Source organism: Conger conger, chromosome 15 (genome assembly GCF_963514075.1).
Source record: "Conger conger chromosome 15, fConCon1.1, whole genome shotgun sequence".
NCBI lineage: Eukaryota > Metazoa > Chordata > Actinopteri > Anguilliformes > Congridae > Conger > Conger conger.
The window spans coordinates 13,881,327-14,003,222 of NC_083774.1; the positions used below are offsets into that span (position 1 = coordinate 13,881,327).

General features: G+C 42.1%; 2 protein-coding genes across 4 annotated transcripts; one reads left to right on the plus strand and one right to left on the minus strand.

Annotated features, from left to right (window-relative positions):
• Window positions 1–50,256: 50,256 nt before the first annotated feature.
• On the minus strand, window positions 50,257–109,843 carry cd276 (CD276 molecule). The gene is made up of 8 exons (XM_061222190.1): window positions 109,475–109,843; window positions 102,744–102,821; window positions 94,354–94,704; window positions 92,005–92,304; window positions 72,721–72,852; window positions 67,309–67,347; window positions 60,210–60,243; window positions 50,257–51,111 (listed from the first exon to the last, which is right to left on the minus strand). The coding sequence occupies exons 2-7, from the start codon at window positions 102,793–102,795 to the stop codon at window positions 60,221–60,223; spliced, it is 897 nt and encodes a 298-aa protein (XP_061078174.1). The 5' UTR covers window positions 102,796–102,821; window positions 109,475–109,843; the 3' UTR covers window positions 50,257–51,111; window positions 60,210–60,220.
• A 2,329-nt stretch (window positions 109,844–112,172) lies between these two features.
• LOC133112119 (ubiquitin-like protein 7) lies at window positions 112,173–117,920 on the plus strand. Of its 3 annotated transcripts, none has more exons than XR_009705039.1 (11): window positions 112,173–112,313; window positions 113,460–113,647; window positions 113,836–113,955; window positions 114,134–114,216; window positions 114,609–114,693; window positions 115,552–115,609; window positions 115,751–115,884; window positions 116,280–116,329; window positions 116,503–116,679; window positions 117,110–117,296; window positions 117,328–117,618. XR_009705039.1 is itself a non-coding variant. In XM_061222823.1 (11 exons), exons 1-11 carry the CDS (start codon window positions 112,276–112,278, stop codon window positions 117,784–117,786), a joined length of 1,182 nt encoding a protein of 393 aa, XP_061078807.1. In that variant the 5' UTR covers window positions 112,173–112,275; the 3' UTR covers window positions 117,787–117,920. The 3 variants fall into 3 exon arrangements, 2 of the variants coding, with proteins under 2 accessions (XP_061078807.1, XP_061078808.1); XM_061222823.1 differs by lacking the exon at window positions 117,328–117,618 and adding an exon at window positions 117,649–117,920 and having other exon boundaries at window positions 117,110–117,220; XM_061222824.1 differs by lacking the exons at window positions 112,173–112,313; window positions 117,328–117,618 and adding exons at window positions 113,013–113,155; window positions 117,649–117,920 and having other exon boundaries at window positions 117,110–117,220.
• The last annotated feature ends 3,976 nt before the right edge of the window (window positions 117,921–121,896 follow it).

Here is a 121,896-nt window from a genome sequence, read left to right on the forward strand (position 1 = left end):
AAATCTCTTTAGCAGTTGAGAAGCGTGTAAAATTTGGTCTTGGATTCTCAATTGCATTTTGCCATTACTTTTCTCCAGCTATATCTAAGTAACTGAATAAATGCAATTTAATACAGGAAGTAAATAAATAAATTTAAAGTGTGTTATGATTCTCTCACTTCTGCACGAGGATCTGGACAAAAAAAGATTCAGCTTTCCAAAATAATAGCCGTATAATAATCACAACTTATTAAAATAAATATTATCAGTTTAATGGAATCGAGATAAATGTATACAGCATGTGATTGGGTCATATTTAAAATAAAAAAATTAAACTGGCTGCTTAGTTTTAATGAGTAGTTCCATGCTTGTCATGGAAATAAGCTATATTACTTTCTTTGAGTTGTAATAATCCAAAAGGATTAGATGTCAAAATGTGCCAGATGCTTGCAAGCTAAGATATTTACTGAGGCAAAACCCCTCAGAGCTGGACAAAAAAACAGACCCAAGATCTGTGTTTGGTTTCACAATTCTAGTTAATGAGGAGGATTGCCTGCAGCCAGTGAATGTCCTGAGAACGAGAGTATCTGTGAAAGCTGTGAAGGAGGAGGCATGATGGTGGAAATGCACAGTGGTCTGAAGTGGGAGGTGAGGAGGTGCTTGAGCAACACTAAGACTATCGCTGTTTGTTTGGTCCATCTGCAGAAAGCTGCCACCATACACGACGTAAACACCATAAGCAGAAAAAAACTGTAGGTGACTTGATGTCCCAGGAAAATGCTGTGCACTTAAAAATGACAAGCTTGGCAGCACTCGTAAAAAAGAGAGAGATAGAGATGGGTAAATAGAGAGAGAGAAAGGGAGAGAAATGGTACCTGTAATGGTTGTCTAAAAACACTATTTTCAAAATCAAAATGTTTGTATGAAAACAAAAGCTATAGCTGCCCATATACATTCGGAGGACAATAAAATATTCAGTAAATGCAAGCATGCATTACTATTGGAATAATGCATCAACAGATAGAAGTGTTTGCTTATATTTACTTGAAATTAATTTTTCACATGCATGTTGTTTGTGTACATTATTATTGACATTTGGCAGACGCTCTTATCCAGAGCGACGTACAGTTGATTAGACTAAGCAGGACACAGTCCTCCCCTGGAGCAATGCACGGTTAGGGGCCTTGCTCAAGGGCCCAACAGCTGTGCGGATCTTATTGTGGCTACACCGGGATTAGAACCACTGACCTTGCGTGTCCCAGTCATTTACCTTAACCACTACGGTACAGGCCCCCCCATTTCTCTGTTCATTTGAAAGTTTGAGAGATCAAATCTGGGTATATGTAGTTTAGTGTTTACTTTGAGGAGTGTTTTTTATATTGTATTATAGTATACTGTCAGCTATAAACTGTTGATTGGATGTTGTGAACTGGCTGTTTTGTGGCTATTCATTAAGTTTAATAATACCATTGAATCATTATCTCTGTTTACTTCTTACTAAAATAAGATAAAAGTGAAAGCTGTTATGTCTCTCAGTTTGTGTCAGTATTTTGCCATCTGTGCTAAGCCCCAACACAGCAGCAGAAGTGAAATATGATTTTACATGTCCACAGACGTGCGCGTATTGTACACGCGTACATACGCCCGACATCAGCGCTTCCCTTTGTAAGTGTAAACTGAGTCCATTCATCAGACGCTCCGATGCGTAATGCACGGGCATCTGTACGGTGGTGTGCCGAGCAGTAAATCAGTTTTCCTTATGTGCGACGCGTTCCCAAACGCAGTCGGCTCGGAGCTTTGGCTGACGTTAAAGCGAAGGCAGCGGAGCATTCATAATTGATTAAACGCTGCCTCGCTGTTTTCTTCTTTTAGCGCATACCGATGGAATTCATTTACAAAGGAGGCGCCGCACAATAGAGTCACAAGGTGCTAAATCTGTCCTTGAAACAAAGAAACCAATTACTGATGAGGATGGGGTGGCAGGGTGGCTAATTCACTGGATTCCATCCAGCAGGACACATAAAAGGCATAAATAGTTTTTGAAAAACTTGTGAGGTCCTATTGCTTATTCCTCCCTCCTTGGTAAATATTATTAAGTGCTCTGACCACCCCAACACACACACACACACACACACACACACACACACATATGCCTGTCTTCTTCAAGGGTAATGTTGGATATCCCAAAATATTTCTGCCCATAAATAAGTGTAAAAGACCATGTCACAGTAAGTGCTGTAAATCTTTTTGTCCGATTTTCAAAAAAGCTTTAAAAAATATACATATTTCGGCTGCCAGATGAAATCCCACCCACTTCCGGGTTAAGTCGGATGTTAGCAGAAACCTCATGAAAATAGTTGCAGGTAACATGCAAGCTACTTCACAACAAACCTAAAGGGGTACATAAGTGTTACTTCTTCCTACTCCTTTTCGCACAGGACAATAGGTTTAAGTTTAAGTGCTGGTGGAGGGAATTTATGATGTCATGTCATGTATTTTGTCATTCATTTGTTTTTAACTACTGTTTCTGTTTTGTTACTATTTTACATGTTCGAAATAAAGATATCAAATCAAAATCAACCTTGCAAACTCCAACTGACTCATGTAACTCCGAGTGTTTCACTGCTGTGGGATTACAATGCAATTACAATTACATTATGATTACAATTACACATGCTGTTTTGGTCATTTCTTAGCTCTCTGGTGTATGGGTTATAGCATTACTCAGTCAGAACAGTGTAAGAACAAAGTAACAAAGTTAATGTTACAGTGATAACTAAATAGCTTGTAATCTTTCCTGCTTTTGGTAATCTGTGGTAACATGACACTTGTGAAACTTTGTAGCAATATGTGGGGATACCAGCAACGCGTGTATACCAGTAAAAATTGCAAGTGAAGTAGGCTCCGAGGAGATTAAGATTGTATTGATATATTGATATTAATCAAAGCATCTGTCTCAATACAATAGTTAATCTGCCAATAGCATAATGGTGATATTCTGGGCACACTATACCATGTATAGGGTGGCCAGATGTCCAGATTTGGGCTGGACAGTCCAGCTCTGAACTCAATTGTTCTCCATCCAACCGGACCCCTTGCTGGACATGTTTTTGTCCGGTTTTAAAGCAATTGGCTCAGAACTACATCAAATATAATTGCATCTCACTGGAATAAAAAATGCAATCTTTGCAACAAGCATAGAAAGATAGAATCACAATGGGTTTTTTTATTATTTATTTATTTTTTTAAGTTTTTTTCCAGGACTTGAAAAAGTCCTCGAGTTTTCCAATTACCAGGCCTACGCAAGTGTGGCTGCACCTGGAGGGCAGCCAATAACCAAGACCAATATAGGCAAAATTATTACCAATTTACTTTGATAGCATTATTGCTATTTGCTTCATAATAATGTGTAGTGTTTTCCTGTAAGCCTACCACATTTGTGATGATATGTGAATATGTAATGAAGATTATACAGCTTAAATGTTTATGAAACAGCAGATTTGCATAGATTTCAACCCTGGTTCGATACGCGTCGGCTAAACCTTCTAATGTTTACTTTCTAACTGTATTACTTAAAATCATATTCATAGTGAGAATGCTTCAATGCGAGTTGTCTGCAATTCCAAACAAATGCTTTTTTTGGTTATTTTTTGTGTATTAAAATTATTGCTGTTATCATCATCCTTGTTATTGGTGTCCTCCTTTCCTAGGTCATGCTGGAGGTCACCCTAGATGTGTATGGATTGACTATTGTGCGTTAGCTGGGTTTGCTAGAGATTGCCTTGGTGGTTAAGCGTTAAGTAAGTGTCTGGCCAGCGTTCCGTAACATGAGGTATCTGCTGTTATTAGCAAACTAAATTCAGTTTTGTACATCACCTGGCTGGCCATGATAGCTGGGTCCCCCTGCACAGTGCTACTGCTTATTTTTGGGAGATTACCAGAATATTTCCTCACCTGGGCAGAAAGCGCATGACGAAATCCATAAGATGTTCCGGAAGTCTTGATATGTCCGATTAAGTGACAAAAAGTGACAATGAATGGAGGTGTTTCAGTATGCATGCTTAGGTTACAGGATTGTGAATAGCTTCCTTCCAGGCAGGCTAAAGTAGAATGAAATCCACTTGTTCTGTGCTAGCAGCGGTTAGTGTAGATTCATTCCATCACCACTAACGTTTAGCTAAGGTTACCTACCCTCTAACTTTGCTGCATATTGTTTTGCTATCGGATCATGTATGTCAGTCGAGCATTTTGGCATACTTTTGACCGCCTTACTGGTATGAATGCAGATATTACTGCATTTTTGAAAGAGACATGATTCCAGCAGTCTGCAATACGATGTTATGTACAAACCTGTCCGACAAAGCAGCCAAAGCAAAAAAATATATCTTCTCCACTAAGCTAAAGCTGGCTACCCCGTAATGTTGCTGCATATGACAGTGAAGTGGAGCATTATATGGTATACTTGCGAGTGACTGCTTTAAATGAATACAAATATTTTACACGTTCCTTAGAATGTCACGCCTCCTTTGACTTTCCCAGAAGGGAATGGATTGCCTACGCACCATGGCAGAGCCTGGCCCATGATTCGGTGGGGCCCCAAAATAATACATAAAAATGATAAATAAATGAGAAGCACCACACCAGGGCCCTATAAGCCTAATGGACGGGACAGTCCTTTAATATTAGTTTGTTGAAACACTGCTTTTCAATATTTCAGTTGTGAAAGCTTTTTAACATTGAATAACGTTTACATCTTACATTTGTGCTGCTGTTGAAATTGAATTGGCAGGTGGGGCAGTGCTGAACATTACATTACATTATTGGCATTTGGCAGATGCTCTTATCCAGAGCGACCTACAGTTGATTAGACTAAGCAGGAGACAATCGTCCCCTGGAGCAATGCAGGGTTAAAGGCCTTGCTCAAGGGCCCAGCGGCTGTGCGGATCTTAATTGTGGCTACACCCGGATTAGAACCACCGACCTTGCGTATCCCAGTCATTTACCTTAACCACTACACTACAGGCCTTCTCTCCTCTGAACAGCGAGGAGAGCGCCTCTTGGAAGAATTTGAAAAGGGCCCTTGTGGACCACACAACGTCTGTGGTGCTGGGCATGATGAAGATTGTAATAGGCAACAAATGAACAGAAAGGAACTAACAAACGATAGCTATACTGTTACCACTTTGTTTTTATTTTATTTATTTATTTATTTGGCACACCGTTTCAGCAGTTTTGGTTGAGGCTTGCCTGTGCTTTTATTGAGGCTCTTTATGCATTTGAAAACAGAAATGGCAGAGAAAGGGCAGACCATTATTTTTCCTTTGATAAATGTAATATAATGGAAAAACCGTATCCTATGCAAAAGGCTCTATAATATATTGGACTTCTTATAATGTGTATTGTATATTACCAAGCACTCCTTATTAATAGCCTGTCCAGTTTTAGGGCTGCATATTCCAATTAACCATTTGGAGAGTATATAGCCTACATTTATGAAGCAATACACACAACTAAAAACAGAAAGGGGTATTTTAAATTTTCATAAAAAAAGAATGTAATTATTTTTTACTTTTATTCTAACCATTGTTCAGTTTTACAGCATCTTATATTCTTAGCATTCCTCGAGGGCCCAATTTCATTTCATGTCATTCAATTCCAGTGTCATTTCATTGAATACCCTGATAAAGCTGGTGCTTAATTGATTCCTTAAATTGTTAATTGACCCTGCAGCCACAGATCAGCAGCCAGTCAAGCACGCCCCTCACTCTGGAAATGAAGTGTAAAAAAGTAGGTTTTTATTAAAAGCGGAGATGGTAAATTATATAAGCAATGTCAAGCAAACGTGCATTAGTCTCCTGTTGCACAATGCTAATTAGAACAAGTGCAAAGCGCACACTGCATCTGGAAGTGCATTTTCTTCACTTGACATGTTCTCATGTTGAAAAGGCACAACACTGTCATGATACCAAACGCATGAATTCTTATTATTACATGTGATGAATATTGAAAAAAAAATAAAATGAGATGAATACAGCGTGAAGCTGTAATTAAATTACCAGAGATGTGTCTATTTTTGGCTTGGCTCCAATAGCAACAGATGAGCAGTGAGAGCTCTGGATCCTGGCCTTGTGCTCCACCACACAGACCACCTACAGCCTTAGACTGGAGGGGAAGTGCTGCTGGCACTTCAGCTGGTTAGCAAGAGTTTAATTTAGACCTTCAGACAGTCACATCAGGTTCCTTCCCACACACTGGTCGTCTGGAAAACACACACGAATGTGCGCGCTCACACACACACACAAACACATGTTTTATGTACAGTATGTACTGTATATATGGATTCATAAGTCTTGGTCCTAAATAATCCTTCTGTGTGTAAGTAAGTAAGGACATTTTATTTATATTTATATGTGTGAAGCTGGTGCGGCACATGACAAAGGATCATCCCTTATGGAACAAAAATGCATACGCATATATTGGAACATTATCTATAATACATTGCATGATACACTCACTGAGCACTTTATTATTTTTATTAACTTATTCATGCAATTATCTAATCAGCCAATCATGTGACAGCAGTGTAATGCATAAAATCATGCAGATACAGGTCAGGAGCTTGAGTTAATGTTCACATCAACAATCAGAGTGTTGGGAAAAAATGTGATCTCACAGAAACTGAAACACGTTGGTCATGAGAGAGGTCAGAGGAGGAGGGCCAGACTGGTCGAAGCTGACAGGAAGGTGACAATTACGCAAATAATTACGCATTACAACAGTGGTATGCAGAAGAGCATCTCTGAACACACAACGCGTCATAACTCATAATATGTCTAATAAATACCCAATAAAGTGCTCACTGAGACCTTCAGACAGTCACATCAGGTTCCTTCCCACACACTGGTCGTCTGGAAAACACACACGAATGTGCGCGCTCACACACACACACAAACACATGTTTTATGTACAGTATGTACTGTATATATGGATTCATAAGTCTTGGTCCTAAATAATCCTTCTGTGTGTAAGTAAGTAAGGACATTTTATTTATATTTATATGTGTGAAGCTGGTGCGGCACATGACAAAGGATCATCCCTTATGGAACAAAAATGCATACGCATATATTGGAACATTATCTATAATACATTGCATGATACACTCACTGAGCACTTTATTATTTTTATTAACTTATTCATGCAATTATCTAATCAGCCAATCATGTGACAGCAGTGTAATGCATAAAATCATGCAGATACAGGTCAGGAGCTTGAGTTAATGTTCACATCAACAATCAGAGTGTTGGGAAAAAATGTGATCTCACAGAAACTGAAACACGTTGGTCATGAGAGAGGTCAGAGGAGGAGGGCCAGACTGGTCGAAGCTGACAGGAAGGTGACAATTACGCAAATAATTACGCATTACAACAGTGGTATGCAGAAGAGCATCTCTGAACACACAACGCGTCATAACTCATAATATGTCTAATAAATACCCAATAAAGTGCTCACTGAGTATATATTTGAATATGTGACGGCACTGCAAATATACAGCATTTCCAATAAATGCCAGTGCATCATCTTTACCATCCAACAAAGCATATAGCCAACCTACAGTAGCATCCTCCCATTCATATCTACTATAATCACTGTATCACTTTCTACAGGGTGCTAAAGAAACTGACCCTTTTGCTGTCCAAAATAATTCTCCAGTCCTTCTGCTCCCTTCTCTCTCCAAAACCCTGCTCTAAACGTGCTCTAAGTAACCACCTCTCATATTTTGTCTCACACAGTAACCTTCCTTACGTCATAATGCCGATGACTGGCCTCTGTTGGCTGGAGAATCTTCCCGCACCTCAATCCTCAATCCTCAATCTTGATGCAGTGTTTGACATGACTGCCCATGCACCCTGACCACATTGAGGGGGATATCAGGCTCAGCCCTTAAAGGGCTTTAAGCCTATATCTCTGGACACTACTTTAATTCCAAGGATAGCACTTTATCTCGAGCACAAAGCCTTCTTACGCACTTCCCCCCCAAGGCTCGGCACTCGACTTGTAGGGTCTGTTTTCATGACCTCCCGTTCTCTCTCACACCACTTATGTGCTAATGGTACCTTGCTTTTTCTCCGACATTATTCCGTCTAACACTCAAGTCTCAGCTTGCCCGTCCTCACCACCTCCTCTACACAGCTTTGAGAGAGCGGAGACAACCACTTACCCACACCCGCCCTTCAAAAAACCAATAAATAAATACATAAATAAATAAAGAATAGCGTCATTTGCCACCACCTTTGTTTCCTCTTAACTTTCGACCATCAGCCACTGCATCATAGTACCGTACACCTCATGCCTTGCCAGATAGACACCCTACAAATCAGAGGAGTTGACACTAGGAATGGGACACTTGTAGCCCATTTCCTGGACACATCTGTGCGTGGTGGCTCTTGATGCACTGGCTCCAGCCTCAGTCCACTCCTTGTGAAGCTCCCCCAAGTTCACTTTTCAGAAGGTCGACATTTCTGTATTATGAATCCTTTTCCACAATATTCACATTTTTTGAGATGCACCTGTATGGTCGGCATTTTCAATCTGTCCATTTTATGCCAATGCTTCAGTACCTCACTACATGGTTTTATCAGAATAATCCATTTATAATAGCAGGCACCTGGTCGTCCCATGTTTGATGCTGATGTCTTGTTTCTTTATTGAAGCGTCATGGCGAGAGAATGGGATGTTTTTATTATTATTAGTATTATTTATTCTGTCTACCTCACTCCCGCTTTGCGTCTGTTTGGGTTTAAAAACATTCAGGTTAATAAAGCTCCTGTGACCGGAATAGGGCCCTCACCAACATCACATGATTCCTATACTGTAGATAAAAATACCTGAGGGGGAATCTTTTCATAAGAATTACTCACAAAAATAATGATAATAAATTATTTATTTGCCATTCAATGACCTGGTTGTCCCTATGCTCACCATTGCATTAAGTTGTAGCGACACAGTTTCTGAAGATCATTCCAGATGCGTCACAAAATGAATTACTGCAAACTCAGAGATTTTCCTTCATCTTTAATGAGTCCGGTGCTTTCATGCTTTCATCTCCATCTATCCTCCTTGTTATTTCCCTTTTCCTACACTTATGCATTTCTAATGCCTGTAAACATGTTTTCACTGCCGGAAGAGCCGAGATATTGAACAGAATATGCAGCCAGGCACTAAATGTAACAAGGATTACATTTTCCGGTTCATTGAAGAAGCATGCATAAAAATGCCACATTTTTATTCTATTTTTCCCCTACTCAACGATGGTTTTACAATTTAATTAACGTTTGAGTCCTTTGTCAAATGCATCTTAACAAATATATACTGTATACATGTCGGAATACCATTTTGTTATGCACATAATCTAGAAAGGCAGGATTGTTGTTTCTTTTTACATTCATTCATTCATTATCCTAATCCGCTCATCCTGAACAGGGTCGCAGGGGGGCTGGAGCCTATCCCAGCATACATTGGGCGGAAGGCAGGAATACCCTCTGGACAGGTCGCCAGTCCATCGCAGGGCACACACACCATTCACTCACACACTCATACCTACGGGCAATTTAGACTCTCCAATCAGCCTAATCTGCATGTCTTTGGACTGTGGGAGGAAACCGGAGTAACCGGAGGAAACCCACGCAGACACGGGGAGAACATGCAAACTCTGCACAGAGAGGCCCCGGCCGACGGGGATTCGAACCCAGGACCTCCTTGCTGTGAGGCATTCTTTTTACATGTATATGTAAAATAAAAATGGAAAAACTTGCCAAAAACTTAATCTTGGGATGAATATCATTCATTTTATGTCTTGCTAATTTACTAGGCACAGAAGCTTTTTGATGCCATCGTAATTTTGCTTCCATAATCACAGTGAACGTTTCCTTTGGCTGGCAAGAAACTGAGTGAGCTAGTAAACAGCTGAAGAATTATAATCATGGTTTCAATCAATTTCAAACAGGATAGCGTTTTTGTTTAAATGAAGCTTAAAAATTGGTATAGCTCGTTCTTAAATCACTTAATAATTTGCCCTGGTATATCACCATCCGATAGATTCAGATGAAGTAAAAATATTACTGTCTTGGCAACACATCTTTATTCTAACACACCCAGGCCCCATCATGTACTGTAGTTTCCATGATCGACACAGTATAATATACATACATGCAATATACATACATACTCTAAAGCAGGGCTGCCAAATTTCATTTCTGTAGGGCCGATGTGCATGAAAGTTTTTCATGTCACCAATTTACACCATAAACCAAATTAGCTGTAGTAATTAGTTCAACAGATTTACTGTATGCTGATTTGTTTGTTGTTGTCTTCTGCATCTGTAAACTTACCAAGAAATGTTGGTAAAATATGCTAAATAATTGGGCTGATTAAATAATGAAAAAGAGAAGCTGGAAACCGATTTGGCCAGCTTTGCCCTGCTTTGCCCACCGCCGCACTAAAGAGTATATTTAGTGATATTGGGTTGCTCTCTTTTTCAGCAGTTGAAGAAGCTGAGTATCTCAGCAGATTCAATTACTATTGGCAAAATGCTTTTTCCACTTATAAAAAAAATCTGGCAATCAATTAAACGAGTTTAAATTGGGCCAACATTTTTATGCAAATACACTCATAAGATTTCAAATGAAATTGGTTGTGTACCCCCCATGCTAGGCCTACGCATTGGGCGAGATTGGTTCTTATGTATTCTGGGGATGTCAGATAATTACCTCGTTTTGGTGCAGTGTGGGTACAACATTAAGTAAAATGTTTGAAACAGATCTTCCGCTGTCTCCTGAGGTACTTCTCAGTGGAGGAATCTGAACTGAGTTTACCCTCAGAATTCAGGAAAATGTCGCTCGAGAGATTAACTACTGCAAAGAGAATGGATGGGGCCTCTGAAGTTTTACAATGCAGTACAGCTCGCCTTTTTTATTATTCTCCTTGAGATAACCACAGCATGACTTCATCATTCTTCCCGTAACACGATCACAGCATAGCATCGGTGATGTAGCTTATTTGCAAGCACGGGAGTGTCGAATCGCGTGTAATATCTGCTTTCTCCTCCTGGTCGAAGGAAGGAGCTTAACAGAAAATAACAAAAAATGATTATCACAAAAATGATAATACTGTCCCACAACTTCAAGAGTAATAACATTACTGTCGCACACTAAGACTATTTTGCAGAGGGAATCAATTATAAATAATCAGTGTTCCTTGGGCATTTTTACTAGACAGTATAGTTGAATACCTGTAGTACAGACAATGGTACATTAGAGCATAGAAAATAAAGAAAGATCTGAAGCACAAAAATGTATCTATTCTTCTGCCAATCTCATAATGTGATTGACTGTCTGAAGCCATTATTGGTGTAGAAGGCTTGACTCTTGTACAGTAAATCATCTTTTAATGTGCAAATGACTATAAAACCTCAGTCTTAGAGAGTTCTCGGACTGAAGCCACCCACTCTCACTGTAACTCCTATTGGACAGAACAATGCGCTAACTGAAATAATTAAGAACTGACAGCCTTTTATAATTAGAAAAATTACCTGGATAGAAAATGAATTGAATTAATGCTAAGCAGCTATGGAATCGGCTCTCTACTTTTCTCTCTGAAACAAACCAGCCCACATCAGGTAGAGTACAGTGATTATTTCATCAACATATCCATGCACACTTCACCATTAACCCCGGTGTTCACTTAAGCATGAGGCAAATAATCTTCCTTGCATTCACAGATTGCCCACTATCGGCGATTCACACAGAGGCTGATTGCATTAGAGCATGGATTATTAACGCCTTCATCCAAAATGACCCTTCACTGAATATTGATAGCAATGGAACCCATTATATGGAATATAAAATGGTTATTTTCAATCAATTTGAATTCTATCGGTTGAACTGCATGCCGCTGATAAGTCAGGGCACCATTAGGGTAAAATAAAACCTTATTCTAGCTTCGTTGCTCAATTATTTTTATGCCATGTTCATTTCCTGAGGATTTGTCCAATGTCATGGGTGCCATTTAGATTTCATGACTGTAGTTTACATGAGCTGGTTAAGCCTGGTACCATATAAAAATTTCTGCTTTTTTTTCCCAGCAGAACTATATATAATATAATATGTATGGCATGTCTTTGAGAAATTAACATAAATAATTAACATGCAATATGTAGCGTGTAGCATATTTGCATATCCAACTTGGCTCAGTTAACTCTGGAATCAGGCTGGTAGGTAGAAAAATAATCAAACAATTGGAAAAATGACACTGGTTGCACTGCTGAGCAGATAAGGTAACATTCAGCATTTATTTGTTCTCGCTAACAGCATATCTGCTCCATTCAAGGTGGCTATTGTGAAAACTGCGTGGGGTGCCCTCTGAGTAATCCTGAAATGTGTTGCTAAACGGGTGAAACAAATCATTCAGCATCTACATCTTTGATGGAGGCAGGTTTTTCAGTAATTGGAAAAAGAAAATAGTTGCGTACATTCCCTGTGTTCTGTTTCAGTACTTATGGCATTTCAACGCTTTAGGGAGAGATTCTGATGACCGTGATATCTCTCTCTCTTTCTCTCTCTCTCTCTTTCTCTCTCTCTCTCTCTCTCTTTCTCTCTCTCTCTCTCTCTCTCTCTCTCTCTCTGCTTCCTCTTGCAGAAACAGGGTTGAGATTTCAGAAATTTCTCCTGCTTTCTGAGTCAGAACCTTCAGCAGCTGTTGTCATGGAAATGCTTCTACCAAGCATGACCTATACTAAACAACTGTGTCCCTCACAATTGCCATAACAACCACTTCAAAGAAAGCGAGAAGGACAAAGAAAGCACAGAAGATTGGTTATTCTAGCGCACGCATAGAAAACACTGAATTGAGCAACCTCCCACATATGGCCAAAAGTCACCTTCACCTGCAAAGGGTCGCACAGTAAGGCCCCACAGTTGTAAAGCCCTCTCCTCCATGATAGATTTATGGCACATTTTCAGAAAAAGACAGGCAACACTAATGCCTAATGTTACACAATCAAAAGCAACTGCTCCGACTGCCTGAAGGGACCTTTATATTAGCAGCCCGAAAGATTTATAAGACACTTTACAATCCAGTTTTATTGCTTTCTTATTAGAAGAGAACAGGTGGAACCATTATGCCGGTGCAGTGTTTTATGTGAATGGTGGATGGAGAGGTGAATGGAGAAACCGAGGAGAAGGTAGATATAAAAAGAAGAACGGAATTTGTCTGAAGCAGGGGAGTGCTACTTTTCCGCAGCCGTACAAACACAATTATCGAAGCAACAACAGAGGATACGGTCCTGCTCTAGCGTACAAGGGCATACACATACTGATCAACAACACAACTACGATAATATCTTCAGTGCCTTTTTATGCCTTTACATGTTCAGACGATGCGACCATCAGATTTCTTTCTTTATTCCATCTGAACTATCATTCAAATACATCAGTGCTGTGACAGACAGTGGACAGAGCAGAATCTCTGCCGCAGATCTCTGAACAATGAAAAAAATCGATATCGACATGATTCGTAAGAGCTGCAGTTAACCTCGTCTTTGCACTCTATTCTGGCTCAAGGAACTGGAACTTTATCTGTGTGAAAACTGGTCTGAAAGTGGCCCTACTTCACACAAGGGCAGTCCTTAATACCCCCATCAAATTCTGACATCAGTCTTGCACCAGACAGGACGACACATTTGATGGGATAGGTTAGTTGCATGTGGAACAATTAAACACAGCTTTACCAAACGGCAAAACCTCAGAAATCCAAAATGCCACTGTAAAGCCTGATTTCTACTTTTGCGTAGAATTTAAGCGGAGTCTACGGCATTGCCTACACGTAGCCACATTCCCTGCGGCGTAGCCTGACGCGTACCTCCCCAGAAATTTTACGACGCGTTGTAGCCTCTGCGTATCCTACGGCGTAGGGAACGTGGCTAGATTCAGAGCAGAAGTATAAATCAGGCTTAAATCAGGCTAGCTACAACATGAGACTATTTTGTCTATGTCTCCAGCTAGCAGATACAATAGAAACTGGCACTGAGCACAATGTTAAATATACCTCAGTTGGGATTTTTGCGTGGAATAAAATGCAGGATGATAATGAACCCATTGATGACTTCTCTAGAGACAATTCAGGTTTATTTACAATGTGCAAGAGAGAGGGACAAACTTGGAACACTCCGGCTGTCTGCACAGAGTATACCTCTGAAGACTTGAATGTGTGGTGTGTGGTGTGTTTAATTCAGTCCATGGTCACCGTTGAGATGTGACCAGCCAGAGACAAATGGCTTTCCCCCCTGAGGGCCCTGGTCGAACCTCTTAGCAAGAGCATGCGACATCCCTGTTAGACACTATAGAGGAGTACACTCTACTGATAAAACTGGGAACCCATCATTAGGAAAACAATGCTCACTTTGCAGAAGGACAGGCTTGAGAATTAGTTTCAGCACGGACAGCAGAGACACGGCGACAGTATCAGACATCAGACTCAACCCTCCAATCCGCACGTACCTCCTCAGCTCCCAGCTCCTGTAATATCAGTGTGCAGCCACCTCTTAATCAGGAGATAATTAACACAAATGGGCTTAGAGACACGCGGCTCGACTCTACTCCCTGTGCTCTGGAAAGCAGTGAGAAAAGTGCAAGCTGCCAGTGAAAATGAATCTCATCCAGAGAACTGTTAATGAAGCGAGTTATTTAATACACATATTTAATATACATTACGTTTAAAATGAAACAAGAAGCACAATTAGGCACAAACCTAATTTACACATTGTAAACGTGACATAGAAATACGTATTTCAGTTCACTGACTCCAGCAACACACCGCACACTGTAGGGTTTGGATACAGCAATTTATTTCGATAAATGTATTGAGGTTAAATGCCAAACAAAGAGAACAAGAAAAGATAAGTTGGTGGAAATCTGTCCGGGGAGCCAATTCCAATAATATAGACTGGCTCACCAAAGAAAGTCAGCAAGCGGACACAAAAGCAAGTTCAAAATGGCACATTGGAGATATACAATAACCATCTGAAAATAGTCCATCCATTATCTTAACCTGCTTATCCTGAACAGGGTCGCGGGTGCTGGAGCCTATCCCAGCATACATTGGGCGAAAGGCAGGAATACACCCTGGACAGGTCGCCAGTCTATCGCAGGGCACACACACCATTCACTCACACACTCATACCCACGGGCAATTTAGACTCCCCAATCAGCCTAACCTGCATGTCTTTGGACTGTGGGAAGAAACCGGAGTACCCGGAGGAAACCCACGCGAACACGGGGAGAACACGCAAACTCCACACAGAGAGGCCCCGGCCGACCTCCTTGCTGTGAGGCAGCAGTGGTTTTTAAACATATATTTGTTAGAAAGCACTGTTATAACACCTGTCATCTGAAGGAGGCATAAGCACATTCAGCCAGTGTAAACTCTTATGGTCACTGTCTTCGATACTGGCAACCTGCAGGACAGAATGGAGAATTAGACCATTAAATCCAATCGCCAAATCTGGCCACAAAGAAGACTGCGGTGGATTGAATTTCCACTGGCTTGGAACAGGATCAATTTAAAGTATCTTTGCTCTGAGTGGACTCAATGTGCTGTGGAAATATAAACATGTAATTACTGTCAACCTATATGATTAGCAATGAGCCATGTCCTATTCCTAGGAATGATAACTGAAGATTTCATGAATAAATCTTGCAGTCAGATCGATTCCGGGTGCCATTGTTTTGAGGCTGCGCTGTTGATATTGAGCTTTCCACATTTGGAAACAACCATTTAAGCTGTCACACTGTGTCAACAAGTTGCTCTTATTCTCATTAAAATGGAATTGGCTGGTAGAAAATGGTTGCTTCTTTGCTCAAGTAAGATTGACATGAGTGTTTACACTCCGAAAAAGTAAATTAATTTCACAGAGAAATTCTTCACGGCTCTTGACAAACAAGCCAGTACTGCTGCAGACTTTTTAAGCCATATTCTATAGTTTTGTATGTTCGTTGTCACTTTAAATATTATTGTCTTTCGGTATAAGACTTTACTGGTGGAGGTGAAGGGTGAGGTATTTACAGGTAGCTTTAGAAAATGGTCTTCGCTGTCATCCTTCACTGGAAGCATGACATCAGCAGCTGGTAGACATTGTATAGGCAAGATTGAGATTCTTTTGGACACTTTTGGTAAGAATTCACCAAAGCTTAATTCAATCTGTTTGTCCTGACAGCAGTTGAAATGTGGCTAATGTGTTTTTTTTTCTTTTTAATATTTATATATATGTAAGCCTTGTAGGGCTTGTATAAGCAAGTAAAACATTTTTTTTTAAAAACTAGTTTTCAAAGTTGTTATATATTAGTTTCCTTTTCATATTTCTGAAATATCAAATAGAATTTCAGCTTATTTTACATTTAGCCATGTCTATTTTTCATTATAAGTTTGAAGTCATAACTCAGATTCAGACTCCAGCAGCTACTCATCTTGATTTCAGAAAATTATAAAAGTAAAAGTGTGGTTTTGTGGACTGGTAAAGGCAGTTGAATGCCATTTAAATTGAACTTGCTGATCCCAGTTGCTGATTACCTAGCATGCTATAATAGTTTTTCTTGGTATTTTCTTTAGAATTTTGCATTAGTGCTCTTTACCAGATACAATATTATGCTTCAGCAAGGAATAATTGATTTACTATATAATGTGATGGAATTAAGTTTCAATATATAAACCTTCTTTTTTTCACAAAATTGCATGCTGGGGGACATGCAAATGTAAACATGGCTCATTGAGCACTTTGAATAATCATCAGTCTTAAACGTATGCTCTACTGTTTATACTTTTCATATATGGGTGTCATAGGGGTTTTCCGCCTTTAAATTGCTATTCCGGTCCCGTTGCTTTCATAAGCAGCTTAGTTGACTACTTCAGGGCTTCAAAACATTTTCTTTCAACAGTCATTAAATTAATTCTCAGAAGTATTTTATTTCTGAGCATTCTTAAAGGTTTAGAGAGTTTGAGCTCTGTAAAGAATAAATAAATGTAAATATACTAAAATATCACTGGGTGCTGTTGAAATGCTCTTAAAACTACTTGATGCATTGATGTGTAATTTTTTTCTTCTTGCAGTTTACCTGTGTTTTAAAGTGGATTACACCGTAGTCTGGTAAATCGTATGAATGTTCCATTTCTCTGCTTTTTTTTCCTCATGAATAATTGAGCAATACATTGCATTGATATGGTCAATTGAAAGTTTATTATCTTTTGAAGAGATCTAGCCTATTCAAATTTGAGGGGAGGGGGATTCTACCTGTGAACACAGGTGTACTGTCTGTAAAAAAATGTAATAATAACTGGTCTGGTCTGTGCACTTGTTCCAAGTCCAATAGACTAGCCATTGCTCAAGCTCAAGCTCTATGGGTGTCTGTCCACCATTTCAGGATAAAGTGAAGTGCCAAATGAAGTAACTGAAGCACAGCTCTATCTATTCAGGTATGCTAAATAACATTTATTACTATTAGTAATTTTTATTATTATTATTATTATTACTAGGGATGACATTGGCTCAGGTGGTAAGAGCAGTTGTCTGGCAGTCTGAGGGTTGCTGGTTAGATCCCTCTCTGGGTGTGTTGAAGTGTCCCTGAGCAAGACATCCCCAAATGCTCCTGACAAGCTGGTTGGTGCCTTGCATGGCAGCCAATCGCTGTTGGTGTGTGAGTGTGTTTGAATGGGCGAATGAGAAGCATCAATTGTATAGTGCATAAAGGCAATGAGTGACAACCATTTATTATTATTATTATTATTATTATTATTGCTTTTTTCCAATTCCCTGGTCCAGATTCATTCATTAATATTTGCTTCACACTAACTCTGTCTCCTCTGACCTTTGCCTATACTGCTAGAAACAGATTGCATGACTTGTTGTGCAGACCAGCTTAATTCTCAATCAGGCCACAGAGAAAGAAGAGATAAACGGGCCAAGTGGAGAAAAAAAAAATAGTATAGGTCTATTAAATATGATTTCAGTATACAAAAATGCTTGAACTTTAGCTTACTAAAAATAAGTGCACTAAATTGCATATACTTCTGGTATTTTAGCGGACTTATAAGAAGAGTATACTTTCTTTTCAGCCCTGGAGAACATTTTTGAAAATCCTTTATTTATCCGGGGGGGGGGGGGGTCCATTGAGAACATGTTGCTTTTTCAAGAGTGCCCTGTTTTTCCCCCCAAAGTCAGCATCCCTCTGTGCCCAGTGGAGGCTCGAACTGGAGCCAAAGCCAGCATGCACTGGTCCAGAGGCAGGAATACTGACACTGCAGGGATACACACTGCACTGGCTGCCAATCAATCACATTACATGGCATAAAGCACACCTGATGCAGCCCCTACACAATACTAGAAAGATATATTTTTTAGTTGGTATACCGAGGGCTATATCCTGTTTGCCATTGCAGCAGTAGCTGTGGTCTCAGTTCTTTAGCACTGGAAATGCAGTCGGTAAGTTGAGAAGAAAAATAATTGGGAAGCTGCAGTATACCTAATGTTACTGATAATGTTCGTCAGCTACTTTAATTTCTTGATTGATAATCAAGTCAAGTAAATTGAGGCAGCTTGAGTGTAGTCATTGGTGTAAAGAATGGGGTTTTAATGTCCTGTTACAGTATATCAAACTGACAAATCGCTACTCAGTGAGACGTACATGTTTTTGCAGACACACGCACTCACACAGGCATGCCCTTATGTGCACGCACACACACACTCACACACACACACTCACACACTCACACACACACAGACACACACACACACACACACACAATAAACTATCCTCACTTGCTGACTTGTCATGAGTCTTCATTTGACTGTGTTGCCTCAAATCCCCTACAGAGCTCCAGTCCCTTTTCCTCTCTTAATTTCCTTCAAAACATCACAAATGGGGTCCTGAGCCCAATTAATCACATTAAAACCCACCACACAGCCCCGCCATTAATCATGTGGACCGCCACGCTCTGCAAATCACACCTTCTCCACTCAACTACACTCCCTCACACGTACGCTACAAAACTACAAAAACAGCAACCAGGCATACGCAATACTTAGCAGGCTTGTGTGCTTCAAGTTGAGTTAGTCTGTGTCTGTCATTTTCAGAAGATACAAGGAAAGTACATCATGGGAGGCTGACATAATTTCAACAGAATTCTCACTGTGAAATGTTGGTCACAAACTGCATTGATTATGGGCCGAGAAATATATGATCAAATGTATGCAGTGTGGGTGACCAGGGAACAACCAAGCAAATATTTTTCACCCAGAAAGATTTTTTTGATATGACTGTGGAACATCGGTACAGTTCTAGAACATTTATGCTGATTACAGTTCAGTCGAAAGTAACGTGAGTGAAACTGTTCCATCATGCCCCGACTATGGGGCAAGTTTAAACAGCTCTGGGGCAAGTGAAAACAGTGTCCAAAATGTCAGAAAAAGGACTGGAAAAATGCTTTGTCTTAATAAGGTTGGTGAATCCAGCATTTCTTACCATTCTTCACCTGATAATTTCCTGTTGAAATTGTCTATAGGTTGTTTATACTAACTGCATATGGCAACATTAATATGTAATGAATGCCTTGGAAGAATTGGATATGAGTAAGTACTAAACAGGACTGAATAAGTGCAAGGTACACATGGAATATGCAATGTTACATTAAAGGTTATTGTGGCTGATGCATTTATAATAGGCGGGGGCATGTTGGAACACAGTGTTCCAACATGCCTCGACTGTGCTATAACCCACATGGTTCACACCAGCTTGCTAGTGAAATGTGCCAAAACTATACTGCTTCATAACCCACAAGATGTTATATTTCAATTATGTATATTTGCAGTCTGTGGCGTTCACACATTATCAGTTAATCAAAAAACACTTTGGTGAAAAAACATTACTTTCAGGGTGCAAGATTTGTTTAAGTCTTGATGAAGTTTTCAAATCACCCTGCCATGCACACACAAGAAGCAGGTTGCTATAATACATCAGTGAAAATTATTGAAAACAAAAACCTATCATTCCTCCACTGCAACTGCAACTATGCGAAATCTCCATGTTTCAACAAGCCCCTTGTTCAGTTGTGCCCCAATCTCCCCTACAACGTGGCCTGATGGTTGAACTACTCTGTTATTAGTTACCAGAAGGTGGCAAGGTCAAATTCAAATAATATAACCTTAAGAAACTCTGAATGTTATACTAAATGTCCAGCAACAGAAATGAATAGTGCAAGTTACTTAAGCTCAATTGCATTCATGCCCTTTCCCGCACCTAAAGTATCAGATACTTTAAATAAATGAAATATGTACTCTCCGACAGAAATAATTGCATGTGATCACTATTCTAATACTAAAATTAGAATGCATCTGAGATCAACATTCACATACAAGTAACACATGCGGAAATGATTCAAATGATCAATACATTGCATTATTTTCCATAATTACATTATGTAAAATGACATTATTTTATATATTCCTTCAACTTTCACAAATTCATTTTCAATTATCAGAATTATTTATTAAACCCTATCAAACCATAATGGATTGAAATCATGAATCACAAATTTAAAAAATACAAAAATGAAAGGGTCTTGACGCATCTGCTGTGAACCATCCGCAAAAGCTTTTCTTTGCCAGAAGAATCAAAGCAGAGAGTTTGTGTATCTGGAGCCATGAGTCTTGGTTAACAGTGAACAGAGGCACTGCAGGAAATGCGTAGCAGCTGTCTGTCACTCAGATCCAACTCTGCTGAAGGCAAAAGCAGAAAGAAATCAATCCAGGGTTGTGCGCAGTGGTGATGACAGAGGCTTGTGTCTTACCCCAAAAGAGCAGAGATTCAAAGAATCACCAGCCGGGGCATTTTGCTTGAACGCTGCAAACAACTGAGATTTCATTTGTCTCACTTGTCCCCTCAAGACATTCTCTTGGTCAGATGAGACATGAAATCAGTCCGTTACAGTTTGAAATTCTGCCTCATCCTCACCCAAGGCTTGTAAGGCTCATGCTTTCTGTTCTATGCGTTTTCATTTACATCTTTGCATAAGTAGGTACTGCACATAGCTATAGATAAAAGCTTGTTCTGGTGCATATAAGCATTTCCCGTTTATTCATATTAAGATGTACAATGTTGTATACTGTAGAGAGCTTAAAATAGTTGGTTTCGAGATTGAAAGCATCATTCTTGCAAACACAAATAAAACATGAATCTGAGTGCATGCATGGCAGATGTTTTAAATGTCAGTATTCAGTGCCAATAATTTCAATAGGGAAGCCATAAAGAAGAAAAGATTCTTGAGAAAAAGGGATAGCCTTTTTTGGCAGTTCAACCTTCTGCACTTACGAGGTAAAAAAAATAAATTTAAAAATGAGTGACTGGTAATGTAAGTGTTCTCGTATTCAAGCATGACTCACTGGATCTAATCTCATCAGATTTTTGTGAGATGAAGCAGCCTGACCCCAATAAAGCATTCATTTTTCAAAGAATTGTACAACAGCTTTTCCTTATCAAGGGTGTCCAAACCAATCTACCACTACTATTGTACAATAAAAACTCAACACATCTTCACACTTTTCAATGTACTTTGCTTGTTAGGTGGCGGAAGGACTCTCCAAATATTTTTACATGAGTTTGCTTTGTAACTCTCAAGTGTTTTTTTGTTTTTGTTTTTTTAAGTGAGTTGAACTTTTCTACCAAATCCAAAGACCAATATTCACAGTAAGTTTGAACCTTCCACCTATCCATGATCTGTGAATTGGTCATACCAAAGAGGATAAAACATGAATTATTTTATTTTTCATTAATCAATGTGCCCTATTAGTCAAAGTAGGAGGCACATTATTTATTTGTTTGTTTTCATGTTTGTTTTTTGTTTACTTCAGCTGCGATGGGTAATATTGCAGTATTAGAAGTATGCCTGTGAATTCATCCATGCTAATATAACATTCCAGATGTCTGAATCACTTTGTGTGTCCTTCATAAAGTACTGTGTACCTGAAATGTGTTTTCTACCTATTTGCATTTCTTGTTGTCTTAATAACCTTGCCTCCATAGGGAAGGTAATTAATAGCAAAAAGCAGGGTACACTCCCAATAACTTTAAAACCACCATTTGCACATCAAACACCTCCTTTTATTCATCCGTGCCAATTAGCATATTACATGGAAAAGGTGCATCAGTGTCAAGAAGTTTCATGTTCACGCTGGAGGTTTTTAGTATGTGGTTTTTATGTATGCAAGTGATAGACACCTTAAGTGAATAGGAGAGGAACTATAAGGCAGTATATAAAGGTTTTGAAGTCGAATACAGCCCCCAGTGTTTAAAAAAAAAAGTTGATGGAAAAAAATAGTTTCTATATACCAACAATACTCTTGCTCTGGCACCAGGAAGTGACATGAGTCCAGACATAGACAAGAGTCCAGACATGAGTCCAGACATAGACATGAGTCCAGACATAGACATGAGTCCAGACATGGACATGAGTCCAGACATAGACATGAGTCCAGACATGGACATGAGTCCAGACATGAGTCCAGACATGGACATGAGTCCAGACATAGACATGAGTCCAGACATGGACATGAGTCCAGACATGAGTCCAGACATAGACATGAGTCCAGACATAGACATGAGTCCAGACATGGACATGAGTCCAGACATAGACATGAGTCCAGACATGGACATGAGTCCAGACATGAGTCCAGACATGGACATGAGTCCAGACATAGACATGAGTCCAGACATGGACATGAGTCCAGACATGAGTCCAGACATGGACATGAGTCCAGACATGAGTCCAGACATGGACATGAGTCCAGACATAGACATGAGTCCAGACATGCACATGAGTCCAGACATGGACATGAGTCCAGACATGAGTCAGATGTTCATTTCTCAAAAAGTGCCTGTTGACATGCTGCCATTTTGGATAATGATGAGGGAACACAACACAGTGAGCAGTAATTAATATTGTGTGGCATCATTATTGACAAACATAGTTTAATTAAATATTGACCTTCATAATCATGGATGGACAAATAATTGTTTTAATCTGTCCCCTCAAATGAATTTGAATATGAATATTACATGGCAAAATGTTCATTTATTTTAATGTACAAATATAGTGCATATTTTAAGAAAAACGGCTGGCTTTTTAATCAGAACTGTGCATTAGAGGTGAAACACTTAAAAAAGGTAGCTACAATGAATAATGTAAGCAATCATTTTTAATTACTCAGTGCCCAGATGAAAATATCTTGTATCACTTGATTTCAACTTCTGTGGTCATCTAATGGAACTGATTAACGTTTTTGCTTGATTGATGAGATTCAATTAAACCAATACACAAAAACTCTAAAGACCTTGCCGAAACCAGGTTAATGTTCCAGCCTACATAAAAATTGGAGCCAAACGTTCAAGTTGGAATAAAGTCAAGAATATCTTTTTGGGAAATAATGACTCTTTTAGGACTGGGTAGACCCATTGTAAACACAACCTGGCTAAAATGTATTAAATGTATAAAGCGTCATTTTCTAAAAGTAGATAAATTCTGACCATACATTCAAACATTCAATTATGGCATGGGCCTGACTATCTGGACTGTAAAACTAAATTGACGTGGCTATTCTCCAGGTGTCTCCACTCATTTAGTAATAAGCATAGCCATGCCCAGTTAGACAATTACAGGTGTTTGTTGGTGGAAAAAATGTTTTTTTATTTATTATGTTACAGGTAAAATGAAGTGACACCAAACAAAAGCAATATCAAGATGCATTTCCATCACTGACAGGATAAAACAATATCCTGGTGGTACACTACATACCAACAGTTTGATTTTGCACATTTTACCATGTGACAAAGATCATAACAAACAGACCATTAGACACAAGAAATATACCACCTGAGATGGATACGTATGTGGGTGAAAAGCTGTCAAAAAGTGTGCAAAAAATATTTGACAGACATATTTTTAATTCTTTATTTGTTTGAATATTTAGGTTTTACAGAGTGTTTGCAGAGTGTTTCTCTATCACCAAGGGCTACATTAGAATAGATGCAAAATCCGAGATTTTCTCTGGGCCCTAACCTTTATTATTATGTTTATGAAGTATACAGGTTATACAATATAGTCTGTATTCAGAGTCTATTTTGTGAAATATTGACATGTATGCTGCATAATCCCATTAATTACAGCATTGTTAAGTATAATTTCATACAGTCAATTTCAGTATGTCTTTTTGGTAAAAAACCAGGACCAAGGAAAGCTTTGCAGCTTGGCAACCATGTTGAGAGGCATAGGAGTATTTTACTTTGCACATGGTTTGGTCTGCTGCAAGGCTTCTCTCATATAAACTGGACAGTTTGTTGGTTCTTTAACAGCATACAAAGTGACCTTCAGGCCCTCTTCATCATAAGCAGAGTTTATATGATTACTTACTGGGCACAGATGGGGCTTCGGGAAGCCCACAGATGGGCTCCAGCGTGGCTGCAGTGCCACACCACCCACTCTGGCGGGGATAGTGACAGAGCATCACCTGGCTCGATGAAACAGCTGCACTATCGAGCAAACCTGGGGCTGGAAGTCTATAATATTGAACTGACTACTGAATACTGACAGATGCGCTGACTGTAAGGTCAGTTGTGAAATAGTCCCAGTATTTCTAGATCTTATGTACTCTTCATTAGGAAATTACTGATATAGCAATAGGTACTGTATAATATGTGTATGTATTAAGTAGTACAAAGAAACACTTCATCTTCATTTTATTTATTTTGTTTGTTTATCCATCCATGCATACATTATCTAACCCGCGTATGCCTGGTCATGGGTGTTGGAGCCTATCCCAGCATGCATTAGGCAGGACCAGTTCACTCACATACTCATACCAATCAGCTCTAACCTGCATGTCTTTGGACTGTGGGAGGAAACCAGAGTACCTGGAGGAACCCAAGTGGACACAGGGAGAATATGCAAACTCCACTCAGAAAGGCCTCAGCCCAAAACCTTCTTGCTATGAGGCAACAGTGCTACCCACTGCACTGTGTTTATTTAGTTATTTATTGTACATTCTCTGTACAGCCTACATGTGTGTAACATACTAGCCTGCAAGCACACAGTTTTGGCTCTTCTGAGTCTTATTGTGAGTTCAAGAAAACTTGTGATTCTTGTGATTCAATTTTACTGTCAGACTGCGATGATTCTTTGCGTATTGTTGAACAGACGCCCACATGTGTGCATTTACATTAACGACACATCCATATTTCTTGCAATGAATCAAACGATCTTTATTGTATTTGATTGTACAGCTTTTAGCTTTCTCTCAAGTTAGATGACATTTAAAAGCCATGTTTTTACTTAGTGGTTGTATGATTGGCAGTTAATTCCAGCTACTGATTCATCTAAGGGGATATTATCATGCTGGATTTCCATAAATGTACGAGCATAGCATTATAATGAAATGCACACATCTCCAGTACAACCTTGGGGTCTACAGAACTGTTCTGCTTAATTAGACCAGCACATTGTCCAACCAATTTTACACTCAATCGCTTTCTCTCTGCTCAATTTTTTATAATTATTAATCCTTCAATTAAGAAAGCTGGATAATGTCATTAATATCAATCAAATTTACACTTGGAAAATAATTGACCTCAAAATTTATTGATTTTGATGGGACATCAATTTGAACATTTCTGCTAATTAAACATAAGTTATGGGGGAATTGCAATCAATAGTAAATTACACAACTGTGTTTTTCATATGTAGTAGTCCATGTATTAGTAGAAGTGCTTGCTTTCAATAAGATATAGAAATATAATGATGAAACTCATTACAAGTAATTATTTTGCATTTTGCTTGGAAAATGGGTGAGAACTTTGAATATTTTATCAGTATATATCTGAGAATCGGTAACCACAATGGTAATGTTATTGAACTCACGTGATGTTATTTTCTCCTCTGCGTGGCCTATCAGGAGAGGTCTAATCTCCTTGTAGTGTACATCAGAGGACGTGTTGAAGAGTTGTTTTTCCCCCTTAAGAAGACAGCAGTGGGACATACTACATACTATAATTTGAAAAAACCACCAAAGGATATTGAGCATATATATAGAGCATAAAAAACAGCAGAAAATGTTGGGGAAGAGAGCCTCCAATGAAGCCCGGCGGATGACACGTGCAGTCTCAACGTCACAGGGGGGCCTTTCTTCTCCAGACTAATCCGACTGTCTGAGAGCAGAACATGCTCACTCCTGACAGAATATTTAATTAGGCCATATGAATATTTCATTGGGTACACAGTTCTCCAGTGCTCCCTCTCCCTTTCCCTTCACACATTATGAATCCCAGCCGATTCTCTGGATCCTCAGGGGCACAGCCCGGCCCATTGTTCGACAGAGATCCTCCGTCCCGTTTCTCAATTTGTGGCTGCTGGGGGCTCTCGTGTCTTTAAATCCCAGGGCAAACACCCAGGCTCCTTCCCACTGTATGGAATGCGAGGTTTATTTCATTGCTATTTTACATACCTTATTCTGTATTTTGCAACAACCTTTCTTCAAACAGCTGGACATCTTGGCTGCACTGAAACCAAGTTGAGGTTTTGACTTTGGTTTTGAAATGGTCTATTCTAAGTTATCATAGCAACTTGCTTTTCCACAGATCCTCACTCTTGCTCAAGGTTCTCTAAAGAGCTCCTAGTCTGTTTTCAAGGATGACAGCCTACTGTACCTTCACTGGGAAATGGTATCAACACATTTCTCTGTTCAGCATTTACAGGATACCTTTCCTCCAATGTCGTTGAAATTGATTTTGTGTTTGAATTACCATGATGCATGTTTATTTTGTCTCCAAGAGAAAAGTCACAATACTATTACTAGTAATAAAAACTAGTCTAAGTTCACTTCTGCAGTAAATATACACCCAGCCTTACACAAAGCAAGAACAAATTGCAAATCAACATGCTGTAAACTAGACTGATGAGACCCTACTGTAATCTGAAAAAAAAAATGTTCAGCCACTGTAATCAAGGTAAGCACGTTTCCTAATTTATATTTACAAAATGAATGCTTTCTGATTGCACACCACTCAGCATCAAACATACAAAGTGAAAACAAGGCCCCAGGATTAAAATGCTAAAGTGTTCTTACCATTTAACTGGGCCTTGAAAATCTGCTTGAAATTCTGATTGATATTGTACCTTTTGTAATACAGTCCGTATCACAGACTGGAATTTTCTACTCAGGAAAATTCTATTTGTTAACTCTGTCCCCTGCAGCACACGTCAGTGATGTCACTGTAATTTCTGAACAGAAATATATATATTTTTGATATCACAATGTTTCTCGTCAGTGGTGTGAATTCATTTTTTCTGCATGCTAACTTGCATCGTCCAGCAAGTACGTAGGATGCAATTAATGAAACAGAACATGCATGGAATAAATAATGCAATGATTGAACAGGATTAAGAACAGAACCATTTGGGAATGGTGTTATTTTCATGGTTATAAAAATCTATAAGGACCGCTAACACAACACAAACACAAGGTTCATGGAAGTCCTCAAACACTTGATAAGTCTGCATTGATGATAGAAAATGTTTTCTGCATGTTATACAGGTGTTCAGACTGATAACACAGCATTAGATATACACTTTCTGCAGCTAGAAACAGTGTCTGTTTCACGTTGTATTCCATATACATACATGCGAGAGGAATAATCTGCTGATTTTTTACCCAATTCAGCTTCATAATGTAAAGTTGTAGGTATATAAAGATAGCAAAATGCAGTAAATGGTAACAACCTCATAGACAGTGTCAAAATATTAACAAAAAAAACAGTTCAAGTGACTCTCACATGCCAGAAAAGCATTATAATTAAGGCTTTAAAAATGAGATTGCACAATTATATTAGCTTAGATGAAGTACAATGAACCAAAGACATCAGAGATATAGTCAAAAGGTCTAAAATTTGTTTTGACTTGCATAGCATCTTGTAATTCTTGAATTGAAAGCGCAAAATGTACACAGTATGGATGAATGAGTTACAATATCATCTGGATGTACAAGTGTAAGAATACTGAAAAAAATGTAATGCCTGTTTCTGTTTGCTTGGAGTATTAAAATGAGACAAACACTATGCTTATGTAACTGCATAATATCCTTGTGTTTTCTCTAGCATAGCTTTAATTAATTAATTCTATGTAATGAATACAAAACTCATGAACTCACAATGATGTTCTTTATTCAGCCAGGACTTTGAAGTAATAATCTTCTTGTTAATCTCCCTGTTTCACTGTAATTGTTTTTTTCTTTTTTTTCTTACCTTGACAATGTGTACACCACTGGTCCAAAAGCTTCACTCTGGTGAATCCAATTTAAACCTTTAAAAATAGATTCCTCGTGTCCAGCCGTCTGTATACCTGTAATTATGTCTGCATATGTGTGTGAACATGGAGCTACTGCAACTATCTATTATACATTTAATTATTATTATTATTATTATTATTATTATTATTATTATTATTATTATGTAACAATCCAGAATGAAAGGAATTCATGTTGAATGTATTAGTATTAGTATTAAAGTATTAACTCTTGCAGCTTTTATACATAAAAGACGAGGATGTTATGCTTCTGAGTCTGTCTGTTAGTTTATTATTGTTATTCTTGTAATTTATTATTTTTCATTATCATATCTGGTTTTCTGTTTACCATCCATTACTGTTTATTACATTTCGTCATCCCCTGTTATGTCTGTATCAAGATGTTTTTGAGCCATAGTCACTCCCCTGTCTGCGTGCTGGTTTCGGTAGTTTCCGGATTTCCAATATTTCTTCTAGCCTTGCATTCCTTACTTCCGGCTTCTTTCGCTAGTTAATGTTGTAAAGTACTAATCTTACTAACAACTACTAATTTAGATATTGTACAGTACTAATCATATTAATACACTTACCGTCTGTCTAACTAATGAACTAACAGTTACTTAATTTGGGTAGTTTAGATTTAATCATGTAACTAACTCACTACTATTATCTCCTATTCGCCACGCTGTTCTATAGCTCTGTCTTCCTATGCTATCCCTGATTACTTGTTGAGTTTCAGCGAAGTGTTTGCATCTGTTTCTTTCTATCACTACATCTCTAACTCTACACAAATGTCCACTCCCTAATCTATGTCCATCCAGTCCGCGTTTTCGTTTCCCCCTTGTTATTGTTTCATTAGCCTATTATGTTCTTCACCTGTTCTTTATTTGTTCAGGCCTCCTCACGCCCATGCCCTGCCTAGTATGTCACTTCCCCTCATGTATTTAAACCCCAGTCTCTGCTTGACCAATCAATACTTCTTACAAAGTATCAATACTTTGTCAGAACGTTGATCAATACTCAGTCGCTGATTATTCGTAGGCCTGTTTATTTGAGATTCTGTAACGACACCTTTCTGCCTTGATTTCGAGTTTGCCTTATCCTTTCTGTTTTGTCTGCACATCTGATTATTTGATTTTCTGCTTCTATCGACTTTGATTTTGCCTAGCCCTCTTGTACCTCTGCCTGTTGACTTTGACCCCTGCCTTGTTTTTTTGGTTATTCTTCCATTCCATTCATTATCCTAATCCGCTCATCCTGAACAGGGTCGCAGGGGGGCTGGAGCCCCCATACATTGGGCGAAAGGCAGGAATACACCCTGGACAGGTCGCCAGTCCATCGCAGGGCATACACACCATTCACTCACACACTCATACCTATGGGCAATTTAGACTCTCCAATCAGCCTAACCTGCTTGTGGACTGTGGGAGGAAACCGGAGTACCCGGAGGAACTTCCAAAGTCGCTTAGATCTTTTCATCTTGATCCAAAATGGAGGTGAACATTTGTATACATTATGTCATAGAGCATGATAGGATGATCATTGTGTCGTGCTGTACTCCTGTATGGAAGCATCTGCACTCCTTCTGTTTCTTCTGTTTATTCAGGTTTCTCCTTTAATCTGTCACCCGTCTGTAGCTTGTTCAGATTCTATGATTATATAGATTCCTTTCGCACTGGAAAATTTGAGCCGAGCCGTATTTCACCTGAGTTGATTCGAGCTGACGTCCACAGCTCAAATTGCTTTTGCATTATAATACATTGCCATCTAGCACCCCTGGGCATACCATTATGGGTACCACAATTTTATTTTTTTATGTTGATCTAAACATGATGGACTGCAAGGGGGTGATTTTATTTCTGCTGTCACCATTTGGGTTTTCCATATCAAAATTATATACGTTGATGGTTTTGAAGACACAGGCTTGCATCATTGATGGTTGTAACCCAGGCTATGTAGGGAGAAGCAATAAAAAGATAAGCATCTGGGTATGTTGTACCATGCTCAAATTATGCTTTACTTTGTTTATTAACAATTCATATTGTTTTCATATATATATATTAATTTCAGGCTAATTTGAAAAAAACTATAAATTAAATATTTTTTTCTTGCATGAAAGCTTCTTTCTTGTATCAAGAGAAAAAACATTCATTAGCAGTTCACTCACACAACAGAAACATAGCTCATTGCAAATGCAAACCCTTTGAAATCTGATTAATCTTTCTTAGCACACGCAAAAAGTGCATCTCCCCAACCCCCACATTTTCTCTAAGATATGTACTTGTTATAACTGAATGCGTTTGAATATAATAAAATAAAATAAACATCACCCTTATTCTAACATGTATCTGATTTAATTTGTTTATTATGTTATATTTATTCATTTAAGTTCCACAAGTGAGCACAGAGAGAAATTTGGAACTTCAAACCAAATCCTCATCTCATGGATAACACTGTAGCATTAGAATAGCAGGAAAAGCCTTCATCTGTACACTCAGGTAGAATGATTACTTATTTTACCAACCCCTGGTCTCCTTTAACCTACTGAAGCGCAGGATTTTTTATTTTTTTTACATTTTCAGTCCGTGTTCTAGAATTACAATTGTGTAATAGCAAAAAATTACAATTGTGTAATTCTTAAAAAAAAAAAAATTACCAATTGTAATTGTTACATCAACCTTTTACTGCAATGTTCAGTTAAGAACATTTTAAAGGTAGCATTGTGGTGGTAAATATGAGTGAAGATAATGTGGACAGACTGCAGGGATGATAATTTTAAAAGATCTGAATTCCTATCCTACATTCTCCATCTTCATAAGAGCAAAATAAAGTATCCCTTGGTACAGGGAAACTGAAAGAGAGAAATTGATCTGAAGGCTCATCTGCATATCTGTGGCTGAATTTTGAAGAGGGGGAAAAATTGAAGTTGTGAAGTGATACCAGTGCTTTAATGAATCTTTCTAGAAATCATTTTAAACCCTATCTTATCAAACCTAAGATATTATTCCATGTTTTATACTCTTGTCTCAAAATGAATTATTGTTGTCTCTTGGTCATTTAACAGTAGTCAAATATATTTCTGTCCTACTCTATTTAAACTCCACTAAACAACTACTACTTGCCACATCTGACCTTGCATTTGTACATATGGCACGATTTACCGATTTCAACCATCAAGAAGCAGATGCGTGTCTCTCACTTGCTCATATAGGGCCTCATATCCTAACTTGAGAAACTTTACTTAAGTCACTTTTTTCTACTACACAAGACTTCTGCCATGCATGTATCATGACTTGAGATAAACAATCACTTAACTTCAGATATGCTTTCTCTAGTCCACTCAAACCCCGCCCCAATCGTGATATCAGAGTACCCTTTTCATATGGATGTCAATCAAGATTTTTGATGCCCACAAATTGGTCAGTTTATTTTTAACTTCTCAAGTACCTCAAATACCTACTCTACCCACCCCAGAATGCAATTTCTTAAAAATTTGTAAAAGGCAGAGCCAGGCTGAAACCATGAGTGCAATTACTCTAAGCATGTGCATTTCAAGCCAGGATGAGGCCCATACGGATTCAAGCAGACGGACTAACAGACTGAACGACTGTGAACAGCTGCTGCTAAACATACATTAAACGCTAGAATAACTGGCGGATGAAAATGCTACAGGATTAGATTATTACGCATCATTCAAACGTTTTGTCATTACACTGTATGCCTTCTTGCATGTGCACCAGCAATCACTTCTTGACATGTAACAAGAAACAGCTCGCATCCACCATCTCGCCTTCACAAGTCTATCATGTTTCAATCGCCATCGAACAGAACAATCAACCCATAAAAGATTAAATGCCCCATTCACATTCCTTACTTATGTAATGAATAGTATACTTGCAACAGAAAAACAGACTTGAATGCAAATATAGCTGGCATATGGGTCTAAATCTCTTGCAGAAAGCTCTTGCATAAGAAAGCAGTCTTTTCTACGTTGCATTTGTTTAGCCTAAACTATTTAGCAGAAGAGCAATGTTATCCTTCATATATGCGGATATCTAGTGGTTACATTACATCATTTTGCTAACTCTTTTATCCAAAGCGACTTACAGTTGATTAGATTAAGCAGGAGACAATCCTCCCCTGGAGCAATGCAAGGTTGTGCAGATCTTATAGTGGCTACACCGGGGATCGAACCACCGACCTTGCTTGTCCTAGTCATGTACCTTAACTGCTACACTACAGGCTGCTCCTGGTTAAGTGGAGCTTTCTGGATTTCTAAAGCCTGTGAGAGAGTGCTGCTGACACCTGTGAAGGATGCGGTAAACCCTATGGACTCCACACTTGGAGAGGAGTAGCATCCAACAAGAACAGTGCTTGTCAAGATTCTTTTACCATACGTTACATTTTTTGAGTGATGCTTCTAGCTGAATTGAGATGAGGGTTCACTCAGTGGTAGCTAGTCATGCCTCTTGAAATTAGACTCTGGAGTTTGCAGGCTGCCAATGACATCCATGCAGGCCAAGACCTTCATCCTTCATTTTTGCAGAATATTTGTTGTGCTGAACTCACATGCCAACTCCTGCAGTAATGGTATGTCAACTTGATAGTATGGGGAAGGGGTATAGCACAGATTCTGAGTGGACGGCTTTGGTGAGACCATCGAGTGTTTGAATGAACTTGAACTCATGAAAAATGGGATGCAGGGGCCAGACATTTAAAGCACGCCTTTACCTTTAAATATTTACCCTCCTTAAAGCAAACATTTTGTCTGTGCCCAATGATATGAGACTGAGCAGTGGTGCAGGCTTAAGTCTGTCACGCATGTGTGGGGACAATAGCAAACAAATGGCTAGTCTGGCCTCTCCGGGGAATTGCTCTTTCTCAAGCAGCGATTACAGCGATGCATCCGATGAGATGGGCCTGTCTCCTGGTGAGGAAACATCTGCTGCTGCCCAGTCCTGGACTCATTCCAGAAACAAACCGCTCCAACAAGTCTGCTACAGTCTATGTCAACAGCAGACCTTCGTCTGAGGTTTTATTTAAAGGAATACAAGGCTTTTTGGAGCTCTTATATGACACACATAAGGAATGAACTGAAGCAGCTTTGATTGCATATGCTTGAGCTACATTTTACTGAAATTACGATTGAGAATAGTCGAGTTGTACTCGTCTTTAACAATGGACAGCCAGACTGATTTTTTTCCCTGAGGTCTCGGATACCATTATGTGCTCAAAGCTCCCGCCAGCTGTTTTGAAAATTAGTAGGATAAATAAACAATGAATCCATCTTTCATTATCCATTGGCAACAAAGGAGTTTTATTTATTTCGCTACAGTAAGCAAAGCCAGTCATGCGCAAGAAAAAAAAAAAAAAAAGAAAGAAAAAAAAAACAGTATGAGCATGGTTTTTCAAACAAACATGGTGAATTTAAATACCATAACAATTCTTCGCAGTTTTATTACCTCCTCTGAATATACCCTTGGCATGATGAATCCCTTGATTATTCCTTCCCCAGAGGAGAAACATTCCTCATATTCTATGTTCCTTGTCACTCATTACTATTCCATAATAGTGCAGCTATCCTTGTTCTCTCTCCCTGTTCAGAGCAGCTATCAATCCAGAAATGTATCGCATTAAACAATCGCAAATGCAAATAAACATATTTGAAGAACCCAAAGGGGTTCTTTAATTTTAAAAAGGCTTTAAAATGCTTCCTAATCACAGCTTTTTAAAATTTACTTTTCACAAACACACAGAAGAGTGAAGATCATTCTAGGATTAGATTTGGAACTTCCAAACTGCAAGGGACTCATTTATAGTATCACTGGAGACATTAGTTGGAACAATATTGTTTATTTAGAAACTGTAAATCAGTAATCTACTGCTTAATTAATATGTACTTTTAATCCAAATGAAAACATGACGGAAGATATTTATTTAGATTTATTTATTCCTTGTGGAGGTCTTGCTTGTGACTGCCCCCAATTTTGCCGTGACACATAATGTCGCAGTAGCCTTTGATGTAATTATGTCCCTGGAGTTGCCCCCAGCCAACTCCTTATTCCGTATTCATGAACTGCTTCGAGTCCTGCTTGTTTGCATCATTATTCAAATCCAGTCATTCCTGAAAATATCTCCTGTTGACAGTCTTTGGCCTTTAAGGCAAGTGAGATTGCGATTAGCTCTGCGTATAGGCCACTACTACCAGATCACATGAATGTAGTTCTCATTGTGTTCTATTGTTTCATGGCTCAGATAGCTAGCATCACATCTGTAGCAATTATGAATTTTCTCCGATTTATTTTATTTCAGACTTTTATGGCCTGGTAAATTAACTTAAATAGCAATAATTCTTTAAACAAGTTTTAGGGAAGCCACCAGAACCTTGGACAGCAGAAGCTTCACATCCGGAATCAGTTTTCAGCAGTAAAATTGCAAGTTACAGTGTACAGTCCACCCTGTAACTAGTTAGTTTAAAACGAAGGTTGTGTCTTTGTAAGTGTGTCATATGCCACATCTTAGCTAAGTCGACCATAAGCCAAAACATTGTCGCATACAGCGAGAATGCACTGCTAGCTTATACCGCACTGAATTTCTCCTCCAACAAGTTTCCCAATCTTTCAAATCGATGTACTTGGATGTCTTAGGAATGACTGCACAACTAGTCGGGAGTAGGTGCTCATGTTAAGTTGACTTATTTTAAATCTGTCGGAACTAAATCAGTCGGTGCAACTGGTTTAAGTTAAGTTATGGCAAATTTATGTTCAAACTAGCCTACGTTTGAATGTTATACTGCAGGTGTTCCCCATTCCCTTTGTAAAGACTTACTTTCCTGTCCTGAAACAGTAGACTCTGTGGAATATGGTAACTGTGCAGGCTGTAGGTCCCACTAGACCAGGGATCGGCAACCCAGGTCCTGGGAAACCCGCAGGTTGTGCTGGCTTTCGTTCTTACTCTGTGCCCAAATATGTTTCTGTTATAGTTTCCTTTTCCTTTTCTATTTTTTTCTGTTTAATCTATATTTTGTTGATTTGGCAAAAGGAACATCCCCAGGCCATTCATTCATGGTTTTTCACATGCTCTTGCTTGCGATCACTGCCTGGCACAGTGACACCACACAATACCCCCATGTCTTTCCCTTCCAGTCCAGCAGCTGTCCTGATAACATAATGTGCTGGAAGCCTATTTGAGATGCCATAAATGGGCATCTCCTGGACAAGTTTTAGTCCTGAAGAAATTTCCATTTGCTGAAGTGTTAATGCACTGTTATGAAAGGGAGAGGAAACTGAGGCCCCTTGTGCCCCATTAAAACAGCTGTGCAGATAGCCAGCTAGCCACTGGTGGTTCACTAAAGTGTAGCTAACTCGCCCAGGGGTGGACGTTTCCTTTCCTGGAGTGTATACAGGTTTCATTTCCACCAATTACTGCTTCTCCCTGGCCAAAAAGGTTAGTTACCAACATGCACTGCTACATTTAGTTAACTTAGGAAGGATAACTTTCTATTAGGCAAGTATTATGCAGTGGTGGAAAATCCAGGTTTTGAAAGTAAATGTCTTCCGCAATCCTTTTTTCCCCGCCAATCAGCTAGATTAGCTAATTAGCACAATTCTTCAGCCAGGGGGTACAACTAATTGTGAAATCATCTTGCAGAGTTGATGGGTGGAAGAAACATGTGGCAGGTCTATCTGAGCCCTGGACTTACCTGATCGAATACAGTTAAAAAGAACAGCTCAATTCAAATGTCCCTGCTTATTTCAATTCATGTTAAAAATGAGTTTGACTTTGTGCTGAAACTAGCAAAGCCCACACATATTGATTACATCCAGAAATATCTCATTCTTTTAAAAAGGGGGGATGAAGATAGAGGGCCAAGTTTCTGTAGGAAAACATTCATTATTTCAGAATAGGGTTTGCTTAGGATTTACACCAATTTTATTGTAATTTCACATTCATGACATGCATTTATTTTATGACTTTTACAGCTTCATAAAGTGTATGTCTTCATGTGAGTAATTTCAGCTTTTACATTGAAACTGTTGATATACTGTACAGTAAACGTTGTTGAGATTCACTTATACTTGACCCATATTAGATTAGAGCAGCACAAATATTTTCCCCACCAATATTGCCGAGCCTAGATCTTATTCTGGAAATGTGATGTCGTACAGTGCCTCATGACAGGTGTTAATTGTGTGAGAAATAAATGTTAGTGCAAATGAAAAATGAGTGTTATTTATAGTTGTTTTTTCCCCCTGCAGAAGCTTGCTTGAAACTTCTACAAAAGGGGACAAAATGATTACACCACTGCTTGTTTATGCAATTTTGCATGCACTGTCTGATAGGTGTTGTAATTGGGAATCTTGATTTGAAAATCTGGGTCTGCAAGTATTGCCTACAAGCATTCCCTGAAGGTATTGCTTGTAAATGCATTCAAATACAGTCACATTTCCAATGTATTTAATGTAAATATATTACATACCTTGTATAGGTTTTACATAATGTGCAGTATGTGTTCACATACAGTAGATTACTATATTATAATTTACAATACAAATTGTGAATGGGGTAAATGAAATGTCAAGGGTGCTTGGCTTATTTTTCTTAAAATATCTTAAGAACAAGATAAATCCAGCGCCATGGTCTCTATTAATATCATAGTAATTTCCGAGGGAGCCAAGAATCTTTCCAATTCCCCTGCCTGTTGCTAAGGGCTTAGTGTGACATATTGCTAATCTGGTGTATTGCAATACATTAAGAGTTTCACTTTAGCTCGCTATGCAATGATGTTATTCAGGTTTCGCATGTACTGGAAGAACTCTGCAAGGAGATAATGAGCCGCTCCAGTGTAATATGTCTCAAGTCAATTCAGGGCACCTTTGTTGCGACAACTTGTTAGCCAATATCTTTCCATTAAACTGAATTGTATTTTCTCATCATAGAAATTGTACTCGTACTCTGGGTAATCTTGGTGCAATCTCAGAATAATGGACAATAAAAAAACGTCATCTTACTTTTGGAAGAGTGCGCAGAGGATAACTGTCTTTAATTTGAAAGTATCCTCCAGGAGGCTATATAATCTCCATCACCAGGTTCACATTTCACCTAATAACAGATGCCCTTTGCGTCAACATGTGATCTACTGCTATTGTATGGAACTTGATACTTTGTAAATTGAATGTGACAGGGAGGATTTAATGGGGGAAAAAGCCAACATTCAGCACTGACATGGGCACCCGCTACGTTGAGATAAAATGCCCTGGCAACCACCAGTAATTAGGGCGGGTGATGACATTAAATGATACTTAATCAGGCCTAAATAATTTTGACTCTGTCTCTTGAAATATAGGGCAGAGGGAACTGAGCTTTGATTTAACGGCCACCGAAGCGAGAGTGTATTTGTCTTGATAATGACATTGGAATGTGTCTATTGATCAGCGGCCCTCTGGTGTCCGCGTGGGTTCAGGGGGCGAGGATGGAAATTGAACTGGGACTTCCAACAGTGGGTAGGGAGAGGACACAGCCACCTGACAAATGTGTATACATAACGGCGCACATCTCTTCTTTGTCATTTCTGTAACCCTGTCAACTTGAGTGTGAGAGGTTTCCACAATGGGTATGTCAAAAGTGCTTCAGAGAAATATACACTTACCCGCCTCTATTTTTACTAGAGAACCAGTGCCCTACAGCTTGAGGTTTTTCTGTTGCTCTCATTCTGATGTGATGCACGATGGGGATTGGAATGCAGAAAATGGAATATGTAAGATTAATCTCTGCTCTGAGGATGTCAATTGAAATAATAAAAAAGCAGGACACATACAAGCACTGATTAATGTAACAAATTCATTGAAACACACATGCACAGAGAGAGTGCAAAGAAGATCTCCATCCCACACATCCTGGCACCTATATGTTCTAGCGTAGATGATGTATGCGTTTTCCCATAGAGCTGAATTTGGCTTGTTGTTTTACTATTGTTATAGTGAGGAATGATTAAATATTTATCCATCATGAGTCAGCAGGGAGCCATTTCTGCCTGTGTAATAAAGATTCCTGTTAATTAACATAACCTATTTGGCCTAATGTTTTTCTGCCATTTTCCGGAACACTCCGTCATCGGGAATGCAATTAAAGACAACCTTATCTGTTCAGCATTACCAGGTTCTAAAAAAATGCACTCTTAATTAGCACCTATAACCTGGCCTGATGGCAAAACAGGGCATTGTCTTCTTATCTTCCATTGTTTCCTGCATTTTGAGAATACTGAAAGCGTTCATTTAGAGTATGTACTTTAAAAACGTCTGTTTAAAAACTACAGGACACTGTGATTATTCTGCAGGATGCCTATCTGGCTCCATAAAGTGTACACCAGGTGTACTTGGTTTGCATTCAGTGCTGCTTCACTGAGCAACATTTTAATCCACAGTTATAGCCAGCATAGCTGTTCATTAAAACCATATCCAATGTTCTGACCTTGAATCAGACATATCTGTACTCGTTGCACACCACTGAATGTGTTTTTTCCTGCATGCCATATAAATTCTACAGCATGTTTTCCCTTTGCCTGAAATGTTGCTGTCAGTATAACGCAAACCATAAATGCACTGTACTTTTAGGTTCTTTTCAAGGCAACATTGGCAGACAATTTAGTTTAGGTGTTTAGTTCCAAGTGAAATAGATTATATGTAAACCACGCACCAGAAGACATATCCTCAAAAAAAATTGAATTCATGAAAATACCAAAAAAAATAATAATAATTGCTTCAGCCACATAATTATTTCCAGGTCCCAGTCACTCCAAATATATCTCTGAGCTTTTCAGACTGCAAACTATACATAGGGTTATTATTTTTGGGTTACAGTCTTTGTCCAGTAACATTAAACATTAAACATCATGTCCCTTGAGTGGGAATCCATTATATCTTTCTGCATGTAAAAGGTACGTTACCTGTGCATGAAACATGGATACATCCCACGCCATGTTTATTAAGATGTCTGGCACACATTCCTGCTTCCTCTCTCACCATGGTTCCCGTGACAAATTTTCTCATCAGAAATCTCCCCTCTTCCCCAACCCCTTTGACCTCGGCCCCTCACTAACGGTCGTTAATTACACAGGGTGGTTGGGTGTCACATGACCTCCGGCCCTCACTAACGGCCGTCATCATTGGACAGCGGGGCGCTGAGGGCGGGCTGTGACGTCACAGTGGATGGCTGGCAGGGATCATATCGAGTAAGAGGGGTTCACTGGGCTTGCCTCCTGACCTGGGATTACACGCTGCAGCACGGAGGGAAATTGCACTCAGATTCAAACATTCCCAAGGCGTTCAGCAGACCTCATACTGCAGGTACTGTGCCAGAAGCCAAAGCAGCTAATGCAGGTGAGCGCCCGCACACTTGTTAGACGAGCTAGTGAGGTCACCTCGCTGACCGATACCCTACCTCCCTGGTTGACTCGGTAATTATTATGTGGCTGTTGAGTCATCCCAGTCTCACTGCCTGTGGCTGGTACAAAATGTTCTGACTGCAGCGTATCGATTTCCCTGAGGCATTCAGTTTATCTTAAGGGACAGAGAAGATCCTTTGATATTGTAACAGCATATTGGCTATGGGGGTCAGAAATGTGCGTCAGCATATTGGCTATGGGGGTCAGAAATGTGCAATTTCTACCAAGAAAGCTCCCAAGACCCCAACAGAGTAATCAGACATCAAGAGCTGACTGAAAAGCTTTTTTAGTTGTATACTCTCTGCCTTATATTCTTTCTGTGCAGCATTTTTCAATGGTGGCTGGTGATATGGGAGTCGGGCGGGTCGCTTCTGCATTCCCCACAGCGCCGGCGTCTGAGAGACCGTCAGAGCCAGGGACGGTCGGATTGCAGGCGTGCACAGTTAGGGTTGATTAGTAATCCGCCCAGGTTTTGCTCTTTTCCTTCAGCAGGGCCTTTTATAAAGGCCAGCTTTCAATTTGACTGAGCAAAATAAATGTAATGTCTTGGCACAAATTCATGATTACCAAAAACACAGGGGGGAGGTCACAGGTCTCATGAGAGGAATGGCGAAGTTATTTAAGTATCCAGCACAGCCGTCAATGGGAAGACAATAGAATGATAACTGATTCATATGCATTTTACAACTTGATCCATCTCTTTTTGATTCATTTCCGCAGAATATTTGATTTGATTCCAAGGTGGTTCAGTTCCTTTTAGGCAAGCTACTTAACCCAAATTGCCTCAGCAACCATTTAGCGGTTTGTACTGTATGAAATATAAGTTGGACTCTATTGCGGCATCTCTTAAGAAAAGTAAAAGCTTTTGTTGTTATGTGTTATGATGTGTACAATAGACCTTCCTGCAGCATGCAGGTTTTTTAAAAATATGATTATTATTATTTTACACAAACTGGGCAGACAGACCCACAAAGGGACCAATTATGATCCTGTAATTAGCATTACCTGATATTGGGGGTGCAGTTCCAAGAGGGAGTGTGTGGGGCACTGCACAAACAGCAAGTTAAATGGCATCTCTTTTCAAGTGACATTAAAAGCAAATAAAGCACAGAATAATGAGCTGATTGATTTGGCATCACTCATAATAAAGGCACAGCAGTAGGTAATTAAGTAACTAGATGATAGACTTGTTCATTATGTGCAAGCCAGTCATTGCGCATGATTATGAAACAGGGTTATTCCTGCATTTAAATCTTTTAGGCCGGCTGCTAAGTGTTTTGTTTTTTTTCATGCCGTAAAACAATTAGAAATGGCCTATGTCTTTATTGGTACAATTTGGTCATGAATGATACAGCTATGTATTTATTAGACATATGTTTAGACTTATTAAGTCTTCTGCTGCTGTAGCCCATCCACTTCATGTCCACCACTACTCACATAGCACTGTTGTATTGTGTGGTTATTTGCCTTACTGTCACCTTCCTGTCAACTTTGAGTAGTCTGGCCCTTCTCCACTGACCTCTCTGCTGCTGCTTACTGGATGTTTTTTTGTTTTTCGCACCATTCTTTGGAAAGTCTAGAGACTGCTTTACGTGAAAATCCCAGGAGATCGGTAGTTCCTGAGATACTCAGGAGGTAAGAGCAGCCGTCTGGCAGTCGGAGGGTTGCCGATTCGATCCCACCCTGGGTGTGTCGAAGTGTCCTTGAGCAAGATACCTAACCCCCAAATGCTCCTGACAAGCTGGTTGCTGCCTCGCATGGCAGCCAGTCGCCGTTGGTGTGTGAGTGAGTGTGAACAGGTGAACGAGAAGCATCAATTGAACAGCGCTTTGTATAAAGGCGCTATATTAATGCAGACATTTACCATTTATATGCAAAATGCATACTGCTTAAAGATTTTATTAATAAGCTTTATTCCCGTATATACTGAAATTAGTCCTCAAAAACTGGACTGAATTTAGATTGAATTTATGTATAAACTGTATTCTTCCTTTCTCCCTTTGCAAAATGATACAGCTAAAAAAAAAAGTATACAGAGAAGCCTGGCAAAATAAGGGAAATGCTTATCAAATATTTAAAGACCACAGTATGAGCCCAAAATTAATCTAAATGCAAAATAAAAAAAAAATGAAATGGATGGCGCGGAGAGGGAAGAATGAGATCGTGTTGAGCTTTTCAGCAAAAAGCCAGGTCTCATTTATCCAGTTTTCTTAATGCATTAGAACTCATGATCCATAGCAGCGGCCATCTAGGGAAGAAATAGTGTTCTGCGCGCATTGCTGCAGTTTGCTGCCACTTAAAAACTTTAACATTTCCACTGGGTTTCGCAGCTCAGTCTTAAGTGGAGTTATGGGAGGAGAGTTTGATTGTATAATGCATCCAGTTAAATGCGCTGCACTTGCAATGTCCAGTGACTGATTGTATTTCAAGGAGATGTTTTCGAGTGTCCACAGAATCAAATGGTAATTGCTAAATCTTTTGCGATAAATATTTGTTCTTGGGCATGTGTGTGAGTGTGTGGGGGGAGCGGGGATATGACGGAGACAGTGACAGTGTTTGTTTAGAGTCATAGGCGTCAGGGTGTTCTTTATACTGTATGGTGGAATGTTTTATCGTCGACAGTCATATAGCTACTGCTGGGATTGGTAACATATTTTGTCACTGAGCCAAATGAAAAAATATTGTTATGGAATAAAGCATCAATGTGTAACATGGTGGAAACGGGCACATATCTACTGTCCACAGCAAAGAAGTAAAATACAAGCCCATTTGCCAGGTTAAGACCACATGGAACCTTCTAGAAGGAGCGGAAGGGACATAGTGGGAAGTGTGTTTAGGCTTTTGTCTTAACGGGCCACTGCAGCAGCGTGGTGGAGCAGCTTGGGAATGACAAGGCCCCTGGTGAAACCCCCTGGTGGGACACAGCTGTTGTACCCTTGAGAAATGGCTCTTAGCAAAAACTGCTTTGGTAAAATATTGAGTAGTTAAAATGGGTTGAATGTCATATGCAAGACATGCACTGGAAACATGCCTCCACAGCATGAAAATGACACAGCTATGTGGTTACTTAGACATCCCATTACGCATTGTCTAATGTCAACATTTCACCCATTCCAGGATAGTCAACAAAAAGGACATTCAATCTTTTGGCAACATGAGCACGTGTTGCTATCTGTTACACACTGATGCTTTATTCCATAACAAACCAGTGTCTCATTTGGCTCAGTGAGAAAATATGTTACTAATTGTCCCAGCAGTAGCTGTATGACTGTTGACGATAAAAAATACTTCATCTTTGACCCATAACCGCCTCACCCATCAGGTAAGTGTGGGCTATGCTTGTGCTATCCTCCATGACCTCTGGCCGCAGTTAGTGCCTGTCACATCTCCTGTTTCTGCCTCATAGTTTGTTTCTGTGTATTCACTCCATTTATATGTATTCTGTCAATGCTTTGTTTTGTGTTTTCCCTTTCTCCCAATTACTTGTCCACGCCCCCCGCACCTGATATGCGTTTCCTCTGTTGTAATCACCTCACCTGTTTCTCGTTGTCTCATCATTGGTGTTGCATTTAAGCCTACCTATTTCTCTGTTCTGTGCCAGATTGTCTAGTGCCCTGCATTCGTGCTTGTGTCCATTAATTTCCAGCGTTATTCCTGCCTGCTCCTTACCCGTTTTCCAAGTTACTGTTTCCGGGTCCTGTGTTCGTCCAGTTCTCCTGTCTGCCTTACCTGTTGTTGTCCAAGCCCTGCTCCAGCCCTCCTGCTTCCTTTGCCAGTCTCCTGCCCTTCAGTCGTCCTGTTCTCCACCTCTGCATGTTTTTGGACTTCGCCCTGCCTTCTCCTGCCTTCTCCTCTTGCTCTGGTTGCTTTGACTCTGACCATTTGCCTGCACAAACTGCCTTGCCTGTATTGCCCTGATTGGCCTGCATTGACCTGTTTCTGTGGAACTCTGATTAAAGCCTGTTATTTATTGGTGTCTGCGAGTATTCCTGACCGGTTCTCTAACAGCTACCACTTTCTGTGACAATGCTTGTTTAGTTTTGTTGAAGAAAATGATTAAACGATGAAACAGTGTGAACACCAAAACAGAATTTCATTTGATTAAATAACCAGAGCATTTTTGGACCTTTGAATAATTGTATCCCCTTCATTGTTGTATGTGCCATTGCTTCAGTGGATTCCAATACTATTGGCAATAATAGGGAATTTTAATGAAAAAGCAATATATATGAGTGCAGTGCTCTGGATATTAAATTATGATTCTGTCCACAGAGTGGTTCCTACTGATACATCACGACACCAATCATATTATGGGCTGTAAATATGATGATATCACAAGAAAAGAAACATGGATGCAATCTCTTTAATAAAAGGCTGAAATGACAAATAACCATCAGAATGCAATAATCTGATTCAGAGCGATACGAATGTAGGTAGATGTATTCAGGGAAGCCATTTCTTTTTTCTCTCCTCTGTGCAAAACAGGAAAGGGCTCCTTTGCATATGGGCATTCATGCTGAACATGAATTTTGCCTTTGTTTGCTGGTTATTTCCAGTGCACTTAATAGAAGTAAGAAGCACTGACACAGCGAAAAATATATAACGTAATAAAATTCTGCACTTTAGCCTTTTAGTCTCGCACAAAATAATCCAGCTAAATACTTAACTACAGGCTCCAGTGATGCATCATAATATGAATATGAATGGCCTGGTATATTAAAATAAACTCAACAAATACTATACTCCATCCCTGCAGGACTGTAATTCATTCACATATGAAACCAACCCTCATATCAGGTGTAACTACTGAGGGAGAGAGAACTGTGATCATTCCGGCGATATAAATTAGCATAGTTCTCCATTTGTCAGTTCATTCGGTCACTTATGCTATAGAAATACACAGGCTTTCATCTATCTCTGAATGAACATGCCGTTTTCCTATGAAATTGCCCATTCAACTCGAGTCGGGAAAGATTATATTGAAAGAAATAAGAAGAAAATGAGAACAAAAGCTTGAGTGTGGGATGGCGCTTAACGCGGCTCTGAGGTTTGACAGCTCTGTGGTAATTTCTGTGAACTTTGACCCTCCCCTCCACTGCTTTTGACATTTGACAAATAATTAATCTGCATTTAGGACGGAGGACAATGAACTTTAAATTACACGAGTTATGACTTCAATAAGTCTGAATAAGACTGGACTGCACTGTAAACAGTAGTAATTGCACAGAATGTGCTAGAGATGGTAGAACTTTTCAGCTTTCTTTGGACCAGTCTGTGGTACGACGGAGCGGAACACTTTAATTAGGCAAGGCTATGGTGAACCATTGAAGGAGAGGGGAAACAAAAGCAATAAAATGAACCCTATGATTTTCTCATATCTGATATTATTACCAATCGGCTTTATTCTGCATTCTCTCTGATATTCATATCAACCCTTTTATGACCTTTCTCAGAGCAAGTAGGGTACCAGTTGTATGCTCTGCTTTACATGCGTATAAGCGTATTGCACTGCACACCAGTTTGTTAGTATGAGCTTGGCTTCAGCCAACAATAGAGCCGTGACCAACTTGCTGGCCCAGCCTTCTTCGTGACCTTATGCATTCTCTTTCTTCACAAAACATTAAACTGCTTTGAAATTGGATTCTTATCTCCACACTTATTTCTCATTTTGTGAAATATGTGAGGTGTACTCCAGGCCAAAAGCTCATTCCCTGAAATACTACAAAGGGAGTCGATGGTAATAAAAGCTCACTGTTTTCCTGGACACCGAGCACATTGTATTACACTGTCATGTCTCTCTTAACAAGCATACAGTTACCTCCGATTTTACAAAGGAAAAGGGACTTGCGGCATTTCTGGGGGAAAGAAAAAAGACATTTAAACATCTTCCTGGTGGCATAAACGCATGTACTGTAGGACTCAGCTAAATTGGTGCATAAAATTAAACGATGACATTACATCTTAGCAACAACAGCACAGCATGAATGGCCAAGCAAAGGCTTCCCTCTGTGCTTTCGATCTTGACATTTGTTCAGAGAGAACAGTCCAGTGCAGAGTGCGGCGGGAAGTCATTCTGGGGTTTTAAATGCACTGCACCCCAGTGTGCCAAGTGCTCACCCTTAATTCCGGAGTGCAATTGATCCAGAGTTCTTAAGATGGTCATTCGAAAACCCATTTGCTCAGTTTAAAAACTTTCTTATTTTCCTTCTCCTTTGTAGGTAGGCAGCAACAAAGAGAACACAAGCCATCAAAGAGAAAACTGGCCTCATAGCCCAAATCCATCATAGTTGATTTTATGGCATTTTTCCCACACGTGTGTAAATGTATACACTCAGTGTGCAATTTCTTAGGTAGACCTATGCACCATCTTGTTAATGCAAATAGTTCATCAGCCAATCATGTGGCAGCAACTAAATGCATAAAAGCACGCCGATGTGGTCAAGAGGTTCAGCTGTTATTCAGACTAAATGTCAGAATGGGGAAGAAATGTGACTTTGACTGTGGAATGATTGTTGGTCGTTGGTGCCGGACAGGGTGATTTGAGTATCTCAGAAACTGCTGAGCTCCTGGAATTTTCACGCACAACAGTAGTTCTACAGGCAAAAGCCAGTTGTTACCATAGTCCAGACAGGTCAAATCTGACAGTAACACAAATAACCACACATTACAACAGTGGTATGCAGAAGAGCATCTCTGAACACACAACACGTTTAAGTGGATAGGCTACAGCAGCAGAAGTAAAAAAAAATAAGAAATACCTAATAAAGTGCACACTGAGTGTATGCTCGCACACATTTCACTGTGATTAGGACACTGAGTCCTGCAAATAGACGTAATGTTACATGGCCATCAGCAGTACTGGATAATTTATGCTGATATAGAGAAGCTCCTACATTGTAAGACATGAGATGCACGTAATTCCTCTGTGCAACCGATGGCTATTAAACAAACAAGAGGGGGTAACAGATGAAGCGGAGAATAGAATGAGTGATGATAGTCGCATAAGAGGAAAACATTCATGTGGTGGGAAGACGCAGGGCACGTGCGCATGCAAGATGCACAGTTTAAGTTGCTCAGAGGCGCAGAGAACAAGAAACATTATTATCGCAATGAGCTTTGCCTGCAGACCTTGGAACATGACTGACATTTTAAATCAGTTCAAGGGAATTCCCCAGGAGAGCTCCTCACAATGCGGTTACATCAAACCATAAATGCATTCACAAAGCAGAGACAAAGACCAAGAGGAAAAGATGTGTTCTTGTATAGCTGCATATCTGAGAAAGGTCACTGTATGGCTGCTTCTACATTTGTCTCTGTAGAGTCTTGAAAAGGTATAGACTTTTCTGCATTATTTAAAAAAAAGGGTGTGCAGTTGGGAGCAATGCACTTTGAGAGCTGATTGAGATGAAAATGGAGTTGAATATAAAAATGTATATGCCTTGGAAGAGAGGGTAAACGGCAAATTTGCTCCATGCAGTTTGAAAGGCATAGCAGGTATTCATTCCCTGGTGAAGATGGAGTAAATCCATCTTTTGTTAAGTATAATATCACCTACGAAATCGAGTCATATGGTGGAAGAATAATTCCAGACAATAATTCTTCCTCTAGGACAGAGGTGGGCAATGTGGGCCGTATCTGTTTCTGGTTTTCATGCCAACTGTTGGTCTTAATTACTTAATTGGCTCGAACATGCCATCTGACATTTTAGCTACATTTCTTGATGAATGCATGAATGCCAGTCAAAGACTGTTCTTGTGTCCCTGTATGATATGGTTTGACTGCCATATAATCTCAGTGAACTGGTATTGGTATATATGGCCAATTAGCTCATTTGGCCAGAGTAATTGGTGGAAACAAAAACCTGGCCCTCCAGGACTGGAATTGCCCACCCGTGCTCTGCGAGAAAGTCAAGCAAACTTGCCTTAAATGTTCTTTACTCTCAGATGCAAAAACAGAAAAATCCATTCCATGTCAATTGATAGTGATAACATTCTTTACATTGTGTAACCATTCATCTAGCACAGGAAAGACCAACCCTGATCTCAGAGAACCATTATTACTCAGCTGTTAAACTAAAGCTGACAGATGATTTCACTGTTAATGCACCTCACCTGCTATCTCCAGACTAAAATGGTTGCCGAATATAAGTTGGAAAGAAACCGTAGACACTGTGGCCTGTCATGATCACTGAGCCAGTCTCAGATAAAGCAGGATTTTGTATTTGTTTACATGGTGACTAAGGAAAATCATGTAATTCCTGGTCAATCTGGATTCAAATCCTCTATCCTCTAGTCTATAGTTCCGAGCCCAATTTGCTGAATAACACGTCATTGGGTTTCGCAGTGAAGTTGAGGTTTCAATTCCTTTGCACAACACATAAACTGAACACGCCTATCACAGTAGCAAGACGTGCTAGCACCTCAAGGCCTTTTTGATTAAACAATGAAAACAAAATAACAAAGGCAGGATGAGAGGTAGAGTAAAATACCTTCCTTTCCTGCATTTCTTCCACAGCTTTCTGAGATAGTCAGCCACCAAATCAGCCCTGTGCAAGGAATTGACTCCCCAGAACACTTTCTGCAACCTATTTTTTCCCCTGAATTTTTGTGAACCCTGAAGCGTGCCTAGACTGTAGTTCATCATCCATCACTGGAATACATTGCACTTTACTTAACCCATGGACAGCGCATTCACAGACATAACCCTCCTCCCTTGGAAATCAAAGTTGAATTTATCGATTCGCTTGTTTTCCTCTCACAGAACGCGGCATTCACGCTGTCGGATGAGGCGTGCAAATTTTCCAGAAGACGCCTCCAGGTCAGACATCTTGACCCAGCCCGAGAGCGAGTGGGAAGGCCTTCCTGTCGTGTGATGTCACGCTGGACTTCTGCTAGTCTTAATCAGTGAGCAGACCTCTCTCTGTTCTAAGGTTAACAAGATATTTTGATTGCTGTAAAATGCTACAGATTAAAACACTGGAGACACTTCCATTTGAAATGGCAAGAATTATGGAGTCCAGTATGTGGTGCTCTTGTGTTTGATTGATTTGTCCATTTTCGAGGTGCCGGCTCTGGCCATAATACCATATATATACGGTAGACAATAGACGCCTCTCGCGGGAAACTCTGAAGTCGAATTCATTTGGTGTAGCTAATTAAGCAATACATTGGAGAGAACCTGTCCGACAATGATACTGGATGGTCAAGCGTTTGATCGGAAGCCACGTTTACATCACCGTCTTCCTTTCACACGTAGAACACATTGTACAGACACATTTGCAGGGGATAATCCTGTGGTCGATAAACCTCAATACGACCCTGTGCTTCCTGTTGTGTATGATCAAAGGGCATAATGTACGTGGCTCAGTTTGATAAGCTCCAGCCAAACACCAAATAGTTTTCCCCACAATAGTAACATGGAGCTATGCGGACAGAGTCTATTACTCAAAGAGACTGGGGTATTTTTAAAGTGAACGAGGTGTTTGAAATGGACTAAAGAATGAAAAACAAAAGCCTCAGCTCCTTATACCGGAACTTCACTATGAACTTCCAAGCACTGGCTTTATACTTCATGTTCTTACCCCAGTATGCCGCATTCTTATCAATGGTAAAACGTCCCAGTTTATGCATGCATATTTGAAAGAAAATAAAGTATATGAACATTAATTGTTCATAACTTCACTTCGTTGTTTGTCGCTCTGGATAAGAGCATCTGCTAAATGCTTTGTAATGCAAATACTGATTAGAGCTTTTGTCTTTGATCTTGCCGATGTGTTGTGGCTTGTGGCCTTCTACATGGTGGGCTACCACCGATGGATTGTCTTTGACTGTAATGTCTTTTCATGTTATTAACTTCTGGTTGTCATACAGCCCATAGTCAGTGATAGTGTCCTGGCTTATTCGTGCCAGCACTATCCTGATGGCAAAAAGTGCAGTTCCCTAAATAGGTGGGACAAATTAGGTTTTTGTGTTATTCTTTTCACCTGGCTTGACATTCATCAGCCTCATCGTCAATGTCCGAGTACAAGCACCTCTGATTAATGATGGGACCCAATGCTTGTGCAACAGTAAAAATCAATTCAGGGTAACAGTCAGCCAAGAGTGATACATTTTTCCAACCGATTCCAAAAACATGCAATCTGAATCAAAGGATCACCTACGTCAATGTACCTATAAGAATAGATGTCATTTAACACAGTAAAGCTCTTCTGATTCTCTGTATATTTGTAGAACTATTAACATTTGATTTTATCCCCGACACAAAGGTCAAAATGGATCTGTCAATATGAAGTATGAATTTGAATATTGCTTATATAATGGGTTTTTCCAGCAGATGTATCCACCAAACCTAATCAGTTATTCATGCATGCAGAGCAGGGCTGTAGAAAAGAGTAGGGTGATTAACATGGATCAAAGAGTTTCTGAATGGATTTTAATGTAAATATGCACAGGATTATTTCATGGTTGGCTCTGACATTTGGCACAAGCACTTTCCAGAACTAGACACATTCAAACAAGACCTGGCAGTGAACTGTATTTGTACAGACTTGTGTTTTGTGACAGAATATAGAGTGCAGTACCTGTATGAATCTCAAATAAAGCATTACAACTGATTTACTCCAAAAAAACCTTTTAGAATATCAGTGAGAGATTGAGGTTTGAAGTGCCCCGAAATGGGCAGAGCTATCAAGTGCTGTTCTGAAGTACAGCACACTGCTCTGAAGTATCTTGCCGTAGAGAGCAGTGGCTTTTGATTTGGTCAAAAGTGGTCAGTGACTGACAGCACCTGATAACTCCACCCATATAGGGTTCATGAAGGTAACATTTATATCACTACTATTCAATATAATAACACTGTCAGGCAACTGAGGAGTATGCGTTTCCTACCATGCGCGTCATTTAATCATAACATCGACTCAGTTCCATCTTCCTGGAGTTAGTGAAGACAGAAGAGCAGAAGCACGTTGACATGCACAGGTTGCTTTAGACCTCCATTGCTGGCAAAGTCATATGTGACAGTTGGTAGTGCAGATCCAAAGGGGGAAACTGCCTGCTAGTTCCATCAGGTGTTCTCCGTATTCCTTCACTTTCTCGGAGTAAAGTGTATGCGTTTGGCAAGGCCTTATTGCTGGGCTGGGTATGACAGACTCGCAAAAAAACTGTCTTCCTCATCTTCATTAGTCTGTGCTCAGTGTCTTACGGGGAAAAGACAGGGTGTTTTTCTTCGCGTGGTGGCATGTGGTGTTCTCAGCGAGACCTTCACATCTGCAACAGAGACAAAAAAAAAACTGAAATGTGAATGGAAGGTACACAACGCCCAGAGCAGAAACTCAGCATATTTCAGTTTGTGGAAGATCTGCTTTCACCACAGGCACGGAGAACTGACACTGACGGGCAAGTGAGACAAGGGGAGACAAAGGAAACGGCACTGCCCATAAGACTACCTGCCCATCTTGAAAACTCCACTGGATTAATTTTAAAATGCTAATTATGCCTCTGCTATGTCCAATGAGACCTGGACACATGATGCCACAGAGCTATTATTTGTAACATGCTGTCACAAGCACTTGTTTATAGACCATCAATTGAGCGCCTTCATGGCAATTTCTTTCCATTTTATTTTCATTAGGAGGTAACTTTCAAAACTTTTAATGCAGTTCATGTACTTAAACAACAGGTCCCCAAAGGCTACTTTACACAAGTGCTAACACAGCAGAGGAAATAGTTCTCCCTGCATCATTAAACTTGTTGGAGAATTAACTTGAAATGGAAGTTAATTATGTCACACATGAAGCCCTTCTAAATTTAAGACGTAAAAAGCAATATTGCTGCGTATGAGCTTGGAAGTTTGGATAGATAATTAGGAGCAATCATGTGTACCTCGGTTTTGCTTGGAGTCTCTTTTCTTGAGATAATACTTTGCCACTAGTTGCAAAGACTGGGAAGATATTGTACTCTTGTGCATAATAACGGTTAACACTGATCATCACTTGTCTCATTATTTTGGCTCTTTGTAGCTGTTCATGTGGCTTTTTTCTGAATTTACTGTATAGCCAATACCTCCAACCCATTTCAGTCCAAACCTGCTGATTGATGGCAAACATTTTTCACGGAAAACAACTGTAAATCAACAACATACCAATGTCTTCAGATTTCTACACTGAAGCAAACGTGTAATATTTCATTCTCCTCTTTGAAAACTTTTTCTCCCCTCTCAAGGGGTGTACCCCAAAGGCAAGCTGATCCGTAGGCAGGGGAAAAGAAGTGAAACAAGACGTCTGGCATGGACTCCTGTGTCTTCCTCAGGGAACTCGGGGACCTTGCCTTTCTTGCCAATAGAAGCTATACGTCCATACATTTCATAACATTTTTATATCCTGCAAATGGTTAAAATAAATCAAGAGGTCTAAGAGATTTTGGGGGACGGACACCAAATGGTGAACTAGAAATATGCAGCAAACATAAAATACTTAACCCTTTAAGTATCGTCGCTTTATTTGACAGAAGCTTAAACATAACATACCCAAAATTAAATGGTTACTATTCTTGAACCCTTTTGACTACAGGCATAATCATGGGCTCATCTGAAAGGTATTCTGGGGTTTGTTTTCCAAGAGTCAAAATTACTCCAAATATTACTAAAACAATGTTACAGAAGCTCGAACATAGTGAAAGTGGAAGCTTTTTTTTACCCTCTGAAAAGATTTTCTGTTTTTGACTGGATACAGATTATTGTAGCTGTGGCTGTGGCTGGTGCACAAAATGGGGCCACACAACACTGGACAAATCCTCTTTCAAATTTGTGGACAATATCACCACAAATGAGCATTCATGAACTTAATTTTCTTGAACACGGATGGGGGTAACTCATTTTCTCCGCAACTACATTATCAATCCTGATCAAAGGTAATCGTACTTGGGCTCATTGGGTTCTAGAGAGCCTGAAAACGCAGATAACACATTTCTATGTAGAAGTATTCAGGCGAAACACACAACAATGATAATTACACCACAGAAATTCTAAGTAAACGAGGGACATTCTATTGACGTTTCTGTGAGTTGGCACATTTTTAGAATGAGAAACTAATATGCATTTGGTCCATTCAATCCTTGTCGTGAAAAGGACACTGATATGACTTTATTTTGTTGTAGTATGAACCCCAGAGAAAGGATTGAATGCAAAAAAACCCAACCCTAATGGGGTTAATGTTTTCTGCCAATTCAAATTAAGTCACACGTTTCAGTAAAGGCAGAGATGTCCTGTGCGTACCTAGCCTACCCTGACTATGCATCTCAGTGGAAGCTACCTAGAGCTTGCTGCCTGCCTCAAGTAGAACTGAATCCAGGCCATCAGTCCCAACAGCAGCTTGCTGGCTGAATTTCAGAGAAGGTGACAGAGCAGCAGTACGCATCCTCCTAAGGCATTGACAGTTGGAGAAGAAATGAAAATGCACACATACTGTACAAATAAATACATATACATACACACATACATGGACACAAACTGCATTACTGCTCTTTTCCTCATCTCTGAAGGGGATTAGTGGACCGTGGGTGGTCAATTAATTAAAAAAGATCTGAAATCAGCAAAGAAATTACCCACAGCTAAAGAAATGCTAATAATTTAATTTAGAGCACGTCAACACGTTTTTGAATTTTTAGAAATGTGAACTGCAATAATAACACAAAGTAATGATAAAAAGTTGAGAAGTAGTGCATTGTGGGTAAATCCTCAAGGGATTCTTGATTCTGATGGTATTCCTACATTCAGGGAAGGCTTACAGTCTCCTATTCTGATTATTATAGAAGGATACACAGTAATACTGCAGAGAGATTATTTTCAAATATGCATGTGCGTTGCTCCGATTCTCTTACACTGCGATTTGATCAGTTATGGAATGCCCTTTCAAGTATTGAGAGAATTTGTCAAAAACTTTCCGTCACACCCTTTTAGTTACACCCTTTTAGTTCTGGGATGTGCATTTTCAAGGAATATCGAATGGAAAGCCAAAGGAACTTCTGAAAGGTCGACACTGTAAAGTGAGGATACTCAAATCTAGACCTTTCGAGGCCTTCGGGGGGACATTGGCTCAGGAGGTAAGAGCAGTCGTCTGGCAGTCGGAGGGTTGCTGGTCCGATCCCGCCCTGGGTGAGCTAAAGTGTCCCTGAGCAAGACACCTAACCCCCAATTGCTCCTTGCATGGCAGCCAATCACCGTTGGTGTGTGAGTCTGTGTATGTACAATTGATGAGAAGCATCATTTGTACAGCGCTTTGGATAGGCGCTATATAAATGCCATTTACCATTACAATTTACACCTCAGGCCAATTATTACCGCTCGTTCTCTAATGAGGAACTGATTTAAACCTGATGCAGGAGATTTGACTCAATTCAATGTATTTTTCATTTATATTATATTTTTTGTAATATTATTCTATTTTCATACCATTTACAGATACACTGTCACAAAGATGCATTACAGAGGGAACAGAAAGGAAAGGGACAATTATTATTATGCATTATTGGACAAGTAGTATTACTGACCTTGAGGGCCAGATTACTTCAGTTCTGCTCCGACTCTAAGAGCCTGAATGCCGCCATGTTAGATACACATTGCTTTAATTAATTTTCCACGTAGACATTAGGCTGCCAGTGCCGAACGGCATACCTCTGCTTTGAACGAGAGTGACTCGGAACGTACGTATGAACATAATCCACTCTCATATTTACAGTAATGTGTTGGGTAAATATTCACAAAAGGCTCCAGATGAGAGAGAAGATGGTGAGCTTATCTGCATCTGCTCATATTTCAAACTCGGGGAAAAAAAACGTCGCTAAGAGTCCCCGCAAAGCAACTGCTCCTGACAATAAATTCCGATATTAAATATCTGATAAGAGAGACAACCGGGCATTCCATCTGGGAAGTAATGGATTTGCAGGAGGACCTTGTCTCCATCAATTTGCCATTCGGCTGACTCATTCGGCACTCAAGACATTCAGGGGAGCCGGGGCCTGAATATTAAACGCCGCTGACAGACAGCACCAAAAGGCTGGAGCTCGTGTTGACTGTATCCGCCGGAGTCAATGTCACAATGATGGAGCAATAAGCCTCTTCCAGGGCTCGTCCATCACCTGAGACGCCCCAAAACATGCCCCCTATGCAGCCCTGGAGATCTCACCCCGCGTCCTATCCAGCAGATTCAGCCTCATCATGCATTTACATGTCATTTGACTGACGCTTTTATCCAAAGCGACTTACAGTCAATTTAGACAAAGCAGGAGACCGTCCTCCCCTGGAGCAATGCAGGGTTAAGGGCCTTGCTCAAGGGCCCAACGGCTGTGCGGATCTTATTGTGGCTATACCGGGGATCGAACCACCGACCTTGCGGATCCCAGTCATGTACCTTAACCACAACGCTACAGGCCTAATCTATGCTAGTTAATCGAGCCCTGGGGCAGTTGTTTTGTTGCTTTTTTATTTCTCCCCTTCAAAGTAGGAGAGCAGAAGTGAACGTGGCGAGAGGACTCCTCCCGGCACTGGGTCCATGGTGCTTGTGAAAAGGCCAGTGGACAGAGGCCCTGCTGTGTTCATTAGTCACAATCGATTGGCGGTTCCGTTTCTCTCCATCTCTTACTGCGACTCCCCGGCGAGAGATTCCTTCTTACAGATAACGCCTTTACCGCCGCCTCCCCCTCAGACTTTTGGAAACATGTTACAGCAGGAACGCGAATACGCGAACGATGAAATAAGACGAGAAAGCGCAGAATGGGAATCCGACGACCGACTCCACTCGACAATGAGACGCGATATCATCGCCGTCCTATCGATCCGGAGTGACGTTCAGTGCATCGTCAGCTGCAGAGACACACTGCACACTGCTATAGGATCTAAAATCACTGCTCTCTCAATAAAGACAGGCCCTGAATAGTTCTCAGTGTTGGTCTCCTTTCTTTATCCCTCTTTTTTTCCCCATTTTTCTCATTCTTAAACTGTTTCTCTTCTGAGACAGTTCCTTAAAAAAAACCACAAAGTGAGCCTCTTGGCCAAAACAGACACGGACTCACAATGAGGGAGATATTTTTGAGTGTGGCAGTAGAGTTATGCAAGGAGTGGAAGGGGGCAGATTCAATTAAAGTTATTTGAATGCTCTGCTCAAGGGGGGGGGGGGGGCGATGCACTATCTGCCAGTAATTGTACCTGCAGGGCCTGTCAATTGAGCAGTATTAATATCATCTCTGGTGGAGGAAAGGGAGTCAACCTAGGGCCCATTTAAAGATAACTACCCCCTTACTACTCTTTTCTATCACTGAAAATATCCTTCATTATTTTCCTGTTACTGTATAAGTGTAGTTCATTTGCTTATCCGGAAAGCAGCGAGATAATTCACAGCTTAATGTGAAAGCCAAAATCAAATGCCAGGCTACTCTGCACACTGTATAATGGCATAGTTTCTTTTTCAAAGTATTAATATGAAATGTGTTAATAGTTACATGGTTATTATTCAGTGTCCTTTTCTCTATCTCTGAAAAAGGACTAACACTGTGAACACAAGGCTTCTCGCCTACCCGGGTGTTCCTGCTATATCAATCTCCCTTCGGCCCGATTATTCACCATCAGACACAGCACATTCCCGGACGCATTTAACGCCTTTTCAACATAAGGCTGAAATTTGTAACGTTATCAAACCGAGAATAACGACAGCCCACGCCAAACCAACACACTGCACAATCTACTTCTTCAGAAGCGTTACTCTGGGTGCCCCTGTTGTCCAAGTACATATTATTTACACTCATATCTTTCTTTGTTGTATTATTTACGCATGATATATCCCCCCCCTCATGCGGTATGATCTTCATAATTCCCCATCCCTGAAACATAATTAAATTACATCTCCAGTCTTCACGGGTTTGTGAACGGTGTGTGCGGCACAAAGCTGTTATTTACATGTCAAGTCACCGCACACTGGGAAAGCAGGCAAGTGTCCTCCACGATGATTGACAGGTGCCTCAAGGGCTCCGTGGATCTAATGAGGTTTAGTTCCCCATTTAAGGTCTGATTGGTTATTTATTTATATATTCATTAAAAAAAAAATATTATTATTATTATTATTTCTGCTTAGTTGTAATATTTTTCATAAATGTGGCCTTCGCAGTATTGCCCTCAGAGATATGAACTCTCAGACACAAATACAAAGCACAGATGGATAATTAATCGCTCTTCAGACGCTGTATTATTAGATTCGTTAAAAATAAAAAAATCTGTAAAAAATGAAGCCCCGTAATGTGAAAAAACCATCACAGACTGATGTACATAAAATATAATGAGAAATAAAACTTCAATCTTCCATGCAAAAAATGTAGAAACGGAACATTGTATATACAGTATACACACTGTATGTCCGATATTCAAAAAATTTAATTTATTAAAACGGCATACAATTGGAAATTGCACATTTGGAAGCACACTAAAGGATGAATTTAGGATGAACTTGCGGTAATTAGAGGCACAGACACTGGGCATACCATAAAATATGCTGCATCATATTAGGTGATCAATACATGGGCCACCATAAAAATATTAAAAGTATTGCTCTTCTGCGATTCGGCAGAGGAATACAGATTACAGCGTATCTGCTAACATTTGCACTTTAAGTGAAGGTCAGGACACTGGAATGACTAATAAATTCATAGCCACACCGAACGGCTATCGTTCATAGAGTGCTACTATCGTCTACATCGAGTATGGCAACTTGCATTACATTATGCATCTCGGTATTGCATGCATCCCAAAAAATGACAAATTTGTGGCTTTATAGCGTCACTATCGATATACTGTACATGAGTATGTACAGTATATATGAGTACTGTATATACGTTGTATATCCAGAGCGACATACAGTCGATTACAGTCGACTAAGCAGGAGACAATCCTCCTGGAGCAACGCATAGGTTAAGGGCCTTGCTGAAGGGTCTAACGGCTGTGTGAATCTTATTGTGGCTAGGCCGGGGATCGAACCAACGCTACAGGCTGCCTATATACAGATATACAAGAGTATGACTGAATACATATACTATAGCAGCATGAGGCATGTGCATAAGGTTGTACAGCCATCTGGTTTCACCAGTATTCAGTTGACCAGTATTCGGTGTTTGGTCCTTTGTTAAGTTGAAATGTTGGCTGTCTGACACCTGAGATTTGTCGAGCACACCACATTGTTAATTGCCAGCCTGATGTGGACCAGCTGACATACGTTGCCATGAAAGTGCTGAGGGATATTTATTTGATTAATGCAAATGCCAGGTGTTCAATTACGAACACCGCTTTTTGTAAAACATTACATCCAGCGTTCGGGAAATGTTCCGTGATACGCATATCATTGGCATATCGCTAATATCTTAACTAGTATAATGTTGCCTGGAAACTGTAACAACTGTAACAGCTTCTCTAACTTACTTATTTTTTATTTACTTCATTTTATTTTTGCAGTCATCAATTACAATCATCCCTTTTCAGCCACAGCTGCCCTATGTCAGCATGTACACTCCACTCACACCTGCATCCATGAGCCAGTGACTGTATTTTTTACATTACATTACATCACATTACATTAATGCCATTTGGCAGACACTCTTATCCCAAGCAACGTACAGTTGATTAGACTAAGCAGGGGACAATCCCCCCCTGGAGCAATGCAGGGTTAAGGGCCTTGCTCAAGGGCCCAACGGCTTGCGGGTCCCAGTCATGTACCTTAACTACGCTACAGGCCGCCTACTATTTCACAGTACCAGCCTCATGGAGGAGAGGTGCTTCTGTCACGGACAGTGACTGCCACCCTTGCTGCAGAGTCTGTAGCCTGGGATGGTTTCTGAGTGCACCTCCCCAGAACAAACACAGCCCCATAAACTGGAATCAGAATCAGAGTGAAACCACCGTATCTCCACAAAAACAGGACTACACTCTCCCAATGAAAGTGACAGTGGAGGTACCTTCATTATTTTTGTTCTTCAAGGATGAAATTTCCTAAATGTACCCTGAAGGTACAGTCATCTTCTCTTTGGGTATACGTGATAAGTTTTCCAAGCAGAAAAGGTGCCAATTAATGATATATTGCTGTTATGATAATGATATTAATGATATAATGATATATAATTTTATGTACCTACAGGGTACCACCCCGCACTTTTCAAACCTTTATTTCTGAGATTGTGTGAAGTTCTATGTTTCTAGTCCGCCATTTTTACTTTGCCATCACACTATTTCCATGAAAACAAAATGACAATAAATAAACTTGCAGCTGTTGCGGTTTTCCTGTCCTATGAAAACCACACCTTATACTGGCTCTGCGAGAGTGCTTGTTAAACAGGTCTGAGGGGTAGAGAGCATAGACTTACAAAGCTTCGCTGGGTTTCAAAACCCAACGCTTCATTATGTGAGTTGTTTCTGTTATTTAATCCCAGAATATTATATTAAGATCCAATTTACTGAGAGCCCTTTCATCTGATTGAGGGCTCTTTCATCAGAATGACTCAGAATATGAAACTCTTTACCAGGCAATATCTATTGTTATGATAAATGAGAAAAGATAACAAATAGGCTATATTAAAATGTACGTTATGAAGGCAATTTATGGTGTTCAGCTTTATTTGCATCACTCTGTCTTTTTCTTCATAGATTAATGACTGCTATTCCATTCAGCAACGAGAAAGAAGTCTGCTATGTGTACTGAATTAAAATTTGCATATGAGATAAATAAAGGCAACAATATATTTTCTCCCCCAAAACAAAATCCTTATAGGTTTTCCCATACATATTTATGATATCAATATACCAAGAGGTGCGGGCAGCAATGGTGCAGAATAGTAATAGTTAATCTGGAAATAATGTACATTCCTGTAGACAACAACAAAGACTTGCAGTGATGAATGTTCTCCTCTTTGCCATACCTGGGCTGGGTTTTTAAATTATGAGAGTTCTATCAAGCAAACAGACTCATATACGACTGGGGTGAGAGAACAAAGGTGGAGCCAGAATTGCTGTTCCACTGACACCGTATTTGACCAACCGAGAGGATAGTGTTTCATTCTCGCCTGAGAACTGGGCCACTGTCCGTTAGTTTTGGCTGGATTCGCCAGCCCTAAGCGAATTGTCTTACATCTGCATTTAAAAAGATATTTGAGCATGGTCTCACGAAAGAAAAAAAGAATTGCTTGTCACGGCAACAAAGCACCCTGTGGTTTTCATACAAATCCTGTCCTGAGAATATGAAAGCAATCACAGTACAGAGGAGGTAGTAGCAAAACAAGAAAATCAATGAAAAGAGGCTTTAGGAAAAAAACGGAATTACAATTAAAACAGAGCTTACCTGTGTAGCCCTTAGCTCTTCAGTGGTGTCATGGCTGCAAAACACAGAAGAGACTTTCAGTCAAGGCTTGCTCCAATTATGATGATGCATATGAGACTCTTCATTTGTATTCACATCCATCCCAAATACACAATGCCCAATTTTGGTGTATTCATGCTCATCAAAACACTCAAAGCTTGTGCACTCTGCTATTCAAATTCCCCATTATTTGAGGAGGACACTTCATGTGTAGAATGTGCAGGCAGATTGTGGTTGCCAACTTGACCAGAGGCATAAAACCTGGATACCCCACCAAGTGAAGCACCCCTCTCCAGGCAATGCTACAGCAAATTAGCCGACACGCTTTCGAATTATGGAGACCGTACACACACACTTCAGTAGGGCCACAGCAGCTTAAGCCATCCTGCAGCCAACCGCAGATTCATCGAGGAAAGTGAAGTCAAAGAGACCAACCAATGTTAGTGTTCGGAGAAAATAATTCACCCAGGCGGCCCAGGTTCAACTCCCAGTATGGGAACCACTCCTTGTTGACCTTGCTGTAAGACCAGAATGTGCTAGCTACCCCCTTCCAGAAGAAGCAGAGACATTAAGGTCAAAGTCTGGTGGGAGAGAGACAGAGAAAGACTCCTAGTAAGCACTTACTATTAGACCACTTCCTGAATTAGTAAGGATTAAAAATAAAAGGTTATTTTTAACCACGTGATTGTCTACATGTTAACACACATTGTCAATTAAGAATCAATTAAGAAAATTAACCTTCCAGTTAGCAAACAAGACCACGTGTCTAAGCTGCATACGAGCCCACACAGTCCTTCACAACTGAGATCATCAACATTATCATCATCTTCAGGGAGATACCGTGGAGTATCCCCACATGAAAGTCACGGACCACTGTTTTCAGAAGACGTTAAAGCAAAATAAACTCGGCCACACCCGTTAGACACACGTAATTGATCTTAATGAATCAATTCATTAATTTTCAATTAAACTATCGCTCCGTCTCTGCTTCCATACTCCACAACATTTCCATGGAGAACAGGAAGTGAAGAGCACAGTAGTTTATTCAATTACAGACTGTCGCTGAGTGCTGGTGTGAAGCTGGGCTCCAGGAACCCGAGGAGAGAAGCAGGCCAAGCCAAGGAAGCGAGACAGATCTGTTTCCCCGTGGGGGCCCTGAGCTGCCGGGGCCCCCATCACATGCCATGAGCTGCCCCCAGTCATATGGGGGGGGGCGGATGATGTCCACATCGAATCACAAGCAGGCAGCTGCATATCCCAGCACAAGAAAAGCAAAGCAACTATACATGCAGTATGTCCCCTGGTTTGTTCCTTTTTATGAGTTAATTCTTCAATTTGTCTAAATATATTAACATTACATTAACATTAAAACCTTCCGAAATGTTTTACCTCCAAGGCTAACGAACTCTACGTTGCGATTTCCGCCATTGTTATAGCATTTGAAAATGTCTCGTGTGAGTTCCTCTACCGGATTGGATTTCATTCAGAAATGCATTTGTACAAAGACACAGGCTTCATACCACAGATGACCTGAGCTCCTAGAATTACACACAAATTGATAACATTTGGTATTTGGTAACAGGTAACAGGTAGATGAAGGCCAACCAATACACATTTGAGGGTTAGAGGAACTTCCTTTAAAAGACTCTCCACATCTCCAAGAGTTATACAAACAAGCCAAAATGAATGAAAATTAAATAATGCAATGAAGACAATCCATCAATGCACAAATGCGAACTGAGAGTTTACATTTACATTTGATTGCACAACACTCCCCAAAGGATTTCTGTGATTTTGCTTGTGAGTTCTCTCTACTCAAAGCTGGAAGAAAGCCTTCCAGGGGAGCTGAAAACGTCCAAGGAAAACCAACACAAAAGCAGCACCATGCGGTCAGAACAGAGGCAACGGGGTTAGATAGAAAAGCCGGATGATGTGCCGACAGCCCTCGTATTTCCATGGTCAAAAGCATTTTAATTTGTCAGCACTCTTTGAAAATCACATAAAAACTATTACTCTGTGGGGAGACGATCAAAAGTACTAAGTGCACTTGCATGGTGTTTATGGAGGTGGGAGAAGGCAGAAACACCCTCACTCACTCAAGGGTCTCTGGTTTCAGGACCTGCACCAACACACTTCTACAACACACTTCTGCAAAAGCAATCCAGTAGCATTTGAAGCTACTCAACTCCAGTGTGGCAGACATTGAAATTCCCAACCGGAAATCTGCCTTTGCAGCCTTGGGCACAGAATTATTTTTATTTTATTTCATATAATTTATTTCATAGATGCTCAGATATATAAAAAAATATATACCAAAGTTCCTGTAAACAAAAGAGTACATCACAGCACCAAATTAGCTTTGTCTAAGAATACACATTGTTAGGAGATGGGTCAATCCATCTGAAATAACTCCTAGAGAATGTACAGAGAGCTTAGCGCAAATGCGGAAAGGTCATCGTTTCGTCCCCAGGGGTTTTATTTAGAGTCTGTATTTTTCTTCTGTGTATATACCGGGGTCTGTGGCAAAAGGCGTTCAAGGATCCCGGCGTCTATTAATCACACATGTCGAGCAGCAAGGACAGCGCACAAACTGCGGGCTTAATTTGAACTTCAAAGAGAACAGGGTGATTAAAAATAAACAGGAGCTGGCGAGTGCCAAGTAACCCAAGTAGGCCAGACCAGGGCACGTTCCACAGCCCTATTAGTTTGATTGATGATGTCACTGTGAGGGAGGACACGGCTCTGAAACGCAGGAGGGCATCTGAGATTCATCCAGAGGGATTTTGTTCTTCTGCTGTGGGTGCATCATTTGGAAAACCCCAATATGCTTAAAGATATTTTTATGCGATACTAAAGCCCGTCACCATGGAGCAGGAAAAGTTTGTTGTCCTAAGACTTAATTCAGACTTATCATCACATTGGCTACTCTTATATTAATTATTTAAATGTATGGTTCACATACACTCAGTGAGCACTTTATTAGGAATTTTTATTTAATTAATTTTTAGACTTAAGTCTTCTGCTGATATAGCCTATCCACTTAGAGGTTTGACGTGTTGTGTGTTCAGAGATGCTCTTCCGCATACCACTGTTGTAATGTGTGCTTATTTGCATTACTGTCACCTTGCTGTCAGCTTTGACCAGTCTGGCCCTTCTCCTCTCACCTCTCTCATTAACATGGCATTTCTGCCTGCAGAAGATCAGCAGTTTCTGAGATACTCAAACCACCCTGTCTGGCACCAACAATCATTCCACGGTCAAAGTCACATTTCTTCCCCCATTCAGAAATTTGGTCTTAAAAAAAGTTGAACCTCTTGACTACATCTGCATGGTTTTACGCATTTAGCTACTGCCACATTACCTGAAATATTTGCATTAACAAGCTAGTGTATAGGTCTACCTAATCAAGTGCTCACTGGGTGTATATTTCTTCACAGCAGGAATGAGCTTGCTGTACTCTTAAACCTTTTAGAGAACAAGAACATTTTAAAATGTTGTCTCATATTTGGGAAGTTATTTGGCAATACATCTAAAAACCAGATGCAGTTTAATGACAAACAAACAAAAAAACAATGGAGTAGGGCTGTAGAAGCCGGACTGGACACCAGTGTGTCAGACATTCAGATTCCCAAAATCAACAATGCTACTGCAACCTTGTGCGCAGTATTAATCTAACCAGAATTTATTCAGCAAATACTTACACATAAATAAAAAATGCACAGCGTGTGCCAGTATCCGCAAGTCACTAAGAAAAACGATCGACTGCCATACATTTAAAATATACTGTAATATATTCTAATATAAAAAATGCATGCCTATATATCGTCATTTCTATAGACGACAACAAAGACCTGCTCTATAAGGTATTATATTTCTATATATTATTCAATACACTTCTCAATGTAAATTACACATATTGTACATTCCAAGTAACAGTTTGTTATTTGACAAATAAGCCAATGTTATGACTGGTTATCATAGGCCTGTGCAATGAAAGGCTGACAATATCACCAGCACAGCAGTCTGGCATTGTGACAAAATACTGTATGGCAAATCAAGAATGGGAAAATGTATTTTTTGTTATGCAAGGGAGATCCGTCTTTTTAGAGCATTTCACAGACGGCCTGTAATGTAATGGCTTGTTTCCGTGCCAACACCTGGGCTTGTTGACATTTCGATCATGCAAAACATTCTGATCACGGAGAAAAGGTGCTAATAACCTATGCTGTGAAAAATGTCAATAATGTCTCCATATCAGTAAACATTTCAAAGGAAAAGGCATGGTGCTTCCACTGTGTGGCACGAGGTTTATAGTACATAATAAGGGTAAACTGCCATTGTGCTCAATTTATTGCAACCATCAGCCACTCCACCCTGGACCCTTCTCATGGCAAACTGCTGAGAGGAAGCGGATTTGAATTTAGTTGGTAATAGGATGTGAGAACTGGGAAAGCGAAGTTCCTGTGAGGAAAATTGTACTGGTACAGCAGGGGCCACTTGTCTCTCTGGACCAAAATTAAATCCAAAACCACGACACGGAGATGGGAACACTGTGCTCTAGAAGGTGCCATCCTTCAGAGGAGACATTAAACCGACATCCTGATTCGATATGGTCATTAAACATCCCGCAAGCTGTTGGGAAAGTGTAGGAGTGTTGTACCCTCCAAATTCAAGAACTGCCATGGCTAGACAACATTTAAGAACTGTCCTGGCCTGGCAATACATCTGACCGACTAATCACTCTGACATCTGATTGGCTATCCCCTGCATTCCCTATCCAATCTGAATCCCCAAATCCTCTCACTGCAAAAGAAGATTCAGTTATTGGTTGATCTGCCTCATTAATAGATGTTAAAATAAATCATACAAAGTAGTATCTGGATGTGGGTGCTGAATCCTAGCTCCCGATACATTAAAGATGAGCACAGCAATTACTGTGTCATAATGCACTGAGCTAAGTGTGCTCTTACTGACACATAAAAAGATGAAGAAAAAGAATAACACTCATCAAAGGTGAAGAATAAGACATTTAGCTCCACTTCTCCTACTCTGTATTAAGAACAGGAATGCCAGCTGCAAGAGGAAGACGCGTTTGTGATAACCCTGATATGGTAGCAGATTTATTTCTGAATTGCGAGCAAGAACATTTTTGAACCACGTTTTTGACAATAATATGTGATTTGAGAGCGAAAAATAGTCACACATCGTTTGTGAAATGAGACCCAGATGCTTTCACAATATGAATGTTTATCTTGAATAACATCATTTTAAACACCCGCTTCTTGCATTACACACTATTGTGACATCTACAAACAACATGAAAATTAATTTGGAGAGGCTTTATGCAATGTATTCCAGTACAATTTGAAAAACGGGGGTCTACTGCTTCTGGCAGCTAGGCCAATGCTAGCGAATTAGAAATGAACAGAAGAAATACATTAACAGGTGGCCAGACTTGGAAGCGAACAGCAGGTAGTGCCTGATTGCATTCTGAATAAATGATATGGTCATGTAAATGCCATACGACGCATTCGTGAAGTTGAATGACTCAGTCCAGAGAAGGGCAACAAAGCACTCAAGGAGAGACGGTGCCTGGAAAATAGTGATTTATACAATTTGACAGGAGTAACAGCGCTGGATGACATGGATATAATGTACTACAACACAACCCTTGCAGCTCCTCCCCATTCTGCTACACTGGCCTTGAAATGCCAGAGATATTCATTCACTAAATGCCATCAGTCCCTAAAATAGGAACCCAACCACAAGGGCTCACTACCCCACTTGCAAAGGGCTTGCTTCAAAGCAAGAACGGACTGGGCTTCATGTGCCAATAGACAAAAAATACTATGGCTCTCACTCCTCTTTCTTTGGAAGCGTTCATCTTCTTGGCTCGTGAAAGATCTGGGTCATGGTGTCCATTGCTAGCGTTGCTAGGTCACATCCCCACTTTGGGACCCACATGAGTGTGCAGTAAACCAGGGTGCAAAATATTCAGCTTCAACCAGCTCTCAATCATCCAATAGCAGAACTCTATCCAGAGGAGATAGGCCTGAGACTTCTGGGGGGGGGCGGAGGTTGCCTGGGGATTGGTTGGTTCTGACAGCTGCAACTGACTGATTTCAGGAATCTTGTTTACAGAACTGGGCTCTCATAACTCCGCCGACTGCCAGATGAATAGGCCATAGAATAGAAAAACACAGCACTTCTAAATTCATGAGCCCGGTTCTCCGAGTTATCACGGAGCATTGTGACAATCAGCCCTGCTTTCAAGAGGGAGACCTGAGCATCCCCAGCCAGCTCATTAAGATAGCGCCCAAACGCATCTTCCCCCCTGTCACGCCGGATTGATTGAAGTGGAGTTCATTTCACCTCCATTGTTTTCGAGCGGGAGCCTCCTCTTTTGTAAGCACAATTGGAGCCAGATGGCAAAACAAAGCCGCTGTCTGGAGTGCTTAAAGAGGCCTCTCTGAGCGCCGGCAAACTGCGCCGTGCCGTTCCCCTGTCACTCTCCCCGCACGGCCGAGACCGGCCCGGGGGGGGGGGGGCACGAACCTCTGGATGCTAACCGACTCCTGGATGTAGCAGCGTATTAACAGCCGTGTTACCAGCTCCGCCTCACCCCTTCAGCTCCTGCGCTGGACCCAGACGCCTGACCCCCGCAGTACCTCTGGGCGGTGGGGAGATGCTAACACATTTGTGAGCCGTGTATTACCGTCGACTCGTGTTCCAGGAACCCCGCTTAACTTTCCGCTCATTAAAATCGCTTGGCACTGATACTCCGATTCGCGGAGAAACCTTAGTAAGCAAATCTGACCAACAGTGACGTCAAGTTAATCCTTTAATAACATAAATCCAGGTTCACAGGTAGCTACATATGGCCTTGACTGAGGTGGAAATCTTCTCGGTTTGCTTTTGATTAAATTCATGCAAAGCATTAATTCAGAGTCATGTACCATGGGGACTGACTCAGTAACAACACACACTTATGTCCTGAAGATGTAAGCCAGCGACTGAAAGAAAAATGAAAACAATCGATTAAATAAAAAGAAAACAAGCGAACAACAGCATTGGGACTGACCTGTCTTTGACTCCTCCTCTTCATCTTCTTTGCCTTCAGCTGCAAGAAGACAGGAGACATAGAAAAGGAGTGAGACACCATAGCAGAATCACCAGGCACCACAGCAGGTGAAGAATGGCCTGGCAGTGGACAGTTCATTAAAGGACACTATGGGCTCGTCCCTCCAGACCCAGGCTTAAGGGATCAAGTGGCGCTAGGCCACATCTGCCTCGCAAAGCGCCAGGACGATGATGACATTACCACACACGGCTTTCTGGAGACACCTCCTTCAGTGTGCCACCATCATGCTGTCTCATTCCACACTAACGCAAAAAATGCAGGAGGTAGAGCAGGACTGAATGGGTTACAACATCAGGGCCAAGGGTGTTATGCTGTGTTTCTGCACCCTGTGTTTCTGCACACTGTGTTTCTGCACCCTGTGTTTCTGCAGTTTGTGGTTCTGCACACTGTGTTTCTGCAGGCTATGGTTCTGCACACTGTTTCTGCAGGTTGTGGTTCTGCACCCTGCGTTTCTGCACACTGTGTTCCTGCACCCTGTTTCTGAATGCTGACCACAGCAGCAGGACAGAAATGACCCTGCCGACGGACTCCAATCAGGAGCCTAAAAGCAGGATGAAAAAAGGCTCAGCGGCGAAGCCTCTTTTTCATGCAGCATTCACAGCGTGAATAGCATGGCCTTAGACTTCTCACTAAATTTCCAAGTGACCTTACAACTCCTTTTGTTGATGTCTGCCAGTCCAGGCATGCTGAGACGAAAATCGATAGGACACCACTGCTAAAAGGCAGAAAATATTTTTCCACATCTATTTTCATGGTGTTTAGAGATGTGATTGACAGGTGTGGGAGTGCAAAACCGAAAGTCCCAGACAAAGCCGCCAATACAAACATAAACATGTTTCAAGTGTGGCTTTTCAGAGAAGTGGGCATGTAAGAAATAGCTAGAACGTTCCATTCGCCAACTCTCAGACTTCTGGGTGTTCCGATCTATCCATCGTTCATATTTTGTGCCGTTGTTTTCTTAGTGCAATTCATTTGAGCTTTCAAGTCTGCCTTTAGCTTATATTGTTTCTTAACGCACCTCACTATTTCCATCTACCCCCATAGAATCATACATGGGACTTTTATTTAATGTATATGAGAGGGGTAATGAACTGAAACCAAGGACTTAATCTGAAAGCTAATGCCGTGATGTAATAAGCTGCAGTAAGCTGCAGTAAGACCCAATTCTGAGTTTTATCTAAACAACGTTGCTGCTGCAACAGGACACAGGAAGATATGGTCGGACTTGTTTGCTACATCTCCTTTCCTCATTTTCCGAGCTCATCTCCCTGGCTCTCACCTCCCCCTGTAATCTCCTCAGGTGACGATTGAAAAAAGGCAGTTAACTTTATTTTTGGTCATCCCCAACCAGCACTGTAGCTCTAGGCTTCTCTTCAAAGATTAATGAATGCAACGCTCTGAGAATTAAAGCTGTGCTCAAACCAAAGTAGGAAGGAAGAGAGACATTGTCAGGCAGAGACATTGACGGGGAAGTAATGAGGTTGATTCACAAGCTTTTCGGACAGATTCTTATACCACTGACTCATTCAGGATGAAGTCATCTTCACACACAGAAATGAGATGTATAGACTGAGGTGGTTACGCAACATAAATGGGAGGCAGAGATTTGAGCTGGGAAAAACTGCTGACTGTGACCAAACTGAATAAGGTGTGATTATTTGTATTTAGGTAAGTTATTTCATCATGGCAGAATGCACATCAGCTTGGCATCAAGAGCCTGATATGAGAAACGCCTCGACAAATGCCACGACAGACTGCTGCTGTATTTCTCCCATATTGTAATGTTATTCATTTCAACAGAACACCCTCTGGCAGTCAAGGAAGTGCCTTCCGGTACAGGAGAGCACCGGAATAGCCAAAAATGGACAAAAGGACAAAGTGTCCTTTCATTTGAAGACGTCTGTTATGTCAAACATATGCACACTGCAGTGAATTGTTGACTGTTTTAGAGAGGAAAGGACACTAGTGCACACACAACATGAAAAAGAAAAATCCGGAATGCGCTACCTCCAAGATATGTGTGTACTTCACATTCGGGCAAGGACGATTTGCTGTAGGATACTCAATCGTATTGTGATAAAGGGTTGATAGATCTATTTCGGACATGAAAGCACTGTAGCTGCAATTATATGTGGTAATAGTGCCAGAGAACACATAGCTATCTGATACTCTCTTCACACAAGAGCACTTGAAACAAGTCCAAGCTGGCTGCAGTGAAGTCGGTTGCAACTAGCTGTTAAAAAATGATTCTGCATCAGCTTTATAGCTCAAGGAGAAAAGGGCTTGCATGTCAGATTCAGAGATTCACTCATACTACATCCTAATTATAATTAGTCACACATACATAATAAATCATGTAACTAATCGCGAAAAGAACTTATTTGTAAATAGTTTACATGGTTAGTGGTCATACAAAATGACCACGAATGTATAATGAAAACACAAATGTTAATGAAGAACTTTCAAGCAAAACCTTCAAAACACCCATTTAGGAGGCCATATTGTAATTTGTGGTTCAAACTGTCACCAGACAGACTTGTTTGTAGTGTGAATGGCACATGAGAGGTCCACAGTGAAATGCAAAACTCCTGGTGCATCATTTTGTTTTGTTCATATTATCTCAGACTGGTCTATTCAACTCGGTTGTGAACAGATAATACAGTCAATTTTAAGGGAAGTGATGGACAGGTTATTAAAATAGCCACCGAACACAGTTCCACCACTGCATTTAAAGCAGAGAAGCCCATTTTCAGCCAGAATTCAAATGACAGAAAAATGAAGAGCTACGCTGCGGTTTTTAGTTTTCTGTGGCGTGTATGGGAGGGAACTGAATTCCATCGTCTGCGAGATTGGTCTGTTTTGCAATCGCACCAAGGATGCCGCTAATAAATAAATAAATTAACAGTATTCATTCCCACAAAGGGGTCAGAGGATCTCGCTCTGAAAGCCCGGGGATCTTTGAGGAAGAAGATAAACATAATAAAAGTATGTGCCGTGTATCACGCCGAGATCTGACGCTTTGCCGTCCGAATTACAGCGGCACACTCACAGCTGGCCTGCTCCATAATTCACAGCCGTATGAAGCACAGGGGCCACATCTGGTCCCAGAAGGGTTAACTTACGGCCGAGGAACACACGCTCCCAGGCACGCCCAATAAAGCAGCAAATCACACTCTTAAAAAGAACATTCTACAAAGTGCAGGTCTGCACGGCAGACGGTACTGCTCAAGTTCACCGTAATTCATGGATACCAACATATCAAGGTCGGGATGGCGAAGTTGAATTCCATGGGATTGCTGAACATACCCTCATACATGTTCTCCCTATTTTCCCTCCAACCCATTTTAAATGAAAGAGGGGGAAAAATACAACAGCAAATGGAGAATGAACCAAATGAAAAATGTATTCAAGGTATGCATTTTTCTTGCAATGTTCCAAAGTAAGGTTCCTGTCCAGCTTCTGAAATTTCCTGATCTCACAGCTGAGTTTTATTACGTCTTACATTGGAAAGGTGCTATTGTTTTGTGTGTTTTTATTCCGGTTGATGATGCATGATGACCATGGTTTCCTGCAGTCTGTCTGCATGTGTGTATGTGAGCTGATGTCTTGTTTGTCACCATTTGCCAATACAAAAGAAACATCGCATTCAAATGGAACGTTCTAGTCATGAGCAGAATAAGGCATGTTGAGAAGCGCACTTTAGTGGGTGGAGTAATACAGGACACAGGATAATTTCACTGAAGGCACAGCCATGCATGCAGGGAAGGGAGTCCATTTCTCTGTGGGTGGAGTAACACAGGGAGAAAAGGAAATGAGTTTCACTGCGGGGGGAATGGAACTGATGGGTGTCCAATACTGGACCGGTGAGGAGAAGGCGTCTGAGATATAGCATTAACATCCGAGGATAGCCCCGCATTTCATTCCATTTACTCTTACACATGTCCATATAATCTATTTACACTTCTAAGAATTTCTGTCAGTTTCACATTTCACTCCGTAAACCGCGGGGCTTACGGCAGTTAGAATGTGACTTTTATTTAAATTTCTCCGCGCTGAGCTGATCTCATTACTACTAGGATACTGGTGCCCGCTCAATATCCACCTAGTTTGATAATCGGTTAATTATCAGACCTCGCTAAATGAACTTCCTGCAGCAAAACCAAACCCCCAGAAGCACACAGCCTGGGTACAGCGCTCCACAGACACATTCTCCATCTGTTAGCATCCCGCCAGAGGTAACTGGACCTCACACGCAGAGAGCGTCGCACGACTCGTGTGTCTACGTCACGGCTTTCCATTACAGCCCTGTCGGCTGCCAGTTTATGGGATAATACTTGACGAATCGCACACGCGCCGGCCTCCGATTGGGTCAAACAGCCGAACGGGGCATCATCCATTACTTACGGCTCCCGCTTCTTTTCTCTGTCAACCCGCGGTGAGTTCATATCAGAAGCCATCACGTTATAACAAAATGGCTGCACGGTTATACCTTTGTTTGTGTTTTTTATCAAGCGGCCCAGTCGTGGGAGGCCTCGTTCGTGTCGCAGCGGAGAGAACGGGTTCAGCGGGACGCGGAGAGGGAGCTGGACACGGGGGGCGGGGGGTTTCGGGAGGTGGGCGTCAGTGGGAGCTCGGTGGTACGTCCGGCCGCAGGGACGTTCCTGAGACGATGTGCAGTGACAGAGCGGATGCCTCGTGGGGACTCGCCACTCAGAGAGGGAATTTTACATCATTATCAAGGGGACAAGTGCCACAGGGGAGGCCTTCCCCCGGGCAGTTACCAAAAGGACAACGCAGAACAAAATGCGCTATAAAGATCAGAGATGTAGGACCCACCGATGGGCAGAATTTCAGCAGGTCTGCCAAGGGTCAAGGTGAACCTCCATGCTTGCTATTTATGTCAATTTATGTCAGTAGTCCTCTGGCAATTAAAGATGGTCCGACTTTAACTATTGCCCCTCTGTATGTCCAGTTCAATTTGTCCTCCTAATCGATCATGGCAGGTTAATAGGCCTGAGAGAATGGATCCCAGCAGTAAAAAGTTTGGCCTCTTTCCCTCTGTTCCCTCAATGCTTTACCCATATTGTTCTCCAAATAGAAAAAAAAATGACAGGTATTTTTTAACCAATAAGCCTACAAGGAATTTCCACAGAAAATCTTCCAAGAAGATTCATCTGTCATCCTGGCCACAGATAAATTTGAGGCATGACTACTTCCTAAAAATGAAAAACTTTGCTCCAGTTGCCATACAGTAATGAGGTCATTGGAATACAAACAAACTTTGTATTTCGTTTGGTCTTTCTTTGAGTGATTGTCACACGGCGGACCTTGTGACGTCACGAGGGGACTCACCCGCTTCTGCTTCCTCGCTCTCCTTGATCTTTCGGTGGCAGACGACAGCCAGGGCGATGAGCAGGCCCACCAGACACACGGCCAGGCCCACGGTCACCCACAGGGCCACCGGGGGGAATCCCGCACTCTGAGCTGCCAGGCAGAGAACCGAGCAAAACAACGTTAGTCAAGGGAGCTTGTGATACTCTTCATCATCCATCATCATCATTCATCATTCATCATCTATCCATCATCATTATCATCATCATCATAATCTTGCTTCCGTTGCGGAAATATTCCTCCTCGTCCCTTTTAGGTGGGTGAAGTTGTATTGGCAGCAATGATGTTGAAGAAGCACTCAGTAGTTGTTCAAACTACAAATCTTTAGTTTAAAATAAAACTTAAAAAGATTAATCTGGGGAATCTGTGTGCCCTGTGCAAGAAGCTTCAAGAGACCAGAGAATTCCAAAGTAACAGTAGGAAGTATCCTAGTCTTTATACAATATAGCTAACCAATCATTTGTCATACACACATCACATCATCTCTCTTAACCCGCCTTAATATTTTCTGTCACCCTATGAAAGCTGAGCTGTCTTAACCCCTCATCTCTGTAATGAGTCAGTGACTTTATGTCCTCAATGGCCCCTTCAGTACTTATTGAAGAAGTCTTCCAGTGTTGTGAATATCACACTGCCAATTGCATCAAAACAACACCGGCGAAACTTTCTTGGGCTATGGAAAAAAATAAAGCGATTTTTTTTACTTTACAAAAAAGATAACAGACTATCATGTTGCGGGGCCATATTTCACTCGAGAAACAATTAGGCCCGGAGGCTGTCAACAGTTTGGCAGAATTAAACCAGCAAAGCAAACTGGTAAGGCGAGACAGAGACACTGCCAGCTCCTCCAGATTTCCCCTAGGCGCTGTGAAGTAACAGTAAAACTGCGTACACACCCACTAAATAGCTGCAAGGCTGCCACAAACAGGCCTCCATCACACAACCCATTTTGGGAACATAATTGAAAAAAGAAGTGTAATATGGACTTGTTTTGGGAAAAATGACAGGGCATCAGTAGCAACTTGCCACAAGCTCTTGGGAGGATGAAACCATATATTTTTTTGGCTGGATGGGGCCAAGCTTGGGGGGGTCTTATTATTTGTAGGAAATACAATGCTTTTTTTTCCCTTTCAAAAAAGGTAGACAGCAGTGCTTTGTGGACTGGAATACGGAGACGACTGTGCGGGGGGACGTTGAGGTTGGATGGAAATTCTGGCAGATATGACTCAAGAAGGCAAACAATGAGCCCTGCCGATTCCACAAAACACTCCACGGAGGTTCTCATCAACAGCAGAGTGCCAACCTGTATTTCAGATTGATTTTCATCCTATCACAGAGGTGCCCTTGTCAGAGCTAGAGTCCTTGTATTCTGTATATAATCTTTTTATACTGTTCAATACTGTACTGTGAGTTTCTGCAGCTTCAAGTGAGAACGTGGCAATGTTCAATCATGAACCCCATTCCCCAAATAATCTGCCATTAAACAGAACTCCTGTCAAGTCGCTCCAGGAAAATGTATTAAGGATAAAAGGACATTCTACTTTATATAAACGTGTAGCCCTCTACAGTGCAGCTGTATGATTTCAGTCGGGGAAATATATATTTTTTAAACTATGCAGAAATGCGTCTGTCACAAATGACCTATGGTGTCACCCTTTTGGAATGTGATGGTTGTTAGCATAAGGTCATTGTTATTCAATCTCGCGTATCTCTTACGGCTAATTCACATTCATCCTTCACCGTGTCCAACACTGCCATGTCAGTCTGACAGACTTTGTTCTGCCCTCGCCATGGTTAGTATTTCTGTTCAGGTGACACAGCTGTCACTCCACAATCTGGGTTCATTCAGTAGGAGCGCTCTTCAACACGTGTTCTACATAATGAGCAATGAAAAGCCGTTTAGCAAACAGCTCTTTGAAACTGTACTCTAATACATATCGATACAGTACTGTGCAAAAGTCTTAGGCATCTGTATAACATTCTGTACAGACAAGATTCTTTAAAAAATAATTCAATGAAAGGTCCTAAATAAACGGACTATACATTTTACATTACATTTTAGTAATTTGGCAGAATAGTTGAATCAAATCAATATTTTTTGTGACCACCCTGCATCATTAAAACTGCATCACTTCTCTGAGATAGCCAACACTGTCCTGCAGTTCTATAAGACAATCAGCAGGGAGGTTGTTCTAAGCATGTTGGAGAATTTGCCATAGTTCTTCTACAGACTTCGGTTGGCTCCTTGCTTCCGATCTCAGACAGCCTTGATCAAGTTGTTATGTAAAAAGTAGTCAATTGCTTACAGTAATATGTTACTTTTTTAAACTAAATACATCACAAATGTCTCTGAAAATGAATATTTGGAAATCTCAAATGTGTTCTTTTATACTAACACACAAGAAAATAAACCTATATATAATAACTTCTAGGGTACCTAAGACTTCTGCACAGTACTGTATAATACAAATGGAAACAACACTACTAATATAATAATAATGATAATGATAATAGGCTTATTATTATTATTATTATTATTATTACTATGATCATTATTCGTGGTGTTGCTGCTCCCTCTCTCTCTCTCGCTCTATTTCTCTCTCTCCCTCCTCCTATGGGATAGGTTGATAAAGACAAATGCTACTGCCAGCTGTCATTTCTTCACTAAGACCCCGGAGGAAAGCAAGATCATATTTTTCTTTTTCTCTTGTTTGATGATGTGATTTTCTTTTCTTTTTTTTCAAGAATAGATTTGTCTCTAATGGTTCCCTCCTCATACCCTCCCCTAGTGTTTTTCTTAGAGCCCCCCTACCCCCCCCACCCACACCAGCAACCCATCAATTTCTTTCTCTCACTTTGTCTCTCTGCTTCTCCCCCTTTCTGTTCGCCGAGGAGGTAGAGAAGGGTGTGAAAAGACTGTGTTTTAAGCCTCCGGTTCAAAAAGCTTTGAACTTGCCATGCACTTGTTTATTGAGCATTCCTCCACCTCACTGGACAATCGTGCCACCCCACCACAACCTGTCAGGTCCTCCATCTGCCCCCAGAGACATGGATAACCCACTCTCCAGAGCAGAGGTGGACAATTCCAGTGTGTATGCAGGTTTTTGTTTCCACCAATTACTCTGGCTAAATGAGCTAATTGGCCATATACACCAACACTAGTTCACTGAGATTAGATGACAGTAAAACCATATCATACAGGGACACAAGAACAGTCTTTGACTGGCATTCATGTATTCATAAAGAAATGTAGCTAAAATGTCAGATGATGTAAATGTTAGAGCCAATTAAGTCATTAAGACCAGCAGTTGGCATGAAAACCAGAAGCAGATACGGCCCTCGTTGCCCACCTCTGCTCCAGAGGCAGAACTAAACTATTCCTGAGCACTAAAGCACTATAGCTCAGGAGGTAAGAGCAGTCGTCTGGCAGTCGGAGGGTTGCCGGATCCATCCCTCCCTGGGTGTGTCGAAGTGTCGCTGAGCAAGACACCTAACCCCCAAATGCTCCCGACGAGCTGGTTGGTGCCTTGCATGGCAGCCAATCGCCGTTTGTGTGTGAGTGTGCGTATGAATTGGTGAATGATAAGCATCAATTGCACAGCGCTTTGGATATAATAAATGCTAACCATATAAATGTCAACCATTTACCATTTACAATTCCTGAGCACTAAAGAACGATGTCAAAGCACACCTTCAAACAAACGGTGGGCAATTCCGGCCCTGGAGTGTCTACAGATTTTTATTTCCACCTAGTACCCTGCCTAAATGAGCTAATTGGCTCTATATACACCTACAGGTCACAGTAAAAAGTTTCAGATAGGGGCACAGGAACAGTAGCGGTCATCAAGAAATGTTAAAATATCCAATGGCATAAATGTTAGGTCTAATTAAGTAATTAAGGCCAGAAGTTGACATGGAAACCAGAAACATATGTGCCGACCTTGGCCTTAGAACAGGAGTCACCAACCCTGTTCCTAGAGATCTTCTGTCCCATTGGTTTTCACTCCAACCTCAGCAGAGCACAGTTCATTCAACAGCTAAAGATCATGTTGAGCTGCTAATAGGTAGAATCGGGTGTGCCAAACTTGGGTTGTAATGAAAACCTGCAGGACGGCAGATCTCCAGGAACAGGGTGCCTTAGAAGATACATCACTCTCAACACCTTCCCTATTTTAGAAGCTGTTTTAATAATTAATTTACTGATAGGAGTACAGTATGGCACTGTGAATAAGACCCTACTGCATAAAGGCAACCAATTATACTCCCAAGTGAGACCTTTGTACCTTGAGCACAGTACCAACCTCAAGGGCTCTCGTTTCTGATCATGGACGGCTGATGGATCCGCTCGTTTTCATTGTTAATTCTACTGATTTCTCCTGTTGGGATGAATTAATTTCTCAGTTGGGGTTGTTTCCTTTCATTTTTTAGGTACAAATGTTTTGCCAGTTATTAAAAAAATAATAATAATATTGGAATACATAATGTATCATTGTGCTTTATTGTATCATTATTTTTACAATCTATTACTTTATTTGTATACACTGACTAATTGAATGATGAACTAGTTTTGCCAAATCTCTGTGTCTCATCTGTTGCAGTTGGCAAAAATCTAGTAAGAATTTTAAAGTTTTTGACAGAGCACAATGTTTTTGGTCATTTAAGCCATAGTCACCATAACCAGGGTCATGCATTACGAGTGTAAATAAATACTATTTTAGAGGAGTGTGTGAGAGAAATCAATTCGAGCAAAACTAGATGTTCCATGAAGGTAAACCCCAGACAGGGCAGGAAAAGGGAAAATAACAGGCCTAACAGTCAGGGCAAAGATCTTACAGGCTAACAGGACCACAGGGGACATAATTTCCTGCACTGTTTTCTTCTTGCCCACTGTTGAGCTTCTATCACAACATCAGGTGAAGGGCTTCCTCCACAAAAAGGAGTGTTTAAGTACCTGGTAATTTATGTACAGGTGCACCTTGTGATGTATTTAAATTTCCTCACTTTAGATGTGATAAAGAACAAGTGCAGACTGTTGAACTGCTGTCTTAAATCAGGGGTGTCAAACCCCCTGAATTCCCAAGGGAATTCCCAGTGCCTGCTGGTTTTTGTAGTTTCCTTTCAATCAACTGTCAATTCAGGCCTCGAGAACAGGGTGTGTCGATTCTTTAGCAAATGAGTGACTTAAATGAACCGCAGGTTCTGAGAACAACCCGAAAACCAGCAGACACTGCGGCCCTCCAGGACTGGAGTTTGACACCTGTGTCTTAAATAGTCGGGTGAGTTTTACTTGCTCAGGGAAAATCTACTGAAGAGTAAAAACCATGTCTTCGTAGTTATCCTTGAGAGGACATGCATCCATCACGACTCGCACAGGAAGAAAACAGGCTCCGCTCCGCCACCATGCCTGAGAAGGACTGTATTACTTGGATCAGTAAGCAGTTGCTTGTTAATTAACCAAAAATAATTTCAAAGCATTTTTATTTCATCTCAGTTCTTTGCTGTAATATTCGGGCAGGAAAGATCCCTTCACAGAAGAGCAGATGCATCATGGGTATTATTAATTTTCCTGGCTGAAAGTGTGAGTGAATGCACAGCTGTGCTATGAGTCACTATTTGCAATGAAATAGTTTCAAACGGCACACGGGGGATGATGCGAGCAGGCTGTAGGATTTTAGTGGCCTTAAACGAGAAGTAACCGGGGCTTCCGATGGTGGACGACTGGGGGGGGGGGGGGGGGGGCGGGTTCTGTTGGTGATGGCAGAACGAGGTACAAATGAATACTGAATACAATTAGAATGTCAAAATCAGCAACTGGTATACATATAACAAATGATTAGACAGTGATTTGAATTATGTCAGATATTTATCCTCTCTGTCTGACCTCAGGACTTAATTGAACCAACAATGACCATAGTAGTAAAAATGGTAACTGGCCACATTTAGTCAATGACTTGTATGATGGAAAGGAGGGACACAGTGCCCATTCTCCCTGTCAAGGGGGCGACATTGGTTCAGGAGGTAAGACCAGTCGTCTGGCAGTCGGATGGCTGCCGATTTGACCCCGCCCTGGGTGTGTCGAAGTGTCCCTGAGCAAGAGCCCTAACCCTAAAAATGCTCCTGATGAGTTGGTCGGTGCCTTGCATGGCAGCCAATCACAGTTTGTGTGTGAGTGTGTGTATGAATGGGTGAATGAAAAGCATCAACTGTACAGCGCTTTGGATAAAGGCGCTATATAAATGCCAACCATTTACCATTCATCATTGTTACAAAATACATTTCATCAGTGTCATGTGAAGACATTGTAACTTGTATCTATGCTCTGTCAAAACCCCTATTAAACCATAATACCCATGGTAAATAGTAAAATAATGCCCATTGGTAAATGTAATATAACCGCTTTTGATTTCCATTTTTGATGTTAACGTGTGACACCGATGATGATAATAACCAGGACCATGAGCTTTTTTTCCTTATGTTACCAGAGAACCAATTTATCTGTGTTTTAAGTCCTTCAGGGCACTACTGTAGGCAGAGTAATTGCAGTAATCTGTGATATTCAGTCAAAGGAAAGCCACTAATTCTGCAATTAAGAACAACTTAAAGTGCTTTTTGCACAAGGGTGCAAGTCTCTAAACCAGAGGTGCCCTGTGTTATCCAAACAGGGTCGGAACGGGTGGAGGTTTTTATCCTAGCCCAGCACTAAAACGCATGACTCAGCTAATTAAGGTCTCTGTTGAAGACCGTGATTAGTTCATTAACCGTATCCCTGTCATAGTGCTGAGCTTGAACAAAAGACTGCACCCACACCTGCCCTCCCCTGAAAGGACGGGGCACTCCCTACGGTAAACACGTGATTGACTGACCAAGGCCTTAATAATAATATGAATAAAACGCCAACGCAATACCGAGATTTTATACTGAAAACTGATTATGACTAGACATCATGTCTCTGTTCCCTGCATATTAGTCGGGCCTTGACATTTATACCTGTCTAAGAAAATCAATGTCCTTCTGTGCACACGCACGAGGTTAGCTGGTAATATGTTGTTAAGAATGTGTGCCGCAGCATACAGCTTAGCTACATCCCAACACTGCATTTTTACCACAGCGTTGCATAAACCTCATTATTTCTGTCATCCACCTTCTGACTGAGAGTGCTCAGAGCCTATTTAAATAGTAATAACAATAATAATAGAACTCGCTCGCAGGAATTGGGAGATGGCAGAGATTATTTTGGGCCTGGGAAAACACAAAACGGGGATAAGCAATTATTTTTGTTTTGTGGGAATTTGCGCTGAGCAAATTGCTGTGGATTCATTTCAGGATTGAGGCGACCCCATTTTATCAAGGACGAGAAAGGTGGTCGAAATGCGGTTGTAGATTTTGTCCTTTTTTTTTGTTGTTGCTGAGGAGCTGCTGTCTTCTCGTCAAGGTGACTATCTCTTCATGCACATCATCGAGAATAGCCAGGGAGGGAGTTTCCAGTGATAAGAAAACGTGCTGAACAGAGGTGGATGGGTAAGGTTTTGTGATGTCAGCGTCCTTCTGCATAGGGTCTTCTATTTCTACTGCTTTCCACTCAGGCTCTGAAGTGCTCTCAGTCCTTCTTAAACAATCATCCCTCTTTTGAATGGAAGATTCAGAATGAATCTGCTTAAATCAATATTAGGTGTTTAGATATCGGTATAGCTTGATACGATTGTCATTTATATTCGAGAGGGGGAAAAACCCCATCATCATTGTCCTTAAATGGCTGTGGCCAGTGTACGATCATACACACAGAGCATTTGACCGTGTATTTAATAAACAATATTAGATAGCAAAGTCTGGAAATTCACAGCAATCCCAGTGAAAATTTTGGTGGTGAAAAGTCGGTGAAAACCCAGTGGAGCCTTGTGAGAAGCCGATTAGGATACAGCAAGGCTATATCCAGGTAAAACCTGTGCTATATCGGTGTTAACCTAGATTCCCACCTCTCCAGTCATCCAGATTCCAGAGTCTGCTCACTGAGATGTCAGAGAGTTGACCCTGTGAGTATGAAAAGTACTTTCACCTGGATGAAATAATCACATGAGTTGCTCTATTGCTAACTCGTAAGCCAGAGATAACGTTTAGCCCGTGCGGAGAGGCTCTTGGGTCTTCTGTGGGAAGAAGAGTAGGGTGTCAGGCCTGGATCTGAGCCTTCAGCTGGCTGTGGATTGTAACCGACTCCAGCTTTTGGACGACATGGGTAATCACACACTGCCTCCAAGACCCAATACTCAACCTTCTCCCCTTTCATCCTGCGATTCTCATCCTGCTGGTTTAATTAGTCTGTTAGCTGGCACTGCCTGCAGCTCTCAGACTGAAGGCTGTTATTAACCACACTACTCATCTGACTGGGCAGAGATAGACTGGCACCAAAAAGCTGAGCTATACCACTAGTGAGATGGTACAGGCTTACGAATTTATATGAGTAGGACAAAATATCTAATCTAGCAAATACAAATAATATTATCGGCATTATCATACGAGTTAAAGCTTGATGCAATTTACTCATTTTCCAGTTTTAGCGATACATTTTACACACACTAAAATACAAAAAAGGCTTTGCAACTAAAAGGTGTTTGGACATGTGATGTAGCGGTAGGCGAGAGAACAAGCCAATCTTGGGGGATGTCACAGTCATTTATTTGATTTTCGTTCTGGTGGATTTTTCTTTTTTTTTCCAACGGTAATGGGATTTCCTTTTCATTCGCACAAAAAGCCCTTGCAGGATGTCTAATTAAGTGTGTACACTATTCATGGCAAACACACTGACAGTGCCCACTGAGCGTCACCCGTCTTGGGTTTAATGTCAGTAGAAATGGGGTGGGTGGGTGAGGGGGTACAGGAGCCACCGTGCCCGCCCCTCGCCTGCCCCACAAAAGCATTCATCCAGCGCCGGTCCATCTCACTGGTGCTGCTGATAGACTCATCAGAAGTCTCCCCGCAAACAGAGACTCCATCACTTTCTCATACCTCCCTCCCCAGGAGGCTGAAGCAGAGAGGCCCATCGATTTTTCCCTCAGCCGTTCCCCTTTTCCTCCAACCTCCAGCGATGGCTACCGAGCCGGCAAACTTTCAGCCACGATAACTAGTTTAAAAAATAAAAAAAAGTCTTGTTCTCTCCGTTTTTTAATTGCCTTTTAAAGCGAGCGAGCGGCCCTATAAGTGGCTGAAGGCCTGTAGGAGGTAATCACTGCTGACAGCTATCGGGTGGACCGCTGAAGATTTGGCAGCCCCCGCTGTGTCGAGCGGAGAGGGGGAAGGACCCCCTCCATCGGATAGCATGTCCAGCCGCTGTGACTGACGTTAACAATGCGAGCCGGGGCCAGAGCCGCGTGTCAAAAGGGACCCTGTTATAGAACGTTTACATTACACTGCGCCCTGCTGAGACACTCCCACTCACACTGTAAATTACTCTAAAAGATCGATAGTTTTACCTGACCACCATCCAACCCTTATAACTAAATAGGTCTTGAAATAAATGTGAATCTTCTGGGTGAAAGAAAGTCAGGGCACTCCGCAATTTTGACTGCATCAAATCACACACTCTGCCTGGGTGTTGTCTTGCTGTTGAGTGACCATAAGTGTTTTTTAAATAGATGCACACTGTAACTTGTGAATTAAAAGAGCAGGAGTTGCTGCAGCAACAGCATGACAACACAGCAACATAGCAACCTGCCAACACATAGGAGATTAAAAACAGAAACGGAAAGTTGAAAAATGCTCACTGGCAAGTTGTTAGCAGCTCCTTCGCTACTGATACTCTCAAAAGGAAATGTATCAGGTGCCTGCTATCAGCCATCAAGTTGACACTATCACATGATGAGATGATGAACATTCTGGAACCTTCAGGCTGAAATGTTCTGAAAACTTTCTAACCTGATATACACTCAGTGAGCACTTTATTGGGTATTTATTAGACTTGTTTTTTAGACTTATTTGCCCTCTGGCACTGTAGCCTATCCATTTAAGAGGTTTTTGATGTGTTGTTTATTCAGAGATGCTCTTCTGCATACCACTGTTGTAATGTGTGGTTATTGCGTTACTGTTACCTTCCTGTCAGCTTTGAGCAGTCTGGCCCTTCTCCTCAGACCTCTCTCCTTAACAGCGCATTTTTGCCTGCAGAACTGCTGCTCACTGGATGTTTTTTTGTTTTTCCACACCATTCTCTGCAAACTCTAGAGACTGGTGCATGAAAATCCCAGGAGATTCCCAATTCTGAAATTTGGTCTGAAAAACAGCTGAACCCCTTGACCATGTCTGCATGCGTGTATGCATTCACTTGCTGCCGCATGATTGGCTGATTAAATACCTACCTAGTGCTCAGCAAGTGTATGTATGTTACCAGACCAAAGCTTCCATAAATTCTGTTCAATCTAGAGCATCACTGTAGAACTCCAGACCAAAGCTGCCATAAATTCTGTTCAATCTAGAGCATCACTGTAGAACTCCAGACCAAAGCTTCCATAAATTATGTTCAATCTAGCGCATCACTGTAGAACTCCAGACCAAAGCTTCCATAAATTCTGTTCAATCTAGAGCATCACTGTAGAACTCCAGACCAAAGCTTCCATAAATTCTGTTCAATCTAGAGCATCACTGTAGAACTCCAGACCAAAGCTGCCATAGATCCGGTTCAATCTAGAGCATCACTCCAAAGTGTCTGTTAACCCGTTCAGTCCCAAGAGTGCCATACAGCACTCAAGCGTAACTACCATAAAATCTCAATCTTATACCCTTTCAACCAACAATCTTGCTAATTCTCAAAACAGTACTAGCCTTTGTTACACACACATGAAATATTTTGATAAAGGGGTGTGCACTTAACCTGATCTCAAGGCAAACTGGAGCAGTCAGCTTTTCTGGCCACATCCTCCATCTTCATTCAGAACACAACACTTAACACTTTACCCGACCCTCGAATTAAAGATAATGGCAAATCCCTCTTTTGAAGTTCCAGCTGCATTTTACCAGCCATGTCTAAATTGCCACCTTGGAACCTCAATTACCCTCTCGTACATAAATAGATTCAGATTCCCTTCCCTTCAGCCCTCTACAACACTAGCAGGCCTCGTTAAATTGCCCCACAGTGTGGGAAACACGGTCATTTTTACAGGTGCAAAAAGCTGCAGATGTTTAGAAAATAGCAGTAAAAGCATTCTGACCTCAGTTAAAACACCCCACCCCAGAATGGAACCCTATGGATACTTAAGTGAGTCATTGGGTTAACTGAAGGTAATAAGAATTGCTATAGGTTTGAATACCAAGAAGAATGCAGAACCCTCGTACACATATTAAGCTGTATAAAATGCATGAAATGCAATCATTGTGATTCACAATTAGTAACATGAGGTTTTTCACAACTTGTTCATCTTCTTGTTTGATTCTGCCATTGGATTTCATCCATGAAAGAGAATTGTACATTAAAGACTTTAAAGTCTCATTAAAATCTAGTCAATTTGAAAATAGTCTTCTAGATCTGTTACTGAGCCCATATCAACAGATACTGCCTGCTTGTAAACTGGAGTAAAGGCATCAAACAACAAGAATAGCCTAGTTTGCAGCTGTTTAAGATTAACACTGTACATAGATTTTACTTAGTGAATTTCAGTCAACAAGCAGGGGTTGCACTGTGGACTGTCTTTATTTGTCTCCACTTTTGCCCTGCCATGTCTTGCAATGGATACTGCTAACTTGGTAATGTAGGAAACTGTTAATTTATTTTTGGGAAAATACAAAAAAAGAAAATGTTTTTAAAACGGTGAAATTGTTTTGGTACGGTTAATATCAAGTTAAATTGACTAATTATTATCAGTCGGGAGGGAGCATCTGTTCTTAGGCTAACCTTTCTCTGCTTAAGGGGAACCATTTGAGCAGATAAAATCAATATCATTCTCATTATTAATCTTCTAACAAATTACACGGTAGAGCGTTTAATTAGTAGTAAAATACGAAATCTACTGCAACTGCCTGCTTGAACATAGGTGACAAAGCATATAGGGCAGTCTTTATGTAGATAATATTGCAGCTAAAAGATCCAAGCATTTTAGAAAAGATTGAGAAGATGTTCATCTGTGAATAAAACTCCTGTCATCATGAATGATGAACTGGCTAATATTCCTGAAGACTCTGCCACTGATTGCCGGTGCCTCGCTAATTAATCTGTACACCTGTGGTGAAGTTTTGGAGCGGTTAAACATGACTGAATAATTACAGCAGAATGGCATGTTTAACTCAATTCTTGTTGTCCTCATAGTATTACGCTTGAATCATTTAGCCTCACATAAAAATGAAAATGATGAGAGATCTGTGTATGAAGCCGCATAATTCAATTTATTTTTTCATCTTCATGTTTTCCTGTTTTAGCCTATTGGCTTAAATGGTATTTTACATCAAAAGCTCTCTTTAATTATCTACATTGGCAACAAAATATCCAATGTTACTAATATAGGCAATTAGCGGAGACATTGGACTCTCTTTATGAACAAAAAAAAAAAACGTGAGAATGGATTAAGAATATACTGAACAACAAAGTTGTCAGGCTGATTGCCAAATCATAATCCAATTTGACATCACCTTCCAGTTGCTTCAAGGCCATACATTGATACATGGCCAAGACTGAATTCACTGAACACAATCTGTGGACACCATTTTGTTCTGCGTGCCAGCGAGTGGTCTTTGAAAATCAAGTCCTGAGTCTCTGTTTAACTTGCTTCTGTTGGAAAATGGTGGTGGCGGGCCCCTGTTTAACTTTCATTTCACACTTTGCAATCAATTACTGGTCTCCTGAGTCACTGGGAGAAAGAACTCCTTACCTCAGGAAAAGGCCAAATCTCCAAGGGCATTCTAATTGAAAATACATTACATTGCCAGACAATGCTCTTTTATGAATGGGAAGTCATTGATTTCCCAAAACAAAAGCAATTTGCAAAGGTTACAAACAGAACAATAACTCACGGGCCTTATCGTGTGCCGGGTTTATGGATAACATGAATGAATACAGATAATAAAACCAAATACCCTTTGAAGGTGCGGCTGCGACGGCTGTTTTATACCCAATGTTTCTGCGACTAATATGATTTGATACTGCTGTGCTGGAGCTGACAGCAGTCCCACTGACAGAATTGAGCAGGCGCTCTTTAAACTGTACAGTACTGAGCCCTCGTGCCCATTGATAGTCCACACAGGGAGGGGAAAAAAATGAAAAGGAGACTGATCAATGATTGAAGAGAGCCACATCTTTTTACTGCCACAGTAAACACAACACAACACTAGAGAGCGGGACATAAAAGAAAGGTTCTCTCAACCCCCAGAGAGAGTGCGACAATGATTATTTCCCAAGTAGTGGCAGAGGAATACGCTCTCATGAACCTAATTATGGGATGTGCTACAGCGAACTGTCACTCATTGACTCGGATGAAGCAATTCGAAGACAATGTTCTCTGTGTTTTATATCTGCGCAAGGGTGATGGATCAAGCGTCAAATAGGCCACGTCTGATTTGAATGGAAGTCTGGTAATCTTGCCCGCAAGCAAGCGCTGATGCTATATCGACAATGCCAAGTCAGCCAGGTATTTCCTTCTATGTTAACTGCAGTGCTTAAATGACACATTAAACCATTGTGCAGAGTTCATGAAGCCCTAACAAGGGTGGATAAATACCCTCCATAGCATTACGGCTGAACATTATCTGTCCTGAAAGAGCATCTAAAAACTCCAAAAACGGTTACAATCAGCAGGCTCGCTCGGCGTACGTTGATTTAAATCAGAAAAATCGGGCTACGGCCTCGATGGCTCGCTCTATTGTCTGGGAGCCTCAGCCTTGACGTGTTAAAAGGAAGCACACGCTCACTGCAGCGGGATTGTTTTTGCCGCTGTTCTGCTTTGGACACTAATTAATACAGAGTTTCATCAGGGGAGCAGGGCAGTTGCTACTTTGCTGACAACACATTCATTTACACTGCCGTTTTCTGCCTCTCCAAAGGGTTCATTAATTGCATTTAAATGAGGTCTGTGAAGGAGTTGAGCGCACAACAAGGACTAATGCAGTGCTCTGCTATCAGCCTCCTCCCCTCTCTGCTGGGCTGGGGTGAGCATTGGCAGGTACCAATTTACGCCACTGCATGCTCCACACGCAGGAAGCCACGGAGATAAGTACAGAGACAAGGGGAAAGGAAAGGAGGTGGGGGGGTTGTGTGTAGAAACAGGGCAGTGTGTGTGTGGGTGCATGTGTGTGTGTGAGTGAGTGTGTGTTTTACACCAAAGTACACACAGCCTGGCAATCCACCTAAGAGTAAAAGGAAAAACCTGCTCGGCTCAACAAAAGCCTCACAAATCTGCCCGCTTCACCCTCTCTGTCAGCGACTCCATCTCCCTGCTGTCAGTCTCTGTCGCTCACGTCTCTCAGCTGAACAAACACTCACAGCTCTCATCTCAATCTGCGTCTCTGTCATCAATTCTGACTCACCGCCTCGCTGATCCTCACCCCCACTCCCCCAACCCCATCCCAAGGCATTCTGGGAGCCGAGGTGCGAGGGAGGAGCCTTAACCACGATGGGCGAAAGTAATCTCGGCAGCCCCGGTGAATAACGCGGGGCGTAAGAAGGGAACGGAGTCTGGCACATAAGAGACCGTGGAGGTGTGATTTTCTTTGTCATTCTGCTCAAAGGCAAAAATGGCTTTAACCCGGCGTGGCTGTCTGTGGAAGGGCGCGTCTGTGTCCGCTCACTGGGGTGACCTCAGTTCATTGAGCCTATACCCCCCCCCGGTCCCTCCTCCTCCCACAGACCCGCTGAGACGGCTAGCTCTGTCTCTATCCTGTCCCTCCAGCGCCCACACACCCGCGGCAGACAGCAGCACCTCTCTTAGCGCGCTGCCTATTTAGAGCGTGACTTCGCACCGAAATACACGGATGGCTACAGAACTCCCACCTTCCCGTCGGCCTGCCGTCCTGTCTGGGGATGTGACGCGCATCTGATTGGCTGAGGTCACCCTGGCGTGGGCATGCCGATAGGGCGCGGTGGTCGGAACGGCACACCGACACGAAGCCTTGGATCATGCCATCTGTGCCAATAAAGACTGCACTGTGAAAATGAACCGCGGCTCGTACACTGGTGTGATAGACTCATGCAACATGCAACATGTAAGGGCGGCCTGTAGCGTAGTGGCTAAGGTACATGACTGTGACCCGCAAGGTCGGTGGTTCGATCTCCCGTCTAGCCACAATAAGATCCGCCCAGCCTTGAGCAAGGCCCTTAACCCTGCACTGCTCCAGGGGAGGATTGTCTCCTGCTTAGTCTAATCAACTGTACATCGCTCTAGATAAGAGCGTCTGCCAAATGCCATTAATGTGATGTAACATGACATCCTTTCATCATCCATAATCGATTTTAAAATGGAGAAATCTAGATTCAGTTTCATTGTGCACTGTATGACAGGGCAGTGTGGGCTAATTCCAGTCGTGGAGGGCCAGTGCGTATGCAGGTTTTTGTTTCCACCAATTGCACTGGCTAAATGAACTAAATGGCTATATAGACTCACAGAGCACTTTATTAGGAACATTTTAACTTTATTACTCCTACTTATTCATGCGATTATCTAATTAGCCAATTGTGTGGCAGCAGTGCAATGCATACAATCATGTAGATATGGGTCAGAAACCTCAGTTAATGTTCAGCCAATAGAATGGGGAAAAAGTGACTCTGACTGTGGAATGATTGTTGGTGGTGGACAGGGTGGTTTGAGTATCTCAGATACTGCTGATCTCCTGGGTTTTTCACACACACACTAGTCTCTAGAGTTTGCAAAGAATGGTGCAAAAAAAAACAGTGAGCAGCAGACGTCAGAGGAGACTGGCCAGACTGGTCAAAGCTGACAGGAAGGTGACTACAATGCAAATAACCACACATTACAACAGTGGTATGCAGAAGAGCATCTCTGAACACACAACACATCATAACTCTAAGTGGATAGGCTATAGCAGTAGAAGACTAAAAAACAAAAAAAAAAGTCCAATAAATACCTAATAAAGTGCTTGGTGAGTGTTGACCTACAGTGATAGATCACTAGCAGATTAGATCAAAGTAAAACATTTCATATAGGAACACAAGAGTAGTCTTCAGCTGTCAGCTTCAGCGCTTATCAGGAAATGTAGCTAAAATGTCAGACAGCGTAAATGTTAGGATTAGTCAGCAATTTAGTTGGCATGAAAATCAGAAAGGGATACTGCTCTTATTGCATATTTGGACTGTTCTGACAGGGGAATGGTGCAGTGCCAAAAACGGAAAACCGCTCAGACCACAGCCGCTACTGTAAACAATCGTAAGCAAATTTCAATATCAACAAGTCCCTTTTTAACATAGCACACACAATGCCAACACATGCTCCATCTCTTTGGAGAGGAGATGACAGACCCGCCAATCCTCAGCCCAACCGTTGAGATCAGGCCCATTCTGGCTAGAGCCACCTCCTGTTTCTCCAGCGTAACGTCAAAAGGGCACAACGCCTTTATTTCCAGCCTCAAAAAAAGATCATCGTTCAAAGGTAGCAGGGGTTTGTTGTCTGACCCGAAATAACTTTCTTCCACAGCGAGCAAATCGCTGCCGCGCATGAGTACACACACGCACATTAGCCGAGGAAGATCGAAACCCTACGAAGCTGAAATGGATTTAATATGCTCCCGCGTTCGCTCCCGGCCCACTCCTGATGCTCCGCGGGACCGTTCCACTTTCACAGGCCGTCTCGCCTTCACCGTGCGCGGTCCGGGGGCGCCGTTTACAGCAGTTTACTGCAGTTTACATGGGCGCGCATACGGGTTACGCCGTAAATTCGAAAAGCCTGAATACCTTGCCCGGGCCTCGCAAGCCGTCAGCATCTGTCAGTGTCTGTACCTGCGGGCCAGTTTTTGGCAGGGCAAATCCCCCCACCCCCCCACGGTCCGGTCTGAGCCGCCCGGCGCGCCCGTTAGCGGGCCGTTAGCACTGTCATTTCCCAGACCACCGGAGCAGCACCGGGACCGCAGGGTCCGAGCCGCGGGAGGGGACCCCGCCCGGCGACCTTCGCGCTGCGCTCCGTCGGGGGAAGCGGGGCCGGGCGTGGGGGGTTATTTATCGGCCATTTCACAGGGAGCTGCGTCCATTAGGGGCCGGCCGTGGGAGGGCCGGAGCAGGACCCGGGAGTTACTGCCCCGGTGCTCTTAAATACATCTGAGGAGTAAATCTCTGGGTTATTTCACACTCCTGCGTGAACCCTTCTCCCACCACAGGGATATCAGAGCATCGGCAGGTAGCTAGCTCACTCATTCCTGCCAGACACTGGGTCTTAACAGGGACTGCCAAGCCTTAAAGGTACAATAGGTCATTTCAGACTTCTAACGGTCAAGAGAGGAAAAGCAGCAACAAACACCTTCAAACCACAACACTGTTTATCCCTCCCCCTTCTCTGTGAACGCGCTGACGTTGAAACGCCATTGGCTGTGGCAATTAGAACCAATTTTCAACCAATGAGCTTTAATTATTGTACAGTCATACAATGTTTTGGTACAGAATGTCGGGCCGTCAAGTGTATATTTTGAAACCCGAATTTAAGGACTATAAACACAGGCAGAGGGTGAGTCAACATGTTATTGAGCCTTTTTAAATGATAGGAAGGGATTTACAATGGTCTTGTAACAATGTGTTGACACAAAAATTGGGAGAATTTAAACTAATTGGAGTTTGGCTTAATACCTTCATTCAATTAATTATTTGATTTAGACATCATATTAGTAAATTAAATCTAAATAAATCTAAATTAAACAACATTATCTTTTGTGTGCTGCATAACACCTGCAGCACATAAGCAGAACTACTGACATTGTTTATAACAGTGCATACAGACACAAAAGCTACCAGTATCTGATTATTTTGGGCCTAGCATATCATATTGTGCAAAGAATTAAACTTGCATTTTGGGTATGAACAATATATCACCGGGCCCAATTTCAATGTGCTTATTGTACACTATTGTGTTTTCAAAATATTAGTTGGGAACAGTCTCTTTTAGTGGAATTGTTCACTGAATTCCTTCAGGAATTACATCCTTCAAAAGGCCTACACTCATATCATATTTTTAATAATACATTAAAAACAAGGCACAAATTGTATTATAGGCTAAAGGAAACCTGATACCCTAACTGCAAAAACTCACCACTGGTATACGGTAATTGAAGGGGAACTGGCAGAGGCTGTTTTAGTTAAGCTATTAATTCGTATTTTTTGCTCATTCAAAATGCATCATACATTTTAAATAGAAATCAACTGCACTTCTTATTTTAGCTTTTAGGGCAAAAGAGGATTTGGTTTCCATTTAAAATACTACTCAACATCTAAAATGGGTGGAATCAGTGTGTCAGAACACAGCTAAGATTTCCAAGCCATCAGGTACCACCAAATAAACAGTGGATCGAATAAACACATTTGTTCTTGCCACAGAACATTAAGCTCCTAATCTCCTGCTTTTACGCAACGTGTGTTTTTTTTCCTTGGTCCTTTCATCCAGCTCCTGTTGTGCTCCTCCTTTGTCTTTCTCCTCCTTTTGCATTCTGCCTTCCTCTGTGTTGCTGCTTCTTCTACACTGTTCTGGAAACGGTTGCTGGTACACTACGTTTTCGAACAATCTTTTTTTTCTGGTAGAAATCTTTGGCTACTGAAACTAGAAACCAATTCCAATTGTTAGAGAAAAATGTTCCGGTCTGGCAGAAGTTTTATCACTGAGCATTGGTGCTCCCAAGGGTGACGAAGCGTTGGACACAGTCAACGTTTTGCAATGTTAAGCCAATGCCCTAAGTACAACTGAAAAGTTCCCAGACCAAATTTCAAATTTAATCATGCAACACTCTGGAAAATACTCCGTAAGCTTAGCTAACCTCATGAATCACTGCCAGTGTACTAAGCGTGTACAGCGCACCACTACGCTACAGGCCGCCCTCAGCACTGCAGAGAGCACTGCAGTGCTGAGGGCGGCCTGTAGCGTAGTGGTTAAGGTACATGACTGGGACCCGCAAGGTTGGTGGGTCGATCCCCGGTGTAGTCGCAATAAGGTCCGCACAGCCGTTGGGCCCTTGAGCAAGGCCCTTAACCCTGCATTGCTCCAGGGGAGGATTGACTCCTGCTTAGTCTACTCAACTGTACGTCGCTCTGGATAAGAGCGTCCGCCAAATGCCATTAATGTAGTGACTGACCTGTGATGGTGACATCGGCGTGGCCCTCCTCCCCCAGCAGCGGGTTGACCAGCCTGCAGCTGTAGGTGCTGTTGGGTTCCACCAGCACCCTCAGCACGCTGCGTACGCTGTACAGCCCCTCCTTGTTGGCCACCACGGAGGTGGTGACGTTTTCCGTCAGGTTGTGGCCGCGCCCGTCCCTCCACACCACGCTGGCCTGCGGGTACCCGCCGTACGCCTCGCAGGTCAGGGACACCTCGTCCCCCGGCCGCAGATTCGAGTCGTCCGCCTCCCGCGTGACCTCGGGTTTGGAGTACGGAGCTACAGAAAAAACACAAAACAATTAACAAGAGTGGCTTCGGAAGATCACCTTCAGCGGATTACGGCCGGGGAATGATCAAACGCTCCCGGGATTTTGCGAAAATAAATTTGGGGGATGAAAGGACGGGTGAAACTGCACTGGGCGGCTAGAGGGCTGCCAATGGTCTAACGGAGCCCTGAACACCGCCAGAATGCAGAAATAACCAATACAGTAGCATACTGTCCTGACACTCTCTCCGCAGCTGAACATGAGTGATAAACTGCTCTCGGCCAGCCGAGCCGGGAAGAGCCTACAGTCTACGGGTCTACTGGGAAATCTGCTTCTCTTGCACTGTTTGGATTGATCAGGTTCTGGCAGAACTTTCACCGGGGTGAGAGGTGAATCTTCTATCTGAGATGATATCTCAGTTCACTGGTCTCCCGAGGTTATAATGTAACCAGAGAGACGACAGCGCTAAAGCTACCTTCTGTCCCCTGCCCAATCGCGTCGCTGCAAATTATGGGGGCGGGGGGAGGGGTGACAGGGGATGAAGCAAGTTCATTTCAGCTCTCTTTGAAATGCGGATGCTCTTGACGGAGACCGATGCCACTTCGGGGAGAAATAGCTCCCTGTTATCAATTTGACCAACAGAAAGATTTCCACAGAGGCCGGTTCCAATTTCTGAATGCAAGGCAGGGAGACGGTACGCCATGTTAATGGTAAACGACAGCCAAACTATAATAAATCTAGCAAATTGAAAAGGCCAATTTGTAATCATTTTTCTTCGTCTCGGCAAATGGAAAAAAAAAAGACGGTGTTCAAAGGTTCTAATACATTAACATCTCTAAATCTGGTATGTCTTAAAAGCAGACCTGCCGCAATTTAACTATATGTGATGCACAAAGGGACTAATTGATTTTGTGAATTATTGTGCATAAAAGCTTCCCAAAAGCACTCAGCTATAATGATAGGAATATGGCAAGAGCATATTTGTATTCCACCTTGTAAAGGTCAGCCATCACATAGACAAATAATAATCCATCCCGGAGAGCACTGACCCTGGGCGGAGACCGCAATCACTGCTGACCAATCAAATTCATCATCGACTGATGCTGATGAATAACGCATTGTCCGCGTGGCTTTGGGCGTTGGCTTGTGCGGCATCTATCAAATTCTCTGAGGGTGTCATTATCCGTGCACGGGCCGGGCCCGGGTGGGGCTGGGATCTCCAGGAAGAAGCCGCATCAATAAAACAGTGCTTCCAGTGGGCCTTGCGCGCTCTGGGTTTATACTATACAGGAGTGAAGACATTTTCTTTACTAGACTGCAGGAGTGTCCAATCTCATCCCAAACGCTGCAAAGACCAGAAAATCTGGCTTTTTATACAGGGTGCACGGTGTAGCAGGGGTGTCCAATCGCATTTGAAAAGGACTGATGCCTTTATATAGCGCCTTTATCCAAAGTGCTGTACAATTCATGCTTCTCATTCACCGATTCTAACATGCACTCACACACCAACGGCGATTGGCTGCCATGCAAGGAACCAACCAGCTTGTCAGGAGCAATTAGGGTTAGGCGTCTTAGTCAGGGACATTTCGACACACCCAGGGTGGAATCGAACCGGCTGCCAGACGACAGCTCTTACCACCTGAGCCAATGTCGCCCCCAATGTCGCCCCCCTCATGAACTAACCCCGGTCTTAAGTCAAGACCATGATTAGCAAATGAAATCAAGTGCCATAGCACTGGGCTAAAACAGAGACCTGCCTCCATACCGTCCCCTGATTGGACACCCCTGTGTAGCCTGTAGTGTAGTGGTTAAGGTACATGACTGGGACCCGCAAGGTCGGTGGTTCAATCACCAGTGTAGCCACAATAAGATCCGCACAGCCGTTGGGCCCTTGAGCAAGGCCCTTAACCCTGCATTGCTCCAGGGGAGGATTGTCTCCTGCTTAGTCGAACCAACTGTAAGTCGCTTTGGATAAAAGCGTAACTTATACTGTGAAGCAAGTACGAAAACCCAGATCTCCTGCTCTGGTTTCTGGTATTTGTAGTCAGGAAACCGCTCACCAGCCACTTCCACCAGCAGCGCGGCGGTGCTGTAGTCCTCCACCTTCACGAAGCAGGAGAAGCTGCCCTCGTCCGCGATGCGCACCTTGCGCAGCAGGAGCGAGGCGTTGCCCGAGCCCAGCTTGGAGTGGAAGAGGCTGGTGCGGTTGGCGAAGCTCTCGCCCTGGTCCGCCAGCTGGTCCCGCTCGTCCCAGAACGAGTGCACGCTTCGCCGGGTGTCGGCCAGCTGCCAGAAGATGCTGAGCTCGGACAGGTTGAAGGGGGTGACGGGGGAGAAGGTGCAGTTCAACACGATGTCCGTACCGTACAGCGCCACCACTGGCAGCTCCGGGACCTGCACCTCAAAGGCCGCTGAAGGAACAGGGAAAAAGATGAGGAAGGGGGTTAGATTAGAATCAGACCCTGCACGCCTGCTAGACCTCTTCGTTCGGCCACCGCAGGCCGCTTGGCGCCTCCCCCTCTCCAAACTTCCACCTCCCGCTCACGACTACTGTCTGTTCTGGCTCCACGGTGGTGGAACAAACTCCCCGTGGAGGTCAGGACAGCAGAACCTCTTGCCTTAACTGTTGTCTTTACCTGTGTTATTTACTTGTGTAGAAGGATGATACCTTGTTTGGCTAGGTAAGCAGTTTATTTACATTTACGTGTTGCGGTATTACCATTTATAAATAAAAATTAATTAATAAATTAATTAAAAATCCAATGATCAAATAAGCCTTGGTCCTTATCCTTGTTATACAGGTAGCAGTTGAAATTGTACTTCCCTCTAGGGTCTTTCAGCACACTTCTCCCTGGTTATGGGTATGCACTTTGCACTTTGTTGTACGTCGCTCTGGATAAGAGCGTCTGCCAAATGCCATTAATGTAATGTAGTGTAATGTAGAATGCAAGGCTGATGCTACTGGCAATTATAATGATAAAAACTACATAGCATAGACTTTCACTTTTATTTACATTGCAGTGCTATTGTTAAATCCATGCAACATTAAAAAAAAAGCGAAGGATCCATTTGAGTAACTGTAAATTAGGTGCCTTTTTAATTTCCTTGATATAACTTGTAACTGAAAAAAAAACATTATATCTCCAGCAGAATAATGCAAAAGATGCTTATCTGAGGCTTAAAACAGAAATTGTTCCTAGCCTTTACAAATCAGATCTGGAGTTTTCAAGCATTAAAACTCCAGACAGGGCAAGGAAAGAGAGATCATACAGAACAAGGTAGTACTGGTATTATAGGCACCAATCAACCCCAGATTCCATACGGTTACAACACGAATAGAAAAAATACATAACACCATTTATTGTCAGATGGGCCCTGGCAGGATATGGTTGGGACACACATAAAGAGGTCACACTGCTAAGAGATGCCAAACTGCGGCAAAGCCCTCCCCAGGGAAGTCTGTTTGTCAGTTTGTCGCACGCCGATCCCACTTTGCATGTTAAGCCACGTTGTCTACACTGATGGCTGTGCGTCTCGTAATGTTTACCAGGTCTTGAGCCTCAGAGGCTGTGAGGGCATCTGTCACTGTCAATCACGCGGGGAAAGAGCCAACACAGATCAGCTTGAGCATGTCAACACAAGGGAAGGAGAGGAGTGGCGCGGCACAACCTCTCCCACAAGGGGGCAGTGGCGAGCCGTTGAAACGGTCCAAGTGCGCACGTGCTAAACGCAGATGGCGCAACTTCTAGATGCAAATGTGCACTTTCCGAACAGGTGGTGGTTTGCAGAGACCAACTGCTGAAGATGGTGGAATAACAAAGAGGCCTAATGTATGCCTTGGCTTGACGCGCACCAGGCTGGCATTCTAAGCCCTCATTTATGCTGGTGACTTGCCATGGGTGAAGTTCATTTTAAGTCTGTGATTTAGTGTGCAAACGTATTCGCCCCCACAACCTCGCCTCATCTGCTGTGGGGAGATCCAGCTCTCTCCTGGCCCTGCCACCACGTCAGGAAGGGTTAGTAACTCTGTATATTTAATATAATTATCGCTGGAGACGGATGTTTCTGCATATTTAGCGCTGGCAAAAATACTTTCACTTTTTAGCATTCTGTGGTATTCTTGTGCTAATGGGGTGAACCCACCTTCCACAAATAACAACACGTTCCAAACCCAAGCAGATTAAACAATGCTATCTGTAATGTGGATTATGTGTTTGGCTGCATCCTGAAACATATGTCAGCGAACTAATGTAGCACAGCCCAGTACACTGGGGACTTCATCATAGCTCGTTTTACCATGAAGGCTCTCAGAACCCACACACTGCCACCTAATGGTGAGGGGTGAACATCGCAGGCCGGTGAAACTCAAAACATGGCAACCCCTAGGAAACTGTGAATGGAGAGGGTGGGCAATTCCCTCACCCCCACCGCAACAGGTTCTGCGGTAAGTGTTCCAATTGTTCTCCGCCATTAAGGCCGGGAGGGAAACCCGCGATGAGATCAACTTCACTCCGCTAGCGCGTTCCGGACCCCTCAGAGGGGGCAGGCGTCTGCCAGCACTGCTTCACTCTTCTTGGCCTGCGGAGAAGCCTTTTGCCCCCAGCTCCCACGTTGCCATGGAGACCGGCGATAGAATAGCTGGTTCATGCTTTCGCCGCGTCGGGCGAGAAACGGGGAATAATGGTCCGGCGTTTCCGCCAGTGCGCTCAGCTGCGTCTCATTTTCAGCACGCGGAGAGAGGGAGAGAGAGAGAGACACACACAGAGAGACAGAGAGAGAGAAAGAGAGACAGAGTACATCGCAGCTGACAGCTCCAGTCATTATTCCCACTGGTCATCAGACCTGGATATTAATAATCTGCCCCGTGTTTATATGTGGTGTGACCAGACAGGCCGTTTAAGCTACCTCAGCAGTGCGGGACAGGAGCTGCGATGTGCAGGAGTGTGGGCCGAAGTCTGAAGCACAGAGAAACAAGACCGTCCCAGGGAACGTGCCAGACCACTCACTGCAAACAAAACCAAGACTGCAGCTTTCAGCAGATACCTAAACTAATAATCACATACAATCAGCCCTGAGAGCACAACCCCACGGTGACTCCCACACAAAGACCAGACCTCACCGTGGATCAGCAGACACTGACTCTCCTTGACTTGGTGACTCCTACACAAAGACCAGGCCTCGCCGTGGATCAGGGGACACTGACTCTCCTTGACTTGGTGACTCCCACACAAAGACCAGGCCTCGCCGTGGATCAGGGGACACTGACTCTCCTTGACTCGGTGACTCCCACACAAAGACCAGGCCTCACCATGGATCAGGGGACACTGACTCTCCTTGACTCGGTGACTCCCACACAAAGACCAGGCCTCACCATGGATCAGCAGACACTGACTCTCCTTGACTCGGTGACTCCCACACAAAGACCAGGCCTCGCCGTGGATCAACGCACACTGACTCCCTTTCACTCGGTGACTCCCACACAAAGACCAGACCTCGCCGTGGATCAGCAGACACTGACTCTCCTTGACTCGGTGACTCCCACACAAAGACCAGGCCTCACCGTGGACACTGACTCCCCTTGACTCTGACTCTCTACGCCTGGGTCAGTGGCCGGACTGAAGTGCCGGGAGCGGAGAGATGTCGTTTACGGACGCGTGGCTCGTCGGAGTGGTGTGAGGTCACAGGAAGTTAAGAATACATTTGGAGAGGCGGGTTATCGCTCTGCGAGGTATGCTGGAGCACAGCCCCCACGGTGCCGCTGAGCGTCGTAGTGTGGAGGAAGGCAAATTAGTCCTGATGGAACAGAAAATCTGGAGGAACTCAAACAGCACATGGCTGGCTGAACAGCTACTTGCCACATCCTTTAAAGTGCTCTGCGCTGCTGCCATTTTTCGTTAGCGCTTAAAATGCTACAGTTGCAACATATTAAATGTTAGGTTCTTTGTAGGACTACCTGGTAGGTAGGTACACTGCTGGGTTTTGCTGACATTTTCTCACTTTCTGACTTGGGGGCCCATCAATTATCACTAAAAGCACCATTCGGTATCAATACACATAGTGATGTTAAAAGCAAAGATACAATGGAGGATGTATCATTAATGGAGGATCTTTCAGGGAACGGTTTTTCAATCCGGCTTAAGGCTGGTTTATACTCAACTGAAATCGCAGAATGTTCAAAAAACGCTGCCCGAAAGTGACTATGGTCGTTGTTTAATTTCAAATATATTACATCTATGAAGCATAAACCGAATGTCGCTGGTTGCAGCGACGGTCACCTGGCCGAGTATAAACTAGCCTTTAGCCAAAAATAAAATAAATTGGGTAAAAATGACTTCAGAGTTCAGAGGTCACTGCAATTATCCAAAATACAGTCTGCTAGAGTAGGTGAAACACTATGCTGGCTGAAATGAATCATAGTTGAGTCACAGTTCTGGAGAAGCCAGCATGTGAGTAGGACTGAATTCTCTCTTCTGAGGAGCAGAATGGATACGGAGATGCTAATGCACTCTGAGGGAGAGACAAAGACAGAGCAGGTGGGGATCAGATTTGCTGTGACGTGTGGCTGCTGGTAAGCAAATTCCTCCGGCAATCCCTCCGACGAACCAGCAATAATACCTTACTCCTATACAGGTGAGCCGAAGCTCCAGCCATTACCACTGAGCCCGGTCTCCTGACAGTTCTGAAGGGCCGTGGGCTTCAGCAAGAGGAGGATCAGACTCCGGCTGTGGACAGGAACACCAAGCTCCGTGACACAGGTCACCCGCTCACAAAACTGCTCTACAACACACAGGCTCGCAATACCGAGCAATGCCGCAGTGCTGGAGCGTACACACAACTGCACGAGAGCCACAGTATTTCACACACGTTTACTGCACACACACACACACACACACACACACACACACACACACACACACTCAAGCTCAAACACACTCCAGAGTAAATTCCTGGATGGCAGTGTTGGCTCACCAAGGTAAACAGCTGCATAATGCATAGTTGTGCTTCTATAGTTTTTATATTTTTCATCGGCCACAAAACACTGTGACAATATTGCCCCCATCTGGTCCATCCATATCACTACAGCTCAGTTTCGAGAATGAAATCTTATATAGATATAATTGTTCTTATAGATCCACACGATTGGCATAGCGCATTGAGAGCTGACATCTACAACTAATTCGTTACATAACACCTGAGGCCCTGGTCACTTTCAATGGCAGCAGTGAGACTGTCAGAGCCTGATACATGCATCACACTGCCTCACTATGAGCTGCTCAGCTCACAGAAAGACTGCGTGGACAAGATGTAGCAGGTAGACAGGACTGTAGTTTGAAATTGATTGTTTCAAGATGTACAATACTTCAGGATGTTTTGTTCCCCCACCCTCTCTTTCTCTCTCTCTATCTCTCTCTCTCTCTCTCTCTCTCCCTCCCCCGCCACTCTTCCTCAGCGCGAGCAGACCTTATCGGATGAGGCTTGTCTCATATCCTGTCAATAGCTTGCTAATGGACTCCAGCGGACCGATAAGGAGCAGGGTGGGGGGAAAGCTCTGCGATAAGACAGCTGCAGTTCTGAAACCAGGGAAACAACCCTGGTGGAAATGGTGAGGGAAAAGGAGAAGGAATAATCTGGAAGGAAGGAACGTGGATCTGACATTGTTATGACATCACTGACTGTGGCTGGAATAGAAAGTAAACATTCACAAACCGCTACTGCAAAAAAAACAGTGTTTGTCAAGGCTTTGCTTTTGTTTACTCAGACAGGTACAGGTTTCACACAACATTTCTGGTACACATGCAATTCACTACAGCTACATAGCCAATGCAGAAGGTCGAAATCAATTACCAGATGCAACAGTGGGGTGGGCCAAGCTAGCTTCCACTCTTCCCATGGCACTGATTCAGACCCTGCACTTATTCAGGTAATGGGAATCTCCGACAGACACCTCTCTCTCTCGACAACATGATTCTCCCCATCATGGATCAAAACACCGGTCACCCCATTAACTTCACAAGAGTGACCAATATGTAAACCCGCATATGTGCCAAGACCATTGTGGAAAAGGACCGCAGTCTCTGCACATTACTGCCATGAATATTTAAGTACCCGGCAAGATTGCTTTTTAGGACCTGTTGAAATAATCATGAAGCCCTGTCTGTAGCACACTCCATCTCAAAGGTACGGAGAGTGAGTGTCAGTGCTTCCTCTGTGGCAAAGACGGAGGGATTCGTATTCCTCAGGCAGCTCGGCAAAAGTCATCTTTGTCAAGCCTGCCCTTGGTTATTTTTCCAACAATACCCCGCCTTAGTAATAACCCCAAATCTGCTTGGGAAAAGGAATGGGAGGCCAAGGATGTCCCAAACAAACATCTGGCGTCAGACCCCATTCAACAGGTCCCTGGCACCAACCTCCCAAGGAGACAGTGGACAACCCTCAATAGATTCGGGACTGGTCACAGCCCCTGCTTGGCCAGCCTTCACAGGTGGGGCAGCAGCCCAGGGCCACTGTGTGCTTGTGGAGAGGAGCAAACAATGGAACACATCATTGAAGCCTGCCCTCTCCAAAGACTGAAAGGAGGATTAGTCATCCTCCATACAGCAGACCAGGAGCCAACTGTTTGGCTCGAGGACTTTGCATTTGCTAAATAAATAAACCCCAAATCGAATTTCTGTACAGTATGAAACATCCGTCCTCCGTTGCATCAATTGCTGTGAGAGAAAATTAGACAGTACGGAGGGGTATTCCTAGTTAACAAACCCTACAGGGTACACACGGACATTTTTATGCTTCAAGTCCCCACAAACGAGTAACCTGACATTATAACCTGGGCCTAGTGTTTTAGCTGAAGTGCCAGTCTGGAGTAGTGGTGAGACCAAATGAAGATTTGAGGCAAGAAGGCTGATTCAAGGCTGATTTGATCTTATAGAACGTATCTTTGTGCTATTACACTGTAAACAATGTTTGTAATGTCTTCTTAAAGGTACAATCGGTGTGATTTTTGTATGAAAACATTGTGACAATCCCTTCCTATCATTGAAAAAGGCTCACTGACATGTTGACTCACCCTCTATCTGTGTTTATAGTCCTTAAATTCGGGTTTCAAAATGTAACGTTGACGGCCCGACACTGTACCAAAACATTGTATAGCTGTACAATAATTCAAGCTGTTTGGTTGAAAATTGGTCCTAATTGCCACAGCCAATGGCATTTCACCACATTTACAGAGAAGGGGGAGGGATAAACGGTGTTGTTGCTGCTGTTCCTCTCTTGACCGTTAGAAGTCCGAAATTACCTATTGTACCTTTAAAAACATACTTTAAAACATATTTTTAGAGGAAGTGGGAAAGTCTGTGGCTGATGCCATATGGCCATGTGGTTGCATCAGTCTTCTGGGACTCTCTCCTGCTATAAATGGAGATATTCGAGAACTGAAAACTGCACGGTGAGCAAAAGTGGCAAGTTCTGCCAGAAGATATGAGTATTAATCATGTTGCGCTGGGCGAGGCTACTGAGTACCCAGGGACTTAGGCCTGTAATCCTTGTCAGGGTCCACAGCTCAGCAAAACCACGCAAGTTTAACATATCACTCCCACCTCCCTTTCTGTCTCTATCTCTAGTACGGGGGCCAAGAAACACCTGAATATCTGCTCCCCTAAAATGGGGGGGAATGTATAAAAAGGTCATTCCTATACTAATCACACAATGTGGTGCTAAATACCCAATAATACATGTGCAGTATACACACAAACATAAATATATTGTGTTTTTATATATAGGTATAATACACTTATAACCACTGAATATGCATATAAGCTTTTATTAGCCATGTCTGGCCATATAGAGGCAGTCAGTATATTGCAAGATGCGGGCACGCATTAAGTGAAACTTTAAGACTTCGGTCTAGCAAACGGTTTCCCCTGCGCCCGCACGCACTCAAGCCACCGGCACAGAGGCAGTAATGAGCAATCCAAATAGCGCATTAAGCTGGGCCAACCTGGCCCTAATAGAGACAGGCTACCGTCCGGCGCTTGGTAGTAAACCTGATTGCCTGTGTTCAGCTTCGTGAAAGGCCACTGCTGAGAGCAGCAGACTTTAAGACTCTCACAGTCAGCGACTAAACCGCACCCTCTGCCCTGAGCCACCATTTTCTGACCACAGAGAGCATGAGAGGTAGATGAGACCACACTCTCTGACTCACCAGAGAGACATGGAGGAGTCCAAGCTCCTCATAGCCTCAGGACACATAAACAGACGGCCACGCCCAGCACCAAGACACAGTAATTAGCTTGGAGGATGAGCTTTTTTTCCGAGTGGGAATTTTTCCGGGTGTGACTTTGAATGGTCTTGTTACCATTGTAAAGTAAGAAGCTGCTTTGACCTGCATGTGCTTGTCTTTGTTGCTTTGTTCTTATAATGGGATGTTGGAGAAAAGAACAGCTGGAGAACTCACCATGTACTCTCACAACAAGAAGAGTAGGAAACAGGAGAGCCAGGATTGTCATGTTGAGTACGTACCGCAGAATCTGTTCTACAGGATGAGAAAAGTAGAAAGATGTTAGGGGACCAGTGAAGTAGCACATGCATATCATCAGAATGACAGTGTAAGAAAATATGAAATACTAACTATTTCATATGCTGTATGTTATGTGTGCGCACGCACACACACACACACACACACACACACACTCTATGCTGAATTTTGATGGTTGCAAGTGTGCACGTGTGTGAGTGTGTGGCAGGATATTGAAACAGACAGGTCATACTCCGGTGAAACTCAGAATGCACACAGCAGGAAACACATTGAACGTAATATTTCCTGTGCCAGAGACTACCGACTCTTTCTAGTCCCTGAACAAAAATACACAGCTTCCTGTCACAGTTTTTCATCAAAAAGCACTAAAGGGGGCGTGGTGTCGGGCTCAGTTTCAGAAAACTGATGGCTGTTATAAGCTGTCTGATTTCTGCTATATCAAAAAATATTATAACAATTATAATAGAACAAATGGAGATGCGGGGAGTTTGCCCCCAAAAAGAAAATGTGACCGTAATGGCATGGATACATCTGTTTAATTGTAGCGGATCTCCGCAGACTGCACTGTCACTCGTACAGTGCATATTTTTGGAAAGGTTTCTCAGACTAAACTTTATGCCGACTCATTGCTGAGACAAGACCAATGTGACAATGATGCTCTACTATCCAACTGTGCTCCCAGCATGCACTCTACCACTCACAGCCCGATGCCAATCCTTCCAAAAACGCGACCTGTGAATGGCCAGATTCTGCTGGTCACTGAAAGTCTAAAGACATCGTGAAGCTCTGCTCAAGTTGTGCAGGACTCAACTGACCTGCTCTGCTCCCTATTACTGAAGCACTGGCCTGGTTCATAAACCAAGGAGCTAAATGTCACCTCAGAACAGAGCAGAAACAAGCGTCTCCTCTAGTGAATTCTCCAATCCTTCTTTCGTGGATGTTTCTCTTGCCACCTCTGTTTTCTTCTAGTTTTTATTATTTCATTTTTTTTAACCAGTGAGGGTCAATTGAGAACCATTGCAATGACATCCTGGCATCAATCAATCGCAAATAAAGTCATAACTGTAACAACATACAATACTGAGTGCATCCAACACAACGGATAGAGTTTAGACATGGAAAAGGGATCATTTTATCCAATTGGTCTGTTTTTTCTGTCATTAACAGTCTTTCCTTCCGGTTCCTTCCAGCTGCAGTCCCCTCTGTGCCTGGCCCTGGGAGTCAGACAGTTGGGGTCGCCAGAAAGATATAGTCATCATCGGGGAATTTCCCCAATGGCAAAGGGAAAGAGCTTCCAACAGGGCCACTACAGTGGCTCACCAAACCTGGACTAAGGCCCTTCCCAAAGCATACATCCTTTCAGAGGCTCAGCCACTACCTAAACTCACAGCTCTGTACTGCTTGAGCTCTGTGGCCTTTCTATGCTGCTGCAAAGGCAGACAACAGCAAGTAGCCGCAGTCGGTGGAAAATAAAAAATAAAATAACAGCTCACCAAGGTCTGAGTGCTGAAAGAATGTAAATTCTTTAAAAGCTGATATGAAATCATCACAGTCAGCTTCCAGCAATTGGGCATATTAGCCTTCCTTTTGCTGAATGAGACATTTACAAATGGTTATAGAAAGCTAAGCAAAGGGAAATACAGTCAGTTGACTTGAATATATAACTTTCCATGACTCTGCATAATAGGTCTGGGTGTGAGCTCAGCAGAAGAATCTGGCATGAATACCAATATCAACATTCTGCTTTGCAAATGGGGTCGACTAGATTTTAATTGATCCTACAGCAGTGACTAAGTATCAAGGATACATTTAGGTCTAATATTGTAGACATAATATTGTACTTATTTCAATGTAGATTACACAGAAATTATGACATTTTGAAAATAAATTGGCCATTATCAGGAAGTGATCAACTTTGGACCCTATGTTTGACTCTGCTCAGCACGTCATTGCTAGTTTCAAGAGACGCAGTGACCTTTTTTCGTCCTATGCCTTGACTGTTAAAATAGCGAATTACCAAGCGCTGATTTCGGCAGGTTGGTCTTCAAATGAGGTGTGATTATGGTACTTAATGCAGCTGAAAGAGTTTGTAAAGCTATTGCTATTTTAACAGCGTAATATTAAGCTAGTACTGCACCTAAAGGCTACTGCTCAACCATACACCGTTCTGTCTCTCATATAAAATATAATGAATATCATGTGAAAATTATCACAATAATAATCTATCACAACATGGATGGTCATAATATTGATTTGAATTAGATAATCTCGGTAATGACACATTTCTGGAGAATGGCTATCCGTTAAATGCGTGTCTGAAGACACAAATATAGTGCCTGAATTGTCATTCCATGGAAAATCCACGACAAATGTCATGTTTCATGTTTGACATGTCATGTTTCATGTTTAGTCATTGTCTTAGTTATGTTATTGTCATGTCACGTATTATGTTAGTCTAGTCTCGCCATGTTGTTATGCTTTATTTCTTGTTACATTTAATTTTCATGTCATCTTTCGTGTTTAGTTGTTGTTACGATTTTATTGTTAGTCTTGTCATGTCACATTATGTCATTTATTCATGTCACAGTTGCAAACTTGTTATGTCATGATTTATGTTTGTTTCATGTTATGTGGTTCCATTCATTGTTGAGCATACACTTTTTCGTGTCTTTCTGCAAACCTTGCATTCCTGCTTTCTCTCTCCCTTTCTGTCACTCACACCCTAATTGTTTCAATTTTCCTTGTCTTCTTACTAATCTACTAACTTTAGATCAGGATTAGGTAATACTAACATTCTAACCATGTGTTCATGTTACCTTATGTTCCTTGTGCATGTCATTTACTAATTTACTAACGCTAGGGCAGGATAGGTTTATTACTAACGATTACTAATTACCTCGTTGACTTGTCAATCCTCCACACCTGATTTCCATTCTCATGCTGCTCACAAGCTAATTGTCTACACCTGTCTACACCTGCATATAAAGCTCAGTTTCATGTCATGTCTTTGTGAAATTGTTGTCCCCCTGTTCGTCGGTGCACGGTTGAGTGGTTTTTGTCAAGCCATTGGCTACCCATTACGAGCCAAGCCTGTTTATTGACCAAAGATTATTGACTTCTGTTTTGTTGACCACTGCACCACCTGTACAACCATTGTGCCTGCCTGTACCACAACTTTGCCTGCTGTCTGTGCTTTTGCCCCGCGGAGCAGACTTCGGTCTTGACTCTTGCGCCATCATCGACCCTGAGCCTGCCTACCGTCCGCCTGTACTTCTGCCCTGCTGACAGCTTTCCTGGCTACTGGACTTTTTTGCATGGTGTACCGATTACGAGACTGCCTTCTCCCTCGGTACTGTACTTTGGTTTTGGCTGGATTTTAAGTGTGTGAACATTGCCTGTTTTTTGACTACACTCACTGGACATTCCTTGACTAAAGCCCTGACGGGACTTTATTACACCCCTGTTTCTGAGTCGTGCATTTTGGGTCCAACCCCCCACGCACCCGTCTCAAAAACAAGCATTATACTAACAGAGTTTTGCAGTAGGCTACTGTAAATGTGCTCACGTCAGGTGTAGCACTAGCCTACAATACAGCCCACTGGTGACCTGGATATTGTCTGTGGCCTGCTGGGGTTTACAAAACATACTTAAAAGCTATCGATGGGTCAGATATACTGCATAGCCACATCTAAATGGCATTGCATGCTGTGCTATAGACTTTCCAATAAGACTGACAAATTGAGCCCTGTGTGTCTTATGAGCACCTGCTAACCACGAGTCAGCTGCTGACAAGTTAAAACATCTGTGCTAGAAGCACGCTGTCTCATCTTGCACCCGGCTTATGAGAAGAACTGCCAACAGTCGATGCGACATGAATAGTCAACATGTTCCAGCAGCAGCTCCTAGAAGCTCAGTCTGTACTCAGCTGATTGTTATTCAATTTACAAACTTTCCCTGAGAAAATCCATCCTGTTCGCTGCTACATGTTGTCTTCCTGGGGGCCTTATCTATGTACCCTATGGGTTGTATTGGGAACCCATATCAGGTGGTCTGGCTGCATCTCTACACATTTGGCTATTCATCAAAGGCCCAGTCATTCCGAAGCCTAACCTCACCTCCTCAGATGACTAATTGGGTTAGCCAGGGAGACCTGAAGAGACCTTAATTATTACTGTTATTTGTTATGCTGTTTGAAAATGTATCAAGCCTACTACTTTGAACTAGGCTAGCATTAGATCAGAGATTTCAGTAATGTGGACAGTATCTGAAAACACTGGTATTATTTAATTAACAACGATGCTGGTAGCCCCAACACTCATCCTTAGCTGCAACCAGAATCAACATTGGTGAGGTTTTAGATATTATATTTGGACTTGTTAAATGATAAATGATGTGCAAGGATGTGTTTGTAAACAGATCCTGTTCAGGCCTAGTTATGCTACATTGTGCGTTGTCCCCTTCGGTACCACATCACTGCGTTTCCTTATGCTCTGAATTAATGAATGTTAAAGGTAAGATAAAAGTTGCCTTATCACAGCTGCACTCACACTGAAATGGAGCACGGGTCTTTGAAACAAGTCAGCACAGAATACAGCATGTGGCCTAATTTGAGCAGAATGTGTGAACTTGGACTAGAGGCAATTTTTGCTTTAGACATTTATATCCTTTTACATTACAGACCAGTTTTTATGGCTTATTGTTGAACCACCCACCATGGCCGGTAAGGAAAGAGAGAAATACACCATGGTTTTTTATGACACAGCTGAAAGAGCAGCCAACACTATCATATCATATTCCCAGCCCATATCTAACTACCACTTTCATCATTTAGCCTACCATATAAAACACACACACCAGCCCGATTAACAGACCTATATGTGTTGGTGCAGCTCTAATAACATTTCTCACTGTAAGTCATGAAAGTCCCTTTAATGTTTTTTTTGTTTTTTTCCCCCCATCAGCAATGTTCCTTTCCATCTCACCACAGAACTGCTGACCTGAGAAGTAATTCAGTCAAAGATCAAAGCAATTTGGCTATTACTTCTTTCATACTTTTCAGACAGCACAGGCCTTCCTCACTATAGCCTGGGGACTGTATTATTTTGGTTAACAAAAAACCGACAACAAACATGAAGAAAAATTACTTGAACAAAAGATTATGGTCGACTATTGAAGCATGCCCTTTAAGACCAAAAATATTGTCAAATATATAGATTTTGTGAGTGCCTTTACAAAGTTTTGCCTGGAAAGAGAGAAAAATGTTCTGCCTGTACATTTTATTATAAAATATGTGAGCAACCTAATGCGGCAGCACACATAAAAACAGAGCATCTGGCAGAATTAGCCTGATAAAGCCAGCCCTGCATAACAACACGCTTTCCAACAAAACCGCATTATATCCCTGTTTGTGACATACACATATTTGGAATGATACAAATGTCTGCAACACAACACACATAGTTCAGTGCACTGTTTCCAAAGTCCATTCCCCCACTGTGCAGAGTGCAGAACTTTAATTGAGTATTGGCTGACCATAATAGTTCTGCACTGCAGCTGACACCATGGAACTCTATTACCAGGACAGTGGCAATAACTTGGCAAGAAACATTAATGCTTTGATGGGTTTAACACACTTGTCATTTACAGGTAATGTAAGCTCCACCCCTTACAGGGTTACAGAAATTCCATTACCCATTCCTCCATTATCCACAGTTTTACGAGTATAGGCAATAAATACAGTTACATGCTAGCTGTTTATCAAAAAGTGAATCACTGTAATAGTTTGGTAGTGTGTGTGTGTGTGTGTGTGTGTGTGTGTGTGTGTGTGTGTGTGTGTGTGTGTGTGTGTGGTTGGTGGTAAAGCCATATTGACCTACTGCCCCATGATGTGGTTTGGGCCTTCGGGAAGTGGTGAGCAGCTCATTGGTAGGACTGGTATCAGATGCTGAGTACAGCAAGTGTATATTTAGTTGTAGATTAGTGTAGCAAGAACACACAACTAGATATAACATTAACTTCTACATCCTGTGCCATGGATGCATAGGATCTGCTTATTAACAAGGTCTATATTTTGGGTTAGTGGTCTTGCTGGCAGGGCTGCTAGTGTAACGTTACCCACTTACCCCACCCTAATCTCATAAGAGAGCTATTTCGGTTTGCATCTGGCTTCATCAGACATGGACAATTTAGGTGTGCCCCCATAAGGGTGACAGACAAAGGGCACGAGCACGAATAATACCATAATCTAATAAACTTATGCCATCTTATTATGTGACTGGAGGATACATATGACCCAAACCGTTTAAATATGGGAGGATGCACCCCTGTAAAACGCGTAATATTCAGGTGTTTATTGCAGTCTGCTCACGTGTTTCTTTTTTTTCCTTTTTTTCTCGTGGAGAATGTCTATCAAATGACCGCAATTTAAAACTTTTACTTGGACCGTGTAACGCTAACCAGACTAGTCGTGTCTGCATATTCCAGTTACAAATCCAGAGGTTTACTGTTACCAAAACAGATAGCACTTATATTTTTTTAAATATCGCCAACATTACAAGTAGGAACATGTGTTTCCATGTGTTTGATTCACTTATAATGATAAACGAATCGTCACGGATTCACGGAAAAATAAACTTGGTGTAAAAACTTACCATGCCAAGAAAACCGAATGTAGCCTATAATATCCGCAAACCACGGATCAACCAGAACCAGAACAAATCGTCATGCAGAAGCCTTCACGTTGTGATATAGCCTACATTCCTTTTTTGGGTCCCTGGACATCAGGAAATTACCGTTTCCGTGTGTTGTGAGCATGAATAGGCACAGATTCTGTAAGGTTAGTTCCAGATTCGGGACGATTAGCCCCGCGCTATATAAAACCCCTCCTTCTTTCGGTGCTTTGTCCAGTAGGCTATGATGTCATGGATTGGGGCAGGGACCTCGTCTTCCTTTCCCGTACGAGTCCCATTAACCATTGCTGCATGTTAGTCACCGCCTGTAACTCAAAATACTGCTTACAATGCAGCCATTTTTAACCGTCTGTGTGCGTCACATCCTACAGTAATACTTGGATAAATAGAGTGCAGTCAAGCTATAAAAATAATACCGTTATTATCCTAAATAAACAGTAAATTAATTCATCAATAGCCAACTCACAAAAGTAATGTGTAAATCTGTTACAAACTACAACCAACCCTGCATATACCCTTCATATACAGTACAATGTGCTCCAGTTATTGCCACCCTTGAAATGCACAAAAATACAGTAAACTATCAAATAATACTGTTATTGACATGAACTTTACACATGTTGGAAAATAAAGTGTAAAAGTAGTGTGCTTTACTATTATTATGCATCGATGGTGTGTATGGCCAAATACTCAATCTTGGTCTCATGACCATAGCACTATGTTCCAGTCATAAACTCCAGACACTTGGTTTTCCTATGTTTGAACATAACCTATAGATTTTCTGTGTTCTTATATGCAGAATGTTTTTTTTATTTTATCAAGGGTGCCAATAATTCTGGAGCCTACTCGATGTTCATAGAAGCTAATAATCTGTTGTTCCTTGTTGCCAAAATCAGTAATATGTACATCTGTTATATTGTGTAAGATAGACTATTCCACAACTTCAGCTGGTTCAGTATAACATCACCTGAAATATAATTGTCAGAATTGGGTTTTAATTTAATCAGACATTTTGTAAGTGATGTTAACCATTTCTCCTTTTTACCCTTCAGTGAATACAATTTAATTTACTCAATACATTGAATAGCTTGCAGAAAAAGGTATTAATAAAATGGACAGTTTGCAGTAAAAATATGCAAATGACAGAAACAGAATTAACACACACGCCGGCATACACAAGCAATAATGGCTGGACAATTACATTTATTGTATAAACAACAGTCAATTATATAATTCCTTGCCATTTCCTTGTCCAACGAAAATTGAGAGAAGCAGAGAAAACGTAGAAAACAATAAGTTGTACGATTTCAGTGGAACATTTGTTCAGCAAAAGCAGGAGTGCAATAGATAACACTAGACAGCAGAGGGAGTGAGGGTCCAACAGAGGCACCAATAAACCACTCGAGTCGCCCTCTCCTGGTCAGTTTGGGAAGCTACAAAAGCTTGCTGTAGCCAAATGGGGAAGATCTCTACAGATAAAAGGTATTATGGACCCATAAAGATCGGTTTTCGAGCCGGACACCCCGAGCTTTCAAAACATAATCCACATAAAACATGAGGCATGACTTCTGCTTCTAGCCACCATTCGCTTTCCAGACTTGTGTGCTCCTGTGTTCCAAGACCACAACCAGGAGCACACAAGGCACACACAGTAACAATCACATTGTTGCAACTGCAACACTTTTTATGCATTTAGAAGTATTCTTTATGTGCTTATGCAATTTATTCTCCTCTATAGCTATTTTTGTAATAGTACTAATATTGACTAGCTTGTTCAAATTAGCAGGTTTAGCAATTTTAGGTTTTGAAACACTGTGTGGCTGCTGATAAAGTTGAATATGAGGCTAGTAATTGTACTGTGAAAAGTGAAGGACGACACCCAGAGGATGTAGCCACATTAGCTTATATGATCGTAGCACATCTGACAAACATTGTAAAGCAATGTCACAAAGGCACATACAGATGCGTCTAATTTTGTTCTCTGGTACAGTTTGCTTACAGGCATTACATTACATTATAGTCAGTTAGCAGACGCTCTAATCCAGAGCGACACACAAAAAAGTGCAAATAGTAACATGCCATAAATAGGATGTTTCACTTTATTGGCAGCATGCTTGTCCCATCTCTACCCAGGGAGACAGTGCCTGTAGTTTTGAATCAAGTAAGAAGCAGCATTGTGCTGAGCATAATTAATGACATAATTTGAATTGCTCTAGCAAAATATTAAAGGGAAGTTGTCCCAAAATAAATAATACAAAAGATAATAATAATTATTATTTTTAGAATCCGTATAATACTATTCATTTATACTACAATTAATAGTATTAATAATAGTATTATCTAAATTTTAGGCAAAGATTGTCTAACACAAAGATATTTACTACAGACGCCACATGAGTAACTCCCGTTAAACTTAAGATTCCGAGTTGCCTTGTGTCTTCGTGTTTGCGCCAGTGCATGCAATTATTTCATTTGGAGCAGGATGGTCGACTGTTAGTAACTTTCCAACCTCAGATTGTTCCGTCGGAAGCAGCCCAACAGTGAAGGGTCGCTCCGTTTCAGACGGAGTCGAAGCCCCCCTGTGTCCTATCTCTATGGCTTCGACAACTTCTGCCTCTGGCGCGACAGCCACGGGCGGAGGGGTCACCGAATGCCCATCAGTGCACGTACATCTGCCTTTCAGGACCAGTAGTTCCTCTTTAGTGGCTTGTAAATCGGCCGAATGCTTCTCTTGCATGGACTTCAGCTCCCATTGAAGCTTGATGTTTTGCGCCCGGAGGAAATCGTTCTCGTCTTTAAGGTTGGCAATTATCATCTGAGCTATCTGCGAAGTGGTGGTGGTCGTGTCAAATGTCCTGAGATTCATAATAGCTTCCACAGTTGCTTGCTCCCACGACCCATGTGCATGGCGTTCTTCAATGTCCAATTTATCTTTCTCGGACTGCGGGCTTCCCCCCAAAGTTTCTCCCAAAACAGCCTCCTCCTCCAGCATAATTTTGTAAGCCCTCTTCTTTTTGAGATCAGGCAAAATTCCGTTTTCTGCACTTGTATCCACAGCATCATCATTGCTGCCACTCGCTACTATCTTACTACCTTTTCGTGGGTGTCGCTTCATGTTCAGCACGGGAATGTGGTATTCAGAAGTCGGAGACCCGTAAAGAAAGTGTATAGAGCATACCACAGATGATTTGCATGGGTTGTAGTCAGACTTCCTTCCGACCGCTTCTAGCCATGCTCGACGGCTGTCTTTATCACGGGGAAAGTTATGAAAGGAGAATGGCTGCAAGCATGGACAAACGTTGTGCAACAAGGGGGAGTGCAACTCACAAGTCTCCCTTCGCCAAATGCTTAGTTTCTTTTGGCTATTGGTACAGCCAAATACAGCGCAACTTCTTCCCCAACCTTTGCGGTACATTGCTGTTTCAATATTTCAATATGTGTCCCTTTCTCGCTGAATTAAATTTACCATTTCAGGCAGACTAGTATAAAACCACCTTACTTCCGCTTCTCCAAATACAGCATGGGTATTGAAGTTCTCTCAAGTTCTATAAAGACTACAACTACCATGTTTTCAGGGCCATTTCCGTATTCTTGTGACTGAGCAGTAAAACGTTAATAAGATAAACATAGCTGGTCGCTTCGGTAAGTTTTGCCGTCTGATATTCATATTTGTTTAGCTACTTTGTTTTATGTCTTGTTAATTCGTCTTGCATACATTTGTCGTGTATTTATAGTTTAATGCCCAACCAATTTGATTAGAGACGTGATGTATTGCTGGTCAGGTTAGCTGCTTAGCTAGCTTGCTTGTTTATATCATAACCTAGCTAACCGACTAGCCTAGCTAGCTACATACTAACGTTTGTATAATGTTATGGGAGGGGCTAGACGCAAGATTGATGTGTTCCATAAACCCGAGCTAACGTTGCCCTTTTTCTTGCTGTTTCAGGGAAATGGCAATTACAGAATGGCGCTTATCGTTAAAGCTCATGGATCACCCGTCCCTTCCGAAGACAGTGATGCATTTTCCTGAGGCTGAGCCTGGAGATGTAACTCCTGGGGGTTACCGAGTTGCCACTTTGAAACAGCTGGTTGCAGCCCAGTTACCCGATTCAGTGCCGGACCCAGATTTTATAGGTTAGCGGCACTTTAGCGTTTTACTACACCAGATAAATGTGACAAGAACCCTTGTTTAATCAAGCTTTTTTTGTTGTCGTTAATTACATAATGGCAATATGACTAATACTAACTGTAGAGTAAATCTGGACCAGTCCTGTTTGCCTACGACTCAACAGAAATGAGATCTAATGTTGTGCGTGTTTCAGAATTGGTGTACTGCGGCCGTAAGCTGAAGGATGACCTTACGCTGGACTCCTATGGCATCCAGCCAGGTTCCACTGTTCACATCTTAAAGAAATCCTGGCCAGAACCAGAGGTGAAGCCAGGTGTGTGGACTAGCATTCAGGGTGTGCAGGGGTCCTTCCTTATGAGTCTGTAAACCTGAATGGATGTATGGTCAGTAGCTGCACTGGAGGGGCATAACTGAATCTGTCTTTGACTGAAAAAATTGTGATATGAATAAAGTTGTTCTCACTTGTGTGCTCCCCTCCCTGTTGTTTGCAGAGCCAGTGGACCGGACCACTGCTGCCAGGGAGTTCCGTGTGCTGCAGGCTGCCCTTCACACCAGCACTGCTTACAGAGACTCCGTAAGCTTGCAGAGCTGGGCTTTCATGAATGAAGTTTAATGCCTTACCTTTATCATAAGGATAGGATGCCGATGTGTTTGTGGGGTACAGGCATGATACTGCTGTGTTTATTACCCAAAACAGTGTTTCCAAGTAAAAGCATTTGATAGAGGTGTCCCGGTTGAGGTCACTAATGTGCTCCTTTCCCTTATGGAGCTTAAAATGGAGAAATGAGAGAAATAATCCTCCCACAGTTCTTTGTAATGTTAGTTGGGTGACTTTCACATGCCCTCCTAACTAACTCTCTCATTTTCACCTTATTCAACACTTTTGAATACGTAACATTATGCAATAATATTTGGACGAAGCCTCAAACGTACAGCTTTGTCACTCTTTATTCTGTGAATGCCCAGGTATTCAAGATGCTGAACAATAAGGAGTCTTTGGACCAGATAATAGTGGCCACACCAGGACTGAGCAGTGACCCAGTGGCGTTGGGTAAGTACAGCAAGAACACTGCTATCGCCACCAGTTGTGCTAGATATATTACATTATTGGCATTTGGCAGACGCTCTTATCCAGAGTGACGTACAGTTGATTAGACTAGGCAGGAGGCAATCCTCCCCTGGAGCAATGCAGGGTTAAGGGCCTTGCTCAAGGGCCCAACGGCTGTGCGGATCTTATTGTAGCTACACCGGGGATTAGAACCACCGACCTTCCGTGTCCCAGTCATTTACCTTAACCACTACGCTACAGGCCGCCCTGACCAGTCACACTGAAACAATCGGAAGGACACCAAACATGTTCTGATCAAGGATTGTCATGAAACATTTTATGCCATACAGTAGGACCCACCTGACTAAGCTGTTCTTTTGAGTTTCATTTTGAGGTTTCATGAAAAATATATCATACTACTAAGAATGGAACAAAATCTTAAAAAACAGCATCGACACCTGACCATATCAGTGACGACTGACCAGGAGTTCCGTGGGATGAGCCATTGTGTACAAATGGCCATAGTGTTGCCCTTGGGGGAAGGGTGACAGGGTGACGGGGTATCTACTACAGTTGTGCTGGGGTGATTGATCTGGTTGTTGTTGATTGGCACCTGTAGTCTGTCTGCCCAAGCTCTCCACGAAGCGTCATCCTTCCATGCCGTGACAGTGAAAATAAGCAACAGCTTAATATGTTCTCCTTCCATCAAGTGAAAATGAATGATGAAAATTGTTATGCCACAAAGTAAAAAACAGACATATTGTCAGATTATCAACAGACATTTTAAACAGTCAAATACAATATATACAGTCAGATAAAAGTGAAGGTGAATTTCACACCAATCTTTGTTTTATTTTTCAGGTGTACTCCAAGACAAAGATCTTTTTGTACATTTTACAGACCCCAACATGCTGGATATGTAAGTTTAATCGTATAACGATATTTCAGATAATGTGTTACTATTATTATTATTATTCCAGATACTCTAGTTCAGTTTCATCTCAGGTGCTCCCTGTGCATTGTTTTGAGGCTAACCCCTCCGCTTGCCCTCCCCCTCCAGGTTGATGAGTTCTCACCCCGCTCTGGTCAATGCCATCGTCCTGGTCCTGCACTCGGTGGCTGGCAGTGTCCCCACCCAGCAGGGCGCTGGCTCTTCTCGCAACGTTTCCTCCAGCTCCTATAGCGACATGCCAGGTGAGCAGCAGTAATGGGTGCATCCTCCCAGCTCTGAATCGCTTTGTTAACCAGCGTTCTGTGTGTGAACTGGGCTTGGCTCTGAATCGCTTTGGTAACCAGGGGCGGCATGCAGCGTAGTGGTTAAGGTAAATGACTGGGACACGGAAGGTCGGTGGTTCTAATCCCGGTGTAGCCACAATAAGATCCGCACAGCTGTTGGGCCCTTGAGCAAGGCCCTTAACACTGCATTGCTCCAGGGGAGGATTGTCTCCTGCTTAATCTAATCAACTGTACGTCGCTCTGGATAAGTGCGTCTGCCAAATGCCAATTATGTAATGTAACCAGCATTCTCTGTGTGGACTGGGCTTGGCTCTGAGTTGCTTTCTAGATTGTTCTCCCTGTCTCCTCCACAGGTGGATTCCTGTTTGAGGGCATGTCTGATGATGAGGATGATTTCCAGTCGGTAAGCTCATCCGACTCGACCCGTATTTTGGATTCTATTCAGTCTTACAGTAGCTCATTGGTTAACATCTCTCATGTAGATACCTTACATTTCATACTGTAAATATTCATTATTGTCTGGAAAGAAACTCTTGCCTGACGTGATGTGCCTCCTGCCCTGCTGTTCCTCTGCAGGGGAATCGGGCCGGGCCGTCCAGCGGTGCTGGGGGCTCATCGGGGGCCAGGCCCGCCACGCTGGGCTACAGCGGTGCCGTGGGGCCACGCCCTATCACTCAGAGTGAGCTGGCCACCGCCCTCGCCCTCGCCAGCACTCCCGAGAGCAGCGCGGTCACGCCGACCACGGGGAACCAGGTACGCTGCAGCTCCTGTAGCCCTTCAACGTCGTCTTTCTGTCTTTCTCCTGCTTGTTTAATTCCTGAACGGCCCTCATTGAACCTGCAACGTTCAGGGCTATCAAGAGTTCTCATATGCGGGAAATGTCATGGGCATTTACATGCATTCTTCATTTAATGCAGGAGTGGGGTTCATCTTGCTTACATGGTCAAGTGTGATTTGTCAGAATATGGGGTGTGCTCTCTCATCAAGGAGCATATTGCATGTGTTATGCTTTGCGGGGGGGTTGTACTATCATCTGCAGATAGTAAGTGTGTTTTCCACCCTGGATGTTTTGATAAATTTTCCCCTGACAGTTGTTAAAGTGCAGAGCAGTGTTATGTCCCCCTGTCCCTGTCCCTGTCCCTGTCCCTGTCCCTGTCCTCATGTCCCGTGTGCTGTGCTACAGGGGGCCTCCTCAGGGGTGTCCCCCGTGCCCGCTGGGACGCCCATCACCAACGACATCTTCAACCAGGCCCTCCAGCAGGCCCTGCAGGTCTCCAGCATGTCCTCTCTGCAGGTGAGAGAGGACCCTTCATAAGGGAGCATGACCATGATGGCCAAAAGGGCTCTGTGGTTGCCATGCTGTGAGAGTCCTCTAGAGCACTGTTTTTCAGCTGAGTGTGCCCTCAGAGTTTACCAAGTGTGCTGTGGAAAATGTTCAAATTCCCGCTCAGGTGACATATTGTAACATTTTAGTGGTTAATGGGGTCACATTGTGCCATGGCTGTTTCTTTTATCATACAAAGTGTGCCATTGCAGAAAAAAGGTTGGGAAACCCTGCTCTGGAGACTTTTACTTATCTGCAGTTAAAGGATTTTAAGTTCCATTATACAAAGCAGTGGAACAGAATCCCTAAGCTTTTAAAGTATTGAACTGTTGGCTGAGTTCTCCTGGTTGTGGCGTTGTGAGTAGCAGTGAGTGTAACGCTGGGGCCCTCTCTGTCAGACCCAGTGGCAGTCTCAGCTGCAGCAGCTGCGGGACATGGGCATCCGCGACGAGGATCTGATCCTGCGGGCGCTGCAGGCCACAGGCGGAGACATCCAGGCTGCGCTGGAGCTCATCTTCGCCGGGGGCGCCCCTTAGGCAGAACGGTATTCTGGGATGCAGGAGGTCCACAGGCTCGTACGCCGTGCTTTGCTGTGTATTTTACTGGACTTGAAACGGCGGCGATTGGTTTGATCCCAAACACAGGAACAATGGTTTCGGTGCCCCCCCCCCCCCCCCCCCCCCCCCCCCAACTAGAACTGAACTGAACAAACCCTTGGAAAATGGTAGGTTTCTCTGAAGAAATGAAAAACGGATCTCCTCAGTTAAACCTGGTATGTGTACTTTTTTTTTTTTTTATGTTTAAAAGTATGAAAAATAGACTGTATGGTTTCAAATTAATAAACTTTGGAAAACAGGCATGATTACTTCTCTCTTCAGAGATTGAAAATACACAATTTAGTTCTCCAAGTTAATTCATGAAGGATAGCATACCAATATGCAATCCATTTCAGTCCTTTGGTTTTAAGGGAGGGAGTATTTGGGAACATTACATTACATTATTGGCATTTGGCAGACGCTCTTATCCAGAGCGACGTACAACAAAGTGCATACCCATAACCAAGGATAAGTGCGCTGAAAGACCCTAGAGGGAAGTACAATTTCAATTGCTACCCGTACAACAAAGATAAGGACCAGGGCCTATCTTTCTTTTTTTTTTTTTTTAACAAGCACAACAAAGCAAAAGTGACCAAACTTAACTATCCAAATACTGCTTTCCTAGCCAACTAAAAATACCGAAACAAAGTAAATCACAACGACAACAATTAAGGTTCACTGGGAGGTAGGGAGGGATGGGGAGAGGTGCTGCTTGAAGAGGTGCCTCTTCAGTGGGGCGCTTGAAGGTGGGGAGAGATTCTACAGTTCTGACCTCAACGGGGAGTTCGTTCCACCACCGTTTAGCCAGAACAGACAGTAGCGTGAGGTGAGGTGGAGGTTCGGAGAGGGGGAGGTGCCAAGCGGCCTGTGGAGGCTGAACGAAGAGGTCTGGCAGGGGTGTAGGGTCTGATGATTTTTTGTTGATTGGCTATTAACCCCTTCAGTCCCTCGACCTTTACCTTTTCAACCAATCAAAATGACTGCAATACTATTGTTTTGAGCACCTATTAAATCCCTACTAGGTTCTCTCAGCCAAGTGGCTCCTCGGGATTTGGTTGGGGCCACTTCATATTGGGCGTGGGATTTAAAGGGTTAAAGCACTATTGTAGTAATTCTGCTGCAGAATATCTAAACTGTCGATTAGATACAGTGGTGTGCAAAAATGTGGGCACCCCTTGTCAAAATGCCTTTTACAATTGACATCTAAATGAACAGTCAACCTGAAGTCAACCTGACCTCAAAATGGTACAACATTAAACATGAATTATAAAATAAATTAATAAAATTATTAAAAGCCAGTGATTATCAAAACAATGTATAAAAGTATAATGTAGATATGAAAAATAAAATAAAAATACATCAGATTGAAGTCATACAGTAAAAGCGTAGCAGAATCCAGCCCTGGGCTCCAGTATGTGTAGTGTCTAATCATCATGACACAGCATTTACTCACATATTTCAGATGCCTGGAAAATGATTCTGTAAATCGCTGTGCCCAGGGTCACATTTTTGTGGACAGCCATTGTCCACAGTCCAGACCACATCCTGAGGAGCTGTAGCTGATTTGATGCTGAATTGCATCATTGTATTTGCAACTGCGATTCTAAAGCTCCAAACTTCTAAAGCTGAAGACCTGTAGTGACCAAAGTTCTCTCGTAGAACACAAACCTCTTCTTCAATATTTATCCAGGTAAACTGAAAAAACTATTTCTCAATTTACAGCGACTTGAGGAAACCTTATGGGTTTGCATGGGATAGTTGAAGGGATTCTGTTAGTTGGTTGATACAGACACGTGTTCAGACTGTGAGATGCAGGTTTCGAAGCCTAGGACCCTGAAGATTGTCACCCATACTCTTAAGTGCCAAGAAAAAGAGAGTTCATTTCTGGGGGTCTTGTTTTCATCTATGTTTTTTTTTGTTTTGTTTTTGACATTGTCCATTTAGGGTTTTGTTGTTGAAGGCAAGAATATTTACCTAAAGTAACACCAAAGTACACCAGTGTTTGCCTTAAAGAATGCCCTGTTCCTCCCATTCTAAAGCCGGTAGAACATTGGATACTTCATTAAATATCTAAAATATTCTTCATTGTACGCAAACACTGTTGGTTGGTCTAAAACATGCACTAGAACTGTAATAATATCAAACCCCCAGAAAGTGAACTATCCCTTTAAAGACCATGGAGAGTTGTTGATTTGTTTCTGTGCCACTAGAGGGCGCTGTGTTCTGTTTTAAAACTGGAGCTCCGTGCCTGTGAGTGTATGTGAGAGTATTAAGTTGAGGCGCTGTCAGGTGAGTGCTGGGGAATCACCGATCATATTTAGTGGTTACAGAGTGTGCAGCAAATCTGATGTGAAAAGGTCAGAGGCATGGTTTTCAGATTACCGAGCCCCTTGTAGGCTGCCATTGAAGAAGAGATGGATTTGATAAACCACCAACCCCCCCAACACCACCTTTTCCTCCCTGGCCTCCACCGTCTGAAGGACGAGATATCCTCTGGAATTCATGCCGGTAATATCATGACCTCTACATCACAAATACAATCTTCGCAAACCAAAACAAATGTGAAGATGTAACACATCCGCGCACATTCTCACCTTATCTTATTTATGTTCTGACACCCAGCCTTGTCTGCGTGTGTGTGTCTGTGTGTCTGTGTCTGTGTGTGTGTGTGTGTGCGTGTGTATGTGAACACGGAAATTGGTAAAGAGCTCTATGATGAGTAAAATGCAGTCATCCAGTTGGTGGATGTGTACTGATATAATCTGTTCTGAATGATCTGCCCCATTGCGGTGATTTTCTCATGCAGTACGGTAGAAGCACACGATCACGGAGCGATCCAGGTCCCCTGCAGTAACAGTTCTTAAATGGCAAATAATTACAAGTCAGGAGTCAAATGGTTTATGTTATAAATCAATACAAGCTGGATTATGAGTTTATGTAGGGCTGGGGAACAATTGCAATACAACCACTCCTAATAACGTACAATCAATCAAGAACCTGCATCTGTTGCTGCCAGATTGATTGCATTCTTGTTAGCAGCTAATTAATGAATGTGTACCTTGTGGAGTTTTAACAGGAAGTGGCAACTGATGCGAGAGTGTGGTTAGGTGAACTCCATAAAGGGCCGGAACTACACTGACAAAGCTACTTTGTCAATCGCTTATCATTTTCAAACCAATAAAATAAATAGATTATGGCAAAACACATTGATTTGTTCACAATAATGACTATATGGGAGCTTCTCCCATTTTGGGTTTCTGTGAAATCAGGGAGGGGAGAGGGGGGGTGTTAATGATTGTATTGAGGTTTCAGCTGAGAGCAGAGTATGTCCGCATTCTTGTCCTCCCACCCACAGGAGTGAGTGTACTGTGGTCGGTTAGCAGGGAGTGTGTGGGGAATGGCAGCTCCTAACATACTTAAACAGCACCCCCTACTGGAGGTGAGCTCTACATCCATCTCAATGTTATTCTCTTGTCTTTTACTCAATGGAGGAAGGAAAACGGTTAGTATTCATTTAGTATTATGGCCATGGGTACTCAGCACCTTTTGAGGTGAAATTGTGTGTCTTTGTCAATGTTATGCATAAGGAGCTGCGCTTGATTAATCACCATGATGTACCTCCAAACGTAGCTGGGAATGCTCATATAGGCTTGTATGTGTGGTATAAATGTAAAGAAAACTATTTCTACTGAATTGAGTTATTTTAACAGTTGAATCCACGGAGTTAATCGGCAAATGATCTTTCTAACTTTTCAAATGAGAAAAATCTCAGCAGAAACATGTTGATGTCATGTCATGTCAGCTTGGATTAGTGACGAATATCCTGATGAAGGTTTTAAATCATTCCAAAACCTCCACTTCCCCTTACGATACACTCATGCAGAAAAATCCTATTCCCCAAGCCTTTGAAAAGCAGCCCCCGGCAGCTTGGGATGCAGTGTTTTAAGCCGTGCATTCCTCTGCCTGATGAACCTTATATCTGAGGGGAACCAAAAGGGTTTCAGAGGCCATGGAAATCCCTCCAGGGGGAGGCTGCATAGATCTCGCCAG

Excerpts from the sequence above, each read along its gene's own strand:
- cd276 (XM_061222190.1), bottom strand. The coding sequence starts at position 102,795 with ATGACAATCCTGGCTCTCCTGTTTCCTACTCTTCTTGTTGTGAGAGTA. Across the intron at positions 92,305-94,353 it reads GCTGCTGGTGGAAGTGGCTG|CTCCGTACTCCAAACCCGAG; the intron begins GTGAGCGGTTTC and ends TTTTTTCTGTAG. Across the intron at positions 72,853-92,004 it reads CGCCGATGTCACCATCACAG|CTCAGAGTGCGGGATTCCCC; the intron begins GTCAGTCACTAC and ends TCTGCCTGGCAG.
- LOC133112119 (XM_061222823.1), top strand. The coding sequence starts at position 112,276 with ATGTTTTGCGCCCGGAGGAAATCGTTCTCGTCTTTAAG. Across the intron at positions 114,217-114,608 it reads GCACTGCTTACAGAGACTCC|GTATTCAAGATGCTGAACAA; the intron begins GTAAGCTTGCAG and ends GTGAATGCCCAG. Across the intron at positions 116,680-117,109 it reads CGCCGACCACGGGGAACCAG|GGGGCCTCCTCAGGGGTGTC; the intron begins GTACGCTGCAGC and ends GCTGTGCTACAG.